Source organism: Mytilus edulis, chromosome 10 (genome assembly GCF_963676685.1).
Source record: "Mytilus edulis chromosome 10, xbMytEdul2.2, whole genome shotgun sequence".
NCBI lineage: Eukaryota > Metazoa > Mollusca > Bivalvia > Mytilida > Mytilidae > Mytilus > Mytilus edulis.
In genome coordinates this window covers 14,969,161-15,113,339 of record NC_092353.1, presented here as the reverse complement: position 1 = coordinate 15,113,339, position 144,179 = coordinate 14,969,161, and the positions used below count along the sequence as shown (strand labels likewise).

Below are 144,179 nucleotides of genomic sequence, written 5' to 3'. Positions count from 1 at the left end.
TCGTATATAAAAATCGGGACAGTGTGACGCGGGCATAAGAAGAGTTTGTTCTTCAAAAAAAACTCCTCAGTGTTACCTTTATTTATTAGGAAGAACGATTGAAATTGGCACAACGTAAGTTTTACAGTCACCATCACGAACTGGTTGACCGCTTCAAAGCATCTGTGTTTTGACAATATACAAGCTAACTATTGTCATTTTCTGAACGTACACTTATAGCGTTTGATATTCTAATAGTTCAGTAATTAGTGCTTCGGTACTTACATGAGTTATAACTTTCTTAATATTCGTTTTGAATAATTTAGAAACTAAGGTTCTAGCTCCATTAAGCCAAATTAACCTTAGATGTTGATTCGTTTATTTATTGTTTGTAGGGCCCATTTAGTTAAATAGCTTTAAACATGTTTCGGTTCTTTTACATCATTGGCTAATTGTGTGATAATTTGTCAACACAAACGTCTCAATTTATTTGGGTGATTTCAAATGATTCCCTCAGTTTTAAGTTTTTTACCTCGATTTCAATCCTCTTCAAGAATTTATGAGATTTGAACATCGGTAAAGGACTCTTATCAGATAGTCTTATAGTCAGGTAGGCAGGACTTTAAAAGTCATCTTAAATATTACTTATCTATATATCTATAGTCCTAAAAAAAAGTCATCTTACACTCTAAACGCTTGTTTGAATTAGCGACAGAAACATATATCACTTGACTAATAAACCTTACTGTAGAAGATCTCTTTGTAAACAAGGGTAAAGTACAGCACTAACGGATTCGGGAACTGGTAAATACCGCACCTTATTGTTAAATGTCCCTGTGATACCTTCTGACTCTTTTGTAATCATTCAAACAATGCACTCCTATAGTTAGCTGAATGCGGCGATTTGTTTATTTGGATAAGACACGTCCATGTTCAATGTTAATGAATCACTTGCATTACATGTTTCAATAAATGAATTTCTACAATGTCTATATCATAACAACAGTAGTTCACCGATGTTAAAAATTCGTAACTCCTTTAATTTCGTGACCATCCCAATCCAGTAAAGAATATACAAGTCGTAGATAATTTGAAGGTCATGAAAAATGTTATCCGGATGTGACCTTGAATGAACCGTAAGTACACTTTTTTGCACTTATTTCGTAGAAAAGTACATAAAAACATTTTTCTTTTTTTATAGATATACATACGTTTATCGATTGAAAACGAAAGTATCAAATTATCTCCCTTTTGCAGGCATAAGTATATACAAACAATACAGTTTTTTAATCAGTGTGAATAAAGCGATCAGATTAGACCGGAAGTGATATTTTCGTAACCGGAATTATCACATTATCTCCCTTTATACAGGCAAAAGTATATATAAACCATATATTTTTTGAACTCAGTGTCAATAGATGTATCACAGGAGACTGGAAGTGTCTTTACTTTACCAGAACTTGGCAATTATCTCTCCTATCTTTGATTGAGTCAGTATGAAGAAACCTATGATTGGACGTCAAAAGAAATTTTTAGTAAACCAGAAGTAGTTTTTTTTTTTTAATTATTTAGAAAATTGATATGGAAAGACCTTCAACTGTTCCCTGAACAATAGTTTCTTAATTAATTTACAGAAATTGTGTCCTATCGATGCATCTACTTGATACAAATCAAAATATACTAAAAAGACACAATTTACAGACACTGTCCTATCAATGTATACTAGAAAGACACAATTTACAGACACTGTGTCCTATCAATGTATACTAAAGAGACACAATTTACAGACACTGTGTCCTATCAACGTATCCTAAAAAGACACAATTTACAGACACTGTGTCCTAACCATGTATCTACTTGATACAACTAGATTATCCTAAAAATATACTAAAAATACACAATTAACGGACACTGTCCTATCAGTCATCTTCTTGACACAAGTCAAAAAATAATAAAAAAACACAATTTACAGACAGTGTGTCCGAACAGCATGAACAGTGTATCTCCTTAATAAAACTAACATATGGTAAAGAAAACAATTTACAGAAATTATTTTTTTACAAATAAATGTATTTCCTAATATATTCTTATAATTTTACTGTCTCATATAACTAAATGCAAATGGGAAATTTTAAGATAACAGTCCTGGCAAGCTGGCTTCTGTCAACTTCCTCTGAGTAATATTTGGTCATCTCAATGGTAAACGACTGAATTCCTGGTTTTAGGTTGTCCTTGTATCAGCTTAAATGAGCGTCATAATTCACCTTTCCCATTTGTCCACTGTTTCCATATAATATGAACTGTTATTCTTTATGCGATATGTAATGAGCTGTGACCCACAAGCCGTGTACAAAATATAAAATAATAAACGGCAGTAATTCATTCTCAAAATATGTCATTACATGATCAGTTGTGAGACAAATAAACATGACTGAAGGTTAGAAAATTCTAGAAAATTCTTGATTTCTTCCCAAGTGCACAGATTTCAGTACCTTATTAATAATGAATGAATCAGTTGGATCAGGCCAATTATTAATTACTGTTTTGTGTGAACTTATAAGGGAGCTGAACTGGTTTTTTGCATGTTGAAAATGAGTGGTTGAAACCGCAGTTGAAACATTTGTGTTAAAACTTGCATTTATAACAAAACTTACATCCTAAACCCTTATGAAACGAAAAACATACTCCACTTGGCCACGAGTATTTCCTCTTTTGTTATTGTCATGCCCAGTTATAACCTTTCCTTGTAATTTTGCTCTTAAATATAGTTCTAGGTGTGTACTCCCCCATTACGCTTCTCCTCTTTCTATTAATTTCCTAAATTCAATATCATAAAATTGCCAGTTCCCCCCTTCTCGTGACATTTTCATGATTATTTACATATGGTGGGGAATTACAGACCCTAATTCAGGGGTTTTAGTGCAAATTATTGATGTAAATTTATTCCAGGCTGATAGCCATTGGTTTAGAGTTAATGTTTTCTTGTTTTGTTCTTCTGTAATGGACAATTCGGGGTTGTCCGCCCCATGAACCAGTTGTAATCTGCATTTTGTCTCATCATTATCCAATAGGGAATTGAAGTTAATATTATCTGTTATGTTTCCCCCTGGTTAGAGTGAGCAACTAACAAAGGCTGATTGTCCCCCAACAATTTGTTTATCAACATTTGGTTGTACAGCCAGAACCTCTGGACTGACAATTACATTGTTACTGTCATTGGTTTGCTCTCCATTACCTTGGATGTTTCTGTTCATATTGTCCACATGATTTTGGACCTCAGCCGCCTGAACATCTGAATTGCCATTATTTTTTTAAGCTATCTTGTCAAAAATTTCCTCCATCCTCCTTTCCATACGGCTAGCTACCCTTTCTGTTACCCTACTGGTCAACTCCTCCATGACATCTGGTGATATAACTGTTGCATTATTTGGGGGGGGGGATTGAAGGCCCACCTGGTAAAGCAGTTGAAGTTTTCCTCCTCTGGGCAGCAGTCTTCATTTTCTTAATTGCACCTGCCAGTCCATACGAGAATTGTCTTTTTGGAGGCATTGTCTGGAATATACTAATGTAAACTTAATACAATACTTTCAATCATAAATAATATTATTGTATAGCAATATAATATTTCCCACAGAAAGTAACCAAAAGTTAGCGTGCAATAAATTCCAATATTGCACTAGTGCAATAAATCATCAAAAATCCATGACCTCATCAACGTCAAAATCTAGTTTAAACCAATTTTTACTTTTAAATATTATATTGCTATACAATAAAAGGGTTATTGCATGAATATTGGGAAATATTGTCCCTCGTTGAACATATATTGCACTCGCAAGCTCGTGCAATATAAGATTCTACTCGGGACAATATTCCCCAATATTCATGCAATAACCCTATATTATAATAGGACTATTTTGTTTTATTGAATTTGTCTATTTATTTTTCTTTGTATTTCAGCTTGATTATTCATGTTATTGTTAACCTGTTTGACTAATTAAATAAATCTGGACGACACTCATCCGTTAAATTGTTTGTTTGTATTCCATTATGCAAGTTTCTGCTTTGTGTTGTTATCTTGTATTAATTTATGGTTAGTGCCACTTGAACGATGATTATGCATCGTTGTCATTTTGTTGCGATTATCCATCGGAAGTTTGCAAAATGTTACAAAATTTTCGAGTGCGGTTCAGATACGTGTAAATTTCCGTTCTCTAATTTAATCTCATTGCAGGCATTGATAACTGCTCCTCTTATTGACTTGTGTAAATGGTATTGACCTTTCGTATTCAGATGTACTCCATTGGAAATAAATTTATCTTTGCATGAATATTTATGTGTCGTGTCATAATCCCGAAAGACAAATTCGATGATTTTTTAACCTGGTTTTTTATCATTTTATTTATTTATTGTGCTTTTCCGAAATACATATTCTGATCATATTCTTGTATGCTCCATCTCTGACACATGTATTTTCTCGGTTGTATCCATCTTTTTTAAATCTGAAATAAAATATTTTATGAAAATTGAATGTCACCAAATTTCTGTGTGTTCTTCCTTTGGCAGCTATTTGGAAAAGAGGCTGGATATTAAAACATGTGCTTGAAGTAGCGCCCCCTTATCAATTGCAAAATTCCAATGAGTTTCAAGTTAGATAATCACTTCTGTACCATCCGTAACTGTTTTCTACATATTTCTAAAATTTATACAACATGATAACACAAGACTGAATACAATAAAAATTTAGTCTTTCATTGTACCATAAAGTCACCTATGCTGCACTTAAGTGTATTTATCAAATAAGTTTGTCGTTATCAATTGGTTACTCATACACTGTAAGCCGCATAATATGATACATTTGGTCTGCAACAACCAAATGACATCTTATATGTGTTATTGCTCCTGAAAAGTTTTATTTTATATTATTTTGATCATTACTTATAACTATTACATAAAATTCCATAAGATCTTTTCCAAAATGTTAGGTGACATATGACCTTGTAAAATGTCAAATGGAAATGACCTTGAGTAAACTGGAAATATTCATGTATGCACTTAGTTTATGATTACGTACCTAGAAACCAGATATATTTTGAATGAGCATATATTAATCTACCATTTGAGTCAAGAAGTGACATTCTATTTAACGGAGGTATCATAGTATCTCCCTTGTTACAGGCATAAGTATATACAAACTATATATTTTTGGAAACAGAGAATAAAGCTAACGTCTGAGACCAAAAGTGACATTTCCTAAACTAGAGGGAGCCAATTATCTTCCTTTCTATATATAGTACATATAAACCATATATTTTTGTAATCAATGTAAATAAAGTTATCATAGGAGACCGAAAGTGACATTTTCGAAATCGTAATGGCAATTATTTCCTTTATTTTTTGGCAAAAGTATATTGAAAACATATAGTTATTGCATGACGAAATGTATGATTGGACACCAATAGTAGCTTCTCAACTGTTATTTAGAAAGCTGTGGAATCGGTTTCGAATTTTTCTATGTTTAGTTTTGTTGACAGTTGTTGGTCTTTTGGTCGTTTTCAATCTTTTGCCATTGTCTTGTTCGTTTTCGTTCGACTTCTGAGTTTGATTTCTTCTGCCTCTCTTTTACCATTCGGTTAATGCAACCTTTAAGAAAACAAATAAGAGGAACCGATTTCCCAATTCTTATGGATAATAATTGATTTAGTTGACTGATAAAAACATAACAAAACATAATAAAATGTTTCTGAACTTGAATATCAATTCATTTACATAAGATGTTGATACATTGTTTTTCTTAATGACAAAATAGTCAGCAGTAAGGGAGACTACATTTTTAGCAAATTAGCCAACAATGACGATGTTGGTATCGAATTAAATATATATGTTGATATCTTTGGAGTTGATCAACTACAATTGGTGTACTTTAAACAAAACGTTCTTCACAAAGACAATGTCTTAACCATCTGTTAGTGATTGACAGTAGGAAATTATTATCCCAAAGCAGTCGTTTCGAACTAAAGAACAAATATATCATTAGGTCTGAATATAGCCAATGTTAAGTCAACCTATCTATGTACTTTCAATAATGATTAATAGTCAAAAGACGAATTACCTCATCATGAAACTGTTAAAGTACAGGTTTCACTTTGTATTTATTTTTACAGCACCGACTATAGAAGTCAGACTCAGAATAACTAATTCTTTACTGAATTCTTTTTTTCTTATTCAAAATGTCTTTATATAAAACTGAAAATAAATCGTATTTAGTACGTTCATCAAGCACCTTCATTCAATCAATAGAACGATTAAAAACAAAGTCAGTTGAAATAAATATTTATATATTCATTTTAATTTACTTCCCTAATATTTAGTGTGTCGTTTCTTTTTTCTTGTGCCGACAAGTCAACAATTTGAATGCAATGAAAGCAAAGATAAAATTCAACTTGGTGGATACTTTTTATAAAATAAATGCAAATATTTAGTTGGTATTTTCTCTGGTAATTATCTATGTTACTGTAGAAAAACGGTTGTCCACCTAAGTACACCAATGCTGAGTCGACTCTTTCCGATTGTCTTAAACAATTGATTACCTATATTTTGTTGCATAGGTTTTTGATAAACCTGCTACTTTTTATTGTGGTCTCCTTGATTGTGATAATTTGATGGCTTCTTCGTGTAAAGTGTGGATTTCCCTGCTGGTAAGATGTTCATGTAATCCAATGGTGTCTCAAACTTTGGTTGCTTTGTTTGTTCGTCCATAAGATAAAATCATTTTCAACTGGGATGTAGATAACATTTATAGGTCACACGTGCTCTAAATGTTTTGCAAATGACGATATCTGTCTTAACGTATGTTTTGTTCTGCGTGTCGTGAATACCACCTGTGCTGTTTGTAATTTTACTGTTTCATATCTTATGTGGAACAAAACCATCGATATGTGATGACACGGCTTAGTGTGAGCAGGCTTAGTGCTTCCAACAGGCTTTTTATGACTCCATCCATACTATGATATGTTATAGTTTAGTTTGTCGTTGTTTTGTTAGTCTTTGAAACCTTTTGCTAGTTGCACTGTTTTTAAGAGTAGTTTCATTAGCTGATATTAATGTATTGTATGTTCTGCAGTGTGCATAATGTTGGTTCACTGATCGCGATTACAAAGAAAGGAATAGAAGTCTCAGAGGACAATTGTGATCCTTACATATTCATGTGCACGTCTTAAATTTTTGTGTCCTATTTAATGTCTTGTTTTTGTAAATGGCCATGGATAATTCGATTCTGGATTATATCTGTGTAAATTATTCACAACTTTTCTAAGAATTGAGACTATTAAGAACTTGCGTCATCTGTCTTTTAATGAAGACTGTTTCAGCTAGATATCCTTTAACAATTACTTTTTATTGATCCGTTGAAATGTCAGATAATTAATAAAAATGAGTCTTCTATATTACTGCATTTGATACAACCTTAAAAGGTTAATGTGTGTACGTCTTTTTTCACCAAATAAGATCTGGAAGATACAATTTTAATTTTTTTCTGCTACTTTAGGATTTATAATTCAATTTCATTTAAGTTGAAGTGCCCTTGTCACAAACTAATTGAATAATACAGAATGAACAATCAAATCAATATAATGTCACAAAAACTAGTACCATAATTATTTTCTATACGTGTTACCAAATCATTAACATACAATTCATGCCCAAGTAACGTACTAATTGGAATTGCCTCTACAATTGTCAGCTAAAAAGACAGGACTTGGAATAAACGTCTTTAGAAATGAATATTTATGAGAAGTTAATACTAAAAAAAAAACGGTTTATAAATTTTAAGCGTTACAAGCGCTCTACTGGATTTACCGTCAAAACCAACGTGTAATTTCAACACTGAAGTGTTCATATGTGCAAGGACAAACCTATATCTTCTAAAACGTTTTTGCTACAAGAAAAATGTCACTAAATATTTGACTACTCAATTGATAACTTTAAACTAAGGATGTTCTTATCCCAGGCAAAGATTACCTTAGCCGTATTTGGCACAATTTTTTGGAATTTTGGATACTCAATGCCCTTCATCTTTGTACTTGTTTGGCTTTATAACTATTTTGATATGAGCGTCACTGATGAGTCTTATGTAGACGAAACGCGCGTCTGGCGTACTAAATTATAATCCTGGTACCTTTGATTTCAACAGTCTTTTGAGTGTGGTTGTACGTTAAAAAATGTTACACATAAAATAAAACTGCCTATGTGACTACGTGCATGAAAATAATCAGAAAGATGATCCGTAAGGTGACCTTGCTATAATATGATTAAACTGGATTACAATTAACACAAACTTCTTTACTCTTCGTTACTTTTGCTCAAGGGAACAGCTAATAACAATTATAAAAATATGGCTTTACAAAACGAATACATATAAGATCGGAAGTCATACATTGTATTACATATAACGATACTCGTAGTCTTCGTTGTCTTCAAATCAAATTATCTGTATCAGATAATATCCTGAATGTGGGCTTATTCGGTAAGAGAACAAAATAAGAGGGTAAAAAATCAAATCAAAAGGTAAACGTCCTTGATGCGCATGCATTATATTATTTGATATATTTTTATGTACGACAGGCGTATATATTTTCGAATACAGGTATCGGGTTTATTGTTATAACAATTGAGTAAGAAGTTCTGTTAGTATATAAAGTCGTGCGTGCACGTGAAAAGATATCGACAAGGGTGGAGACCATCTAACGAGTAATACGTATGTGTGTATAGGAAGATTAATCTTTAGTATAACAGTTTCACGGCCGACACTCGGCTAACCGAGAGATTGGTCGGTTAATCTATATTGAGTATGCGGCTATATGGACGATTGGTCTGTTAATCGGGTTGGTTATACGTCTGTTAAGAGTAAAACGCGTAATTTAATGTTAAACTCTATTAAATATACAGATTTTTGGCATGTTATAAGAACCAAATCAAAAAAAGAAAAGTGTCCGACAAAATGATATCTATCATAGAACATTTTGCACTTGTAAAAACATTTCTTAGTCTGCGCAGTTTTCAGTAAAACTAAAAGGCGTCGCGCAAGTATGTAGTATGTATGCTTATACGCATAGCAATTTTTTTTAATAAAAGGCGAAACAAACAAATTTAGATATCATTTAAAGGACAAAAAATAGTACTGTGGTTCTAAAAAATAAATTGACATTAGTAAATATTTCATAATTGTAAAATAACATGAATAATACCACGTTTTAGTTAAAATTATGGGAATAAAGTCTGTTAATGGGTTGGACAATTGAAATTGTGTCAGTTAAGAGTTATTTAGCCACGACAATGATTTTGCTACCTTTATATTTTCCTCTTGAAAAATTTAAGAATGAGATGTTCCTGAGTAAACAAAAATGACAATACGGTGCCACAGTATCCTAGAAAGAGCATTTTTATTTTGATTTTCTTTGCATTTTATTGAAGGGTGTGTCACTTGATATATACGTGATATGGATTGGCCTCTGGAATATGCATGAATTTTTTATTGACGTTTTCAATCAGCCTTAATTTTTGTGTCTGTTCGAAGTAGCACGTTCTCAATTCCGACTGAAAGTGTCTTTCTAATACAACACAGGGTACATATAACGTGTTCTCGTTCACATATGAACATGATATTTGTCACTGGACGTTAAACCATAATTCGTCAGCATCATCCAATTGGTTCTTTTCTTCTTTTACTTAATCATATGTTGTTCACAAATCACTCTAAAGAAGTAAACGGAAAGGAGCGAATGCAGCTACATTTGGTTATTTTAAGTTTCACGTTTAGTTCCTTTCTACATAAGAGCAGAGGAGAACTACAGTTGTCTATGGTGGCCGGTGAAGTCCATTTCGCGTTTTCGCGATTTCGCGTTTTCGCGATTTCGCCTTTCATATTCTATAGGGCGAAAACGCGAAATCGCGAAAAGGCGAAATCGCGAAGTCGAAAACGCGAAAACGCAAAGTCGAAAACGAGAAATCAGTTTCGCGTTTTCGCGTTTTCGACTTTGCAATTTCGCGTTTTCGCCATATAGAATATGTAAGGCGAAAACACTAAAACGCAAAATGGCATTAACCTGCTACCATAGTTGTCCGCATGTAAAATTCTAGAATTTGTCACCAATATAAGTACATCGCAATCCTCCGTTACTGTTTCAACAGCCATCGGTGTTTCATGTGTGTATTCTTAAACAAGTATTATTTTTCTCTCGTTTTTAGCAATGTATCAGTTTACTGTCCTTGTATATTATTCTATATTCTGCGTTTCCATCCAGACTCTCGTGTATACTATGATGGTCCGGATTGGGGGTATTGTTTATTTCTGTATTCTTTAAATTGTTATGTCATTTTTTTCTACATTTTATTTATCTTACTCATTATTCTTTCTTTATTTTTCATATTTTGTCATCCCAATATGTTTTACTTACTGATGTTTAGTTACATTACGACGTTTATCTCTGATTTATATACTGGTTACCAATGTAGATGACAAATTTGTGTCATTCATGACAATTAAACAGAATCAACACGATATATGCGATTATTCTTGGATGAAATTAATATTACTTTAATATTACTCTTTTTGAAACCATTTTTATCAATTTTCAATTGCATGGGTTGTTTTCGTATATGCTATGTTTCATTGCTCATGTGTTGTTTTCGTATATTTTAGCCACTCGTCTTGGTCCTACTCATTTGATCCGATAACACCCCATTTAGCAATAAAATTATAAATTCATAACTCTTAACAGACCAATTAACAGACCGGGTTTTATACATCCGACCCATTAACAGACCAGGTTTTAAATAAAGATTGATTTATGTCACCAAAATACAGATTTTCGTGTAGATTTTTCACACAATGATATCAATATGGTTAACAAACATTATGCCTTTCTTTTTTCGATGTTCAAAATATTGAATGCAAGTAAATTTAACCAATGTATCATTTTGTGTACATTTTATGTGTGTAAAATGTGTATAAATTTATTGATGAGTAATCCGCCTTTTCATTTTATAGATCGTACATCGAAGCTAGGAAAATAATAATTACACCACTGAATTCAGTACATTGAATTGTTTTGTTAGACATGAATACTTTTTATGATGAAAATATATTTAGAAAGTTATACAATGAAACATGCTGAACTTTCAATGATTTTCTCGATAACACCTGATTAACAGACTTTAGCCAACCCGATTAACAGACCCACCGCCGATATAGCCGCATACTCAATATAGATTAAGCGACCAATCTCTCGGTTAGCCGAGTGTCGACCGTGAGTTTATGCATTACAAATGTAGTGTTCATATTTTAACTATGCGCTTCTCTTTTGTAGATTGTATGTTATTTGAATGAACTGATGCTTTTGTATGTTATTTGAATGAACAAATGCCATTTGTGGTGAAAACTATTGAGGACATTTGTCTTGTGTTTTATGTTTAATAAATTTCTCTATAATGGTGTTTCTCTTTATTAATACAGAACTTTATTATTGCAAATATTTGAGATATACGTATTATTTTTCGTGGTAAGTATTAAGGTGTCGTCAGAAATAAGGTGCCAAGGGTACATAAATGATTTTTTTCGGTTGAACAGATTGAATTGAGAAATAAATCTAGATATCAACTTGAAAAAGTGGAGATTTAAAAATGTTTGCCAAAAAAGCAGTGCATTTAACACTAAATATCATCATTGTTACATACACAGGCATGAGCTCTTGATAACTAAATGCAACTATAGTGATGTTTCAATATGCAAAACCGATAACAGGTAAAACCCGTCTTGAATAATCACATGTTTTTTTTTCTTTTAGAGTTCAGACGTTGGGTATAAATGTGTATATCCAGTCATAGAATTAAAATGCTGTGTCATTAGTAGATATATTTTTATTTTGAAGGTAACAGGGCCAACATGTCGCGAGTAACATTTTCATTGATGATTATTTAAAAAACACCTATATCAGAAATTATAACAATGGTCGTTCGTTGTTCTTTTATTTGAAGCGAAATATACAACGTAAATGCGGTTTAATTTAATTTAGTAGAGCATCATATGTTTTTAAAGAATTGAATATCAATTATAGTTTTTACAAAGCTGTTTAAACTCTATATAAACAAAATATAGATAAAATTGACATTATAAAAGCTCGGTTGGGTTTCATTTTTACGTTTAGTACCTCAACACTCTATAAAAGGGGATACTACTATAGTAAACAGTGCATTATCATTTTCGAAACATTATCAATATTGAAAGTGAAAAAACGTACTACAATTTTGATATCAGTATCGTTTTAACTTGGGGAACGGATATCATTAATGATGGACAACGAACGGTGCTTCAAATATATTGGTCGTCTACTGTGAAGATGCAACACAGACTGTAACGACACGAAGTTACATATCTTTTATAATATGTTCGTTTTAACTACATGTTTGAAAACAAATGAAGAAGTTGCATTTAAACCAATACTGTACAGAAGCTTCTAACATGAATAAAAATGGTTGATAAAGATCAGGATGAGCAACCCAAACACCTCCTGTGTTTCAAATAAACACATTTCTTAAACAGGATAACAAAATTAGATATTATATGAATGGAATGAGATTGCTAGTTTTAAATGTCATAGACTGACAATGAGAGAGAAGGATCTAAAAAGACAGGAAAATCAATCTATAAATGGCAACTTATTTATTATTTAGACATACCAGGATATGCAATTGAAAAATTATCTTAAGTCCTAATGTCTTCTAAAAATAGTTTTAAAAGATCAATAGCAATTGGAATTTTTGGGAATAAAACGAGGTATGAGATAAACACCGAGACAACCACTAAATGAAACACAACTCACACAATAATTTCAGAAATCTTTGTTGATTATAGACTGATTGAATTAAAGAATGGCCTTGTAAAATTGGATAAAATGAACACAAGGCCGTACTTATAATGGTTTACTTTTACAAATTTGGACTTGGATAGTGTTGTCACGTTGGAACTCATACTATATCTTCTGATATCTTCTTATAGTTTTAAGTTACACTTTGATAGACTAAAGATAAGAAAAATTTACAAATGTATTACCTCAATTTTTTGTTGTACATAAAGGCAACAGGGTTTATATGTGTTCCAATCTCGTGAATCGATAAAAAGGAGAAAATCAAGGTAACAAACAGAAACCAAAAAACGTAAAACATGAGACACGTCACTGTTTTCATTTACCAATGTGCCTTCATCGATTCACGAATGCGATAGCTGATATTACTTTTTCTATCGTATTCGTCTTTGATAAATTGGGGAAATACTTGTCAGTTAAGGTTCCAACTCCCACAGGTTAAATGACCTTACATGAATTGGGAAATTTAAATGTCACTTTTGGTCATATAGCTTCTTACCTTCTGTGTGTTTAAATAAAATTGGCTTTCTTACACTTTTTTTTTAGCGTTGTTGATTACGATAAATCTAGAAAATCGATCCAGCCGTTGCTATATCCTTTATATATATCACTTTATTTGAAAAAAAATATTTCAAATCCTTTAAGAGTATACTTCACGGATGGTAGCTAATATGTTCTTAATGTCGAAACTACAATCCCGCCCCCTTTTCACTAATGTGACCTATCGAATTGGACTGGTTATCTGGTTTGTTCAAACATGAGCAACTCGACGGGTGCCACATCTGGAGCAGGATCTGCTCACCCTTTGGGAACACCTGAGACGATCCCTATTATTGGGGGTTCGTCTTGCTTAGTCTTTATTTTTTTATGTTGTGTTTGTTTAATTTTTTAGTGTGTTCGTCTTTCTCTTTTTAGCCATAGCGTTGTCAGTTTATTTTCGAATTCTGGGTTTAAATAACCCTCAGATATATTTCGCCTCTCTTTAATTTCATTGTTTCACTAGCCATGAACTATTATCAGATGCATGCGTTTCATGCAAAAAATAACGAATGTTATATCAGCAGCTATTGCCGGTTTCTCATTAGTTATACGATTGTATCATATTTAAGTTTTATTTGAGTGTATATGCTTTGAAAGTGTATACAGTATGTTAATGTTAAAATGATAGACGAGTATCAGGTATATTTTCATTGTATATGAGGGTCTGGATTGGGGATTCCTTCATTTGTGTAATTTTTTTTATGTTATGTCATTTCTATCTTTCTTTGTAAGGAATGCTCATTATTCATTATTTGTTTTATGTTTTAGCCCCACGTGATTCTGTTTGTTACATTGTTTATCCAATTTTCTTTATTTTCTGCATTTTTCCCCTTATTTTTTTATTCTTTAAACTCCCATCGGCACACTGGTAAACGATATGGAATCACCTAAACATCAGTTAGGCAATACGATAATAGAAAACAAGTGGAGGTAAAACACCGCTAATTATTCAAATTTAAAACGTTTACTTCGAGTTGTTCGGTTCATTTATTTAACAACGTTTATCAAAATACAAAGATGTGATATGATTGTCACTCAGACAACTCTCCACCAAATGACATATAAATTAACAATATATTGTGTTGAATAACATTTTCATGCAAAGGATAAATACATAAAATTAAGATTAACTTATTATTTGCTTAACATTCATATGTTATACTTTGATATGATTTATCAATTTTGTAAGCACATAATGGAAGCTCACAAAACTAATGACATTAATACCTTTTTAAGTTGTTACCGGGGAGCTGTGTAACCTTTGAGACGGTTGTTTAGTTATTTTGAAATCGTCTGTTGTCTGTAAATCAAAGAATAATTAACTTGGTAATATTTCTTGACAAAACTGATCTTTCTCACAGAAGGTGTCTTATTTTTATTGCTGTCGGTATCCCATGAGAAACATAAGGCAAAATGCTATTTATTCTTGGTCATTGTGAATAGTTAACTACGTTCTTAAATACAATGCAACTTATATGACTTATATGACTGCAGAGCTATGCTTCTACAATGTATCCGTGATAACTTAAAGTAACGCTTATAAATAAAGGCAACAGTAGTTTACCGCTGTTCGAAATTCATAAATCTGTAGATTAAAAACAAATCCGAGTTACAAACTAAAACTGAGTGAAATTCAAATATTTTAAAAATTAATCTGGATTTGAATATCAAACAAACGAAATATTTGATTTTACTCTTAATTTCTTTGAATGACAAATCTCAAAAGTTTTGATATAACTTCAAAATTGAAACATTTATTAATTTTTAGACTCTCATAACAATAACGAATTTTGATGTATTTTTTTCGTCTTACTGGTTGCCCGAAAACCAATTTCATCACATCTGGACTGAGTATTCATGTTAAATTAAAGACAATGCATATACCGAGTCAGGGATATGACAGTTGTTGTCCATCCGTTTGAGCTTTTGATTTTTGTTTGAGCTGTAGAAAATGCTGAATTAAACCTGGTTTTCAAGCTAGCTTAACCTCTCACTGGTATGACTGTCGCATCAAATTCCAATATGTTTCTACTGTTCAAAAATGATGTTTTTAGAGAGTTTTTTTTATGTTTTCAAACTTTACAATTCGGTCATGACTAAGTTTCAATTGAATCTATATGATCAGGTAGTGTTTACATTTTGTTTATGTCAAAATGCTACAATGTCATCATTGTGTTTTCCGTCGCTTACGATGTGATATCATCGAATATAATAAAACATTATATATTCAATACTCTGATTGAATATGGTGGAGAAGAAATACAAGAACCCTCAGTATTCAATATTTTCAACTTTCAAAACGTATAGATTGGAGATTTTCGTTCATTAATCAATTAAAAGCAGTTTGAATAACATTACCACACATCAAATGAAGTTATCAAATTCAGATTAATTTTTTAAATATTTGCGTTACATCCATCCTCCATTTCCAAATATGTAACCACATTACGGAAGAAAACAAAAAATCACAATCATTCAAGTCGTTGTATGGCAGCTGTGTCACTTTTAAGACAGTTATTTAATTATTTTCAACTTGTCTCATGACTCTTGAAACTACAATTAACTTTGTTATATTTCTTGACAAAACTTTTTTATTCTAAGGTATTTGTCTACTTTTTACTTCTGTCAGTATCTCTTGAGAAATATAAAAACGAAATTCTATTTATTCTTTGTCAGCGTAATAGTTTACTCTGCCAATTAATGCATTTCCGAAACGATATTGCTTATACTGCGACATCGAAAAAATAGTCCACTACAAGAATATTAAAGATTGAATTCCATTTACGTACAAACGTGTATGCCTCGTGTAGTTTTGATTTGATATTGGTTTCGTTATTTAAGATATTGATTCTGTTCAAGTAGAAATCAGATATAAAGGGTATTTATAAACAGTTGAAACGTGTATTGACAATAGCTACGTGGTTAACAATGGATTGATTGGTTGATTTATGGTGTTTAAACGCTACTGTTAAGCACCGCATTTAGGATATTTCGTGGCGGCCAGTTTAATTTATATTGGTGGAGGAAGCCGGAGTGCCCGGAGGAAACCACTGACATTCGATAGGAAAACTGACAATCCTAGTCAATTAAGATTGGAGTCGAGTGCACTCGCACGAGCGGGGTTCGAACTCACAACCTCAGTGTTGACTGACTAATGATTACAGTATTCGTAAAAATATGAACTTTATAAGAATGCATTTATATATTGCATGGGCTGTCCCGATCGAACTTCCACGGCATATGCTGTTTTTATGAATGAGATTCCGACGTCCTAGAATGATGACGTAGGAATATAAGCATTTTACGGGGAAATTTACGCTTGTGACACCGAAAATCATCACAACCAGGAAACGTAAACAAACGATGCTAGAATGTGTTATAAGCCATATTTTTTTTTATATATTTAAGACAAATAAGTAAATTATCACTTAATTCATCATCCAATACTATCTAAATATGTTATTGTAAATAGACTGTCTGTTCCGTTCTTTTACGCCCATTTGATAGTGCGTTTATTTATGGGAACGGAAAATATTATCCTCCACCTAGAGCGCTTCGATCCAAAATAATGGCCACATTTGTCCTATTAGAATCGAAATAATTCATGGGGGCTTGAAGATATCGTGATTTTACCACGGGTTTTCCCTTTATGTCGATATTTTGCATAAAAGAACAACCCGTGGTAAAATCACGGTATAGTCAAGCCCCATTGATTATTTCTTAAATATAAAACTAGTCAACGTCAAAAAAATTTCATTCGAGTTCAGGGCGAACAACACAAATTAAGAGGTGCTGCATTGTACAAGCACGACGATCAGATGAAGGGTTGTTATTGAAGTTCCTGTGTGAAATCATCGATTGCTTTTATCGGGTGTTTTTTGTCGCTTGATTTACTACTAGAAATAATTAAGTATATATATACAGTCCTATAACAGTATCAGTATTGGTGACAGAAACTAAAACGGACATCACTCCAATAACGGCATATACAATCAAAACACATCATAAAATGGAGAACTGTAAGTAATGTAGCCGATATCTATTTTCTGATCTAACAATTAAACAGTATTGGATGAATTCTGAATTTTAGTACAGAGCACTAGTTTTTCATTTTACTGACAGATAAAAGATAGCAGAGGATTTAGAATCACACTATAGACCTATTTGTCTGATCGAAAGAATACTTGTTTTCCGATTACACACACTCAATGACATTGTTTATGTTATACTTGGCTTAATTTGGTCCTTCTTAATTTCATATTTTGATAAGACTACGATGCATGCATAGTAGAGTGGAATTGTCCATGCATCGCATATCATGAATAGCATATTTTACACCGTTTATGTTTGGTCATTTACTATGTATCAAATCTCCTGAGTGCATTGTACTGTGTTGCATTATCTTGATTGTAAACATGATTTACTAGTTCGAGTGCCCAGTTTCGTATAACTGGCAATTGTTTACCGATGTTAAGTATCATCAGAAGATTACCGAAATTCTAGTTAATCGCTTACATCTCAAAAATGAGCAACTTCGTATGCGCAAATAGGGTACGCGTTTTCTGTTATACGAATTTAAAATCAGTCAAAAAGTCACAACACTTAAAAATAGTCTGATTTATATACCACAAATGATCGAAAATCAAATCTGATTTACAGGAAAACTAACAACCACTGAATTACAAGCTCCAGTGAAGGCATTTACAGAATGTTGCAGGGTTAAACTTGTTTGCTGCATTTAAAGTTTTATTCTACCGATGAAAATGTGTCATCAGATCGATCTATTGTATTGCTCTGTAACAAATTGGCATTGGTGGTATATTGATATATAGGATGAAACTACTGTCCTGTAAATATATGTTATATATAAAAATGGATACCTTTCTTGATTGAATATTATTTACATCCGTAACTTTTTAAAAAGAAAAACAAAATATGGTGTACCAATTTTCATTATTTTTCTTTCTATATATATACCGCAGTCACACTAAGCCACGATCGCACTACGATCTCTGAAATAAATGCAAATGTTGACCATCGTATGGTCGTACTGAGGTCTTCGTGATGAGCGTGACCAACTTTGGACATGTTAAAAACAATCGTGGTACGGTCGTGGCGAAATCAGTTTGTAGTAAAAGCGTAGCGAGAGTGCAGTTAGGTCATAGTAAGATCGCAAAGGTTGCTTTATCATCGTACCGATAACGTAGTGTAAGCGTGATTCTAGTCTGAGATATTGCGCTGTGATCTCGCAACGACGTAACTACGACCATCACGTTCTCATCGCGACCCGTCAACGCTTCTACTACGACATTACCAAGTTTATACTACGCTGTTTAGACTATAGTACGATTCTAGAACGCTCATGCCGTCCTCGTCACACTCTTTTTACGACCTGACTACGTTCATACTACGACCATTTCGAGTTCTAGCCATGATCATTGTCATTGTCGCATAAAATATATAAAAGCTCCCCAGGTTTTATTTGTCTGTATGTAATTTGGACCTCATGTCCATAATTTTCAACATCTCAACCATGCTTGACACATCTGTATCATTCCCACTATTGTTCAATACAATATTGTCATTTGATCTCGATGGATCAGCAATACACGCTCACAAGTGTTGGTAGATTTTGGTGGCATGCCTGTGTTGTTTTCAAGAAATCTATGTATGAACGATAACTAGAAGGAATAGAAAAGTATTTATATGGAACATGATGTTGTCGTTATTTTTGAGAGTATAGTTAGATCGCGATATGAACGCGGTAAGAGCGTGCTATAATCGTAGTAGAAGCGTGGTAGGATCACTTATATATTTGGTAAAATCTTTCTGAATGTTATGTCTTCAGCGCTCTTCAACTCCGCACTTTATTTGGATTCTATTTTTTACTTGTTTTATTCGGGCGTCACTAGATATAGGAAGATGTGGTGTGAGTGCCACTGTTTGTTTTCGACTTATGAGTTTGAATGTCCCTTTGGTGTCTTTCGTCTCTCTTTCACTGATGATACTTTCGCGTCTGGCGTATAAAATTTTTATTTTGAAATCTTTTATAATTTTATTTACAACCACTGCGTCAATGTCACTCCTGCAGGAGTGAAAGATCTATTTCAAAATTTGAATATTTAAATGCAAAAAGAGCTCCAAGAATTATTCTTTGTTTTTGTATTTCTATTTGTATCCATTTGTTGAGTTTAGCCTTTTGAGTTCACTTGACCCTTTGAGCCAGGTGAGCTTTTCACATCACTTGGTGTCCGTCATCCGTCCTTTGTCGTCGTCGTCCGTTTTTAAAAACATCTTCTCCTCTGAAACGACTGGGCCAAATTTAACTATAATTGGCCACAACCAATATAACTTAACATCAATTAGTCAACACAGTAAATGAAATATAAAGTTGATGTGTTTCCTCTTATAGTCGATGTGTTTTAGTTTGTAATCCGGATTTGTTTTCTCTCAATTGATTTATGATTTTTGAGAACCGGAATACTACTGTTGCCTTAATTTACAATTGAATTTTCAAAAACATCAAAATCTGAAAAGTTTCAAGGTTTTCTTAATTTGATTCTAAATTTCTTTAAACGTCAAATCTCAAAGGTTTTGATAGTGCTGCAAAATTAGGTCATTTTTAATTTAGACTCTCATAACAATAATTAATTATGATGTATGTTTTCGTCTTACTGGTCGCTCGCAAGAAATATCATCATCACATCAGCTGTATAAATCTTTCACTTGTATGACAGTCGCATCACATTAAAATATATTGTCGTGTTAAAAAATGATGGGGTTTTTTATTATTATTTTTAATGTTTTCAAACTTTACAATTTGTTCATGGTTAAGTTTCATTTGAATCTATATGATCCGGTTGTTCAGTCGAATCGCTGCAATGGTATCATTGTGTTTTCCATCGTATACGGTACGGTATCACCGAGTAGAATGAAACATTAATTATGCAATATTCCGATTGAATATGGTTGAGAAGAAATACAAGAACCATCAGTATTTAATATTTTCAACTTTCAAAACGTTTAGTTTGCAGATTTTCGTTCATTAATCCAACAAAAGCAGTTTGTATAACATTTCCACACATCAAAAAAAATTATCAAATTCGGATATATCTTTAAAGTATTTGCGTTACGTCCACCCTCCATTTCCAAATATGTAAACACATTGCGGAAGATAACACAAGGTTACAAAAATCACAACCATTCAAGTCGTTGTCTGGCAGCTGTATCACTTTTAAGACATTTATCTAATTAATTGCAACTTGTCTCTTGACTTCTCAAACTACAATTAACTTTGTTATATATCATGACAAAAATGGTTTTTTTTCCGAAGGTATTTGTCTGCTTTTTATTTCTGTCATTATCCCTTGAGAAATATAAAAAACGAAATTCTATTTATTCTTTGACGGTGTAATAGATTACTCTGCCAATTAAAGCATTTCTTAAGCGATATTGCTTTTACTGCAACATCGAAAATGTAGTCCATAGCAAGAACGGAAGATTGAATTCGTACAACTTAACAAACGTGCATGTCTCGCTTTTTTTTTTCATTTGATATTTGTTTCGTTATTTTACACACGGATATTTTATAAACTGTATTGAGTAGAAACATTGACCCCACTGTATACATATATTAATATCATGCATTTTGCAAGTGTATTATAAGTCCAAGGATCAACGACGATATCATTGCAAAAATTACAGAAAAATTTTGATATATCCGTATTAGCCCACCTAAAATATTTGTAAAATATTAAGTTTAAGTACATTTTTTGTAATTAATTTGTAAAATCAAATAGTCAACCGTCAAAAGTTTTCATTCGAGTACAGGGCGAACAACACAAATTAAAAATAATCATTAACAGTTAAAACATTAAAATCAAAATAGTTTAACATAAGTAATTTAGATTAAATCTGGATGAGGATGGAATCATTTTTTTCTTGTTTTCATTAAGCCTTATTATTATTTTAAATAAACCAATTTAATTGTTATTCACATGTCATGATTGCGAAACAAGGCAAAGTCTGTTAAAATTAAAGCAGTCTAAAACTTGTTCTTAAGGGAGTTAGCTTCTCAGTTTCAAAATAATTAACTTTTCAAATACTAGTTTATATTGATGAGGGATTAATAAAGGGATCCAAAGAGCAAAATATATATATAGGTCACCGTGCTCGTTTTCGATATAATAGCCATTGAAATTTTGGAGGGAAAATATTCTCTCTTGACTTTTCATCGCTTTATCATTGACAGGTTTAAGTCCTCAAAAACTACTAAACAATAATTAAAATTTTATAAGACTTTAACATACAGCTCATCATTATACATGTAAAAGAACTCTCAAAGGGAAAATGGAGGTCACCGGGCAAAATTTGTTAAGGCATTCAAATGGATAAAACCAGAGGATCTGAGCAAAATTCCAAAACATGACAAGCGAGCTTTATCAACTATTCCCCATCAATACAATCAAATCTTGCTAGAAAAATTATCACTTAATTCATCATCCAAAACTATCTAAATACGTTATTGTAAATAGACTGTCTGTTCCGTTCTTTTACGCCCGTTTGATAGTGCGTTTATTTATGGGAACGGAAAATATTTGCCTCCACCTAGAGCGTTTCGATCCAAAAGAATTGCCACATTTGTCCTATTAGAATCGAAATAATTCATGGGGCTTGAATATATCGTGATTTTATCACGGGTTTTCCCTTTATGTTGATATTTTGCATAAAAATACAACCCGTGGTAAAATCACGATATAGTCAAGCCCCATTGATTATTTTTTAAATATAAAACTAGTCAACGTCAAAAAGTTTCAATCGAGGTCAGGGCGAACAAGACAAATTAGGAGGTGATGCATTGTACAAGCACGACGATCAGATGAAGGGTTGTTATTGAAGTTCCTGTGTGAAATCATCGATTGCTCTTATCGGGTGCTTTTTGTCGCTTGATTTATTACTAGAAATAATTAAGATATAGATACAGTCCTATAACATTATCAGTATTGGTGACAGAAACTAAAAAGGACAGCAGTCCAATAACGGCATATACAATCATAACACATCATAAAATGGAGAACTGTAAGTAATGTAGCCGATACCTATTTTCTGATCTAACAATTTAACAGTATTGGATGAATTCAAGTACAGAGCAATTAGTTTTTAATTTTACTGACAGATAAAACATAGCAGAGGATTTAGAATCACTCTGTAGACCTATTTGTCTGATCGAAAGAATACTTGTTTTCCGATTACACACACTCGATGACATTGTTTATGTTATGTTGGGCTTAATTTGGTCCTTCTTAATTCATATTTTGATAAGACTACGATGCATGCATAGTAGAGTGAAATTGTCCATGCATCGCATATCACGAATAGCATATTTAACACCGTTTATGTTTGGTCACTTACTATGTATCAAATCCCCTGAGTCGCATTATCTTGATTGTAAACATGATTCACTAGTTCGAGTGCCCAGTTTCGTATAACTGGCAATAGTTTACCGATGTTAAGTATCTACAGAAGATTACCGAAATTTAGTTAATCGCTTACATCCCAAAAATGAGCAACGTCGGATGCGCAAATAGGGTACGCGTTTTCTGTTATACGAATTTAAAATCAGTCAAAAAGTCACAAGACTTAAAATTAGTCTGATTTATATACAACAAATGATCGAAAATCAAATCTGATTTACAAGAAAACTAACAACCACTGAATTACAAGCTCCAGCACTAGTGAAGGCATTTACAGAATGTTGCAGGGTTAAACTTGTTTGCTGCATTTAAAGTTTTATTCTACCGATGAAAATGTGTCATCAGATCGATCTATTGTATTGCTCTGTAACAAATTGGCATTGGTGGTATATTGATATATAGGATGAAACTACTGTTGTCCTGTAAATATATGTTATATCTAAAAATGGATACCTTTCTTGATTGAATATTATTTACATCCGTAACTTTTATAAAGAAAAACAAAATATGGTGTACCAATTCTCATTAGTTTTCTTTCTATATACATACCGCAGTCACACTAAGCCACGATCGCACTACGATCTCTGAAATAAATGCAAATGTTGACCATCGTATGGTCGTACTGAGGTCTTCATAATCGTGATGAGCGTGACCAATTTTGGACATGTTAAAAAAAATCGTGTTACGGTCGTGGCGATATCAGTTTGTAGTAAAAGCGTAGCGAGAGTGCAGTTAGGTCATGGTAAGATCGCAAAGGTCGCTTTACCATCGTACCGGGAACGTAGTGTAAGCGTGATTCTAGTCGGAGATATTGCTCTGTGATCTCGCAACGACGTAACTACGACCATCACGTTCTCACCGCGACCCGTCAACGCTTCTACTACGACAATACCAAGTTTATATTACGCTGTTTAGACTATAGTACGATTCTAGATCGCTCATGCCGTCCTCGTCACACTCTTTTTACGACCTGACTACGTTCATACTACGACCATTTCGAGTTCTAGCCATGATCATTGTCATTGTCGCATAAAATATATGAAAGCTCCCCAGGTTTTATTTGTCTGTATGTAATTTGGACCTCATGTCCATAATTTTCAACATCTCAACCATTCTTGACACATCTGTATCATTCCCACTATTGTTCAATGCAATATTGTCATTTGATCTCGATGGATCAGCAATACACGCTCACAAGTTTTGGTAGATTTTGGTGGCATGCCTGTGTTGTTTTCAAGAAATCAATGTATGAACGATAACTAGAAGGAATGGAAAAGTATTTTTATGGAACATGATGTTGACGTTATTTCTGAGAGTATAGTTAAATCGCGATATGAACGCGGTAAGAGCGTGCTATAATCGTAGTAGGAGCGTGGTAAGATCACTTATATATTTGGTAAAATCTTTCTGAATGTTATGCCCTCAGCGCTCTTCAACTCCGCACTTTATTTGAATTTTGTGTTTTACTTGTTTTATTCGAGCATCACTAGATATAGGAAGATGTGGTGTGAGTGCCACTGTTTGTTTTCGACTATGAGTTGTTGAATGTCCCTTTGGTATCTTTCGTCTCTCTTTCACGGATGATACTTTCGCGTCTGGCGTATAAAATTTTGATTTTGAAATCTTTTATAATTTTATTTACAACCACTGCGTCAATGTTACTCCTGCAGGAGTGAAAGATCTATTTCCAAATTTGAATATTTAAATGCAAAAAGAGCTCCAAGAATTATTCTTTGTTTTTGTATTTATATTTGTATCCATTTGTTGAGTTAATCCTTTTGAGTTCACTTGTCCCTTTGAGCCAGGAATGCTTTTCACATCACTTGGCGTCCGCCATCCGTCCTCCGTCGTCGTCGTTCGTTTTTAAAAACATCTTTTCCTCTGAAACTACTGGGCCAAATTTAAATATAATTGGCCACAACCAATATAACTTAACATCAATTAGTCAACACGGTAAATGAAATATAAAGTTGATGTGTTTCCTCTTATAGTCGATGTGTTTTAGTTTGATTAAAATTTCAAAATCTGAAAAGTTTCAAGATTTTCTTAATTTGATACTTAATTTCTTTAAACGTCTAATCTCAAAGGTTTTTAAATTGCTGTAAAATTAGGTCATTTTTAATTTAGGCCGTGTTCACATTGTCCTAAATTTGGTGTTGTGTTAGTGTAACTCACACGTAAACTAAACACAATTGCGTTCCCATTGATAAAACTCAATGTTTACATGTAGTTTAAATCATGTTTTACCTACACACAGTCGATAGTCAATGTAGGCCTTGTGTAGGTTAAGTGTACACAAAACTAGGCATTTATGACATTAGTTTTATCGTGTATATATTTAAGGAAGAAACTATTTTTGAGTAAAATTGATATTTTTGATAATTATTAGTTGTCTAAATTTTACAGATTTTTTTTTGTTTAAAAAAATTTAACGTACTTTATTAACCCCTAATCAAGACTCAAAGCAGCATCATTGCCGAACCCATAAGGCAGCAACCAATTGATTTTCGGGGGGGGGCAATTATAGTCGAGTATAAAACATAAAGGCAAGGGGGTGGGGTGGTGAGCTATGGATTTTGTTTTGGAAACAAAAAATGTTTCCAGTTTTTGGCCCTGAAAAAAAATTTGTTTGTTTCACCCTCAGCTGCCACTATATATAATGCTACAATTGATTTCGACTTGTCACCAAAATTTGTCCTGAAAAAAATCTCACGCTCACGCCCCCCTCCCCCTCCACAAAATATGAAGTAAGTAGTTGCTGCCTAATTTATTTGAAAAGGTCTTCCCGAATCGACTATACGTACACAGAAATATTCGCCACTGGTCTTTACTAAAAAAATGATTCACGCATAAATGCATGACTAAAAAAAGTGTGAGGTAAATGATATGTTTGTCTAGTATCTCAGTTCCGTTAAATAACACGTAAAATAAATTAAAAAAAAAACGTTACCCTATTCCTTTATACCAAATACTCCTTGGAGAAGAAATACCATTTGAAACGAACAGAAAAGATAAAAATGTAGTGATCCCTTATATCTCAATCCTTTTTTTCCGGCTGTAAGCACGCTGTTGCAGCTAACGTTTTCTAATGCGTTATCGAGACATATCTAGTATATTCAAACTACTGCAAATTATAAAAATGGCTTTCATAAAGTAGCAACCACTTAACTTAAAAAAAGGGGGAGGGTTATTTTTTTTTTTATCTGAGTCAGATTTTTTTTTCGCGCGTACGTTTTTATTCCATTTTTTTTCGATGCTGGTGATCAAATACTTTTTTTGTAATATTTAACACTATAATGTATGGGGAAACTCTTGATTCAGAATAATTTTTGTTATCATCTGTATGACCATTTTGTTTTTATCAAATTGGGGATCGGAATATTTCCATTCCCATCCCCCACCCCCCCCCCCCTTTTTGAAGTCAAATGGTTGTTCCCTTACCGCTAGAAAAAATTTCCAAAAATTTTGAACTCAGTTCTACGTAATGAACATTTAAATGACATATAGTTTACAAGTGGGAACAAATCTTATGTACAGGTAGCTAAACAAGGTGTACAGATGTGAACAAATGTAATGTGAAACCAGTGTACACTACACTAAACTGATTGTAAACATGTTTACTCTACACGGCGTTTGGTGTGAACACGGCCTTAGACTCTGATAACAATAATTAATTATGATGTATGTTTTCGTCTTACTGGTCGCTCGCAAGAAACATCATCATCACATCAGCTGTATAAACCTTTCACTTGTATGACCGTCGCATCACATTAAAATATATTTCTCGTGTTCAAAAATGATGGGTTTTTTTATTATTATTTTTAATGTTTTCAAACTTTACAATTTGTTCATGGTTAAATTTCATTTGAATCTATATGATCCGGTTGTTCAGTCGAATCGCTGCAAAGGTATCATTGTGTTTTCCCTCGTATACGGTACGGTATCATCAAGTAGAATGAAACATTAATTATGCAATATTCTGATTGAATATGGTTGAGAAGAAATACAAGAACCCTCAGTATTCAATATTTTCAACTTTCAAAACGTTTAGTTTGGAGATTTTCGTTCACCTGAGATCACCCTTAGTTTTTGGTGGGGTTCGTGTTGTTTATTCTTTAGTTTTCTATGTTGTGTTATGTTAACTATTGTTTCTCTGTTTGTCTTTTTCATTTTTAGCCATGGTGTTGTCAGTTTGTTTTAGATTTATGAGTTTGACTGTCCCTTTGGTATCTTTCGTCCCTCTTGAGTAACATTTCCACACATCAAATAAAATTATCAAATTCAGATTAATCTTTTTTTTTCTTCCTCCATTTCCAAATATGTAAACACATTGCGGAAGATAACACAAGATTACAAAAATCACAACCATTCAAGTCGTTGTCTGGCAGCTGTATCACTTTATAGACAGTTATCTAATTAATTCCAACTTGTCTCTTGACTACTCAAACTACAATTAACTTTGTTATATATCTTGACAAAACTGATTTTTTTTCCTAAGGTATTTGTCTGCTTTTCATTTTTGTCATTATCCCTTGAGAAATATAAAAACCGAAATTCTATTTATTCTTTGACGGTGTAAAAAAGAGGGACAAAAGATACCAAAGGGACAGACAAACTCATAAATCTAAAACAAACTGACAACGCCATGGCTAAAAATGAAAAGGACAAACAAACAAGAGCACACACGACACAACATAGAAAACTAAAGAATAAACAACACGAACCCCACCAAAAAACTAGGGGTGATCTCAGGTGCTCCGGAAGTGTAAGCAGATCCTGCTCCACATGTGGCACCCGTCGTGTTGCTTATGTGATAAATCCGGTGAATAGTCTAATTCGGTAGGTCACATTCATGAAAGGGAAGGGGATTGTAGTTACGACGTAAGGAACATATCCGATATCATTTGTGAAACGGTTATTCCATAACGGTCAACCAACTCGTGATGGCGTCCGTAAAATTTACGAAGGGATGATTTCAACTTCACCATTTGGAACTCTTGGTTTAATAGTTTCATTGTGAGCAGCAACCCTCTATCAAGAAAATCATGATAGGAAATGCAAGCACGGGAATATCGTATCAGTTGGGAGATATATACCCCGTATGCAGGTGCTGCTGGAATGTTGCTACTTAGAAATGGAAAGTTCACAATTGGAAAGCTGAAATCATCTCTTTTGTCGTAAAGTTTTGTTTTCAACCGACCCTCATTGTCAATTTCTAGATGTAAGTCAAGATATGAGGCCGACTTAACTGTATCTGTAGTATCCTTTATCTCTAGCTCGATTGGATAGATGCGTTCCACATAGTCACCAAATTTTGAATTATTTAGTGAAAGAACATCATCTATGTAGCGAAAAGTAGAGTTAAAGAATATTGCTAACTTCTTATCTTTCTTCCTAAGAAGTTCCTGCAAGAAGTCAGCCTCATAATAATAAAGAAATAAGTCGGCAAGTAGAGGGGCACAGTTTGTTCCCATTGGAATGCCGACAGTCTGTTGAAAAACACGTCATCCGAACGTAACAAATATATTGTCAATCAAGAAATCAAGCATCTTGATAATATCAGTTTCAGAAATTTTTTGTTCGAATCAGAGTGATCCTTTACAAAGTAGGATTTATCCCTCCCTAAGACAAGATACTTGTATCTACGTTGGCCATTCTTTTTTACGAAGCAAAGCAATACCAACTCTTTCAATTTGTCTTTTAGTTTGGAATGTGGAATACTAGTGTAAAGAGTAGAAAAGTCAAATGTTTTAATACTGTTACACGATGAAAGAGAGTTAGATCGTATGAACTCTAAAAGATCTTTGGAATTTTTAAGTATCCACATCTGATTCACGCCCCTTCTAGAATAGGCAGTTTCACAATAACTTTGAAGCCCGTCTTTGATTGCTGATAAAATAGATGTTAATAATTTCGAAAGAGGTTTCGTGGAGCACTTGGAAGACCCAGCAATATACCGTTGTTTGTAAGGACACTTATGTAGTTTAGGTATCCAATATAGTGATGGCAGATCCAGTTCTTCATCTTTGGTTGAAATTCCAAAGGAACACAGAACAGACCTATGATTATCCAGGATTTCCTCTTTGGTAAGTGTCGTGAGGGTATATGTTGAGTTTCCAAGTGAATTGTAAATACCTAATTCGTTTATCAAGCAGTTAATGTAATGAGTTTTACACACAAAAACGATGTTGTTTGGGGCTTTATCTGCGGGAACAACAACATATTTGTCATGGAGGTAGGATAGGTGCTTTGCAACATTTGGGTCTTTAAAGATTGACATAGCATGGGCATTGATAGACAATAAATTACTCTGCCAATTAAAGCATTTTTTAAGCGATATTGATTTTACTTCGACATCGAAAAATAAAGGCAACAGTAGTATACCGCTGTTCAAAACTCATAAATCCATAGACAAAAAACAAAATCGGGATAACAAACTAAAACTAAGGGAAACGCATTAAATAAAAGAGGAGAACAACGACACAACATAAAAATGTAGCATACACAGAAACGGACTAAGCATTAGACAGAATCCTATGAGAAGAGCAAATATAACATCAAAATATAGTCCATAGCAAGTATTGAAGATTGAATTCCGTGTACGTACAACTAAATAAACGTGTATGTCTCGCGTGTTTTTTTATTTGATATTTGTTTCGTTATTATACACACGGATATTTTATAAACTGTAGAAACATTGACCCTGCTGTATACATATATTAATATTATGCATTTTGCACGTGTATTATTAGTCCAAGGATCAACGACGATATCATTGCAACAATTACAGGAAGAAGTTGATATATCCGTATTAGCCCACTAAAAATGTTTGTAAAATATTAAGTTGAAGTACATTTTATGCAATTAATTTGTAAAATCAAATAGTCAACCGTCAAAAGTTTTCATTCGAGTACAGAGCGAACAACACAAATTAAAAATGATCATTAACAGTAAAAACATTAAAATCAAAAGAGTTTAACATAAGTAATTTAGATTAAATCTGGATGAGGATGGAATCATTTTTTTTTTTAATTTTCATTAAGCTTTATTATTATTTTAAATAAACCAATTTAATTGTTATTCACATGTCATGATTGCGAAACAAAGGAAAGTCTGTTCAAACTAGAGCAGTCTAAAACTTGTTGTTAACTTTTCAAATCACTAGTTTATATTGATGGGGGATTAATAAAGGGATCCAAAGAGCAAAATATATATATAGGTCACCGTGCTCGTTTTCGATATAATAGCCACTGATATTTTGGAGGGAAAATATTCTCTCTTGACTTTTCATAGCTTTATCATTGACAGGTTTAAGTCCTCAAAAACTATTAAAAAATAATTTAAATTTTATAAGACTTTAACATACAACTCATCATTATACATGTAAAAGAACTCTAAAAGGGAAAATGGGGGTCACCGGGCAAAATTTGTTAAGGCATTCAAATGGATAAAACCAGAGGATCTGAGCAAAATTCCAAAACATGACAAGCGAGCTTTATCAACTATTCCCCATCAATACATTCGAATCTTGCTAGAAAAAATCTACGGTCTGTTACATTTTCATATAATTGTTTAGTTTTCTTTTTATAAATAACTCCATGTTTATTATGATTGCACATAATGGGCTGCATTGTACATGCACGACGATCATATGAAGGTGTGTTATTGGAGTTCCGGTGTGAAATCATCGATTGCTATAAAAGGTTTGTTTTCTGTCACTTGATTTACTACTAGAAATAATAAGATATAATACAGTCCTATCGTATAGCGGGTTATTTTCGCGGGTGTAAAATTTCGCGATTTTCATTTAAGGTGGTACCTAACACTACAGGGAGATAACTCTGTAAAATCAGCTAAACGTTTTAATGACGTTGTGTTGTTAAGGGAATATTAAGCTTCTCACTGATCAAAATTGGTTTTTGTCAAACTGCTATATAAGCAGTGTAATTTTTCTGACAAAACAGTTGGTTCAAAATTTTTGAAATTTTTATATTTTTGTTAAAGGGTCAAAGTAAATACATTGTCAAAATGTTATGAAAATTAAACGAGCCAAATTAATTTTAGTGAAAGTGTTGGGTACCACCTTAACAAGGTATACGAAATTGTTTTGGTGGTTATTATTTTGGCGGATTCAAACTTTTATCAATACCTTTGCATGTGCAATTTTAAATTGGCGGAAATAATTTTAGCGATTTTGTTCTAAAATTTACACCTCGCGAAAATAACCCGCTATACAGAATCAGTTTTGATGACAGAAATTGACAGCAGTCTTATAACTGCATGTATAATCATGACACATCATAAAATTGAAAATTGTAATGTAATGTAGCCGATATCTATTTTCTGATCTAACAACTTAACAGTATTGGATGAATTCTGGTACAGAGCAATTAGTTTTTCATTTTAAGTCACTTTATGTCGATATTTTGCATAAAGGTCCAACCCTGGTAAAATCATGATATAGTCAAGTCCTCATGAATTATTTCTTAGATATAAATCTAGTCAACGTCAAACATTTCATTCCAGTACAGGGCGAACAACACAAATTAGGAGGTGATGCATTGTACAGGCACGACGATCAGATGAAGGGTTGTTATTGAAGTTCCTGTGTGAAATCAACGATTGCTCTTATCAAGTGTGTTTTACTCTTGATTTTCTACTAGAAATGATTAAGATATAGATACAGTCCTATAACAGTATCAGTATTGGTGACAGAAACTGAAAATTACAGCAGTCCAATAACTAGAAAGAATGGAAAAGTATTTAAATGGAACACGATGTTGACGTTATTGCTGAGAGTATATTTAGATCGCGATATGAACGCTGTAAGAGCGTGCTATAATCGTAGTAGAAGCGTGGTAAGATCATGAAAACAAAAAAATATACATGCTCATTCCTTTTAAATAGAACAAAAGAATTCGACCTCTTGTGTTTAGAAGGTAGAAAAGTGAAATGAACTTTGTATACGGTTGTCAAGATGTCATTAAAAGTTACTTTCCGAAAAATCATTATGAATATTTGCTTCCACATTAATTAATTTTCGTATTGTACAACTGTTAACAATGCAACTTGCAAACAATCGTTTTTAAAACGACCATAGGTCAAGTTGTTACGTAAATTAGGGGGTCTCCATATAAACTGCTACTTTTTTTTGCCCGCCATAGAAAAAATCTGGGGAAAATTACAAATATTGAGAAATGAATTATCAATCGGTTAAGATTATTCCAAAAGTGGCACACTTAAATTTGACATTTGTACGCAATTTCAAAGTTTGATGTTATATGGCGGGATTTTGTTAATTAATTTACGCATTGAACACACCCCGTCCTATATATGTAACATCACATGACTTTTGAGTGATTAAAAATCGTTAAAACTATTATTTAAAAATAAAATTTCCATGTTTGACATGTTTTTTTTCTTAAACAATTACAAATACTCCGACAGTCATAATTTCTGCTTTATCTAAAACATTTGATTACACATTTTGTTACAATAGTTATACAGTAACCCGGATTGATTGACCAATGCCAAATTGAGTTCTTGGGGTAGCATATATATTTAAATCGTTGTATTCCTTTCGAATATACATCGGTTATTGATCTTGTAATTTCTTGTAATTTATTTTGCGTCTGATTTCTTTGGTGTCATATTTGACATCTTTCGGCCGTTTGTGTTAGATGATACAGTATTGCCAAGTGACGGGCGGATCCAGCCGTATTAAAAGGGGGTCCTAACCCAGGACAAAAAGTGGGGGTTCCAACTAGATGTCCCCATTCAAATGCATTGATCGATTAAAAAAAGGGAGGGTTCAAACCCCCGACCCCCCTGGATCTGCGCCTGAAGTCATCATGCAGTTGCCCGTCAATTGCGTTATCTTTTTATTTCTTGTGACACGATACATTTCTTGTCAATAACATATAGTATGCCACATTGGTCTGAGAAAATAGCCCGCCAATGCAATCTTCGTCAAAATCTCGACTTTGACGTCATACCAATTATTTGCTTGCAATCAAAAGAAAGCAACAACTGTGAAATATGCGACAATGCCCGATCACAGCAAGCCAGGAAACAACCTAAACAAGGAAGCAGCCATTTAACTTCAAAGGGGGTATACTACGCCTCCATGCATCAATCAAATATTTTTATCTTTCAAAATTTAACACTATAAGGTATTAGGAAATCCGAATTCGTAATAATATTTTTTTTTTCATAAATTTTGCCTGACAACAATATTTTTTCCAACAAAGTGGGAATCAGACGATATCTTTTTAAATGAATCTTACCCTCCCCCTTTTTCATATGTTGAATTTGAATGTTCATTCCCTTATGTAAATAACCAGCACAAAGACTTTCATTATATATTTCTTTATTAGCCTTCTTTAGGAGAGATAGTGATAGGATTACAATATCCATGCATAACACAATATACACAAGTTTTAACCAAATGTTTTGCAAAATTTAAAACATATGTGATGCATTAAAATTGAAAACTTTTTTTCTGCTCACAGTCTAGATCATATTCAGTTTCGCATGACAGCAAAACATAACAGAAATCTTCATCAGCTTAGGAAAAGTTCCGCTAGTCATAAACTTTGTTAAATGTTTGTCAATGAAACAACTCTCCACAAGAGACCAAAATGACACAGAAACTAACAACTACTATAAAAAGCTAGAAAACTAACGGCCTGATTTATGTAAAAAGAATGAACGAAAAACAAATATGTAACACATAAACAAAAGACAACCACTGAATTACAAGCTCCTGACTTGGGACAGGCACATACATACAATATGTGGCGGGTTTAAACATGTTAGCGGGATCCCAACCCTCCCCCTAACCTGTGACAGTGGTATAACAGTACAACATAAGAACGAACTTTAAAATCTGTTGAAAAAAGCTTAACTCATCAGATGGATAAAAACACAAGTGGACTTGTACATCCTTACATCAAAAGGGCACTAGGTACAGATGAGAGTACTCGCAGTTAACTGACAACAAATCATGCATCTAAGACTTATATGTTCCTTTAACTGTTCTTGAACAGGGCGTCAATTAAAAAAACGAGTTCAGATGATCAAGTTCTTTGAACAAAGAGAAAGGGGAAACCAATGACCCTGCTATATATATCATGTCAGCAATTATATCACAAAAAATATAGCTTGTGTTAATAAAGATATATGAAGAAGAAGAAATACAACTGTGCATCTGAATAACCATCAGTGTAACAATTTTATGAAGGATACGTTAATATCCCTTCTATTATGGATACGTTGACAAATTCTGTATGACAAAACACAGTTCATATTGTGAGATAATTTTATTCATATAGATTATTTCTCCTACATATCTTATATTGCTTTCTATGGTTCAAATTGGAATCAGCGATTAGCATCTGATACATTAAAACCTCTCCTCTCAGTTCCGTGTCTCTGGTCGGCATATGTACTTAAGAATAACTCCAAGACATATGACTGTCAGATGTATAGCAGAACATCCCTACAACATTTTAAATGTGCTTTCAAAATGGGGCTTTTTTATGAGCGTAACATGTATGACATTTCAATTGCTTGCACTAGACGAGGCTCATTAGTCTCTTATACACTGTGATGTTTAGGACTCTATTCGGAAACAATCTCTATCACTGCTTGATAAAACTACTGTCTATCATCCTTTTCGACACTGCAAAAAAAAATCGAACAGGCAATTAAAGCGGGGTTTCCAACCACATGTTCCCCGTACAAACGGATCTTAACACAGCACTCTCCCCGGATTTATACATCAGATGCATCACAAAATATATACAATATACATGTTATGAAAATACTAGAATATGAAATAACGAAATATATTAATCGAAAATGTTGAATTATCATTTATGTCTACGAAACCACAAGATCCTACTTAATTGACCATGTTTTCAAATCATATCAAATGTTTTTATTTGTCTTTACTTGTAAGACAATTGTGTTGAATTCATTGTTAGTTTAATTATCAATGTTCGGTTATTGCATATTCTTCAAAGCTGTATCTTTTTCTAATAAATTGAAATAGAGGGGATAGATATACGTGCTAAACATTTATATATATTTTCAACATATCTAACAAATATGTGAGAAATATAAGTTTTAGGATACGAAATAAATATCTCATTATGTAAACAGACATTGTAGAATTGTTAAGGTATTTCGGTGTTTTTAAAGCACCCCTCTTTTTGTAATATTCACCACAAAAACATTTAGTTAGGATAAAGAACTAATAAACGGTAGTCCTATAATCATGATAATGTAAGACTTCAGAGGTTCATATCATTCAGATTCAACAATTTTATCGGATTTTTTTTACTATCAATGTTAAACCGTTCAACATTGATAGTAAAAAAGATCCGATGCAAAATGTTGCATGTAAATGATATGAACCTCCGAAGTCTTATATAATAGGAAAATATATAAGACTTCTGAGTTTCATATCATTTACATTTAAAGTTTTTATCGGATTTTTTTTTACTATCAACCGTTCAACATTGAGTGTAAAAAAAATCCGATACAAAACGTTGAATATAAATGATTTGAATCTCTGAAGTCTTATATAATAGGACTACGGCAAATAGAATAATTTAAATTGAATTAATTGTGTGTGTGAGGCGTTTTTTAGCCACTTTATGAGTGTGTATTATATAATGTGACTGCGTAACAAACCTATCAAACACACCGTTAAAAATAACATTATCACACCTGGAAATGCTTAACAACAAGACACAAAACACTGCTACTTTTTTTTGCCCTACATCACATAATTATGAAAACACATTACATGAATAGGAGATACTGTGGTTGTGTACATGTATGAATGTGTAGGTGGCACACTCAGAACGATCGTCTCCAGATTTAAAAAAAAAATCTTCCATCGGTTTTCGGGTTCCCGTAGCAACACGTTTCTATCCCTTCCAGCTATTCCTGATTATGAATTAATTCAAAACATGCTTTCATCCAAAAGCTACAACTATTAAACAACTCACCTATACCAATGGTGTTCGTCTAATTCTTATCTGATTCCTTTGATCATACCTTTCTTGACGACACCCATCGAAAAAAACAAGGGGAACAATTTTATCGAACCGCATTCCGGACTGTAATAACAGGTTAATTGAATCCCTTGTAAGGACTACCTTTGTGTTTTTGTATCTCTCTAGCATAGCCACTGACTCTTTTATTCATCAAAACCCTTTTATGGTAGAATTTCTTCATTGGAAATAAAATACAACGTGGTAAACCTTACCTTGAAATTGATAGGATATTGTCAGATTTGTCTTAATCGTTGAAAATTTCAATAAAATACCCGTGTATATCTGATTACTACTTAAACAGAATCAAGTTATAAAATAACGAAACAAATATCAAATAAAAAAACAGGCGAGACATACACGTTTGTTTACTTGTATGTATACGGAATTCAATCTTCCGTTCTTGCTATGGGCTATATTTTGATGTTATATTTGTTATTCTCATAGGATTCTGTCTAATGCTTAGTCCGTTTCTGTGTGTGTTACATTTTAATGTTGTGTCGTTGTTCTCCTCTTATATTTAATGCGATTCTCTCAGTTTTAGTTTGTTACCCCGATTTTGTTTTGTGTCCATGAATTTATGAGTTTTGAACAGCGGTATACTACTGTTTCCTTTATATTTCGATGTCGCAGTAAAAGCAATATCGCTTAAGAAATGCTTTAATTGGCAGAGATATCTATTACACCGTTAAAGAATAAATAGAATTTCATTTTTATATTTCTCAAGGGATACTGACAGAACTAAAAAGCAGAAAAATACTTTAGGAAAAAAAAACATTTTTGTCAAGATATATGACAAAGTTAATTGTAGTTTGAGTTGTCAAGAGACAATTTGAAATTAATTAGATAACCGTCTCAAAAGTGATACAGCTGCCATACAACGACTTGAATGGTTGTGATTTTTGTAATCTTGTGTTATCTTCCGTAATGTGTTTAGAGGGTGGACGTTACGCAAATGATTAAAATTTGATATTTTTATATAATGTATAGAAATGTATGAAAATGTTATAACACACTGATTTTGTTGAACTACTGAACGCAATTTGCCAATCTTAACGTTTAAAAGTATGAAATATTGAATACTGAGGGTTCTTGTATTTCTTCTCCACCATATTCAATCAGTGTAATACATAATTGATGTTTCATTCTACTCGGTGATACCACATCGTATACGATGGAAAACACAATGATGGCATTGTAGCGTTTTGACTGAATAACCAGATCATATAGATTTAAATGAAGCTTGACCAGGACCAAATTGTGAAGTTTGAAAACATCAATAATAATATTAAAAAAAAAACTTTCATTTTTTAACACGAGAAATATATTGGAATGTGATGCGACTGTCATACAAGTAAAAGGTTAAGACAGCTGGTGTGATGTTTGTTTTTTCGAGCAACCAGGAAAACGATAACACACATCACAATTCATTATTGTTATAAGAGTCTAAATTAAAAATGATTTAATTTTGCAGTAATATCAAAAATTTTCAGATTTAACGTTTAAAGAATTAAGAATAAAATCAAGAAAACCTTGAAACTTTTTAGATTTTGAAATTTTTGAATATTTAATTGTAAATGAAGGCAACAGTAGTATACCGATTTTCCAAAGTCATAAATCAATTGATATGAGAGAAAACAAATTTCAGTGTTGACTAATTGATGTTGAGTTATATTGGTTGTGGCCAATTAAAGTGAAATTTGGCCCACTAGTTTCAGCGTAGAAGATGTTTTTAAAAGTTAACGAACGACGACGACGGAGGACGGATGACGGACGCCAAGTGATGTGAAAAGCTCACCTTGCCCAAAGGGTCAAGTGAGCTCAAAAGACTTAACTCAACAAATGGATACAAATAGAAATACAAAAACAAAAAATAATACCATAGCTCTTTTTGCATTTGAACATTCAAATGTTTAAATAGATCTTTCACTCCACCAGGAGTAACATTGACCCAGTGGTTGTAAATACAATCATAAAAGATTTCAAAATCAAAATTATATACGCGAGACGCGAAAGTATCATCAGTAAAAGAGACGAAAGATACCTAAGGGACATTCAAACTCATAAGTCGAAAACAAACAGTGACGCTAAATAAAACAAGTAAAAACATAATTCAAATAAAGTGCTGAGTTGAAGAGCACGAGGACATAAAAATCAGAAAGATTTTATCAAATATATAAGTTTGTCTATTTATGGTTTAAAAAATCTTAAGTATTTCGGAAAAATCAAAGTTTTGTTAATAGTGAATTTATAAGTTTGACTATAGCAATGATAATGTATGTTTACATATAAGTGCTGAACACTGGACCTATAATACCTACAGAAAGAAAGAGCTGCGTGCACATTAACAAAATACTGCTGGGCTGATAATGAAGTTAACACGTGTGTTTGAATCCAATTTTGATAAATAAAAAAACCCAACCAATGAACATATAATTTATAAATTGAAATGAAGTCATAAATAAAACAACATAACACTAAACAAATTTTCGAATGCGTCAAAGAGCCAAGTAACAAATTTCTAAACTAGAAAGACACTATTAAGGTGGCTTAGGGAGTCTTAATTAAAATTGATAGAATTTTTTGATAACTTGTCAAAATGAAGTTTTTATAATGCTTTTTTTATGGGTCACCAGAATTTTTTCACGCAATAGGTTGTGCAAAATTGTCAGATTTTGTTTAGATTATGCATGGAAAATCAAATTTTGTGTGATAAAAAGAAAACGTACCATCAGAACTTTAAGATAAAATGTGAGAAAATTGCTCTTATAACTTGCTTTCAGATAAGAAAAAGAAAAAATGGGGTCACCGAACTTGTTTTCTTGCTACTCTTCAAAATAGGTATATTCATAACACTTTCTATTATAAAAATTACTTTATCTGAGTTATCTCCCCTTATTTGGCAAAGTTTTAAAAAATCTAACCAAACACAAACAAGGTGTTTTTGAGAAATTACAGCTGTAATTATGATAAAACACACAATTTTCTATATTTATATCAAAAGTCTTTTACATAAATTACATACAACTCTCAAAATTTGCACATTTTATTAAATATCTAGACCAAAGTTATCTGTTTCTTTAAAATCCAAGACGGAGGAAGACACCCAAGCCACCTTAAACTGTTGAAATGAACTTCAAAATTAACATCTTAACAATTTTTGTATTAGTTATCATAATGTTTTATAAACTGTATTGAGTAGAAACATTGACTTGCAATTACTATAGGGTTAACAAACACTGCTGTATACATATATTAATATCATGCATTTTTCACGTGTCTTATCAGCCCAAGGGTCAACGACGATAATATTGCAACAATTACTGAAAGAAGTTGATATATCCGTATGAACCCACTAGATATATTTGTAAAGTATTAAATTAATGTACATCTTGTGCAATTAATTTGTAAAAATAAAATAGTCAACGTCAAACGTTTTCATTCGAGTACAGAGCGAACAACACAAATTACAAATATTCATTAACAGTAAAAATAAAATCAAAATAGTTTAACATATGGTATTTAAATTAAATTTGGATGAGGATGGAATCTTTTATTTATTTTCATGAAGCTTTATCATTATTTTAAATATACCAATTTAACAGTTATTTACATGTCATAGGGAAGTTTGTTCAAATTAAAGCAGTCTAAAACTTGTTCTTAACCTATGAATTATTCTCCATCAATACATTCGAATCTGGCTAGAAACAATCTACGGTTAGTTACCTTTTCATATCATTTTTTAGTTTTCTTTTTATATATAGGCTAGCTCCATGTTTATCATGAGTGCGTATAATGGGCTGCATTGTACATGCACGACAATCAAATGTAGGGGTGTTATTGAAGTTCCTGTGTGAAATCATCGATTGTTATTATTTGTCGTTTGATTTACTACTAGAAATGATTAAGATATAGATACCGTCCTATAAAAGTATTAGTATTGGTGACAGAAAATGACAGCAGTCTTATAACTGCATTTATAATCGTGACACCTCATAAAATTGAAAATAGTGAGTAATGTTGCAGATATCTATTATCTGATCTAACAACTTAACGGTATTCGATGAATTCTAGTACAAAGCAATTAGTTTTTCATTATACTGACAGATAAAACATAGCTAGAGGAATTCAAATCACTCTGTAGACCTATTTGTCTGATCGGAAGAAAAATTGTTTTACAATTACATACACAAGTTGACATTATTTGAGCAATACTGGGCTTAATTTGGTTCTTCCTTATTTCTTATTTTAGAAAGACTACGATGCATGCATAGTAAATACGGATTTGTCAACTCATCGCATATCACGAATTGCATAATAAACACCGTTTACGTTTAATCACTTACTTTGTATCTCATCCCCTGTATGGATACATTGTTTTCTGTGGAATTATCTGGATTGATATAAAATGAAGAATGGAAATGGGGAATGTGTCAAAGAGACATCAACCCGACCAAAGAGCAGAAAACAACCGAAGTCCACCGATGCGTTTCCAACACAGCGAGAAAATCTTGCATCCGGAGGCGTGCTTCAGCTGGTTTATTATTCGCATGCCCTGTTTGTATAAACGGCAATAGCTTACAGATGTTAAATTGCTGCAGAAGATTATCGAAATTTTAGTTAATCGCTTACATTATAAAAGGAGAAACGTCGGATGTGTCAATAGGGTACGCGGTTGTTTTTTCATACAAATTCAAAGTCAGTCAAAAAATCATCAGAATTAAAAAAAAATAGTCTGATTTATGTACATAACATAGAACGAAAAACAAATCTGATATACAAACAAAAACCGACAACCACTGTATTACATGCTCCTGGCTTGTGACAGACACTTGCAGATTGTTGCAGGGTTAAACTTGTTTGCTGAATAATCATTGTATTCTACCGATGCACATGTGACATCAGACCGATGTATTGTGTTGCTCTGTAGAGTTAATCATTAGGCCTTTAAAAAAAAGATATTCGAGCGTCACTGATGAGTCTTTTGTAGACGATCTGCGTGTACGTTGCAAATACTGAATTTCAATCCTGGTATCTGTGATGAGCTTATTTACTTATTTCCCATGTTTGGTTTAAGTCAAGAGCAACGAGAATTTTATTTGAAAATTTCCATCTATTGTAACAAATTGGCATTGGTGGTATATTGATGTATAGGAGGAAATCACTGTTCTGACAATATATGTTATACATAGCAATGGATACCTGTCTTGGTTGAATATTATTTACATCCGTAACTTTTTATAAAGAAGAATAAAATATAATGTACCAATTCTCATTTTTTATATTACCGTCTAGAAAAGAATTTCAGTTCGCAGTAGTAACTATTACAGGTTAATTATATCCCTTGTATTGACCACCTTAGAGTTTGTGTATCTCTCTAGCATAGCCACTGACTCTTTTATTCATCAAAACTTGTTATGGTAGAATTTCTTTTTTATTGAAAAAAAAATCAACGTTCTAAACCTTCCATTGAATATGATAAGATATTGTCAGATTTGTCTTTATCGTCGAAAATTACAAAAACATTATGATAACTAAACCAACATCGCTAAATAAAGGCAACAGTAGTATACCGCTGTTCGAAATTCATGAATCGAATGAGAAAAAAACCAAACCGGTTACAAACTAAAACTGAGGGAAACGCATAAATACAAGAGCAGAAAATTGTAAAGATGTTATACTGGAGGTTCAGTTCTAATTTAAAAATGAAGATTTGGTATTTGGTTTGATGACGCAATCGACCATTCGTTTAGTGTCACGTTGTTTTATCTATGACTTCATTTTCAGTTGATGAATTGTATGTGTTGATTGTTTTGCCTAATCAAAATGGGATTCAAACACACGTGTAAATTTTATCATCAGCCCATCAATATTGTGTTTATGTGCACACAGATAAGAGTTATTAGCAATAAGCTTTCAAACTTTTGTATCTGGATGTCACTAGTAAGTCTTGTGTGGACAAAATGCACTTCTGGCGTATTAAAATTTTAAACTTGTTGCCTTTTGTTAGCTATTATTCGTGTGTTTCTTTGTCAATTATGTTCTCTTATCTATTTATATTGTAGTCCTGTAATGTTGTGTTGTCATTTTAATGTTATAGTTCACATGGCCATAAAGAGGGAGGTTTGGCATGTCACAAAATCAGGTTCAACCCACCATTTGTTCCTTTAAAAATGTCCTGTACCAAGTCAGGAATATGGCCATTGTTATAGTAGAGTTCGTTTCTGTGTGTGTTACATTTTAACGTTGTGTTTCCGTTGTGTCGTTTGTTTTCTTTTCTCTTATTTTTGAGTGTGAAGTCACATTACTATAAGACGTGTCATGGTACTTATCTATCCCAAATTCATGTATTTTGTTTTGATGTTATATTTGTTATTCTCATAGGATTTTGTCTAATGCTTAGTCCGTTTCTGTGTGTGTTACATTTTAATGTTGTATCGTTGTTCTCCTCTTATATTTAATGCGTTTCCCTCAGTTTTAGTTTTTAATCCCGATTTAGTTTTTTGTCCATGGATTTATGAGTTTTGAACAGCGGTATACTACTGTTGCCTTTATTAAGGATATTTATAGAATACGAAATCTACGAAAAAGTATACGGATGTTGAGTCGTAATATCTAGTGTAGTGTTTAGTTGCAGGCTGGAAAAGAATGTCAACGTCTATGACTGTGCATGTTAAAATAATACATAAGAACATAAACGAAATCTAGATTTTTAACTCGTTTTGTATTGGCTGTTAAAACATGATTATAGAATAGAATGATTGTTTTTGCTCTTCAATTCGATAATACATTATAATTTGTTGGACCAATTCGTATCAGATTTGACAACTTATTTGTTTAATTTTCTTGAAATGATAAAAAAAATAACAGACACTTTATAACGCTAACATGATTTCCAGCTGAACTGGGAATTGTAATATTTGTAGCTTGTATCTAGGGCATTACATCAATTTCTAAGATTTAACACTGTAACAGTATCAAATTATTTTTGTCTGTTTGCTGGTACAGAGAAACTACGTTTGTCGTCTGACTTACATATAAAACAAAGCCAGACAATTATTACTTTTGTCAGCTAAATGACATATATAATTTTATTTAGAGCTCTTTGCTCTAATGGACGACATGTCTTATTCCAGACAGGATAACGAATCTTGTTTTGTTTGGCGAGTGTATGTTGACCGACAAATACTTCTTTATATTGTGTACCTATGGTACTGGCTCAACGACTACACTATAGGTCTGCATTGAGGATGCTTTCGTTTTTTTGTTTGTTTTGGGTTTTTTTTTATTCATATTCTTTATAGGTTTTTCTCAATTCTTCATTTCTTTTGTTCATTATTCACCAATACTTATTCTGCCCATTTTGCCCATTATTCTCTATCCTGTCAATACCACCCAGACTCTCATTGCTTTTAATCATACCCCAGTAAAGAAAGGTAGTACACATTTTTTGGCTCAAAAGTTTTCAACCAGTCATTCTGCCAGTAAAATTTGAAGCTCATCTTCGGGAAAAAAGATCATAGTAGAATTCATCATTTAAAAATATTCTATTATCTTTCATCAGGTAAAATACATATCAATTATTTTAAGTATATTTTGGAAACAGTACTTCGTCATTTATTTGGCTTTTTTTAAATATTTGATCGTTGCTGTATACCTAACGCGGATCAAGTGTACCAATTTTAAATTCTGATATCTGTGAGGAGTTTATTTTCACTCTTTGTATCAATGCAATTGTTGGTTAAAGTTGCTTTCGTGGTTGTCACTAGCCTAGAAGTCAACACTTCTTGCTGTCATAACTATAAATTCGTACATCTTTTTGCTTTTTTTAACTTTTTTTTATTTGAGCGTCACTATTGGGTCGTTTTTATACAAAACACATTTTGGATCATGTTATCCATAATGAATTTATTTACAACAACTGGGTCAGTGTCACTGCTGATGGAGATTTCCTTCATGATGAATTTATTTACAACAACTGGGTCAATGTCACTGCTGATGGAGATTTCCTTCATGATGAATTTATTTACAACAACTGGGTCAATGCCAATGCTGATGGAGATTTCCTTCATGATGAATTTATTTACAATGTCACTGCTGATGGAGATTTCCTCCATGATGAATTTATTTACAACAACTGGGTCAATGTGACTGCTGATGGAGATTTCCTCCATGATGAATTTATTTACAACAACTGGGTCAATGTGACTGCTGATGGAGATTTCCTTCATGATGAATTTATTTACAACAACTGGGGTCAATGTCACCGCTGATGGAGATTTCCTTCATGGTGAATTTATTTACAACAACTGGGTCGATGTCACTGCTGATGGAGATTTCCTCCATGATGAATTTATTTACAACAACTGGGTCAATGTCACTGCTGATGGAGATTTCCTTCATGATGAATTAATTTACAACAACTGGGTCAATGCTATGCTGATGGAGATTTCCTTCATGATGAATTTATTTACAACAACTGGGTCAATGTCACTGCTGATGGAGATTTCCTTCATGATGAATTTATTTACAACAACTGGGTCAATGTCACTGCTGATGGAGATTTCCTTCATGATGAATTTATTTACAACAACTGGGTCAATGTCACTGCTGATGGAGATTTCCTCAATGATGAATTTATTTACAACAACTGGGTCAATGTCACTGCTGATGGAGATTTCCTTCATGATGAATTTATTTACAACAACTGGGTCAATGTCACTGCTGATGGAGATTTCCTTCATGATAAATTTATTTACAACAACTGGTTCAATGTCACTGCTGATGGAGATTTCCTTCATGATGAATTTATTTACAACAACTGGGTCAATGTCACTGCTGATGGAGATTTCCTTCATGATGAATTTATTTACAACAACTGGGTCAATGTCACTGCTGATGGAGATTTCCTCCATGATGAATTTATTTACAACAACTGGGTCAATGTCACTGCTGATGGAGATGTCCTTCATGAAGAATTTATTTACAACAACTGGGTCAATGTCACTGCTGATGGAGATTTCCTACATGATGAATTTATTTACAACAACTGGGCCAATGTCACTGCTGATGGAGATTTCCTCCATGATGAATTTATTTACAACAACTGGGTCAATGTCACTGCTGATGAAGATTTCTTCCATGGTGAATTTATTTACAACAACTGGGTCAATGTTACTGCTGATGGAGATTTCCTCCATGATGAATTTATTGACAAAAACTGGGTCAATGGCACTGCTGATGGAGATTTCCTTCATGATGAATTTATTTACAACACCTGGGTCAATGTCACTGCTGATGGAGATTTCCTCCATCATGAATTTATTTACAACAACTGGGTCAATGTCACTGCTGATGGAGATTTCCTTCATGATTAATTTATTTACAACAACTGGGTCAATGTCACTGCTGATGGAGATTTCCTCCATCATGAATTTATTTACAACAACTGGGTCAATGTCACTGCTGATGGAGATTTCCTCCATGATGAATTTATTTACAACAACTGGGTCAATGTCACTGCTGATGGAGATTTCCTTCATGATGAATTTATTTACAACAACTGGGTCAATGTCACTGCTGATGGAGATTTCCTTCATGATGAATTTATTTACAACAACTGGGTCAATGTCACTGCTGATGGAGATTTCCTTTCCGAGAAGTATCACCAGCCCGGAAATCAACCTCCACTAATGACATGAAATACAATTGATTTTCTAATAAATATACTTATAAATTAACTATTTATACACTTTGAGTACTATAATTAATGATATACCCAACGAATACATAATTATGTCTGTATTTAGCAAAACCTTTCTATCTTATGTTTATGTTCTCGGTGCTCTTCAACCTGGTACTTTATTTGGCCTGTTTATTTTTTTTCTTATTCGAGCGTCACTGATGAATCATTTGTTGGATAAACGCGCGTCTGGCGTATTATTTTTTTGCGCCCCAGTATCAATGATGAGTTTATTTACAGCCAATGGGTTGACGTCAGGGATGAAGAAGGATATTGCTCTCCTTTCCAATCTCCGACGCAGACTTCATTTGTATTCCATACATACTCCGCAATAATATACTTAATATGGGTATAGTGTTACGTAGATTTAACGGAACGGATATAACCTCTGAGCCAGTGGTTGCTTCCTTTCTGTAGGTATTGTCAGTCCAGTGTTCAGCACTTATATGTAAACATACATTATCATTGATATGGTCATACTTATCATTGTTAACAAAACTTTCGTTCCTCCGCAATCCTAGGGGTTTTCTACCCCAAGAATAGATAACCTTGGGTATATTCGGCAAAACCTTTTGAAATTTTAGGTTCTCAACGCTCTTCAACTCCACTTTTTGTGAATGTTTTATTACTTTTTTATTCGAGCGTCACTGTTTGTTTTCGACTTATAAGTTTGAATGTCCCTTTGGTCTTTTTTGTCTCTTTTTAACTGATGAGTCTTTATTTTGTTTGTTTTTATAGTGATTAAGATTAATTATTCTCTGAGCTCATGAATATATTAATCCAAATATTCGCTACAGCAAAAATCTAACTTTATGAAGAAAACATTATTTTTGTTCAGGCATAACTTCATTGGGCTGTCTTATCCCAGCTTTAAGTTCTGCTTCAGTTGTGGATTTGTTGAAGAAATATATAGCACAAACATGTGTTTATGAATCAAAATGACAGCTAGGCCCTTTCCAATAAAAAAAAAGTGTATTAGATACTTTATATTTTTTTCAAACGTATATGTTAAAAAATAAGCATGATTGGTACGTAACCATAATGTAGATAAAGGCATAAATCGATTTAAAGAGAAAAAAAGGGTTACAAACTAAAACAGAGGAAACACATCAACTATAAGAGGAAAACAACGAAACAAACAAAAACATTGAAGTGCGACAACACAAAACGGCAATGTAACACACACAGAAACGAACAATAAGATAACAACTGCCATTTTCCTGACTAGGTACAGGACATTTAAAAAAAATAATTGTGGTATGAACCTGGTTTTGTGGCTAACCAAACCTCGCGCTTGTACGGCAATGATAAATATAATACTAAAATGACAACATTACATGACAGGACTACAGTACCAATAAATGTAAGAACATTCAGGACAGAGAAATTCACAAATAAACAATACAATAACACATTTCGACATGCTAATTATGTAGTTATCAAAGGTAACAGGCTTATAATCTAATACGCAAGACGAGCATTTTGTCTTCATAAGACTCATCAGTGATGCTCAGATCAAAATAGTTAAAAAAACAAGAATGTGTCCTCAGTACACGAATGCCCCACTCGCACTATCATTTTCCATGTTCAGTGGACCGTGAAATTGGGGTAAAAACTCTAATTTGGCATTAAAATTAGAAAGATCATATCATAGGGGACATGTGTACTAAGTTTGAAGTCGATTGGACTTAAACTTCACCAAAAACTACCTTGACCAAAAACTTTAACCTGAAGCGGGACAGACGGACGGACGAACGGACAGACGGACGGACGAACGAACGGACAGACGGACGGACGGACGCACAGACCAGAAAACATAATGCCCCTCTACTATCGTAGGTGGGGCATAAAAAACCAAACAAGTACAAAGTTGAAAAGCATTGATTAATCAAAATTTCAAGAAGTTGTCCAAAATACGGCTAAGGTTGTCTATGCCTGAGATAAAAACATCCTTAGTATTTAGAATAATTTATACTTTTGCAAACAGTAAATTTATATAAATGGCCATGTAATTGATATGCATGTCAACACCGAAGTGCTGACTTACCACAGAATAAAAACGAACACGTGAAACAACCTAGGACAGCACATCAAAACAGCACAACAGAACCACACACTGTCTGTCACACAACTGGATCGACGCCACAAACACACATAGTTTTTATATCAATTTGAATTTCATATTTGTATTTATTGCATTCAATTTTATATTTGCCAAAGGGTTTGGGCAATATTAGTTTTATCCTAAATGCTGCTTACTTACTTTAAATCTGTATAAGTACTTACTGTTTTTACAAATACTAAGCTTTGTGTAACTTAATTTCGGAATTGTAGTGAGACAGAGAGAGAGGAGGTTTGGTCAATGACTAATTATTGGAGTTTAATTGTAACATACCGTGAATGACAGATATGCTATTGTGTCAGGTGAATTTAGTAGCAGCTTTATAAAAATATACTTTTTTGGTTGAATAAAACATCGCTAGGTATTGTTTTACTCAAGTTATGACTGGTATAAATGAATAGATAAATAAATAATATTTGACAGAGAAAAGAGGGGCAATGTTCGATAATCTACAGTGGAAGTGGGTCTAAAAGTGACTTTATGTATTTTTGAGACATATCTCATGATGATATAAATATCCACAAATATTATAAAACACAAAATGACAATGATGTGAACAACTACATGTCGTTGTACGACCCTCAACAATGAGCAAAACATATACTGTTTTTAATATTAAGCTATACAATACACTGGGATGTATTTTATATTTTTATAGTAAATATTCTTTAATATTTCATTTATTTTCACTTATCTAACTCATAATGTGTTCTTGATCTTATCCGTATAATATCGCAAAATTATGTATGATGCAATTTGATAAGTTCTCCGTTCAGCACATTTATAAATGAACAAAAACTATAAGTAAGTGAGGAGACAGGAAAGTTCGAAAAAAAAATTGTGCATTTGTTTGCCTCTGTCATTTTGTATGACCCATTTCACATTAATTCATACATGTGTCATACAAATTAAGACATGTATCAACTCAAAACAAGAATGTGTCCAAAGTACATGGATGCCCCATCCAAATAATCATTTTCTATGTTCAGTGGACCGTGAAAATGGGATAAAATCTCTAATTTGGTATTAAAATTAGATAGATCATATCATAGGGAACATGTTTACTAGGTTTCAAGTTGATCGCACTTCAACTTCATCAAAAACTACCTCGACCAAAAACTTTAACCAAAACTTTAACCTGAAACGGGACGAACGTACGGACAGTCGAACGAACGGACAGACGAACGAACAGACGGACGGACGCACAAACCAGAAAACATAATGCCCATAAATGGGGCATAGATATGGAACGCCAACACTGTCTTATTATGACCATTTTCATTATATGATGTGCATTAACCTTTATATGATGTGCATTTACCTTTATATGATGTGCACTTGTCATTATATGATGTACAAACACCTTTATATGATGTGCAAATATCCTTATATGATGTGCAACCATCATTATATGATGTGCATATATACTTATATGATGTGCATATATACTTATATGATGTGCAAATATACTTATATGATGTGCATATATACTTATATGATGTGCAAATATACTTATACGGTGTGCAAACATTCTTATATGATGTGCAAACATTATCATATGATGTGCAAATGTACTTATATCATGTTCAAAGATCCTTATATGATGTGCAAATATACGTATATGATGTGCAAAGATCCTTATATGATGTGTACATATCATTATATGATGTGCAGTTTCTCTTATATTACGTGCAAACATCTTTATATGATGTGGTTGTGTCATTATATTATGTGCTTGTAATCTTATATGATGTGGTTAGGTTTACTTCATTATATGATGTCGAAACGTCATTATTATGATGTGCTTTCATCGTCGTTATGATCAATGAACATGATTACGATTAGAATGATTACTGTCTACGTCATAACTGATTCCAATCTGCTTCTGTAAACTATTAACCCGGCTCAAATATGTGTCTATCGCAAGCGAAAGTGCAATTTATAGGGAAATGAGACAATGCAATTTAACAAAATCAACGTTTTAAACATTTCGGAGGAAGATTAAGATCAGATAATACAAGAGCTATAGTTGAAGAAATTCCCGGCTGTGGAGAAAATATGAAAAGCATAGGCTACGTGTTGAAGGTCGTACTTTGACCTATAATTGTTTCCTCTTACAAATTATGACTTGGATGGAGAGTTGTCTCAGTGGCTTTCATACCACATTTTCTTATTTCTATTCACTGCAAAAGACACCATTGAAATCACAGTCAGTTTTAAAAATATTGCATAACAATAGCTATAAAATTATCTACTCATGCATAATATGGCGAGATGGTTTGTTTTATAAAATGTTATTGAATAATATAAATCTGTAAATGGTAAGATGTAAAATGTAGTATTGAATATGTAAAATGATATTAAATCTAGTATATCATATAATCTATGCTACTTAAGGAAGAGACCGATTTCATTGAACCGCAATTCCTTTAAAACCATACAAAGTCGGAAATATTTGTGTAATGACGTATACATGCAGTATTTTTTACTTCTTTAATTTGTCTTTGAACCAATCTTTTTTTTCCAAAGAACACGCCAATTATGTGAGAAAATACCCAATTTCGGAGACCGCAAGCTTAGTTGACGTAGTGCCCGCGAAATGCGAAATGGCCATGTTGGGTAATTATAAAAAAAGAAGATGTGGTATGATTGCCAATGAGACAACTCTCCACAACAGACCAAATGGCACAGACATTAACAACTATAGGTCACCTCACGGTCTTCAACAATGAGGACATATTTGCATATATACAGATTGTTTATTTTTAACTTATTTTAATGGAGATTTTTTTAATTGCTAATAAAATTCTGCAACTTGCGTATGTCAACAGATTTGGAGTAGCGTCAACGATTTCTGAGATACAAGGGGTTGATTCCTGATGAAGTGTTTTAGATTTAATTTTTCGTCCGATTAGATCGGATTTTTTCATTGTGGTACTCATTTTGAATCTTTTCGGTAATGTCAACGGATTTTACGTAGATGATACAGTTATTGAGTTAAAAGGGCCAAAAAAAAAACCACTAAAAGTCAAACTTTGCCACACTTTTTCCAATTTAAGGTATTTAATATTTTTATTTACCAACCAAGATGAATGGGGAGACGCCCGTCTTTTGAATTATGTTCCTCGTTTTCGTCTCTTTAAAAAAAATAAGAATAAAAAACATTAACATTGTCATTACTGTGTCCACCTTATTACTGTGTCATCACTCTTTGTTTCAACACTTGCCCACTGGCTGGCATCTCCGTGTATCATCGGTACAGCGGATATAGGTACTAACCAAGCAGTCGTGATCGAATTTTTTTCTGACACGGTACGAAAATCTTCGTTTTTTGTTTTTTTTTACATAATATCAATGTGTACTTCAATCTAAACATAATTGTTGTTTTAAGAAATGATTTTTGTTTTAAGAAATGATTTGGTCGTAGGTTGGTGATTAGAGAAGTCTCATTATTTTCCCAAAACAAGAATGCTAACTAAAGACATGTGCAAATACTTGTCAAAGAAGTTGGCGCTCGTCTCATCCGATTTTATTCTAAATCCATTGCAACTCTTTTTCTGATAGAAGACCACTATGTGTGCTTAATAAGTGTAGCTGTTTCAATAATTGGCATTGAAAACTTTTATACATATGTTATTTTTCGATATTTTATTCTGACAAGATGCGTTATGTATGGTGTATAGCTGACCACATAAATCCTTCTGTACGGTGCATAGTTAAAATGTACGGTATGTAGTTTTTCACGCTTCGAAGTACCTATAAAGCTATATACGCTGTACCGATGATACACGGTGGTACTTATAATTCGGAATACTTTGCTTGCTTGTGACAATGGTGTTCGACAAGGAGAAATCTTATCACCATTCCTATATTATTTACTTTTGATTGACAAAAATAATTTCTTAGTGAGTTAAAATTTTACAGGACTTAACAGAACTATACCAGAAGATCTGGAAAGAGAATTAGAAATATATCTTAAGTGTTTTGTTATATTGTTTGCATATGACACGGTTTTGTTGGCTGAAACAGCACAGGACCTGCAGACTCAACTCAATGCTTTCCATGATTATTGTAAGGCTTGGAACTTGAAAGTACAGTTGACAAAATCAAAGTCTTAGTGTTTTGTTTTGGACGGATTCCAAAAAATCTCCGGTTTTCTTACAATGATACTAACATTGCGATGATAAAACAATATAACTATTTGGGAATTGTTGTTACTAAAACGGGATATTTTAATATGACAAAAACATTTATCCGATAAGGCCTTAAAGCCATGTACGAAAACCTGAGAATGGGACGGATGTATCAGCTTTAAGTAAAATGTCAAATTGATCTTTTTGACAAAATTATCAAGCCCTTGCTGGTGTATGGGTGCGAAGTATGGGGTTTTAGTAATAATTATATATTAGAAAAGATTTATTTAAAATTCTGTAAATTACTTTTAAATCTGAAATCCTCAACACCAAATTATATGGTGAACTCAAAACTGTTACCTGTTTTAAGCAAAGATTGTTAGACCAGTTTTTCAGTTTTGGAACTGTAATTCGCTAGTCCAAAATTCGTCAAAAGCTATTTATTTTAATTTTTAAAGAAAAACCAGGAATTTGAGGAATATTCTAATATTTTGAACTTAAAACATGACGTTGTTTTCCGTCGATTTTGAATGACTAATAACAAATTGCCGATAGAAACAGGAAGGTGGTAAATTGTATTAGGATAAAACCATGTTTGCCATTAATGTAACAATCGACAAATTGGAGACGAATATCACTATAAAAACGTAAAGAGTATTTATCCTCCAATGTTATACAACGACATGATACACTACAGTTAAAAATTTTAATTTTAGTTTCTTGTGTATAATTCGGAATTTAGTATGACGTCCATTATCACTGAACTAGTATACATATTTGTTTAGGGGCCAGCTGAAGGACGCCTCCGGGTGCGGAAGTTTCTCGTTACATTGAAGATCCATTGGTGCCCTTCGGCTGTTGTCTGCTCTATGGTCGGGTTGTTGTCGCTTTGACACATTCCCCATTTCCTTTCTCAATTGTATTTGAACTTTTGTCGAGTACTTCAAACCCAGTCCTGAAGAAGCTTTTTTCATTTATAAACAAATGTATATAAACACTTGCGTTCGTCCTCCAGCTGGCTTAGTACTATTGAAACCTCTTTCTCTTGTTTTGTATATATTGTAAATAGTTATTATTGTTATCTCTGTATACTGATTTCATACATGTACATTGACTTTGTGAGAATAAATATATAGATTTACAGGCCATAGGTATACCGGTATGGATGATTGATTGACTGTTATTTAGCGCCACTTTCAACACTATCATGCTATTTCGTGGCGATGAGTTTATATTGGTGGAGAAAGCCGAAGTGCCCAGAGAGACCCCCTGACCTTCGTTTGGAAAACAGACAATTCTGGTCAACCTACGTGTTGACATGCTAGTGATACAGTAATTCGACCACTTATAAAAAGAAGATGTGGTATGACTGTCAATGAGACAACTCTCCACAAGAGGCCAAAATTACACCGAAATTAACAACTATAGGTCACCGTACGGCCTTCAACAATGAGCAAGGCCCATACCGCATAGTCCGCTATAAAAGGCCCCGAAATGACAATGTAACCACTCGACCACCGAGCGCACATCCCTTTCATCCGAAATGGATTAAAGGAGATATAGAATAAACCTGAACTCGGTGCATTACATTTGCGTGCAGCTTTTTATTATATTTCTGTGCATATATTTCACAGTTTCAACTATAGATGATTATGGGTGGATTCTTGACGTCCAGCGGCAAATTGATATGCATATTCGTACAAGAACATATTATTGTGATATAAATATTATAACCCTGCTTTGTACTAGACCGACACCCTGAGCCGGATTGTTAACATGCTAGTTCAAAAGGTAACATTCCGAAGGAAGACATATCACCTTACTCGAACACATTATTCTGATTCCAAGCCGACCAGCTTTTGCTCTTAATCCTTAATCCCGCGTGCTGAACAGGGAAGCAGCGTGCAAATATGAATTTTAAAGTCTTTGGTTTTGACCCGGCCGGGGTTCGAACCCACGACCTCCCTCACTCAAGGCGAACATGCTAAACAGGACCATTGATTTTTTTTTGTGGGGGGGGGGGGGGCAAGTTTTTTTTAATTGTTTAATTCTAAATTTCTTGAAAGATATTTTATCTATTTCAGAAGGGAAGCCAAATAGTTTGTTTACATTTAAAATGAGGGACAAATAAAACAATAGTGAAATTAAAAAAAAGCAACAAAAAAAGGTTATTTTTTATAAATGTCAAACAAGGAAATACACGTGCTCCTTCCCACACTAGAGTCGGTGTCTAACACATTTGATTAATATATAATGCACAGATCATCTTTTTAAGCTTTGGATACAAGGATCTGACAACACTTCATTTTACTTTCTGTCCTTGTATATATTACATCAGCCAATGCAATTTCAGCCTTCAAATTTTTGAAAGTGTGTGTGTATCAATCCGACAAAACTAGAGAATCCCAATGGTCTTGAATTGAGCGTTTTTAGATCGGCGTAAGCAAAACTTGAACACACAATATCTGTAATATAATCAGATTGGTGTCAAATTGAACTTACAACACTGCATTTATTTATTGTTTACTGAGACCTGTTGATTTAAACAAAACTTTGCAATTCATATATATTTTGACAATTTTCCAACAATATCAGATGTGATTTTTTGCATCTTAAAACGAGGTACTAACATGCCAAGGTTTATCTCTTGTAAGTCTCAACCATTTTCCAAACGGTAGCTACCGACCTGAGCCTAATTAGTATTTACTCCGCAGAAGCAGATCGGAATCAGTTATGACGTAGACAGTTATCATTCTAATCGTAATCATGTTCATTGACCATAACGACGATGAAAGCACATAATATAATGACGTTTTGACATCATATAATGAAGTAAATAAAACCACATCATATAAGATTACAAGCACATAATATAATGACACAAACACACCATATCAAGATGTTTGCATATAATATAAGGGAAACTGCACATCATATAATGATATGTACACATCATATAAGTATATTTGCACAGCATATAAGTATATTTGCACATCATATAAGAATGTTTGCACATCATATAATAATGTTTGCACATCTTTTAAGTACATTTGCACATCATATAAGTATATTTGCACATCATATAAGTATATATGCACATCATATAAGTATATTTGAACATCATATAAGTATATATGCACATCATATAAGTATGTTTGCACATCATATAATGATGTTTGCACGTCATATAAGTATGTTTGCACATCATATAATGATGTTTGCACATCACATAAGGATATTTGCACACCATATAAGGATATTTGCACATCATATAAAAGTGTTTGCACATCATATGATGACAAATGCACATCATATAAAGGTAAATGCACATCATATAATGAAAAATTAGCATAACAAGACAGTGTTGGCGTTCCATACATAGAAACTTATCCTCGTTTTTGGCCACTCTATACAACTGGTAAGCCTTTCTAATTTATTCACATTTTCAATTCAAAATTCTGAATTCCAAATCTAAAGGGCACATTTAGAGCATGTAAATCAACATGCAATCTAACATATACCGAATATTGATAATCAAAATGAATAGATACGTATACGAAGTACAAAGAGGGATAATTCGAATTTCCATTCGTTCTCTTTTTTCCTATCTCATCCGGAACTTTGTTTGATCTAGATACTGGATTATATTATATAATGATAAACATAAAGATGCTTTACTGTCAGAAGCATTAGCTGAAAATATTACTATGATAGATAACAACCAACAATGTTGGCTTAGTTGTATTAAATGTATTTAGAATGAATGTGGATTGTCACACTTTTATAAGAATCCAAAATATACAATGATATATTAAAAATAATGTTTTGTTAGTATAAAGAAAGTGTCTTAAGTGTAAAATTGAAAAACAGTGGTCTCAGCAACTACAAACTAGTGATAAATTGAGAACATATAGATTATTTAATAATATTTTTTAATTTGAAAAATATTTATCCGTTATAAGTAATGATAATGATAGAGCAAGTATATGACAAGGTTCAGGACCAGCAGTCATAAACTTCATATTGAAATTGGTAGATACACTATACCAAAAACTCCTATAGATAACAGGATTTGTAAGAACTGTATTATAAATTTGGTTGAAGATGAGTTACATTTTTTATTAAATTGTCAAATGTTTTCTCTTTTAAGGAAGGAGTTAATCTACAACTGTTTAAATAAAAACATAATTAATTCCACAAATATTAGTTCTCAGTTTATGTGGTTGTTAAGTAATGAAGACACAGTCACTGATGTATGCAAACATATATAGCTAAGTACATAAACATGTGTTTTTTTACTTGGAATAAAAGTGTGAAATCATTTTGTTTGCTGCTTATAAAGTAAAATAATTACTTATGTTTTTACACTAGAGTAACTCCCCTTGGAACACATATACTTCGATACTTGTGTAGTATTAATTTTGAGATTTTTAAGATTGTTTAAATGATAATCTTTGTTGTATCTATGCTATTAATGATTATGTTCATAATTGCATGAGCTTTCTTTAATAAAATATTTCCTATTTCGTATTTCGTATTTCTATTTCGTATTTCGTATAAAAATTAAGAATTCATCTGACCAGGATAAAAAAAATAATGTTTCTCCGGTTTGGAAACGTCAGAAATTTTCTTTCAGCATATTTAACTCGATTATTATAAAGCTTTTAAAAAACGCATCATTAATGTGACATTGAGACATGACGATGTTTCCTTTCCGGATAAACATTAATTGGAAAATTGTTCATTCATTATTTGAAAAAAAAATAAAGATTGATTGATCATCAGATGGCTTGCAACATAGCCTTTATCGTATAATGGCATTAGGAGAATAGGTACTAGGGGCGAATTCGATTAGGGGCGAAAAGACTCGCTGTCATAAAATACGAAACTAAACAGTGAATTTACTTTGGTTGCTACATAAACAATATGGCGTCGTAAGGTAGATATTTTCGTCAAGGAGAGTAAATGTAATTATACCTCTATAAATTGTAAAGAACAAAATTACCAGATCTGACTGTATTTGTCAGCAATATGAGTCAGGAGCTCAGCGTTCAAACAGTGGTTTGAAAGGACAGGGTGCTGAACTGAAAACGTGCACTATAGCCCCAAAACGGATAAAAATAGACATTTTGTGTGCGTTTCACTAATTCACATACATTTGTTTGTACTAGCCAACTATAAGACCACCCACAAACTACTTAAATAATTATTTCAATTAATTCCCCATTGCAACAAACACTATTTTATTTTTATAAGACAAGACAATAATAAAAGTGGTAGGTTCAGTTAGATCCCATTTTGGCCCTAAATTATATAGCAGTTTTACAAAGTTGTTAAAATGTAAATTTTTTTACTATTAATTGGAAAGTAAAATACTTCGGTTACATAAATATGGGCTGATTTTAACAATACAATGCACATATATCGAGTACTAGCATCATTAAACAGTGCTCTAGCTAGAATTCAAAAGGGGCAGGGTGCCAGTGGAGGGCAGGGCACTTTTTTATGATAGGAGAAGGCACTGCTCATTTTTTTTTGTCTACGTCCCTGCGTGTATCACGATTTCACATATTTTTTTTTCTGTATATATTGTTAATAAAGATGCATAAGTTGTTGTTTTGATTATTTATTCTATAAAATTTGCATAAGAAAAGTCATTCATACTACATGTTCATAAAACATGGCAATACACATTCATACTATTAACCAAAAGAGGCAAAATAAACTTACTTTTCTCCCCCACCCCCTCTCCTTCCAAAAGAAAGATCATAAACTAAACATCTCATAGTTGACCATACATGTACATGACAGAGTACTTTAAAAATTTCATCTAGAGCTTGACCCTCAACACCTGTTTTCATTGTTCATGTTCAGAAATATATTATTTAGCATAGCTTCATCAAGTTGATTTGTGATGAGAGTTAAACTGCACACTTTCAGGTTAGAAAGTACATAGCTTGGACACCTGTTCAGAACTTTAAAAATTCCATTTAAATTTCTATTTTGACAATGTATAAAACATGGATTGCCAAAAGTATGATTATCAAAAATAAATTGCAATATATTTTTTTTTGTATGTTCAAAGACAGTTAATATCCTTGAGGTAACATTCTTATATAATTTTGTATTCAATTGGTTATTTTTTCCTATTTTTAGTGCTAGATAATATTTTAGGAGCACAATTTTGTAATAAGCTTTTTCAGGGGAAATAACTCCAAAATTAATTTCCATGTTTACGTCTGCTTGTCGCTCACAAGTTGAGATGAGCGATGTTTCTGTAAAGGCATAGTTTTATTTTGATAACTTCAATTCAATTCTAAATTCACGAAAGTCTTCATTCATACACTCTTCCATGGTGACTTGAGGATCGAAAAGAAAATGCCGACACATTCATCATATTTATGACAAAGGTACATTGTTTTAAAATTAAATTACCTAGTAATTAACACCTTTGAAGTCTTATCCACTATAATTGATTGTAATGACATGATTAACCTCGTTACCTGGGGGCAATCACCAGGTGTCAGATATGTAATTGAACTTCTGATAAGAAATCGATGAAATAAAAGGCAATTTTACCAAAACGGCACAAGGGTTTTTCGAAAAACGGCGTCAGGGCAGAAGGGCGCGGCTGAGGGCACACAGGGCGCGGCTAAGGGCACCCAGGGCGCGGCGCCCTTCTATTTTGGGCTAACGAGACCACTGATTAAAGTCTTGCTAAATTACTGAAATCGTCAAGATTTTAGCATTTGAGTAAATTTTTAAACGGTTTCCGTTTTGTGTTCATTCTTAATAATAAAATGTAAGTTGTATTTGATGATAATACGTAACATATATAAAGGTTGAGAATGAACACTGATGTGGCCACTTTCGTTTTTGACAAAAGCCATCTGAAAAGTGACATATTATGGCATATTTGACAGATTTTTCATATTTACACTTAAATTTGAGCATCTATTAACCCATTCAACGCTATACACAGCATATGCCGCGATGACATACGCCATCCGCCACTGCTATTCGCGGCATATTCCGCGATGAAAACGGATTTTTCATAAGGACTCTTAAACCATTCGGTTTTCATTCTGGTCCTCTCTAATTTTTCCTTGTATGAATCGAGGATATACAAGGTCTCATTTGCGCTTTAAATCCCGGCAATTTTTATTGTAAAATCATGCAGTAGAAGGAATATAAAAACAAATATTTTGACAAATGCAAATGGCGGAAATCGGAAACGAAGCTGTAAATATGGAAATATTTCAGCATTTCTAGGGCAAAACTGACGACGAGGATTACTTAAAAGGTTTTTTGTTATCTCCATGTGTTAATTACATTCAATTCGTGTGGGAAATATGATTTGATCGATCATTACGAGACGTAGAAAAAGGGGGGAAAACGGAGGTTGACTGAAAATTTTGAGGACGGAACCACTGATTTGTGCCCCAATTACATAATACGTTGTGTATGGTGCAATACGCTACGGAATCGAGCAATAGGTGTCTTCTTTATTATATGGCAGATAAAACAACAAAATAGATGAAGACTAAAAGTAGTTTTTATTCAAAATTCAACACAAATGTAAAAAATTACACCTTTTACCTGTTAATTACCTGAAAATGCAGGTAACCTGATAAAAAATTTACTGAAATAACTGCCTAACATTACAGTTCATACTCTCCTGAGCATTTTTCATGCAATAACTTTCTCTGTATCTCTTATAATATAAAAGATACAGCAGTCTGAAAAGGAATATACTGTTCTAATGAATGAACACAAAAAAAATGCAGCAGCAGCAGCCATTTTTCTAATTTTTTGTGTAGCGTTTAAAGGGTTAAGACTACATCAGTAAAAATCTTCCACATTAACTAGCTAAATGGACTAAAATTAATACTTAAGTGTTGATCAGTAAAACAGCAAAATTGCTCACAATACAATCGAATCAAGAATAAATGCACAAAATTCAATACTACAAGTATATCTGTCAGAACTCATAAAACTACCAGGTTAAACAACACTGTAATAAAAACTAAGTATATTGCTATTGCTGTCATGTTTATAATTTAATTGACATTTGCATGATTTATAGTTGGAAATAAGCTAGAAGTTTTCAGTTCAGAACATAGACAAACCTGACTTAAAAAAAACCATTACAACAAACAAAACAGAAAACTAAAGGAAAACTCATAATCATTTAAATAGAAATTTGAGACCCCTCCTGGAAAGGGTTACTTTGTGTGATAAGTGCCTGACAATACGAAGTGAAAAACAATAGTTCATAAATTAGTTTTCTTGTTTGAATTGTTTTACATTTGTCATGTCATGGCATATAGCTTTTATAGCTGACTATGTGGCTAGGCTTTGTTCATTGCTGAAGATCGTAGATTGACCTTTAGTTGTTTTTAAATTTCTGTGTCATTTGTAAAGAGTTGTCTCATAATTATTCTTTCTTATACAACTGTATACAAAGCTGATTGTCATGAAATGGAATAATCTGCTAAAGTTGCAATATTTCAATAATACTTTTTCAGATTTGTCTTTCATACCTTAAGTCGTAGCTTTTGAAAAAAACAACAATGGGGAAGAAAAAGGGTGGAAAGAAAAAAGGAGGAAAGAAAGGGAAGAAGGGAGGAAAAAAGAAGGAAGTACAGATGACAGCAAAAGAAGCTATATTAGCATATCAGTGAGTTATATATATACTAGACAGTTATGTTAAATTAATCCAACTTTGTTTTACGTTACAGAAAGACTCAACAGTAACTGAGATAAAGTATTCCAATGTGTGCTGAATTCTGTCATATACATATGTAGACAGAATTTGTGTCACTTCCAAAATACCCCAAAAATATCAAGTTGTAAAACCCTATATCAACAGAACATGTGGAACTAATCAGATATATTTTAAGGAGCCATTTAAGAACTGAGGAAAGAAGCCTTTAATTTGTTTATATGACAGTACATATAGTTATTATAGAATAACGGTGACACACTTTTACTTTTGAAATTAAACTGTAAATAGAAATACAGGCTTTATATTAAGTTTGTATAGAAAAGTAGATTATGTCAGAATTTAACATATACAATGTATGAAACTTTATTTTACTTTTAAGGATTGGTATTGTTGAAAAAAAGTTAGAAGACCAGATGTATGAAATCAGAGGCTGGGAAGACAAAATAAAAAGAAATGAAGAGAGGGTTTGTATATTTCAGTTTATGCCAAAAAAGAATTGTCACCAGATGTGAAATGTGAGGCAGCATTACAAGAAGTGTATTTTTGAAAAACTTAATTTTTTGACAGTACTGGTTCACTTGTATCAAACTGAAAGCAGTATTTAAAAACACACACATGCAACGCTCGTAAATACACTGAAAAAAAATGATATGGTATGATTTGTTTGCATACAACACATGTTTCTTGAATAACCTCCATCAGGTACGTATGTGGGAGGTCACACATATAAAACACTAGAGACGACAAAAACGAAAAGAGTCTAAATAGATCAACCAAAAAGGTCTAAATAGAACAGTCAAAAGTGTCTAGATAGAATAGCCTAAAGGGTCTAATAAAACCTGCCAAGAGGGTCTTAATAGAACAGTCAAAAGTGTCTAGATAGAATAGCCTAAAGGGTCTAATAAAACCTGCCAAGAGGGTCTTAATAGAACAGTCAAAAGTGTCTAGATAGAATAGCCTAAAGGGTCTAATAAAACCTGCCAAGAGGGTCTTAATAGAACAGTCAAAAGTGTCTAGATAGAATAGCCTAAAGGGTCTAATAAAACCTGCCAAGAGGGTCTTAATAGAACAGTCAAAAGTGTCTAGATAGAATAGCCTAAAGGGTCTAATAAAACCTGCCAAGAGGGTCTTAATAGAACAGTCAAAAGTGTCTAGATAAAATAGCCTAAAGGGTCTAATAAAACCTGCCAAGAGGGTCTTAATAGAACAGTCAAAAGTGTCTAGATAGAATAGCCTAAAGGGTCTAATAAAACCTGCCAAGAGGGTCTTAATAGAACAGTCAAAAGTGTCTAGATAGAATAGCCTAAAGGGTCTAATAAAACCTGCCAAGAGGGTCTTAATAGAACAGTCAAAAGTGTCTAGATAGAATAGCCTAAAGGGTCTAATAAAACCTGCCAAGATGGTCTTAATAGAACAGTCAAAAGTGTCTAGATAAAATAGCCTAAAGGGTCTAATAAAACCTGCCAAGAGGGTCTTAATAGAACAGTCAAAAGTGTCTAGATAGAATAGCCTAAAGGGTCTAATAAAACCTGCCAAGAGGGTCTTAATAGAACAGTCAAAATTGTCTAAATAAAACGGCCAAATGGTCTGTAGAGTGCAGTTAAAACAGTTTGAAGGAGTTGCAACCTTAGATTTAGCACAATTATACCATTGCATTAACTGAAAAATTATTTATTAAATCATTCCAATTTGGAAGCATTCACTTGTTAGAAGGTGGTACCCAGTCATTATTTTTTTTTGTATTTTATCTTTAGAATGCAAAGTTGAAAGCTGATCAGAAGTTACTTATTAATGAAATGTTAAAAACGGCCAAAGTTCTTGAAGAAAAGTGGGATACAGAAGAAATGAGAAAGAGAGAAGATGTGGTAGTTGTTATGAAAGATTACTGGGAATGGCAGAGACAACAAGAAGAGGAGATTGAAGGTGCTGGTTATTACAGTATTTCAATTTGAACTTTTAGTAATTACATTACATGTATGTTTCATTATACATGTAATACGTTATTATGATTGGCTAACAACAATCTTCTATCATTCTGAAATCAACTTAATTTCAAAATTTAATGTAACTTTCATGATGACATTAGATTCCACAATAAAGTGCACAGGTAAAGTAAAGAATTACTAGATAGAAATCATGATTTCATGGTCCCAGAAAAAAATGTAATTATAAGAAATGAATGCTTCTTTTAGTAATTTTACAGGGTTGCAAAAGCGTTGACCATGCACACATTTTTAGAATGAAGCTCTACTGTTCTTCATACAAAATGTACTTGGGTCAACGCTTTTACACCCAAATAAATTTAAAATTTACAAAAAAAAGCATTCAATTCTTAAATGCTTGAGCGTACACCATATATAAATGTTTTAACATCATTGTATATCACACTTAGTCTTATATGACCATTTATATAAAAATCTATATTGTTATTCATCTATATTATCATTCCTGTACTAGAACAGATCATAGTTAGAAAATATATATCATAGGTGTTTGTGGTGAATTAAAACGAAGTATATATTCAAAAGTAAGAGCAAGAAAAAAGATACCAAAGTTCAAAACTCAAAATACAAAAGCAAGCTGACAAATGCCATGACAAAATCAAAGAAAAGACTAAAATAAGTATTGAAACACATCTTAAAACCCTATAGACCAAGCAACTAAAACCTCGCTTAAAATCATGGGCGATATCAGGTGTAGATTTTTTAATAAAATGATCATGTCTATTGTCTTATTATTAAGTTTAAAAACAAGTAGGTAAATATATCATTTCTTCTATTCAACATAAACATCAGAGAAGGATTTATATTTATTTTAGCTATTAAAAAGAAAATTGAGGGTGCAGAGAAGCAAATAGACACGGAAGACAAGAATTTAACGTACTGGACAGATTACAAAGATAGAGGACAGAACGATCATAAACAACAGATAATGCTTCTAACCAAAGAAATGGAAGACATGGAAAATAGTTTTAGTGAAATGATACGTAAGGAAGGAAATTGTTTTATTTTGTCAGCACCATTCAAAAGATAATAAGTTTTAGTACTTATCCATCTTTTTTTTTTCAATTTTAATGTTTTTGATAACTAAAAAGATAAAATATATTATTTTGTATCAACAACTTGCATTGACAAAACTTTTAACTAACTTTGACTCATTTTAAGACAATAATTAAGATTACCTTCTATAAATGTTTTAATACTTTGTACAGCAAAATATAGGTTGTATAATAAACAACAAATTGATAATTTCGAAGAACTTGTGCACAGGAAGAGTTATAATCTTACATTTCAACGAAAAACTTCAAAACATGTTTGTTGTAAAGAGATCTATCTAAAATAAGTCCGATATTATACTACTATCTCATCTTTCAATTTCATAGTGATTCATTTAAAATTATTGGATTATCTCCCATTTTCTGAAGTTCTCTATTTTATCAAATCCATTAGAAGATCAGTTTCTTATAATTAAACATAGAACACAATTTCAATCATTAGAATAATGAAGGCACTTTTTCTTAATCTTTGTCATCATTTTTCTACTTTAGAAAAGTTTCTCTAGACTGGAATTTTCTTATTTTTTAATATTTATGCACCATGATTTATTCATGGATGCCAGTTTTGACTAATTCATAAATCTGTTAATTTAAGATTTGCAAAATGACAATGTGCATATCAAGTTCTTGTGGGTAACCTGCTCCTGGGTTTGACACAAACTGTAGGTTAAACAATTTTATGTATTCCTAATTGTAAAAAAATCTAATATCTTTTTGTTTTTGCTCAATCAATTATGAAATGCAAATAGTGAAATAATAATTCGCTTTTAGCAGCCAGTATGGTTAATTTTTTTCAAAATAAGCTAAAAAACATTGATTATGAATTATTCACAATTCGACCTTATTGAATCCATATTCATGTGAACTTCAATTTAACCCCTTAGTTAGCTTGAGATGTATAACACGTGAATTATAAGTGTAAAGTTATTTAAAGGAAAAAAATGTCAACATTGAAAGTGAAACAAAGATAAATCATTTTATTGACTGATTTAATCCACACAAATTCATTTTTATACCGGTAAAAACGATGATAAACATTTATTTTTCATCTATAATATGAAATTAAATAGACCTAGAATAACCCAACAGCATGAGTTTGCTTAATCTATTTATATCTCTATTTATGTTTACATAGTATATATGGTCATCGCATGATTTTAGAGGTCAACTCGATAACTAATTAGATGGCGTCTGGACTAAAATTCACACAAAAAGAAGCTACATATTTTCATGCTCTTGCCCTGGTCATTGTTTATTTTAGACTTTCAATAGTTGGAATAAATGTTTTACATTTTTATAAATAAAATATGAAAATTTGATTAAAATCGGTGAATATGAATTTGACAGCTAGTGCCCCTTTTAATGTTGGCCCAGCATGATTAAGGAAAATCTAAACTTGGTAATAAATACTAAAGTACTAAGAATTCATACAACTCTGTTTTTGGGATACGATTGCTTTCAAGCAATCTGTAGACTGATACCAGTGGCTCAGGGCATTGCCCTCACGTCAATCGTTTTATTCTAAACACTAAGGAACATCTCATATTCTTATGATTTTCTTGCTTTAAAAATGTAAAAACAAACAAAGGGATTGAACTTAAACAACTTTACTATAATGTTCTTTCATAATCTTCATGTTTGATATTTCTCTTGACTTATATGCGTGTTTTTAACAACACGGAAAATCATAATTAAGCAGTATTTATATTTAGTGTTTTTATATATTTAGAAACACGTCAGAGGGAATTCCCCAGTTTTGATAAAAATGCGAGAGTTCTCTGAATTTCGATAAATCTGTTTCTGTCATATAAGAACTGAAGTGGAGTTTCTCTTATATGTCACCGTTATGAAACTGATATTTGATATTGTACTTCCATAAAGAAATAGAGAACCATCTAGGTCGTTTAATTAACATTTAATATACGTTCTTGCTCCATAGTTTGTTTAGGTAATTATGCGCATGCATATAGTTTTCTCGACTTCAAGGGGTATAAGATTGAATGGTTGCTCTGGATTCCCCACTCAGTTGATTGATTTAAAACTCATGGGATCGTTTCTATGTTTGTCTGCTACTGAGGGTTATTGTTGTTTCATAATTTTAAATCATATGCATCATTGAAATTAAAATAAATATAGTCCACATCGCAACACCCCTTACAGCAAAATGGAGTCTTCCATATTATCATTTCCAGTTGTCTCCCTTCCAGAAGTGACCTCCGTAAATTCTGAAAACAAATCATGTCGAGAAAAATTAACTCGTTCTGTCGATAAACGTCGTGTAATATTAAATACGATCGCAATTTAAACCGGGGAATGTGTACGGAAAGGAGTCATTACCACTGACCCAAAGGAAATTAAATATTTTTAAAAGAGTTAGGAATGGGGTTCTTCCTAGAATTATCGTAGGAAAAAGGGTGATAAGATACGAAGTGAAATACCTTCTCTCACTCTGAGTCTCTGCTGTGACTGCTGTCGAAAGTAAACTTGGAATTGATAGTACAAAAATAAAACACAATGAGTACATTGTTCATACATTTGTATCTGGGATTGGCTATTTTGTAACTTCAGATTACGTACATTTTACATGTGCAGTTGAATTAGTTTTGAAAATAATATTATCCAGCTACATGTATACATGTGTCAATGTAAACAATGGCAATCGTATCCCTCAGAGCAATCTGCTCTTTGATTATTTTTTTTTATTGAAGAATTTCATTTAGATATGCTTTAGCTGTCTACCATTTTGGTGGAAATTTTGAGAGGCAAAACACAAATGTGTCAAATTTTAATTTTATAATATTATACAATTTCAGGTCATCTTGAAACATCGAATACAAAAGATAAAAGCAAAATAAAGAATTTTACAGAGGAGAAACTAATATCACAGAAAACTGAAGCTAAAGATGTAAGTGTCTAACTGTTTAACTGTACGAGGAGTTGACATACATAAATAAAGCATCGAAAAGGGATGTATATATATTGACAAACAGAAAATATCCATTTCCTGGGGAACGAATTATAACATACAGGTTACACTTTGTAACTAATTTCCACAAAAACATGGTCAATAATGAGCTTAAAGCATGAAAGCTCTTGAAATAAAAATAGCAAACTTGCTGCACATAAGATAACCCATTGCTGACAGCATAAATACAGTTTATGCTCTTTAGATATACTGTTTCATAAAGCGACCTGATTAATGTAACTATTCATAAAATTTATGGAATTCTAAGATATGATTTGTAAAATGATTCTGTAGTTCTTACATTTTTTTTTTAAATAAAAGAAAATATATCAGTGACACTTATTCATTAATAAATGAAGCTTTCTTAGTGAATGACTGAAGTAATCACAAAAAAAAAGATATTTATTGAAAAATTTAAAGATCTTTTGATAAATTTGGATAAATATAAAAACACCTATTATAGGATTTCCCTTAATAACTGTAAATTCAGAAGATTATTGGGTGCATTTATTATTGTGATTTTTGTCATTTGAGACTAAAATGTGATTTTAATTTTTGTGATATTGAGAAAAATTCTGTTCAATTCATATAAAAAAAAATGTGTGTTTAAATTATTGTGATTATAACCCAGTAGCATTTTTTGCAATAATGAAAACATAACAATATTTTCTGAATTTTCAGTAATATAGTTATCTTTGGACTTGCACATTCACAAAAATATAGAATGCAAACTGATTTTCATAAGACCAACATGGAACAGTTTTTATAAGATCCCTTAGAAACAAATAAATGTGTTAGAGCTTGTCTATTTTATACACCCAAAGGTATGATATGATGTCTTCATTAAGTCGTGGTTGATATGTCTTGTTCATGCATTGCCATCTGAATTTTAATATTTATGATATTCTATTTTTGTACAGTTAGTTTATTATTCATTATATTGTAATTTTAGAAAGCTATTGGACAACTTGACAAATACAGCCGACAGGAAATATTGGATAAAGAGTGGTTACATAGGGAGGTATGGAGGATATTTGAATTTTAAATGATTTGAAACTATGGACTTGGCAATCAATTAATTTGACTATGCATTCTTTGTAAAAACAATGACATATAAAAACTTCACAGGAAAATATTAAAATGACTAAGAAAAAAACATACTTAACATAACGCACTCAATATGTATCCATGGGGTTCACACCTACGACCAAATTTGACCTTTAAACTGAGGACAATGAAAACTTTCTTTTAATATTCAAGCTTTGGGTATCATAAAAATAAAATTGAGAATGGAAATGGGGAATGTACCAAAGAGACAACAACCCGACCATAGAAAAAAACATGACTATTAATTCAAACAAAGCATACACTTTTTACAAATAATTGGCACAGAAATAAATTCTGGGCGAAAACATAATTAAACTATTGTGGCTTTATTTTTGGACTGCAAGCAAAGGGAAATTCTTGTAGACCAACCTTTTTTTCATGGAGTCCAATAAAAATAAATACTTGTAATTTTACGTAAATGTGTATCAAACTATTTTTTTTTTTTCAATTTAAAGATTTATTTAAAATGTCAAACCTGGCATATTTTTAGATGACATTACAATTGTTCAAAAAAGGCACAGAACAAAATATATGTTTTAACAATAAGAGTTATATTTGTATACCAGAAGGAAAGGGAAATAATTGTGTTCTGAATATGGGATAGAGATACTTAAATTAATTGAACTCATCTTTATTTGAATTTTTTTTTATATAAGAATAATATCAACAGCATCACATTAGCCCTTTAAATATAATAAAACTATTTTATTCAGGTTGAGATTCACAAAAGAGAGGCAGAAGAGCTCCGTCAAGTTGTTGAAAATCTTGAGAAAGATAATTTAGAAATTATGAGTGAACTGTTTGAATGTAAGATTGAAGACTTGAAGGTTTCAAGGTAAGTTAGTTAAACTGTGGGATTTGAATTTTTGTAGCATTCCTCAAATCTTTCATTAAACTGTTTTAATGATTGTCAAATCTTAGATTAATCTTTATCCTGTAGATTCACCAATTCTCATCACACTTATCTGGTAATTGTTCGATGCGACCAACAATTAATTCACACAAAATCTTCTGAATTAACAGGACAAATAATACATATTGTTTATACATTTTAAATACAGTAAGAGGCATTGGAAGAATACCATTGTTCAAAAATCATCAGGGCTGTTCCATTAAAACATACATGTACCAAGGGAAGGTACTCTGAAAACACAGTGACCTACCATAGAAGCAATTTTAGTGACCTGCATGCATTTTTGGTCCTTTCAACACAATATTTCACACCCATCTTAGTGGCAAATTTAATTTGCCTTCCATATAAAAAAGAAGATGTTGTATGACTCCCAATGAGACAACTCTTCACAATAGACCAAGTGACACATAAATTAACAACTATAGGTCAATGCACAGCCTTTAACAATATATTTGTGTACAAGGAGTGACATTTTCCATGTACCGTTAGATAAATGAAATCATTAATTGTCACTTTTAATACTGTATGATAACATTTGCTCAGTTTTCTTTTGCTTTTTAGAAACTTTTATTTGACCCAGTTTGATGATGATGAAAATTTAGAAGAAGATGGAGTTCTAGAGATGGATATGAAACAATTATCTATTAACCAAGCTAAAACTGGGGAACATGAATTTATTCATGAAAACAATGCTGGAGAAAGGATAGATACCACTGTGGGTAAAGCTAGAGGTATGAATATATCTGTTGGAATTTCAGTAGTAAGAAATTGCAGTGAATGTGAATCATGATGCACATTTGTTAAGATATTATTTTACATTGTTATAATTATTTGAAATAAAAGGGATGTTTTGTAAAATTCAGTTAGATAGTAAATGTAGCTAAGCAAAACCAAAGAAAAAAACAACACTTAATGTGATGTTTTGATAGCTGCATAGAAGTGATCAATTAAAGCAGACTAGTATAGTCCTGTTGCTGAAATATATCTGGAGCATCATTGCTTAATGTACTTTAAAAAAAAATTGACTTCTAATTTTCTTGATTTCTTTTTGGAATTCCTATAGTGACGTCGTGCAAAAATGTGACATATAAAGAACACATTATTCTGTGAATCTTTGAAAGGGAAGAATAAATTTTGTTTAGATATTGTCAAAAAAACATTAGAGAAACAGATTCAACCACCATATCTTGTGTATTAAGATACTTGATGCAGTGGTGGCATCACACGTTTCTCCAACACAATTTGATGGAATAACTTTTAATAGTTACAAAAGATGATGTATGGGTGCCAATGAGACAACTCTCCATCCAAGTCAAAAGTAAACCATTATAGGTTAGAGTACGGTCTTCAACATATGCATTGAGCTTTGGCTCACACTGATCAGCAAGCTATATTAAAGGTCCACAAAAATGATAAGTGTAAAACCATTCAAACCGCAAAACCATTGCTCTAGTCTATATAAAAAACGAAAAATGATAAACACTTATGAACCCCATCAACAAACGACAACTAAGTAACATCAGGTTCCTGACTTAGGACAGGTTCAAACAAATGCAACAGGTTTAAACGTTTTAATAGGTACCAACCTTCACCCTTACTGGAAATAATAGTGTAACATTACAACATAGAAAGATCCACTATAAAATATCAATTGAAATGGCTTAACTCAATCAAAAGACATATTAACAAAAGTGAACATACACAGAGCCAAAAAATTAGATCTAGGGCACAATATAAATACAAAATCAGTAAAACAACGGGTGAATAAATAAAGACAATAAGTTTGTTCAGCATCCATAACATGATCCTTCATAATTTGTGAGGGCTTTCAAGATCTTTCAGACATCTGTTTTTCAGATGCTTTGAATTACTAGTATTGAATTCTTCGCCCAACAACACAAGATCAGCTACAATTATTTTTTTCAATGCCAAATTTACAGGTTGAATAAGTTTAATATTGGATATTTATTGATCAGAATTATATTGCAAATTTGAAATTTTAATTAAATCAGAATTAAGAAACTTTATTATAGATATGCTTAATCATTAATGGTGCATATTTATCTCTATAAATATCAAGAGAGACAATTTATTTAAGACTTGTTGTTTGTTTTATACAGCCAGACAAATGAGTTCTACACAGAGAGCTATAGAAGACAGAGTATTCTCTATATATATCAAGGGAGACAATTTATTCAATATTTGTTTTGTTTTTTTACAGCCAGACCAATGAGTTCTACACAGAGAGCTATAGAGGACAGAGTATTCTCTATATATATCATGGGAGACAATTTATTCAATATTTGTTTTACTTTACAGCCAGACCAATGAGTGCTACACAGAGAGCTATAGAGGACAGAGTATTCTCTATATATATCAAGGGAGACAATTTATTCAATATTTGTTTGTTTTTACAGCCAGACCAATGAGTGCTACACAGAGAGCCATAGAGGACAGAGTATTCTCTATATATATCAAGGGAGACAATTTATTCAATATTTGTTTGTTTTTACAGCCAGACCAATGAGTGCTACAAAGAGAGCTATAGAGGACAGAGTATTCTCTATATATATCATGGGAGACAATTTATTCAATATTTGTTTTATTTTACAGCGAGACCAATGAGTGCTACACAGAGAGCTATAGAGGACAGTGTATTCTCTATATATATCATGGGAGACAATTTATTCCATATTTGTTTTATTTTACAGCCAGACCAATGAGTGCTACACAGAGAGCTATAGAGGACAGAGTATTCTCTATATATATCAAGGGAGACAATTTATTCCATATTTGTTTTATTTTACAGCGAGACCAATGAGTGCTACACAGAGAGCTATAGAGGACAGTGTATTCTCTATATATATCATGGGAGACAATTTATTCCATATTTGTTTTATTTTACAGCCAGACCAATGAGTGCTACACAGAGAGCTATAGAGGACAGAGTATTCTCTATATATATCAAGGGAGACAATTTATTCCATATTTGTTTTATTTTACAGCGAGACCAATGAGTGCTACACAGAGAGCTATAGAGGACAGAGTATTCTCTATATATATCAAGGGAGACAATTTATTCAATATTTGTTTTGTTTATTACAGCGAGACCAATGAGTGCTACACAGAGAGCTATAGAGGACAGAGTATTCTCTATATATACATGTATCATGGGAGACAATTTATTCCATATTTGTTTTAGTTTACAGCCAGACCAATGAGTGCTACACAGAGAGCTATAGAGGACAGAGTATTCTCTATATAATATATATCATGGGAGACAATTTATTCCATATTTGTTTTAGTTTACAGCCAGACCAATGAGTGCTACACAGAGAGCTATAGAGGACAGTGTATTCTCTATATATATCATGGGAGACAATTTATTCTATATTTGTTTGTTTTTACAGCCAGACCAATGAGTGCTACACAGAGAGCTATAGAGGACAGAGTATTCTCTATAGTAACAAAACAGAACATAGACAGTGATGAAAGCGATGGTAAGTAGAAGTTGAAGAGATTTGTGTTTTTTAAAAGTACACAAAATATTCATCAATCTTATTATGTCCCCTTTGAATGAAGAAATATGTTTTGTTTTAAATTATCTTTTTGTTTTCATTGTATGGTTCTTTTAATATCATTATTTTTTATTTATAACTTCTTTTTTTTCGACCTAAACTTTTATATTTAGCATTGAGGTATATCACCTTAATGGATGGAATGAAATATGCACTAATTTCTTTTCTTTATAAATTGTGTATTCAAATGACTTTAAGATAAATAAATACAGTAAAAATATATTACTGATTACTTTTTAATAAATGCACCTAGAGTTTCACTCACCCAAACTAATTTCTTTTCAAAACCTGATACTTTTAAAACAGCTCTTTTTTTCCTTTTTTAAAAATTAAATCTGTAAAAGTAAACCATAATAGGTCAGAGTACGGTTTTCAAAAATGACTAGTGTTAAACAATTCAAACAGGAATACCAATAATCTAATATATATAAAAAAAAAAACAAAAAAAAAACCACATCAACAAACAACAACAATTGAACATGAGGTTCCTGACTTCGAACAGGTGCAAACAAATGCAGGGGGTTTAACCATATTTTTATAAGAATGGTTTTTTTTTACTTTTTTCATTTGAACAAAGACTCTCTTATTTAGGTATAAGCAAAATAATAGGTAGAATAATATTTGTTATCACATAGGGTACAGGGTTAAGTGATCAATCACTGTGAAAAAGGTTGCTGTGCTAGTTTTCTGAAACAATATATGCATCAATCATATGGGAATGGAGGTGACACTTCTTACAAAATTGCAACAAAAAGAAGAGTGCTTAAGGGTTAAATTAAAGTATATATATTTAGGTGAATACAGTTTACAACTTCACTGATAAAGGCCATTGGAAAATTATGTTACTCCATTATTCCTTAAGGATAAACTTTTGAAACTCAAAATGATACAAATATACAGATATGACTGTGGGTGCATGTTGGTGCTTTTGTTGTAAAAATACACATACTCTTTAACCACTAAACAGGTGCATAAATAAAATGGTGGAGGGAAATAAGAAAATAATGCACGTTTTAAAAATAGCACATATTACTTTTTTAGCTAAACGTGGTTGAAAGAAATGGTAGAAAATACAACCTTAATATATACAATTATTGTATAGGTCTTATTTTTGTTGTCGTTAGCAGAAAGTTAACTTGCTGCATCTATCCTCTTATTGTCTCTCTAAGTCATTAGGAAAAATACATTAAATATTGTTATTGAATCAATAAATCCATGCTATATTTTCTAAGTTTTATGATTTCTGAACTAAATAAACTAATACTTCTCAGTTAAAATTATCTCTATAAATATATTTTCTGAAATTACAAATCCATTGTTTTTATTTTCAGTTGAAAAATATCTTTATTATTATGTTTTGTGAACTTATGAATCCCTGTTTTATTTTCAGTTGAAAGTGTTGAGACAGATCTTTTAGATAACATGTATTTTGAAGAGGAAGATTTTGGTGTAAGTTGCATTTAATGAATAAAAATAATCAAATTTTCTTTGAAAATCAATGCTAATTTTATAGAACTTTGAAAAAAATAATATTGTGGATGATTTTGCTTTAAACCCACCTACAGTTTTATAGTAATCCAAGTTATGCTATATTTTATTTGTTAAGTTAACCCACCTTTTCTGAAATTGTTAGCAATTACATGACCTCGCATATGGTAAGTTCTAGTAATATTCAGATGTCACACAAGAAGACATTTTATAGAAAATTAAGTTTTTATGGCATCTAGTATTGCGAAATCTTCAATCAAGTGTCTGGGAATCCTTAAAAGAGACAAGATGTAAAGAAGCTAGAAAAAAAATCATTATTTTACAATCAGATTTTGTCTAATTTTGTCTTAATTGAGAACAAATGAATTTCTGTGTAGGATATAAATTAATTGAATATATTATATAGGTTTATTGACACTTGCACAAATCTAACAAAAATAATGTTATGTAAGGTGAACATACAAATAATCCATTTTATCCAAAATGCCTTTTTGTAGGATTACCTAAAGCTTGGACCTTTGGAATTAAAACTATTGAACGTGACAGGGACACAAATGCCTATACACGTTCCTGAAGCTTTGACTGAAGAGGAAAGTGATGCTAAGAAATGTAAACCTGATGAATGGCCTGTCACAGCTCCTATGCTCAAAAGTATTCAGACATGAACAGTCATTATATGTTGTCAGTATTTCCTGTTAAGCTGAAATCTGATCATATCAAAGTTAAGAATATCAAAATGCCATATCCCTATAAAATACCAGGGACTGTCTCAGTTTTATTCTGAGGCTCAAATAGTGTGGAGTATTTCTTCCATATTTGTTTAAAAATTGACAGCTGTGATGAGATATCAAATGTTTTATTTCTCTGCAAGTTTATTTTTCTATTTATATGCAACATGGTTTTTTTTCTGTATGATTATATTTGTTGCATGTTAAGATACTGTGATCTTGTATTTGTCTATTTATTTTAATAAATATTTAATTGTTGGTTTTGCTCAACTTTATTTGTGAAATGTGACACTTTTCTTTTTTAATATTTGTTTGATAAAGGCTATTTTACTTATTCGTTAAGTTTTCAACATGCATTATATTCATTTGATATTGAATATGACATGATGTTTACTTCTGAATTTCTGATCTTTCTTGGATATATATAAATGTCCATTGTAATACACTAAAACCAACAAATTCCTTGGTCCATACTTTCAGGAGTTGTTTTCATTTGCTCTGTTGTATAAACAGCAGGTGATTTGCAAATTATGAGACAGAACAATCACAGATGATTGTGTATTTGTAATATCAAAAGATGTGACTGTTTTCACAAAAAAGATATTTGTTGTGATGAGAGTTGATAGAATACAGTTTGCATGTATAATATATAATATCAAAAAATAGACTCTTGCAATTTGTTTCTTAATACTATCAAAACCTTTGTTTTCCTGTCTTTTTTAATTGATCATTTTAATTTATGGTGAATTTATATCTTTTTGATATTGATAATATTTTTTTTTAATCTCTGCAGTGATTATTTTAACTAACTTGCATTGCGTACAGACATTTGCCAATGGTATTTCACCTCTTGTTATAATGGCAGTGTTTCTTTTAACAGTGAACAATTCTATTCATTTTGCCATTTGATAAGGAACTTTCCATTTTGAATATTCCCCACAGTTCAGTATTTTCATGATTTTACTTCTTATAGACAGATTGTTGTTGATATAATTGAGAGTAATCTAATTTTGAGGGAACATTATTTGAGTAAAAGTGTTTCTCTAAAACAATTCAAATTTAACAGTAATGTTTTGGAACTAATTACACCTTATGTAAGAATCCGGGGTTTTGATTGGTTAATAGCCAGTGTATTTTTCACCAATTTACTGTTATCAAATGAATATCGTTCATTTTTAACGCCGCTGGGGTATTTGCTAAAAGGATATGCCTTTTTTACCCTCTCTGCCGTGGTATTTGCCAAAAAATACTCTATCCGACTGGACGCTTGTAACGTCACGATCATCAATGCGTTTTAGTACATTAACATTCGGTGTAATTAAACAGATATATCATGTTATTGAGGGGTATTTGCGAAAAATACCAGTCTTGAGAATGAATTTCCCTCGCCTTACGGCTCGTGAAATTTAACATTCTCTCGACTGGTATTTTTCGCAAATACCCCTCCTTAACATGATATATCTGTTCAAAATTTGATAAAACATCTAAATAATTTATTATTTACTAGAAAAACTTTAAAATGATGGGAACTGCTAATTTTCCAAAGAATTTGTGATTAAAGAAAAACCCAAATTTTCCTGTGATACACCGTTTAGCTTTAATGCTTCATTAAGGAGTAGATCTATAATGAAATCCTAAATTGGATATTTGCTTGAATAACAAGGGATGCATAAAAACCTTTAATTAAATAATTGTATTGAATTAGATTCAATTTAATTGTTTTTTCTGTCAGATTTTATTCTGAATGTTCTGAGAATTAGATTATGATTGCATTAATGTAATGTAAGCTGATGCTTTTAACTTTCTATCGGTATTCTAAATACAATAAAAAAAAGATTGAAACCTTAGCGCTGTAGAAATCTTATAGAAAACCTATTGCATGCAATTCCTCATTAGTTTTACAAAAATACTGACAACTTGAAAAATCTAATTTGAAATTAAGTTAGAAATATTGTTGGAAATGTGTGTTAATTTTTGTCTCAAATTGATGGTCAAATTTTCCATTAAAAGCTCTATAATTCATCCGTCTTAAATATTAACCGTAATGTAATGTAGAATGGATTGATTAATACCATGACATAAGTTTAAGATAATATATAATATTTAAGTAAAAAAAAAGAAAAAATAGTTATTCATGATGAACACAGTTTTATGAGTGTCTACATCAAAGAATTAATTGTAAAAACGATTGAATGATACCAAAAAACAAGTTCTTTTAGTTTCAACAAAGTTTGTTGTGAAAAAAATCAATGCAGGATCTTCAAACTAAACATTACAGCTAGGATCATTCCATTTTTACCTAATTTCCTGCAGAAGTCCAATTTTTATAAGATTGTAGCATTTTTTTAAACTGTGAGCTTCATACATGTAATTATGGCTTGACAATAGATTTACCAAAGTTCAGTATGAGCATGGTTAACAGAAAAATGACCGCAGCAAAAATGAAATAAATAAAATCACATGCATTCAAAAAAATTTTTCACAGGTGTTTTTTATAACAAATCATTACAATGGAAAAGGGTATTTGAATATGTTTGTTGAAATGGTTTAAGTATGCATTTATTTATGTAATTTAATCTTTTCATCAACATTGTTATGTTATGTTGTTTAACTATGAAATTTCATTTGTATTTTGAAATAAAAGAAGTCAAAAAATGAATATTCTTTAAAAAAAAAACATTTACCATTTCAATTTTATTGAAACCAGATGCACATTTTGACAATAAATGTCTCTTCAGTGATACTTGTGACCAAAGTATTTGAAAGTTCAAAGCCTAAAACAAACACGAAACCAAACAGGACCAAACAATAAAGCCAAAACCAGACCAAGGAAATTTTTAAATGCCTTATCAATACTAATAGCATTTAACACAGGGAGTGAATTCTGCTATTTGTCACCAATTTCAAATATTGGTTTATAAGATAGTATTACAATTTTTTCATTAAATACCATGAAGCGAAATTCTTGTTAAATATTTGTAATTTTTCATTCTGTAAAATTGAGAATGGAAATGGTGAATGTGTCAAAGAAACTACAACTGATCTATAAAAGACAGAAAACAGCCAATGGCTACCAATAGGTCATCAATACAGCGAGAAAATCTTGCACCTGGAGGCAGGCTTCAGCTGGTCACTTAACAAAATGTGTACTAGTTCAGTGAAAATAGTTGTCACATATATACATTACTATTCATTAGTGAAAGTTACGAAGACAACATTTAAATCAATGTTTACTAAATTTGTATTCTGATAGCATATATTTCACTCCTTGGTCATTAATTGTTTATACAGTCTGGTATCTTTAATGAGTTTTGCAACACCTTCATAAACTATAATCATTTACACTTTATTTAACCTCCTTCATTTATGATTACACACAGTAAAATATGAAGGACTGACTTAGTACAAGCGTACTTTCCCTTTTTAAAAGTGAATAATGTGAATTGTTTTTAAAAAAAAAATATCAAAATAATTCTCAGAATAAATCTTCCTTAAACATTTTATATTTATCTGACAATACTGCCGATGAATGTAAGAAATATTTATTATATTAATTCGAACTTATCACTTGGTGAAAATTCTTTCAGCCTAAAAGTAGATGCTTTAAATAGGTGTGAAAGATACCAGACTCATAGATAGAAAATAAAAAGACAAAAAATAGAACACAGTACACAACATAAAAAACTAAAGACTGAGCAACACGAATCCCAACAAAAAATTGGGGTGATCTCAGGTGCTCCGGAATGGTACGCAGATTCTGCTCCATATGTGGCACCCATCGTGTTGCTCATGTTATTACAAATCCGGTAAATAGTATAATTTGGTAGTTCATATTCGTGAAAAGAGAAGTTGACTGTAGTTACGACATAAGTAACATATCCGATATCACCTGTGAATCGTTTATACCATAATGGTCAACCAACTCGTCCGTAAAATTTACGAAGGGATGACTTCAACTCCACCATTTGAAACTCTTGGTTTAAAAGCTTCCTTGTGAGCAGCGACCCACTATCAAGGAAATTATGATAGGACATACAAGCCCGGAAATATCGTATTAATTAGGAGATATATATTCCGTATGCAAGCAGTGCTTGAATGTTGCTACATAGAAATTGAAAGTTCACAATTGGGAAGTTGAAATCATCTCTTTTGTCGTAAAGTTTTGTTTTCAACAGACCCTCGATGTCAATTTCTAGATGTAAGTCAAGATATGAGGCCGACTTAACTGCATCTGTTGTATCCGTTATCTCTAGTTCGATGGGATAGATGCGTTCAACAAAGTCACCAAATTTTGAATTATTTAGTGAGAGAGCATCATATATAGCGGAGATAAAGTTAAAGGATATTGCTATATTTTATATCTTTCTTCTTAAAAAGTTCCTTCATGAAGCCAGCCCGCCAATTGGAATACCGACAGTGTTGAAAAAAACACGTTCCCCAAGCGTAACAAATATGTTGTCACTCAAGAAATTAAGCATCTTGATAATGTCAGTTTCAGAGAATATTTGTTTAAAACCTTAGAATATGGAATATTCTATATTAAACATGGAAGTCAATTCTTGTCTATTAGAAAATCTGTTTCAAAGATTAAAAAACAAACAATCAGTCCTTTACCGTCATAGTCCTTTCTTGAACAATTAGAAATCATGTATTTTTACATAAAGCTCCTTAGTTTTCAACCGACCTTCATCCCGGTAATCAAGTTCAGATATGACGCATATAGTTAGTTGTCTTAATTCAAGGTCCAACATATAATGATTGATCAACATGGTCACCGAACTTAGACTTATTTAGTGAAAGGACATCATCTATATACTAATAGAACCACAGGCACTTGTCTCGGATTTTTTTTTATATGGAGGGGATCTGAGACAAGTGCATGCATGTGAATTGAACGTAAAGTTGTCTTCTTTCCATTCTTCAAAATTCCTGTATGAATTATGCTTTATACAATTAATGGAACGAGTCTGTATGAACAGATGCTCAGTTGTTTCACATAGGAATACCGAATGTCTTTTTAAAAACCAATCCACCAAATATATGTAGTTTATACACATTTATCATCTAAAAAAAACTTCATTTCGTGTAGAAGTCTACAAGTGTATACTTAGGTGTTGAAAGATTATGCAATACTCAATATCGAATCAATATCCATTTATAAATTAAAGTAAATTCGAGGTTTTCCATATCGGTCAGTGCACTCCTTATTACAACTGTAAACGACAAAGCTATTAATGTTTACCTCATGCTGATGGACGAGCAGTCGTGCTAATATGTTAAACATATGATCGTTTATAAAATAATTACTCATTAAAAACACTCCAAATAGTTCTCTTCCCTAGCCATACTTTTCCTAGCTTATTTTGTAGAATTTTGTGGAATTTTCAGTTTTAAATGCCCTTCAAACAAGTCAGATCTGTTTTTAGTTTTGCATTTCATAACAGAATAAAATGCATTTTTCAGATATTGATAAATTGCAGTGACACCTTTGAACCGTTTGCAAAAGTAGCACGAACAAACAATTAGATTATGTTTCGCCTTATCCTGTATCTATTTACATATGCAACCAATAACAGTTATTTGTTCCCGTGAGCGTTTAATGATTATTTAGTTTTGACCTTAATAGTATCTCTTTTATTCAATTACAAAGATACTCTTTATTTGATATTGACTTATTTCCTTTTTATAAGGAAGGGAGAGTTCTAGCAGCATAACAAATCTAATCAAATAAACTGTATTTTTTTACTAAGACGATATGCACTAAAATGTTGTGTTCATTTTCAAAATCAATGCATCTATTTCTGTGGTACTGTTTATATAGAGTTTCATTGCTGTTGTAAAAGTCAGATCCAGTGTAAACTTATATTATGATTTCATATGTTATAGAGCTGCCATCAGACAAAAGTCGATTTTTATCGATTAACCTCAGACAGTTTAGTCCTTTAACTACGCTATATCAGATAGATAGATAGAGAAGTGACTTTAAGAAAGTACTAGTAATCAAACTCATCAAAGTCTAACAACCCCTCGACAGTTACTCCTTTAGTATATTGCAATATTTCTGCACATTATCAAATGACTGTTTACCCTTCCGGAGCACATGAGTTTTGTGACGAACTTTACTTTTTTATTTGGGTTCGCTCTGCTCACTTAAAAAAATATCAATGTTTTGTTTTTGTTTGTCATCTTAATTATTTTTGTTTGTCATGGTGTTGTCTGTAATGTGATTTTCGATGGCTCACTTTTTTTTTTGTTCTCACTCTTTTGACAATTATGATGTTTGTAGGGCTCTGGTTGTCATTTGTTGTCCCTTCTATTTGACCGATGTGTTGTCTGTTTTTATAGAACTGATGATTTTTTTTGTCGCGCACAAGATCATGACTACGAGATAGATACTTCAGTATTTTCTGTCTATTTTTATTTTGTATTTGGTTATCAACAGCTGTATCTATTTCTTACCAAAGCAATTTAAAATACTGTCTACTTTGTTAAATTGGAATTTTGGATGCTTTCGATTTACATTCTTATACGATGCCCGACCATTTACGTAAGTAAGAATTGAACTCCTTAACGCAGACTATAATAGAAATTTGAAATAGAATTACGTGCTCACAATACAAATGATAAAACATAATAGCTTGCAGTAGTGAATATCTGTGTATACTTCTCTGACTTCAATAAATCTTCAGATTTAATCAGGACTGTGCGGTTCATTTGGACGTGTGATGGCCACAGAATTATTGAGAAGTTAGTGACACTACGAGTGTCTTGTGACAAATCGATATAAGATGATCCCAAGATATTGATACCGAAAGTTATATGAAAATTTGATAGTTAACCCATTATATGCTTGATTGATGTTATCGGGAGTGTTTGTTGGAGAAAACTTTTCATCTCGGAAAGCGGAAAGACTAGTTGATTGCTACTAATAGCATGTCAAACGTTTGCCTCAATAATATATGCTTTTGGCAATAATATACTTACAAGGTAAAAAGAAAGGTTGGATGTGAAATATATTTCCAGAGTCGAGATGAAAATTAGCAACCATGCATTATGTTATTTCGGAAAAGCTTTATCAAATCAATCTGTTTATTCGCATTCCTATTATCTGCAGTTCTTACTCTTTATGAGATCTGCACTACTTCAAATCAAACACAGGAGACCTTTAATGAACACGGAATACATTTTAATACCAAACATGTTGATGTAAAATATAACAGAGAAGCACGAGCTTCCATGAAATTAAGACAGTACCAACGTGTTGCTCAATATGAAATAAATAGACAAAGATTCAAAAAGATTATGAAAGAATTTAGTAATAACTCAACCAGGATTACGAATTCTGCTGATACAGAACATTTACCATCGAGACAAAATTTCGACAATGAGTGTAAAGTATTGGAAAAACTAGGTAAGTAGTACAATCAATCAAACAAATAATACGACTTCTTAAATATCTCAAATTCAGTTCCTAAAAAATAAGTTTTGTTCAAAAGATAGCGTCAAAAGATAAAAATGAAGTAAAGCTTTGAATTAAATCGAAAATTAAAAAATTCTTTCAAGATTTATAGTATAGTAAAATACTTCGTGGAAGAGGACGTTTCTGTTTTATTGAAGGCCGTCAAATAGATTGGACACACGACGCCATATGGAGTAGAGCACTTTAAACGAGCATCTTTACCTCAAATGAGGGATATATATCCATAGGCAATAATTATTTGAATAAACGCTTTATACTTGAATGGCACATTTTTTTTTAAGTGGAAAAATTTTTACAAAATAACTTTGAAGTACAAAGTTAATTCTTTTTTTCTCTAAAATTTCTATTTTTCGAGTCGGCTATCGTTTTAAGCTTCAAATCCAAAATATCATGGTCCTTTAGGGTGGGATACATTTTTTTCGAAATATGTGCAATTACCTTAAATAATAAGTTTCTTTAAGAATTATTTTGATTATAATTTTATAAGTTCTTTAGGAATAAATGCATTTATGTTTTAATTTGCTGCTTTGAACCTGTTTACTGGTTGGACCATAACACTTAATTATTCATTTTATAGCGATGCCTTTTTCTTAATGACAAAAATATTCAATGCTCATTGATTTCCTTTTTTTTTCTCCAGACGGCCAGATACCTATCAACAATGTATTATTGTGTGATGAAGCAATTCACTTTTTAAAAACATTCCATTCTGATGTTGAAGATGGTGGTCACTGGCGATCCAACAACTGTTCTCGTCATGCTCTCATTATTATCATACCATACAGGGACAGACAACAGCACCTCTGCATATTACTCCGTTACATAATACCAATGTTAAAAAGACAGCATATAGAGTTCTGGATTATTGTAGCTGAACAAGTAAGAGTGTTAATATATATATATATATATATTATACATAAATGATTAAATCGAGATAATCTAAAATGATTGGAAAATCCCTCATGCTTTTTCACATATTTTTAATTTTCAAATTTTTGTGTTATTGTATTTTTGTATTTTTTTAATCTTTAGCATTTGAATGATGATTAATTATTGTGTTATAAAATGAAAAATGTGGAGAAGAGCTAATGTTGGCCATGGCACAAGTACACATAATCAAATATGACGAACACGAACAACTACAGTTCACCGCACGATATTTTTAAGAATATTTGTCTTTACTGCCTGTACCAAGTCAGGAATATGACAATTGTCCATTCGTTTGATGTGTTTGATCTTTTGATTTAGCCTTTTGAAGTATTTTTGTGGTTTTACTTTTTGCTGTTGCGATTTTTTTATTAATAACGAGATCAGTATTTAACGTCTAGCAGCAATATGCTGATCCATATTAAATACACCACACAAATGCACAGATAGTATAATTTATCACAAAACGTAACATTGCAGAAGAAAGAAATGTAATCATACCAGACACGGTATTCTATTTGTTTGACAGAGAAGCAGTCAATCAAATTAATCAATTCTTTCATTTTATACTGTCGTATATTTGGAAGCACGTTATCCAGTTATAAGTACGAAAGAAATTAAAAATTCTTCGAGTTTTCGAACAAAAATGAAATTCATCATAAAATTGCGACTAAATAAAAACTCACATGACTAATGCCATATTTTCCCGTTTCTCATAAATAGAACCAAACAAAGTCCTTGTTCAAATAGTATAGATAAAACAATTTAGACAAAACATTTAGACATTTTTATTCACGATGGTATTGCAAAAATGGAGCAAGACATGCTATTGCATTGAATCAAACCAAATAAAACCTCTTCAATCTATATCAGATATTTGAAAAGGTGATTTGCTTTATATTGATGAAAAGCACTTCGAAAAGAGCAAGCTTGGTTTCTTGCTACATCCTTTAAATAAAAGCTACAGTATTATACCGCTGTTCAAAAGTAATAAATCATTCAAGAGAAAACAAATCTGGAATACAAACTAACACTTAGGAAAACACATAAACAATAAGAGGAAAATAACGGAAAACAGCAACTCCGAAAAGCAACAGAAACAAACGACAACATACAATGAAACGAACTGCTATATTTCTGACTTGGTTAGGACATTTTTAGAAAAAATCGAGGGTTGAACCTGGTTTTATTTGCTTGGCAAAAACTTCCGAAATATGGCAATTTTATGTTAATAGAAAAAAATACCGCTACAATGACAACAGTACGTGATAAGAACACAGTACAATCAAACGCAAGAACACTCAGCAAATAGAAATACACGAATAAATGATATACAGTACATTACAACAAGTAAAACACAGAATAACAACAGACACCTCCCATGAATAAATGACAGCACAGGACACCACGAACTGCGCGTCACATTAATGGACAAAAGCCACCAAAAAAATAAAAGTATTTTTATAACGTGTATCAAAGGTAATCTTGAAATTCATGCAATTATATGGAATGAGATCCAATAACTCACAATTATTTTCACAATACTTGTCCAAATATTTTCCTGAAGGGCTATTTCGAGTAAATGCCGTCACAACCTGTCAGAAAAATAAAACGTTGCCAAACCAAAATTGGTACAATACAATTTGCATTAACATACCTCAAAGATGTTTCAATCAAATGAACGGGTTTTCTTGTCACCTGAAAGGTTGCAAGGATATTGCAAAATAATCACCAAGACCTCGAAGACATGCTAAAGATTGGACTCCGTTTTTAATGCACGAGATATATTAATGTGCAGCCTTTTATCAAAAGAAATGCCTTGCTATCTGTTTTAACGGTCAATTGCAAAACTTTCTGGTGGTCGTTCCAACTAATATTTAAAGTGACAGTCTAAATTTCCCGACTTTAATTCTCTTCTTCTCCTTCAGATTATACCTACTAGTATTAGTGTTCTTGTTCTCGTTATGCATGAAATCTTTGTCACTGGACTTTAAGAAAACAACAAATAATTCAAGATTTTAAATTGTGTTTAAAAATACAAATACCGCTTATTGTAACATTTTGTTTATTATAGGTTGGAAACGGAACCTTCAACAAAGGAAAACTTATGAATGCTGCGTTCATCGAATCAACCAAACTGTTTAGCTACCAGTGTGTTGTCTTTCATGACGTAGATTTAATTCCTGAAGACGTCAGAAACATTTATCCGTGTCCATGGCAACCAACACACCTCTCTGTTGCAATTGATGAGATGAATTATAGGTATGTAATAAGACGTGCAGTAGATGACAATTATTAATTAAAATATAAAGGATGTGGTAAATCAAAATGTGACAATTATATCAAAAGACTAAATGACAAAAATATGAACCGTAGGCCACTACAGGTTTTCGTTTTTTTTTCTTTTAAGATGAACGCAACCAGCTTTAAAAGTTTCAGGATGGAAATATAGTGAGAAGCAAAAAAACATTAAACTGGCAAAGCAACTGCCTTCTAAATGCTGATAAAATGTACGAAAAACAATCATGACACGCACAAACCAAAACAACCGCTGAACTATAGAAGGCAGTGGGCTTGAGACAAGCACATACAGTTTTCATTTATCGATAATTTATTGTACCATGTTATGTGAATAGGTTCGAGTGCTAAATATTTCCAAAAAAAATGGGATTTTCTGGTTTCATCTTCAATACATTAAATTGTCAAGAGAAAATATTCTTTCTTACATTGCACTATAGACAAATTTGCATATGCGTCAGTTCCATTACGTGTGTTCTTAAAAAGAAACAAAACTGTCAAAAATAATTGAAATTTTGAAAAATTACTAGAAAGACATTAAAGTATTATTCCTTTTCTGCAGGCAAGTTTATCTTTAAAATCTCATTTACGAGTAAAAATAGATTGAAATGCATGTTACAGAAAAAAAAATATGGCTTCACATCAATGTTCTGAGGAAAACTTATTAAATTTTACGGTCTTTCCTTTCTCTCAAATGTAATTGGCATCCTTCAATTGCATTTTCATCCTATGTAATTTTCTATGAAATTATAGCATGAAAGTTATTCTTAGAGCAACGTAATTGATATTATGTAATGAAGTCGTTTATAAAATAGCAATTTAAAAGAACTTTAATTTTAACTATATTGCAAATTTTGATCTTTATCCCATATATTGTTAATACAAGATAGCAGCAATGGTAAAACATGATCTACATATCATATTGCAGTATGTCGACTACTGCATTTAACATGAACGCAAACGTTTAGCAAGTAAAGCTGACACAATTTAAAAAGTATGGAAAGAAATTGTAACTTGACAGCTGTAACGAGTTTAAACAACAAATTGGAGACAAAACAAACAATCTGTCTGACATAAACATAAGTAGCAAAATATACGCCCAGTATAAATAGGCATTATAAAATAATTCAGTCTAATATAAACAGGAATGATAAAAAAAAAAAAAAAGGCAGTCCTGTATAAAAAAAAAAACAGCTTACAAAATTATGCACGGTTTACACAGTCATAACAAAAAGAATTGTTGTACAACGTTTGTAGTTGGTGACGATGGAATGCCTGATATTGATAGCATTGTCTACCGTATAACTGAGTGTCCAGGAGAGGTTTATTAAAATATGAGATGACAGAATTTATTTTAAAACATGTTAGTATATGCGAAACTCAAAAATACAATTATCGTTATGTATAGCCTGAATAACTGTTAAATCATTTAGACGTGTTGACCTATCACAGTTCAACCATTTGTAATATCGTATTAACCTATGTTTTTGTGGCTGTCAAAAGGATAGTTCATATGATAAAGACATATCAATATTTAGAAAGATTGATAAACAAATTTCATCAGACAGGCAGATCTCTAGAGACCATCTGATTTAGTTTTGCTTTATGTCCTTCTTTAACTTGTCCCAATCAATGCCAGACTAATTATCAGAGGGTGATATGAAATAACAAATATTTCAAATGATTGCAGAAATGGTAGGATGGTCATTGAAATAGATTCATAAATTGATTACTAAACAAAAAACACGACAGAATCCAATTGTTGTGAAAAGCGAAGGGAAAGATGCATAGATAATCAATAGATAAATCCGCGTGATAGAAAAATTTGTCTTCGTTCAATACCAAAGCCAAAACAAATGGTTAAAGATAAATAATCTCGTCCAGTCGTTGACAATTACCTCCCAATGATAGATCACAACATCCGTTTACTTCATTTGTCCTAAAATCTACATTATTTTGTTATCAGTAGTTTTTCATTTACAGTTTTATTGAAATATATGAGTTTTATAAATACACAAAATAAAGGACTTTAGCAATGTGAAATTGAGAATGGAATTTTGTTATATGACATCTGACGTGGCTCTGTATTTATACATCATGTCATTTTGTTAGTGTGCCATGGTAAATGTTTGTTTACATAATTATTTGTTTGTTTTACAGTTATTAAGATAATCACATAATGTTGACTGCAGTACCCCTATTCTTGACAGTTTTACCTTTTATGTCTGATTGTTTTGTTCACACATCGTTGTCGATATAATAGAATTTATGCGACTGTCAAACAAGTAGAAGGTTAAGCTTACTATAAAACCAGGTTTGATTCACAATTTTTACTTAAGAAAATGCCTGTACATTATTTTGGTGTGTTTAAGCTTTTGATTTGGCCATTAGATCAGCTACTTTCCGTTTTGAATTTTCCTCGGAGTACAGTATTTTTTGTGATTTTACTTTTTATAGTAGTATATTCTGTCAATCTGATCTTGTTTTATTCATTCATCTACTTAACAGTGATACATTAAGAAGTATGTAACTATTTCTTTGGGGAAAAGAGAAATATATGAAAATCCATCAAGTATGAAAATATTTATGGCGTTAGTAATTTACCTATGTTGGAATATCGTAATAGATTCAAGGTACTGATAAAAACTGAGGAAATCCCCAAAATGTACTAAACTAGGTGCATCGACATAATAATATTACAATAGGGAATAGGACACAATCGGTCTAATTACAGATAAAATGACTATACAAACTATCTAACGATCTAAGGTGGCAAAAACATGTCATCATATGTTAAATTGTCCTTGGTATCAGGGTTTCCGCTGGCGTTCGCCATTTTCGCAATTTGCGAAAAAATAATAATTGTGGCGATAAAAATTCGTCATTTGCGAAAGAATTTGGCGAAAGAAATATATAGAACGATTTATTTCCCTCCATCTTGTTTATTTACTTTTTTCGAGTTTCTCGGACTTTACCCGATCAGACAATCCTCGGAATTCACCTTGACCTCATTAAGATTTGGACAAAAAATCAATAATCAGCTGATTGCATTTTATAGCTATCAACAACAAAGGACTAATTAATAAAGGTGTTAATTGAATTGTTTGACAAAATGATATGGTTAAATGGCTTCCGCTAAATGTCACATACAGAATTTATTTACGACTTGAAGCAAACTTTTGACGTCTCCTCTCCTTTTAAAGATAGTTTAGAAAAGAAAGCTGTTGTGACGAAAAATTTTCAAAAGCAAGAAAAATCTGCAATTCAAAACTTTAATTATCCTTTGACTTTAATATAGGTAATTGATTAGAGAGACTACTTTAAAGTCGTTTGAGTGACACGTGTGTTTCAAGCATAGTTTAAGTCTCAACTTTTTCATTTACGATGGTCAAGAAAAGAAAGTAAATGTTTAGTGTTTATTCATTTAATGTAAACTTTAAAATAAGTTTGACAGAATAAAGAATAATCATAGACACAATAGGGCAAAATCACCTTATTTAAGGCAAAAGGAGGGGGGGGGTAAGGAAAAAAGGTTAATTTTAAACGAAAAATATAGTTATGTTACTTGGCGAAAAAAATAATATAATAAAACCCATGCTGAAGAGGTAACCTGAAGTGTGATATGAATCAGATCTTTTAACTCATTTTAAAGATCATGTATATACAATTCATGTTCTTCTTCTCGTGCAAAATATACTTTATAAATATACAAAGGTATAGTACATTTGACTTCTCTTCAATAAACACTAGTATCCCGATTTATTAAAGGAAGAATAGAGATGTAAGCATTGTGAACTATATAACCTCACAATCTGCAAAACATATAATGACCTCTCATTGACTAATTTGGTTGGTGGTGATGCTCATCGCATCTAAATCATTGAACTTGAAATAATGGATCCCACTGATACATAAATGTACATGCAGTTACCTATTAAACCAGTTTAAATCAACCATTTTCTTTGTGAGAAAATGCCTTTTCCAAGTCAGGAATTGCTATTATTATTGATAATAGACTCCCTGTCTTAAATTTCCCTAGGAGTTCGTTTATTGTGCATTTTTTAGTATTTAGAGTATCAAACAATCATTGACGATACATTTTCTAGAGCTTGCATTTCCTGATAGAAGAACATACACGAAAGCACCGGAACCAAATTATAATTTAGTAGACAATTTTCTAATTCTATTGACAATCCATATTACACTTCTGTCAGATTTTACACGTCATTATCATCACGTGTTACTGGTGATGCTGTTCTATTACAAATAAAGTCATCCTTACTTTTTAAATATTTTGATACATCCTTCGGGGGAAAATTGTTATAATTTTGATTTGTATTTGTTTTTATTCATGATGGTTTCTGTTCTTCTATTTAGGATCATTTAGTGTTTGATAAAAAAAAAAACAAGTATTTTCTTTATGCAATTAAAATCTTCATTATTTTACGCCATCATGATATGGTTGAATTTAATGGAATATCTGCCACAGAAGACAACGATTATGTTTCAACTGTCGTTACTTTTAAAGATTCCATCAAAATTTCATCGATAACGATATCATCAAATTAGATCTTTTCGTGAGCAACACGATGGGTAACACCTGCCAGACAGTTAAAAAATATGAAAAATAAAAAAAATAAAAAATAACCAACGATATGTTCCGACTGTAGCAACACAATGGTTTCAACTAGTGACGGAAAAACTATCCTCCTCGCTGGTATCTGGCTGGTTCCTTGTTCTTTTTATTATGTTTAGTGTTTAGTGGACCGTGGTTCGTCTTTAACTTTTAAAAAAAAGATGTAATCTGTTCGCTTTTTTTCATTTGATTGAATAAATGTTATTTTACTTTTTTATCAATCGAAAACTCCTTTAAAACCGATAAGCTGAAATTCGGAATTCAAAATTTTAATTATGACTTTTGTGTTCAACTTATTCAAATCTTGAACATTTTATAATGTTCTGGCATAACAGTCAACTTGTCAGAGGTTTTAACAAAAATACTGAACATGATTTGTAAATAAGAAGGAAAAAGAATCAACCAACGGACTACTTCTCGGTCGAAAGCAATATGACGAAAAGATAAACACGGCAAGCAGTGCAAAACATATTATACAGTCATCAAAAGGACCTACAGTTGCAAATAATCGTGTTTCACCTGTTCTGGTTTGTTAGGCGCCTTATTTAACCTTCACTATATTATTTCTATACTATAACGTGTACAAAGGCGTAGGTCCAGTAAGACCCCTTTTTTGTCCCAAAACATAGCAGTTTTACAAAAATGATAAAATGTAAACTTTTAGTTATTTATTGGAAAGAAGACAGCCTCTGCTACATAGATATAGGCTGTTTTTGACAATACAATGCACATATATCGGGTACTAGCATCATTAAGTCATGCTAGATTACTGAAATCTTCACAATTTTAGCATTTAAGTTAAATTTTAGACGGTTTCCGTCTGAGATGATAGTGGCCGCATTTGTGTTCATTCTTAATAGTTAAATGTAAGTTGTATTTGATGATAAGACACAACATATATAAAGGTAGAGGATGAACACGGATGACATTTTTGACAAAAATCATATAATATGTGACGTTTTTGGCATATTTGATAGATATGTCATATTTAAGCTTGAATTGGAGCGTTTGTAATGACTAAATCAGTTAAAATCTTACACATAAACTAATTGAATCAACTGAAATAGACACTTAAGTGTTTAAAAAGTGTCCAAAATCTTTTGTCAGATGGACCTGAAATTTGAGGCCAAAATCGGCCATTACTGGACCTACTACTTTGTAAACGTTTCTATATTCTTACATAGATTGCAGTATGAGATGTTGGTTGGTGGAGTTTTGGCTATGAGAAAAGAACAATTCGAGACTGTAAATGGTTTTTCTAACGAGTTTTGGGGATGGGGAGGAGAAGATGATGATATGGCCTACAGGTAATGGAGATAATTTGATGTTCATATAAATTCTTAAGAACCGAATTGAAATAATGCGTGAAATCACTTCTTGTTACCGATTTCATTAAATTTTGTCTGATTTAATGAGGTGTATTCTAACCGTTATAATCAAGGGTTTGGTTATCCATGGGAAATTGAAAAACAAATATCAATTCAAATTATAAAAGTCTCTAAAATTACACGGCATAACAGTTTTATTTGTTTAATAAATTTTCATTTTACATGTTATGCTTGCAGGGATGTATCCTAAACCAGAGCACATTCTTTTTTTTATATTTTTACAAGTATTTGTTTTACAGAATTAAACTGGCTGGATTGCGAATTCTAAGACCACCAAAAAATATTGCAAGATATAAAATGCTGCGCCACAAGAAACAGGTTCCTGCAAAGTGGAATTCAAGGTTAATTCAAATTACTATTTAACTACATAGTTACCATAGTGGCGATGTCACTATTCTTTTGGGTAAACGAAACAGCCAAAAGATTAGACTTTAGAGAAACTTCATGAGAAAACACAGCTCAACCGCACTTCAATTATGCTGTTTTGATAACGGTTGTAACATATTTGTATGTTTATCTGTCTCAGTGGTGATTCTAATGAAGGTATACAAATTCTGTTTGACAAGGTTGATCGAACATTGATGGTTCAATGCCGATGGTCAACATTTATCTTTCTCTATTTTGTTACTTTTTCAGATATTTAAGTTTTATAAAAACAATTATATTCGATGTATTTATTATCAGTCCAGTGTCCAATGCTTCGGTACTGGCATGGCAATACGCATTTCATTTTATTTAGATTTTTAATGTAAAAACATCATTAACCGTCTAAAAAAAAGGACTGAATCTTTATCGTACTACACTCTTTTCATTGTCCAGATTTTGCTATATTACCTGTAGGGAACTTATATAGGGAATGCAGTTCCTGTTCAACTAGTGACACAGGTCGTGTTACTCATGGCAAGAATGAAAGTCGCATCGGGCACATGTGGAGCATATCCATGGGACGCGAGTATTCCTAAACAGTCAACCAAATCATGAAACCGTTCGTAAATTTTTCAACTGGAGGACTCGCCTTTGCGATTTGAAACCCTTTGATCAATAAATTCCTTGTACACAACAACTTTTTTTTCAGGAAATCATCAGTTCAAACGCAAGTCTCGGTGTGATACATAATGAAGGAATTCACGGATATTTATAAGGAGTTGCTTAAATGTTGCTACACAGAAATGAAATGTTCAAATAAGTAAAATTAAAATTAATATCATATTTTTGTCGGCAATGGAAGGAGTACAATTGGTTTCCATACGTAAGCCGATTGTCTGACAATCTACATAAGAAAATGCCTATAACAAGTCAGGAACATTTAGTGATAATATGACATACTACACTTCTACATGTTCTATTAACAGTATAAAAGTTTGACATATTATATAATTATTTTTACAGGATTAAACTGTTGAGTGGTGTTAACAAAAGATTCCTTCTTGATGGACTGAACAATGCCAATTACTCTGTGGAGAAGTTGACTAGACACAAGTTCTACACCCATATACTTATAAATGTTGGAAAACAGCCATTATAATTTGATCAAACCATAGGATGACTGTATTCAGGGAGTTTCTATGTAAATTGAAGCAATAAATAATACTGAAACCATGCCATTAATATACCATTATCATCACGTATTACTGGTGATGCTGTTCTATTACAAATAAAGTCATCCTTACTTTTTAAATATTTTGTTACGTCCTTCGGGGGAAAATTGTTATAATTTTAATTTGTTTTTATTCATGATGGTTTCTGTTCTTCTATTTAGGATCATTTAGTTTTTGATGAAAAACTAGTATTTTCTTAGTTTTTTCTTTATGCAATTAAAATCTTCATTTTTTTTTATGCCATCATGATCTGGTTGATTTTAATGGAATATCTGTCACAGAGGACCACGATTATGTTTCAATTCTCGTTACTATTAAAGATTCCATCAAAATTTCCTCCATAACGATATCACCAAATTTGATCTTTTCGTGAGCAACAAGATTGTAGCCATTGTGTTTTGTGTAAAGCTTGATTTGTCGTCGGTTTTCGCCATTGTATTGTAGATTTTTTATCTTATATTTGTTGTCCATTCTTTATGTATTTATCTGTCTTGGGTGCTTTTGCATTTATTGGTACTGTATTTCCGTCATATGATATTATTTTAGATGTATATGTGACATTTCCATAAAGCGAGGAGGTTTGGCTAGCCACAAAAACCAGGTTTAACTCTCCATTTTTTCTTAAAATGTACTGTACCAAGTCGGAAATATGGCAGTTATTATCTAATAGTTCGTGTCTATGTATGTTGCATTGTCGTTTGTTTTTGTTGCACTTCAGTGTTTTGTTGTTTTCGAGGGTTTTAGTTTTCTCTCAATCAATATATGACTTTCGAACCGCCATATACTACTGTTGCCTTTATTTGAACTAGTATCTCTTCAGCTTTTTTATAAAGCACATATGTTTGTTGAATTTTGATTACATTTAAGGCAATTGTTGATCACTTTATTATCCACCGTGTATCATCAGTACAGAGGATATATATATATAGGTACTAACCAAGCGGGCGTGATCGATTTTGACCTCACACGGTAACGAAAATCGTTGTTGTGTTCACATAATATCAATGTGTACCTCAATCTAAACATAGTTGTTGTTTTAAGAAATGATTTGGTCGTAGGTTGCTGATTAGAGATGTCTCGTTATATTCCCAAAACAAGAACGATTACTAAAAACATGTGCAAATACTTGACAAAGAAGTTGGCACTCGTCTCATCTGATATAATTCTATATTCATTGCAACTCTTTTTTCTGATAGAAGGGCACTGTGCGTGTGTTATAACAATAGTTGTATCAATAATTGGCATTGAAATCTTTCATGCATGTTTTTTTCGATATTTTATTCCGAAAAGAAGCGTTGTGTACGGTGTTTAGCCGACCACATAAATACTACTGTACGGTGCATAGTTAAGTTGCTGTACACCGTACACAAAAACAAAATTTTCATATTCGTTTATTACCCAAAAGGTTTCAAGGAATGAGTAATCACAGATAGGTTTATGATTGGTAACTATTACTTTTGTCATGTATTAGCTTTCTTTCAGGTAAAACATGTAAATGTCTCGACAATTGTATCGAAATTGAAAGTTGGTGTTGACATTCACAACTATTTGCGCATTTACAAGTTAATTGTTCTTATTAGAATATAAAAATTGTCTAATAAATAGGAAAAAATCGATGCGAAAATCATTTTGGAGCAGGAATTTCAGATGTTGAGAAATGTACACTGAATGTTCAGTGTCAGTTCAATAAATAAAGGCAACAGTAGTATACCGCTGTACAAACTCATAAATCCATGGACAAAAAACAAAATCGGGGTAACAAAGCAAAAAAAAAGTACAAAATTGTACATCACTGAAAATCGATCACGCCCGCTTGGTTAGTACCTATATCCGCTGTACTGATGATACACGGTGTTATCTTACATGACACTTATTCACTGAACTGAAACCTCTTGACACAGCCATGCAATATCAGGTATTTTTGGTATATATAACAACTCTGTAATGATGTTTCAAAGTCACAGAATATTTTGTAAAACTACATTCTCTCTAACTTCTCATTCACTACAAAAATTGGCCAAAGAACTAATATGTATTGGTAATCTTATGTCATTGATTGTTTTAGTCTTGTTCAGCTTTTTCTGCTCAGTCATTTCATGTGACATGGAATTTAAAAAAGGAAGAGAAATTATGACAATGTTGCACCAATGAAACCAATAAAATACTATAATTTTTCTTATGGTAGACTTTTTTTAATGTGTGGTCACTTATGTTATTAATTTTGCTTTTCAACTTAATTATGCAAACAACAATGTATGTCTCATGAAACGTGTGTTAAGAAAATGCATGTCAGGCCTACCAAATAAAAGGCCTTGGATTTTTGTCAGTTTTGGAGTTTTGGAGTTTTTTTAATGGCTAGGTAGATGCCAATGCTGGTGGATTTTTCTTTTCTTAGGATATCACCAACTGTTGTTTTTTTAGCAACAGGCAATCACTGCCATACATAAAGTTAGCACATTTTTTTCAATGCTCTACTAGTTAATATTGATTTGGTTCCTTGGAACATTATTGAAAACAAAAGTATTTTCTTATCTATCATGTGATGCTTGGTGTCATAAACTTATAATTGAAATTGTCCAAATAAGCCTTGATATCTGTTTTTATCATAAATCAGGCCATTTAATACATTTGTAGTTTAATTTAATAGTTATTTTTTTTACATTTTGCCATATTGTTGCCTCTTATAGATTACTATACAGTATGGATTTTTCTCTTTTTGACCAATTAGTGCAAACTCTTGCTTCATATGAAGTTATGCAGAACGATTTCTCCTTGGCTATCATACCACATTTTCTAATTTTCTAAATTAGGCGCAAAACACTAAACACTTGATATTTATGCTATATTGCTAAATATATAATGAAAAAATATTAATATATCACAAGCATTCATAACTACACAATTACATCTTTCATCAATAAATAACAAAATGTCTTTAATGTCACAGTGCTCTGCAAATACTGTAAATTCAGAAATTATTGTGTGTATTTATTAATGGGATTTTGTAATTTTAGTCTAAAATGTGATTTTAATGTTTGCGATATTAAGAAAAATTCTGTTTAATTCATATAAAAAAATTCAAAATGCAAGTTTAAATTATTGCAATTATAACCCAGTCTCATTTTTGGCAATGATAAAAACAATGCAATAATTTCTCAATTTACAGTATCTTATAAAATGTCATTAAACAACTCAACATAAACAGCACTTAATTACACAATAACAATGATAGATATGTCAAAACATAAAAAGAAAAATTCTTGTATAATAATATAAATTGTTTTCAATATTGTAAATCATAATTACAATAATGCAGAGATTACTTCAGGGGTTAATGAAATTCAAATTATGTTTGTATAATAAAATTAGAATGTAGTGTACCTTACTTCTTATGATAAGTTGATCAGAATCATGGTCATTAGGTTATTAGTAACATTCCTTGTCAAAGCAATGGTGCATGACAAATTTAATGCCAATGTTTATCTTTTTTTTTTTAAACAATTTTCCAATAAATTAATAATATGTGTTTTAAAAAATTATTTTCACTTAGTTTTTATCAAATGGAAGGATTCTGCTTTGTCATCCTGTTTAAAACAAACAAAAAAGAATGATAACTTTAGTTTACAATGTTATTAGGTGGGGATTATAAATATGCATATTTCAATTTTGACAAACCAAGATTCATTGCAATGAAAAGAAATGTTAATTCAGGTCCATTGTGACTCCTTTCCAAAACAATTATGGTATTAATTATATAGCAAAAACCAATATGAATAAAATAAAATCCTTCTAAAACCATAAAAGTAACAAATTCAAATAAAAAACATCAAGTAAGAAATAGGCAAATTTTAAATGAGCTGTAACTCTGGTGCTTGGACATATTGAAATGCAAATAGTTTTTTGTCAACAGGATGTTTTATAAAAGATTTTTGCATCAATAATCTAATTACAAACTTTAACATGTAAACTTTGAAAAATTCCTATGGTTCTTTTTTCACACTTTAAATTGGAAAAGAAACATGCAAAAACATTATCAGATGCATTCATCTTCATTTCAAGTATATTTTGATAAATATTAACGTAAATTCTATTCATGGTTTCCTATATACTAATGTACAGATATATGACGAATTATACTTTTTAATATTTGAGATCATTTGCTTATTTTACAATCTGAAGCTGTTTTAAATAAATAAATAAAAAAAAAAGCCTGTAATAATAAAATTTGATTCTGATACAAACACAATTATACATATTCAACAAGTTTAAAATCATATATACAATAAACTGAAACAATAACATGACATAATGAACATACATTAAAAAAAACATAAAAGGAAAATACGAAGTGCATTTCTGGTATTGAGTTATATTTATTATATTTTGAAAAGGATTTACATTGTATCAGCAATGGAATAACCATTAATTTTAGGTTTTTGTTTTTATTCAGGGTAACTACACAGAATCTTATTTCATGATGTAAATGTCTATTCTGCATGTATACAAACAGTTATTTGCTTTGGAAAGTAAATACCGGTAACTTAAAATCTTTTTTGATAAAACTTCTTAAATTGAAAATCTTAAAAATAAAAACCCAAAACAACACCACCAATTTTACACATTCTCCACAATACATTTGTACAATGTTATTAAATGCATATATGTATATTAAACCTTTTTGTTTGTAAAATAAATGTATTTACCAGAAAAGTTTAATACATTTTATATTAAATACAAAAAGTACCTGAGATAGCATGGGAAATGTAGTAAGGTTACTTACTAACAAAATATATAAAACAAGTCATTGAAAGCCTTCTATGATAATAAATATCTGACATGGACCTCACTTTTAAATTGACCATACACTTTTAAATGTATTTGATTCATAAGGTAAATGAAACCTTTAGTCTAAGGTATTACAATACAATTAATTAATCTGATATGCAACAAAAAAGAATGGAAATATAATGGTGATTGAGATTAAACTTTTTTCACTGGTATCATTTTGTGAAACTCGTGTGGGTTTGAGTATTGTGTAATACGGATTGCAACTAATCAACAACAACAAAAAACAATATTAAATTTAAAGAAAATTATTTCTTTGTGTATATATTTTTTATGGAATTAAGATAATAACAATAAATCTTTTAAAATAAAGTAAAGAGACTATGACTGTGTATGGCTACTTTGCATAGCATATAATGCATGTGGAGTTCACAGTAGCACAAGTGCATCCACTAATTGAAAAAGATCTATAACGGCTGCCATTTGTCATCATTGAGTTTTAAAATCAAGGAACAATCATGCACAGAAGACATTGTAACAAAACTGAAGAGAGAAAAAATTAGATAATTTCAAATCCATGGTCATCTGACATCTACAGACACCAAAAGAACTCCCCGATTCAATTTATGGAGGGCATCTCACTTGAGACTTGAATAGGAGAAATTTGAAAAATCATTAACCAAGGTTATAGCAATTTTAAGCATTAGTTTCCTTCTTTTTAAAGCATTAATGATACAGTTGCAATCACTTTTAATACATGTATATAGCTAAATTTATAACTACACTCCTACAAACTGCATGTATACAAAGATATATGAATCATCTGATGAATTAGTTCTTTATCCTGTTCTAACACTAGCACATGATAATAGATGCTACAAATGTCAACTATCTGACAACCAGCCAACTTTAACTTGGACTAAATCAATTGTTGTATTAACTGACTTCCAGTGCCATACCCTATTCTCTCTTACAACAACACACAACTTACAGGCATTTTAATTTTTAAAAAATCAATTCCTAGATAAAATATTTGAGATCTAGTAAATGTACCACATGTCTCTTAGGTATTATATTACCTTCACGATTTTGACAATTGAGACACCAAGACAGAGTGCAAGGGTCAAAAAGCAAGCTGAAAACACTAAATAATCATTTAGAATTACATTTCACAGTAACGTTCATCAATACACAGACTAACTTGTCACAATTAAGCTGTCCTATAAATGTCTTTGTACAATAAGAACTTTTGGGAACAACTCAATCCATTTCATCTCTTAGTCCTGTTTGAATGATTGTTCACTTCAATAGCTTTTCAATCTGCTGAGCAAGACTATGAAGCTGAAATAAAGAAAAGATTAATTTAATAAAGCTTAATCTTTTTAAAAAGTTTCAGCCTTGTTGGATCTTTTTTTTTCTCTTTCTTGAATGTTATGATAATATTAAAGAACTGACTGCTTTCAAGATAGACACATCATTTAATCTGCAGCTACAAGACTTTTTCTTTTTTTGGAAGCACATTTGAAATGCCTCCTTTAAATATATCTAAATTTGCATATCAAGCTTAAGGGATTTGCACTGGATAGTTAGGTGAACTTTTATATAGAGATCTTTTTCTCATTGGTTTAAGATAAAACTAACTTTAAGCAAACATTACTTTTATCCTCACAATGACCAGAAATCTTATTTCACATTCGTTTATCCTAAGCAAGCCTGCAATTATTTATTCTCAATAAATTAGTTTTAGATAATTTACAGTCCTATCATGTTATAAACTGAAAATTTTGAAAAGTTTCAAACCTGAAAATAAATGGCCTCATTTCTGAGCTCCCTCAACACTTGACGACTTCTGGGTAGAGCATCTGTTGCGATTCCACCATCCCTAAGGTAGTTCAGGATGTAACGGAAGTGAGTTCCATCTCTATCAATAAAGATGGTGCCATCTTCCTCAGGTTTTATGTTGTGACGTCCACTAAACATGGCAGCTAACATGGACTCACTGTCCCTGGTCAAGGTCAGTTCTGAGGTGGTGTATATTGTCCCTCCAACATCAAGTTTGATTCTTCCCTACAAATATAAAATCTAAAGCATGTCAATCAAAGATATAAGAGTTGTGCCCATCCCACAATTTTGGATTCAAATATAAATGAAACTAGGGCAAAATTTGTATAGTAATTACTGTATAAACTATCTTCTTTTATCTTACTGTGCTCCAAAAACACACAACCACAGCTTTTTTGAGGAAAGCTGTTTTTATTTCTATCATGGTCTTATCATATAACAACCATGTTCCCTTTTTGCTTCCCAAATTTTGAAAGCATAAAAAAGAATAATAACTTAAAATTATAATGAATTTTTCAAAATGTTGCTCTGAAATGATCTGAGGACAGATAGATTAAAGCAATTATTATCTCCCTTAAATACTTTTCCTGAAACAGGAATAGCAATTTAAAAATAGTTCCATATGACACATTCATATACCTGTACAAAGTGGCATTTTTCTCAGCACTCACAGTTTTCGCACAGGTTCTCTTATATTTGACTGATCATTTGATGTTGTCTTATATTAATCTACCCAACATCAATCTTTTTTTTATTTTGACATATTTTTTCAATTTGCTCCCATACCAGCAAATCGTATTCTTAGATTAATCAGTACCATAGGACAAAACATTTAAAGAAAACAAACTGAATTTTCAGACCAAATTAAGACTCCATCTAGTCTAATCATTTCAGAAAAAAAACCATATCTAAAAATGTTTAAGAATAAGTGGAAGCCGATGGACAACAGATCCCAAGTAATGACAATAGCTTAGATAGTCTGTTAAGGGAAGGTAACTCTGTCAACTATAGATGATGAAGGTGTTTTGTATCATCTATATTACTAAAGGTACATGAAGAGACTGATTTCATTGAGCTACAACTCCTCTGAAACCATACAAAGTCCCAAATATTTGTGACAAGATGTATCAATGTAGTGTCTCGTACTTCCAAAATTAATCTCTTAAAAAATGTTATTTCCTCAGAAAACGCCAACTTTTGAGAAAATATCCAAATTTAGAAACTATTATCAATCCTTGTCTTATATTCTTTGGTACCTTCTCAATCAACATATTGCCTTTGAAATCTATTATCCTAAAATAATGAGGTCATGCACTTTGTCATTACAAAGGGATTCATACTACTAAATTCATTTTTTGACACATGAATTTTAAAATTGTAGTAAGAAAACCAGTATGGGGTTCAAACAGAAAGATTTTGATAGCAGAGAAAACAATGCACCTTATAATCACCAACTTTATCAGATGATAAATTATACAAATACTACAAAAACAGGCTTAAAATAAGGTGTACAATTTGGTACTTTATCAAGTCATGATTCCAGCATGTCACGGGTGTTTTCTAGTGTACTAAAATACCTTTATCATCTATAGTTACTAATACATCAGTAAATTTTCATTCCCTCTTGTGGAAAAAGAGGAGGTTGTAAATTATATTTTTTTTATTCTTGTTAAAGTCTCAACACACAATTTGCACCCATTCAACAACAAAAAACAATGGAAATCTTTAGATTTTCTTGAAGACTTATTAACTATCAGTTATCTACAGGTAATAATCACCATATTCATATGATATGATGACCTAACAAACTAAAGGCAAACATTTTATCATAAAAGTATTTTTGTACATTGTACATGTATGAATGGTGTTCGTATAGATTTCACTCTTTGCATGAACTAAATGCAAAAATACTGTTTACAGTCCAATTTATTCATATGGTTCTTGTGCTAAAATGCATCTTTTGCTTATAACAGCAATATTATGCATGAAAACAGATAACAAGTCTGACATTTCTAAGCCTAGTATACACACAGCTTTACACATCACTTTTCCATCTCACACTACTTAGCTTATTAAGATGAAAAGATACACGGTGCTAGATTGAAAATCAAGCAATATATTTTTCAAATGTATGAAACTGAAAACAATTATATAACTACAGTTACCATGGAAACATTCACAGATCAGGTATTGATAAGGAACCTCCCATGTTTCCTGTACTAAACTGGTACCCTATCCATTCTAAACAACTGGTAAATGTAATGCAGTATATATAAAGAGATACAGTATGATTGCCAATTAGAAAAATATCCAAATAATGTGGATGTAAGCAAATGTTTTTTTCTCTTTTTTTAAGAATGTGTTTTTTTTCAAATTTGTTATGTTTCCAATTACCAAAAATAATATTTTATTTATTCCTTTTTGAAAGAAAATATTTAGTGAAACATCAAAAGTTTGTTTACAGTTGTAGATTTCAACTTTTTACTAATTTGATGATTGCATTAATGGGCATCTTTTACCTGTTGATTTACTAGGCGGAAAAGCAATAATGGTTGGTTACCAGTTCATCAGAAATCACTACATAAACTTATCTTACTCTTTACCGCCAACGAATTACCTTTACACAACATGGACATTGTGACATTTAATGGACATATTCTTCGATGTTAATCTCGCATAGTTTGTTTGATGACTTCGTGTTATGGATAAAACCCACGGAAAACTGTATAGCTTCAAAGGGCCCTAATAAATCAAGGCTTATCTCCTTGAAAAAGGGACCATAAATGTCGAGAACCTAGGTGTAATATTATAAAAGAAAACATTTCATATCATAAACATAACATTAAAAAAACAAACAATTTAGGAGTCATTAAAATAAATTTCAGTCTGATGTTTAGTTAACTTAATTTACTACTTTTTAAAAAAAGAATGTAAAGACAGGAAATACTATTTTTATATAGCAGAAAATACAAATTATCAGGATTCTTTTTTTTTGAAATATTGCTGTCAGAGATGATACATTTGCATTTGTAGTTCGGAAAATAATTTCCAAATTTTTTTTTTACTTTATCCCAAATATTTTGTTTCAATTTCAAACAATGTTTTGTTCAACTTAAAAGAAAATAATCTTTTCATAAAAAAAACATAAATTTCAGAGCTCTAAAATTTTCCTTTTCAGGCAGTTTATAATCTGGATCAATCATAGAACCTTATCTCTATGACTGAAAGATTAATTTCTGGACTGAATACTTATCTAGGTGAAAACATATGGCAAGCAAATTAAGAACAATACTCAAGGTAGGGACTGTAATCTTAGAGCCCTGTAGATTGTACAACTACGATATTTTACTAAACCTGTATTTTAACAATTTCTGGAAAGCGGCACCTTGACCTTTAAAATACCCTAAAATTTAGGGCCCCAATTATATAAAGGGTGAATCCTCCATCAATACCCTGCAAGAAACGGTTATAAGACAAAAAATAGGACATGTCAAAACAATTCAAAGCCGCCTCTCATTTCTGATACAAGGAAGGAACAAATTGAAGTGGTACACATCAAGATATCCAAAAATCTGTATCACCAGAATTTTGTTTTTAAATAAGACTCAAATTGAATTGGTCCTACCTCTGTTAGTTTTCCCTCCTTGAGATATAATGCAGGCTTGGCTATGACTTATATACAGATTAATATATGTGCTATTGTTTTTTTTTGTTTTGTGTTTTTGTCCCATTGTTTTAATTGTTTTTTTTTTTAACTTTTTTGATAACAATAAAAGTTGTTGTTGTTGCTTTATGACATGAGAACATGTATTTGTTTCCACAGAATGGCTAGGTATTAATTTTTTTATTTTATAACCATGTACTAAGTGCCAATAGAAACACAACACATATTCAACACCCCCATTGCCATAATTGGACCCTTTTTGAATAAAAATACAAAATAGTTCTTTTAAAGCTTTCCTGAAAATTTTGGTTACATTTTGTTTTAATCCCCTTTTTTTTTGGTTATGAGTAGTAAGTCAAAGATTAGTCATAAGTTTTCAAAATTGCTTGACATGATATTTTGGCATTATCTAAGGTTTCTGCACATTTTTACACACAAATTGAAACATCTATTTTTAAAGGAGATCTGCTGGTTTAAAATTTTGATAGATGGAAAATATGTGTTGCTGTTGAATTCTGTTGGCACATACATGTAGTATATATTGGAACTCAGACTTTTTCTTTCTTTTTCATTGTGTAAATGCATTTTATTGGTTCTATTCTATAGAGCTCGTTTTGTACATGTATTTATTTTCTTATAAATAAGAGATTCCTTATACTAATATATGCTTGTCTTATATAGAACTCTTGTCTTTTGTCTCTCTTCACATAAAAGAATTCTCAATACAAACTGTACCTTCATTATCAGCTACATGTACGTACATATATGTGAGTAAGGAGTTATATTTTAAGCAATTTCTATTAGTTTCAAGTTTCCGCCGCTCTATATAAGATTTTTTTTTTGTGAACCAGAGGCTTTCATGCCCGCTAGTAACGTATTTCATACCTTAAGAACACAAATGTCTTTTTATAGCGCTAACTTACCTGCTTGTCTTTTTATGTATATGAGTTTCCTGTTTGTTTAAATGCTTAAGAAAATAAATACTTTTATCAATTAGAACAATATTACTAAAACATGATCATTGTAAATTTAAGGCATGATATATAAATTAAAAAAAATACTTAATGTAAATAATTTTAGTATGTTTAGAGAAAAATTTGATAATAAATTGTAAATTTTGTACAGAAAAATGTTTTTTGTAAAATTATGTCTTTTTTTTCATATGTTGTTGTCAAGTGGTTATAAAATACTAAGTTCTGACATTTTTTCTTGGTTGACCAGCAATTTTTAAGCCTAAGACAATACCTATGTGACTACATGTACCTTTTAACGTCTCACAAGTAACTTAATGTATAGCATGTACATGTATAAGCAACCATGATGATTTTGTTCTGTGGAAATTAACATTTCCATTTCTTTGTAAAGTTAAATTTAAAAGTACTTGGTAATACTTTTCTTAAATTTACTCCATACCTTTTGAACTTTATGCAATTCTTCCATTCGTGTGATCTCATCTCGTAACTGCTGCCATTGTCTAACAATTTCCTCTTTTTCCTTCAGTAGTTCTCGTTTACACTTCTCCTGGTGTTTGTCAAATGATTTTTCCTTTGCTATCAGATCTTTTTCTTTCTTTTCCAATTCTCTGCCTCGTAATTCAAGTTCTTTCTTCAGATTTTGAAGGTGCTCTCTTTCATCAACAACTTCTTTGTTGATACTGTCGATTTCATTTATTCTGTTAGAAACATGTGCTTCAAGACTTTCTGTAACACTTTCGTATTTGGTGTGTAAACAGTCTTTAATTTCAGATACCAGTTTTTCTGTAAAGAAAAAAGTTGTATATTTTCAATAATATAATTTTGGCTTCAAATGAAGAAAACTGAAAATATTAATAAAAAATAAGGAGATACATAAACTGCAGGAAAGAAGCTTATGTAAAGTTTGTCAAAAAAATGAGTTGAAATATTCACAGTTATACAGATGACTTAAAGATTAATGGCAAACATAAACATGTATTTTAAGAATGAAATGTATTACGAAATTCAGTAATTGTTAAGCATACAATTGACAGTTTTGATCTTTGTACTGAAGAATTTCTACAAAATGTTATATTGTCAGAAATATTGGCTTATTTAAAGTATGTGTCAATTGATGCCATTACAAATTCTTCATATGAAGGAGTTTGGATCATCTTATTTTTTTCTTTATAATAAGTGCTCTACCTAGTCTAGCATTAATGCTCTCTTTCTCTACAGTAAAGTTTAACACTTCTTTCTTCAAATCACTGTCATCATGACTGGAGTCACCACCATCACACAAATGTACTCCTTGGTCTTCACAGTTTTGTAAGTGATCTTTACAGATGAAGCAGACATAGTCATCGTAATCGTTCAGCTGTAGACGATGTCTGTGGTGGTGGTGCCCTCTATATGAACAACCTTGACCTCTTCTATTGTAATAATTGTTCCACTGGGGATGTGGTGCTCTAAATAATCCTCTAGTGGACTGCATATAGCGATGATTCATCATCTGCTGATTCATAATCCTGTTGTAAGGAAAATAAGGTGGTGGTCCCTGCTGCCAATGAAACCCCCTGTCGAATGGACTATTGGACATAGTATGTTAATTGTGTGTGTATCTAAGCTGAAAGTAGATATGAAATATTATAAATATTCATTATGACAATAATAAAAGCAGAGACATATAAATACAAATTTAGTATACATGTCTCTGGTAAAAGAGAGGAAAATTAAAGACAATTATACACTGATAAATGTTTATTCAAACCTATGTCTATATATTTTTTTTAAATATGACCTCCACGGATAAGACTTTGAATAGGCTCATGAATATATGAAAGGATCAAAAAGTATTTTTTCATCAATAGTGTTTTTTTAATGAGTCAATAATGACAAGCCTGACAATAATGATCAATATTTTTCTTGATATCATAAATTGTTAGAGATATTCTGTATGGTGTAGCATTTGCTAAAATAAATCATACTCCGAAAAAAAGGATTGCACAAGATACACTTTTCATACGGTGTGTATTGGCAAATATGGTGAATCAGCTGGCAATCACTGAGGCGGAACAAAAATGTCAACACAAATCTTGCACAATGAAAATATTGTCTAATATTATAAACCAACAGAAGAAAACCAAGTTGTTTAAATAAATGATGAAAAATGTTAAATGATCATACAAGATTGATAGAAATCTCAATGTCTTTCGATTTATCAAGTGTTCTGTGTTTTTGTTTACTTCTCTTTCCAGCTGCTTTGTTTGTTTACGTCGACGAATAATTTTTCATTCGGCAATTTCCGTATGACTCCGCCGTTCAAAGGGAGCCAACTTAAAAAACTTCCGTATCGTCACCGGAAGTGGGCTACATTACTATTAAAAATAAACCAAAACAGCAAAATAACTGAATAAATGGATAAACTGAAGAAGGCGTTGAGTGGAGATGATGGTGACGAGGAACAAGGGATCGTTACACAGGTTGTCACCAGAAATTATCAAAAATATTTAAATAGAGAATTGGACATTTCGCAATAATCATGATAATTTATCACACTCCAGTCTCCTAGTCCAAATAATAATTATTTGGACTATCCAGTCTCCCTGTTTCCGACCTAGTCCAAATAATTCTAACATCTTGAAAGGCTATTATATTATTATTCTTTGACGCCTTACATCGTCGCAGGAAGGCGTCAAAGCAAAAATTTAAAATAGCCTTCCAGGCCAAGACGTCATAGTTATTTGGACTATTTCCGACCACAGGGGCTTGTTTAGTGGGTCAGACGAGGTTTTACTGTCAATAGAGATCGCCATAGAGATCGCTATCATGGTATTTTCGGATAGCGATCGCCATTGACAGTAAAACCTCGTCTGACCCACTAAACAAGCCCCTGTGGTCTAACTCTTCTATAGTAGTAGTCCAAATAATTATGATACTTGAACAGTCGCTGTAATGCGTTAAAGCAAAATAATTATGATATAAAAAAGAAGATGTGGTATGATTGCCAATGAGACAACCTCAATCTCCACAAGAGACCAAAATGACACAGATATTTACAACTATAGTACCGCATTCACACTTTAAAATCTGCACCCAGGGGCGAACCCGGGTTAATTTACCCAAATTAATTACCCTAGTTCACACTTGATTAAAAATGAACCTGTTTTAAGATTTTCCCTTGCAACAAAAATAAAAACGTAGGGTGTCAAAATTGTAATCTACATCTGCATGTCCACTGTACATATTTTTTTCATCACAAATTCATCACAGATGCATTATTTTAAAGTCTGAAATATTTTACCCACATGGTTACTTTTGAGGAGTTCAATCACAATCTACTGCTTTCCATTTTTTTATGATTATATAATTCATGACCCAGTATATATGGTAACTGGACGTCTGTCAAAATATGACGTTTTTCTATGTATGACGTCACATGATGACTTATCATATATGTCACTATAGCAACAACTTCACATTAACTTCACTTTGCTTTCACACTTAGAAGTGAGGTAGTTAATCCGGGTTCGCCCCACTTTCATGACTTTAACTCCACCTCAAATGAGGGGTAATTTTAATCCGGGTCTGTCCAGGGATAAGGCCTTCACACTACCTAAATTTAACTCAGATTAACTGATTTGGTTCGAACCTGGTTTAAAAAGGCATAGCATGAACAGGGCTTAGGTCACCATAGGGCCTTCGACAATGAGCAAAGCCCATACCGCATAGTCAGCTATAAAAGGCCCCGAAAAGACAATGTAAACCAATTCAAACGAGAAAACTAACTGCCTTATTTATGTAAAAAAATTATGTATGCTAGCCTTTTTAGATGTCATAATTATTTAGACTACTGTAGACTCTAGTACATGTTTTGATTCTCATAAATGGATACAAACCTTATATATTTATACACCTTATCGCTATTCCAAGCTGACCCTAGAATCTGTCCCGCTTTAAAAGAGGGACGAAAGATACCAAAGGGACAGTCAAACTTATAAATCTAAAACAAACTGACAACGCCATGGCTAAAAATGAAAAAGACAAACAGAAAAACAATATTACACATGACACAACATAGAAAACTAAAGAATAAACAACACGAACCCCACCAAAAACTAGGGGTGATCTCAGGTGCTCCGGAAGGGTAAGCAGATCCTACTCCACATGTGGCACCCGTCGTGTTGCTTATGTGATTACAAATCAGGTAAATAGTCTAATTCGGTAGGTCACATTCATGAAAGGGAAGGGGATTGTAGTTACGACGTAAGGAACATATCGGATATCATTTGTGAAACAGTTATTCCATAACGGTCAACCAACTCGTGATGGCGTCCGTAAAATTTACGAAGGGATGATTTCAACTTTACCATTTGGAACTCTTGGTTTAATAGCTTCCTTGTGAGCAGTAACCCTCTATCAAGAAAATCATGATAGGAAATGCAAGCACGGGAATATCGTATCAATTGGGACCCAATTGGGAGATATATACCCCGTATGCAGGTGCTGCTGGAATGTTGCTACTTAGAAATGGAAAGTTCACAATTGGAAAGCTGAAATCATCTTACAACAATCAATTTTCCATTGTCATGATTGTGGGGTCAGATATTTTGTATCGGACGCCACAATTTTACAGGAACCTTTGTGATGTCCAATAATGTCGGACAAATAGTGATAAATAGGTGTATTTCATATAGGTGTCTAGTCCATTTAATGTGCTAATGCGGCGTAAAGCAACCAACAATCAATCAATCATATAATAATGAGGTCTTGCAAGGCTATTTAAATATTTTTCTGTGACTTCTTGCTGGTGTCCAAGAATTTTTTTTTATGGCCATGTAATTATTTGGACTATTAAATAAGTGTCATACCCCAAAGTAAAGTCTTCATTCCATGAAAAAACAAAATAAAACAAGAGACATTAACACTTTTTGTCAATCAGTTTATTATATTTAAAGCGTCAGACAGTGTGGTCAAATTTTTAAACTCAAAATCTTAAAAAATCAAAAGAAATGTTTGCAATGTCTTGAGAAATTTACAATTTTTAGTCATTTGAATTGTTTCATTTTTAAACTGTCATGACTGTTTCCTTCCCTTAATTGTTCTTGAAAGTTTTAAGAAAAATGGTAAGAAAATTCAGGTAGTAAATTTAATGAAACAGTCAAAACAAGTTTGTTTATAACATACATGACATATACAATAATATACATATATATATTTTAATTGACAGTTTTCTGATGCTACAAAGTTAAGTTGGGAAACCAGAATCAAAGGTTTCGTCATATGTTTTGTGTTGGGTGTTGTTTTATCTATACTGGTAAGTACATTTAATTTGTAAACATTTACTGCATAACATTTAATATAAGAAAATTAGGTATGTCAGAGTGCTAATGAGACAACTCCTTATCCAAGTCACAATATGTTTCAAGTAAACCATTATAAATGTAGGTCAAAATACAGTCTTAAACACAGAGCGGTGACTCACACTTAACAGCAAGCTATAAAGGCCCCATAAATGAAAGTGTAAAGCCATTTAAACAGGAAAACCAACCCTCAGGCTCTAATTTTTATAAAAATGAGAAACGAGAAACACTCATGAACCTCACCAACAAACAACAACTACTGATTATCAGATACAAAATATAGTACATTTTTTGTTGTCACTAGTCATTTTATTATAAGTTCTACCTAGTCATGCAAGTGGAAAGTAAATATATTTTAAAAACTTATTGTTTTTGGAGCCAAAGCTGCATTGACTAGCTACATGTACACATAGAACTCTGGTTAATACATTTTGTACATGTACATGTATTAGGTAATGTAACCTGAACCAATCTATTTCACCTTGAGGAGAAATTTTAAGTCGAAAACTGGCAATCTTGAAATATATCCTTGTGATACTTAACTTTCAATGACCAGTTCCAACAAAGAATGGGTTATTCAAACTTCCTTCAAATTCACAATAGTACCTACTTAAAGGTTTAGATGAGATGATAATGTTAATAAAGATAGATATATATATGAAGAATGTTACACTGATTTCATAAATTATTTGTTAATGTAATAAGGAAGAAAATAGTCACTAATGGTTTCATAAGATAATTTAGAATTATGAATGATATATATTTTTCAAGTACTTTTCTTTGAAATTAAACTAAAAATAGCTGCATTTGGTCTATATGTTATATCCTACATGTGTATGATAAAAATAATTAACAAAATGATAATTTCTATTCATTGCAATGATATACTGATAAAATCTGTTTAAACATTTTCCTTTGATATTTGATTAATATTCAACATTTAGATACCAGTACATGTATTTTTATATACATATTCACTTAAAAAAATATCAGGATTCTTGTAGAATAATAATTTCCTTTGTCAAAGTCCACAAACAGTCTAGTTTCTTCAACACATGTGTGTTACATTTGTATGTGCAGAAAATGACTTTTATTTCTTGACATGTATTTTTTTCAGGCTACAGCTTTATTATTCATGAAAAATGGTTTAGTGATATTTGCAGTTTTATATACTTTTGGAAATGTCTTGGCACTGGCCAGGTAGGTACATTTTTACAAAAAAAACTTGTATTAAATTTGTTCTTGTTTGCTACATATGATTTTTGTGCATTTTCCCTCTCATTCACAGACGACAGGATAGGAGACAATTTATCTCATTTGACAGCTGGATATGTACAGCCAGAAGTTGGTGCGATAAATCCTCTCACTAGTTTGGTAGAGCCAGAAGTTGGTGCGATAAATCCTCTCACTAGTTTGGTAGACCTCACATCCTTAACTTGCTTCAGTGTTTGCTGAATGCCATTGGAAAATATTTCTTCAGTATTCAGTTCTCATGGTTCTGTTTTTTGATTTTAATCTTTGATTATTTTTTTTACATTTTATAAAATTACAATGATTGAAGCCTCTAACTTTTTATAACGCAGAAATTATCAGTAAATCTTGTTCAACAATGTTCAATTTAACTTGCAGTAGTTTGTTGTATCAATGAATTTGATGATAGTCTCGTATCTCTTTACATTCATATTCATGATAATGTTCATAAGCACAAGTGACAAGGGTTAAATTTTTAGTACAATTTTTTCCAGTACTACCTTACATAATGATGGTCATCATCTTGACACTGATGAGTTGTAACAAGTCAGGGGACTTACTTAAACAAGTGATTTTCTTAATCACTGATTCAAGTAACATTATTTCCATAAAGGTTGGAAGTTAGAGTTGTCTTTCTTTAATAATCACCTATTTAAGTAGTACAAATTAATCACTAGAAGAAGTGATTTAATATTAGTGTAGCTTTAAATATAGAATACTAATGATCCAGGGACTAATTATGTTTCTAAAGTTATCAGAACCAACATCTGTGTTGTCTAGGATGACCAGGTCATTTCAGGTGATGACCTTGTACTGAATCTAGGATAATGACATAAAAATCACTTGTTTAAGTATCAGACCTCAATTTCCTTCCCAAAAATCACTTCTTTAAGTATCATTCTTTTAATAACCCCCACTAATTTCAACACCCCCGAACAGTGAAATTTTTATCGCGAACAGTAGAATTTTATTACATAATCTGAAAGATGAAACCTTGAACTTCACAGGAAAAATACTCCCACTGCTGTGAAAAATCTTTAAAAAAAGTATCAGTTCATTATGTAAAGCCATTATTATAGCATTTTTTCAACTAAAATAGAATTTTCAGGTAAATGATAGCATCAAAGGCATAAACCTTGCTACTTAAAAGAAGCAAAAAGTTCATATTTTTATATTTTACTAATTAAAAGATGTTATTTAAACCTATGTGTTTAAAATTTTGAAAAAACTACAAAATCCCAATTTGTGACAAAACCTTGAATTTGCTACTCAAATAAGTGATTTAAAAATCACTTATTTCAGTAAGTCCCCTGACTGGTAACATGTGAGCACATTTTGGATCTGTGGGATACATACTTCCTGTTTTCAGATACTGTGTATTACTAGTGGGGGTATGCTAAGCATGACAATGCATGCATTATTGTTATATCATATATTACACTGTATTTTAAAAGTAAAATTAGTGATATTTTCATAGGAACCTATAGGTTACTAGATTCAGTTAATAATTCTTGTTCTAAATTAAAGTTATTTCCCTTACAGCACATGTTTCTTGATGGGACCATTAAATCAGTTGAAGAAGATGTTTGCCAAGACCAGAATTATAGCTACAATTTTAGTGCTGGTAGGTGATTTGCATTGTTGGCAGGATATAAACTTTTTGATATCAATTTTTTTTTCATATTTACATATATATGTCAATTAAATTATCATATTTTTTTTAAATGATATATAAACATTAAACATGCATATAATTTTTCCGCTGATTAAAACTGATTTAACAATTTATTTTTTATACGACTGCAAACAACTTTTTGGGATCGTATAATGGTATGATGCCGCCGTCTGTGTCCTCTGAAGATGCATTTTGGTGTCTGGACAATAACTTAAGTTTACGTGAACGGATCTCTTTGAAATTTAATAAGAAGAACCAATACCTCAAAAGGAAGGTTGGGATTGATTTTGCTGATGATGGTCCCAACTGTTTAGGAATTATTTCAAACATCTTCTCCTCTGAAACCACTGAACCAATTCCAACCAAACTTAAGCTGAATGATTCTTAGGGTATCCAGAATAAAGTTTGTGTTTTAATTTCTGTTTTGTCAAAAAACATGGCCACCATGGCTAAAAATAGAACATAGGGGTAAAATGCAGTTTTTGGCTTATATCTCAAAAACCAAAGCAGTTAGAGCAAATCTGACATGGGGTTGAACAATTCATAAGGTAAAGTTCTATCAGCCCTGAAAATTTCAGATGAATCTTATAATCCATTGTTGGGTTGCTGCCACTAAATTGGTAATTTTAAGGAAATTTTGCAGTTTTTGGTCATTATCTTGAATAGTATTAATGTTAAAGATAGGCTGTAAACAGCAAATATGTTCAACAAAGTAAGATCTACAAATAAGTTTATGTGACCAAAATTGTCAATTGACCCCTTCAAGAGTTATAGCCCTTTAAGGACAATTTTAGACAATTTGTTGATAATGTTTTCTAACTTTGAAAAATCTTCTTGCCTGAAACCACAGAACAAATTCATACCAAACTTAAGCTGAATGATCCTTAGGGTATCTAGAATAAAGTTTGAGTTTAATTTTCTGTTTTGTCAAAAAACATGGCCACCATGGCTTAAAATAGAACATAGGGGTAAAATGCAGTTTTTGGCTTATATCACAAAAAACCAAAGCATTGATAGTAAATCTGACATGGGATAAAAGTGTTTATCAGGTAGAATTCTATCAGCCCTGAAATTTTCAGATGAATCTAACAACCCATTGTTGGCTTGCTGCCACTAAATTGTTAATTTTAAGGAAATTTTGCAGTTTTTGGTTATCATCTTGAATGTTATTAATGAGAAAGATAACTGTAAACAACAAAAAAATTTCAGCAAAGTAAGATCTCAAAAATTAAAATTAAACTTTGTTTGATTTCATCAAAAATTTAATTCTTAAGGTTCTTAGATATGCTGAATCTAACCAAAAAAAACCGAACTACGATGAAATTGGACACTTAAAATCTTAAACGAAAGATAAATGCCAAAAAATCAAGGTGAGCGATGCAGGCTCTTAAGAGCCTCTTGTTGTAGTTTCTGTACAATAACTTGTGTGTAACTGTATGGATTTCTCTGACATTGTACCACAAAGTTCCAAATCACAAAAGGAAGACTGGGATAGAGTTTGGGGTTCATTGCCCCATTCATGCAGGAACTAGGGGCCAAAAAAGAGCTAAAAACAAGCATTTTTCTAGTTTCCAGACAATAACTTGTGTTTAATTGTATGGATCTCTCTGAATTGTACTACAAGGTTCCATATACTACAATGGAAAGGCTGGGATCGATTTTTGGGGTAATTGGTCCCAGGGGGGATTCAAAAAGTTTGGGGTGTTCCAATTTTTTTCTTCAAAATTTCTCAAATTTCAAATTTTTGAAAAGTTTCAAGAAGAAATCTTTGATTGCACAGTATTGCGTAATAAATTTGTAAGATCTTAACATTTGTTTTGTGTGAGAAACCTATATTATGTCAAACATTTGGTCACAATCCAAATTCAGAGCTGTATCAAACTTGAGTGTTGTGTCCATACTTGCCCCAACTGTTCAGGGTTCGACATCTGAGGTTGTATAAAGCTGCACCCTGGGCAGCATCTGGTTTTATTGTGAATTTGTAATGTTTTATAGTTTGAAGGAGTATGTCCTATATGAATCACATGGTCTGACAGCAGTATTAGAATATTGGAAAGAAAAAACATATATAAATCGTTTACTACTTCATTTAATAATTTCAACAATGTATTGTTAAAACATAAATGAATGTGTGATATTTAACACTCTTATAATTATTACATATAACTATAACTTGTCTTTTTCTTGCAGGTGATGTTTGTTCTCACATTAGTTTGTGCTTTTGCAGTAAGTACAAGTTTAAAGAGAAATTTTTTAACTACCAATTTTTTTTATACGTCTAAACTGTTGCATTTAAAGATACATTGGACCCAGTGAAGGTCCTTTCACTCACAATAGTTTAACCAATTTTAAAAGCAACTTATGAATTCCCCTTACATTTTCAATATTTGACATCCACCCTAGGTGAGAATTCAAAGTGCCTTCTCTAGATCCCATGTATGTTTAATAAAAGAGCCTTTATGATTTACATTTTAAAGGTTACTGTATAGTATACATAGACAATTTTAAAGAAAATAAGCAATGATTAGATGGTTAAGAATTGACCTTCAAATTGAAAATTGTTTGATATTGGAGGACCTTTTTAAGGGAATGCTATAATCAGTAAGGCTTTTGATTTTTTTTTCTGTAAAATACTGTGGCACGCAAAATGTTCAGATCTATTGTCAATTATTTCCTAGTTTCTTCATCTATGAAGCTAAATTATTTTTAACAAGTGAAGCAAGTGGAAATTTTTTTATTTATTTTTATATGAGAAAATAATATAATGTTTTCTATTCTTTACAGCTGAAAAATGGTGCAGCACTGGCGATATTGTGTTGTGTTTTACAGTTTTTGGCGTTGACATGGTACTCATTGTCTTACATACCTTATGCCAGGTAATTATATCTCTTATATTTATTCTGATTATAAGGAAAATAAGTTGTGATTGAAACTGCTGGTCCTATCTCACAGTAGTTGATCTTCTGTAAATATAAAAAAAACTATACTATACTAGTATACTTAAAAAATAAATGATTAGAGAAATATTTTTATGATGTGTAATTTCTGAGAAATCATTATTTGTATACTGAATTTTAGTTGAAATTAGTCATGAATTTATGATAGTTGACACACTCTTGACCTAAGAGGGTAGTTATTTATGACTAAGTCGTGTCCTAAGTCATATAACAACATTATACAGATTCATATTGTATTGTTTTTAACTTTTATTTCAGGGATGCTGCGAAAAAGTGTTTTTCTGCCTGTTTAGATTAGATATCAACCATACACAGATTTAAGATCAAGGGCACAGAAATAATTCATTCTTGTCTCAGTGCTTGTCTTACTAAGAATCAAGGAATAGTGTAATTTGATAGAAAAAAATCCATATAAATTTTTATAGATTGATCCAATTTCTGTAGAAATTCTTTCAAGATTAAATTTTTATTTCCTGTCAGTAAGTAAATTGAGATATGAATTGTAAAGAATACACTATAAACAAATCAAACAATGGGAGATAAATCAATAATAATAGTCCCAACACAGTTTTTTTTGGATATTGTCTGATTCTTATAAAGGCTAGTATTTTAACATAACGAAGAGAAGTTACTCAGCAAGGACACAGGAGGTTCATCTTCTTTGCAGCACATACCATTGATCAAATTTCATTAAGTATCTTGTTTAATTGTTTGTTTACTATCATTGAAGTTATTTATTATTTGTATGTAAATTTTTTGTATATTGTAAAAGTTAGTATTTTATGTATAATGAGTGAATGTGTGACCTAATATGAAAGTTTTATTGATTGATTGTTGGTGAGGACGTAGCCATCAAGTTGATAAAGAAGGAGGGGAAGTGTTTTGTAATTTTTTTTATGATGATGAGGTCCAAAATTGCTTTGAAGAGTAGTTTCATTTATAGATATTCTCCATGTAACTTCGGCATTAAATTTTGTATTATAAATCTTGTTCTAGGTAATTAGCTATGTTTACTTGATTCAATGCATTAACAAATTAAACTGAAAAAACACTAAGCATCTGAGGCACCCTTTGAATATATTACTTCGAAATAGAAAGTCAAAATATTTTTCATTTCATAGTTAGATATTAAATATTTTAAATATTGTTTTTATTAGTGATAAAGAAAATACATTTCTTCTTTGATTTGAAACTGTTTCACAAACTGACCTGATTTGCCAAAATATATTTTTTTATCTTCGTATGAGCTGCCTAATAGGATTTTTTTTAGATATCATGTATGTTTACCATTAGATTCATATAGAAAACTAGTAGGAAACTTAGCAAACTATTAAAAGTTTTGACCGCAAGTTGTTTGTAGTGTGTTGTCATTGGGTTGCCGTCTCATTGACATATTTACAAATTTTACTTCATTCATATTTACTATGTAAATTCATCGCCAAGTTTTCAAGCAGTTGGGAAATCAGTGTAAATTGGCAATTGTAGACAACTGATAAAATAATTTTTTGAATGAAATGTCTATAAACACTATTTGAGGGAATAGTTTTTAACTTTTTCTGACAGAATGTGAAATTTTTTATTCATAGTAATTTTGATTGTAATGTAATATCACATCATAAGTGTGGGAAAATATAGAAGGTTGAAATATTGCTTGGTCAACCACTTTAGCTAATTTAAGAATGGAATGCTTCTTTTTGTTTATTATTGGGATGTTAAACCGTAGACCAAAGCCCCATTTTATATGAAACATACAAGCACTTTATACTAGAAGTGTGTGTACATTCAACATTTACACAACCATATAGAATAACAAAACAAAACGCATTCGATTCTAATAAATGCATTTAATGCCATTGCCATGAAATATGAGTTACATTAGGCCTTCATTTGTCTTTCTACTCATTACTTTAACATTGTCATTGATAACTTTTGTCATGCCTTGGCCAATCAAAATTATGGAATCATATGAAAGGTCTTTATAATGAAATTATTACCTCATGAGATCTATTTTATGATGAAGCTTAAAGGTATATACATGGGATACTCATAATTGTTTAATGTAAGCATTGTATACAAAGTACTTCAATAGGTGGGTAGAAAATATCAATGCATAAAAGGGTACTGGTTAATGACTTTTTAACTTTTCTTTTTCTGTTGATCACATTACATGGTCATATCTTGTAAAGTTTCAGGTATGGATATGTTAGCTGTTGAATATTACATTTTTTAACAGTTTATTCAGATTTAAGGAATATATAAATGAATACAACCCAACTACATATAAAAAAACAAGAGACATCTGTATATGGTCTAAAGCAAAAGACAAATGTCTATATAATTTATTGAACTATAAATTACTAGGGTCTTAACAATTTGTTGATAGTTTTACATTATCAATGTTCAATAACATCACACTCTTTAAAAGACGCACACTGGTTCTTAAACAATATGAATTTTTCATGAGCAGCATTTCTTTTCGGGTCCATACGAACATGCTCAAAACCTTATTTGAAAATATGTTTTTATAAAAGGGTTTAGCTTTTTTTATGAAAATTTAAATTGGTGTATCTGCTCTTTTGTAATTGTAAAAAAAAGCTATTGGTATCACAAAAAGGATTTTTAAATTGATATTTTGTAACAAGAATGTATTTTTTTATTGTATTTGATATTAAAAATGTATATTTTGGGTAAAATACTGTTTAAATATTGTCGTAAATCCTTCCAGTGCTTACCTTGCCATTAATTGCTATAATGTTATTTGGTGCTGTTTTGTAAGAGGGTGATAATTTGGTTCCCACTATTAATGGTAAAAATTGTGTTAAGTATCATTTTTCTGGTTGATGCTAATGGTAGTTAAAAACTAGGATATGATGGAGAAACATTTTTCATACATTTTTATGGGAACGGTAGCAAACGGGTTATTTTAAAGCTTTACAGAAAATGCAATTCCACCCTCTGGTTAGAGATCAATAAAAATCTTGCTTGGTTGACATTAATCCATCTACCAAACAGAAGAACTATAAAACAACAGTTTGGATGATTCAGTGCTATTTATTGTTAAAAGTGCCTTTTCCTAATATATATTGTGTATGATTTGCCTTTTGGTGCATATGATTGTATGTTGTGACCCTTTAAAACATCTTAAATCTAATTATGTTAATGCATGCATTATATATGTATGGGGAATTTAGATTAATAGATTGTAGAAATTGTCTCTAAACAAAGTAGGTTTTGTTTGGTAATATGAATAGCTTCTCGGAAACTGAAAGATATACTTTCACATGTCAGTATGGAGATTATGGCTAAATAATTTAGTACTATTGTTATTTTATAACATTCTATGCCAAATTGAAATTCATATGGTCTAATACCTCTATAGGATTTAGAAAATAATTCACTTAGTTTTCAAATATCATACCAATGGTAAATATATGATAAGAGCTGGATCCAATAGAAATCGACCTTATGCAAATCAATGTCTGTGATTTTCAATACAACTGTTAATATTTTTGGTTTGAAAATTTGGTAAGCAAAGTCTTTAACTGTTGAGGAATTGAGTTGATATAAGACTGTTAATATTTTTGGTTTGAAAATTTGGTAAGCAAAGTCTTTAACTGTTGAGGAATTGAGTTGATATAAGAACTCTACAACACAGACATTCATCTTTGATATCGTATTTGAAAGTTCCCAAACCTATCAAAGTCTTATACATGTACATATATACATGCCCTTCATATGGTAGATTTCTATTTGACATAGCTCATATGATAAACATTTATTTAAAATTTAAAAATGTATAAATTTATAAATGTTTTTCATAGAGCTCTTCTCTCCTTATTTTTGGAACAATGTAACTTTTTAAATTAATTATTTCAAGTTTGTATTTAGACTTAATAATAAAAGCACTATTTAGATATGAATGCCGGTTAAATTTTATGAAAACTACATAACTTGTTGAAAATGAGTAAAATTAATGCATGCTCTTCATATTTTGATTTTGATGAAATATTTACATAAACTGCCTTCCAAGACCTTTCTGTATATTATTAAATGTTTAATGCATATGTTATGTTTGTGTTTGTCATTCCTAAATTGTTTGTATACTTGAACATGATAAAAAGTGTATGATGCCTGATATGAGAAATAAAATATATTTTAATGTTGACTAGTACTATTTTGTCATGAATGTTTAAAATAATGAATAGTTGAGAAGACAAGATTTATTTAAGCTCAGGATATTAGCCTTATAGAAAGCACCAAACCTGTTTTATAAAAGCTCTCCAAATGGCAGATTTGCTGACACACACATACTTCCACACTGATATCCTGGGTCCATGTAGAATTTAGTTTATTTTTACCACATTTCTATTAGCCCACAACAAAAATAGTAATGACAATATAACTGTGACTTAACTGTTCATGTTTTTACTTGCCTCAGCAGTCATGTACAAATTTACAAAAGGTTAGTTTGTATGGCTGTATGAGGTTAACCGATCATATAGGTAAAATATTTTATCCAACTTTTAGGAGAAGACTTGCACAGTCCCAAATGTCTGTAGTGCAATTTTAAAATGAAGTCTTTTGTTCTATAGATAATCATCAAACACAGCACGCTTACGGTCAGAAACTTTTAGTTTACACAAGACTAAGCTGACTTACTCAAAATAAATAGTTGAAAAATCAAAACAAATATGAATCAAACAATTTGTGCCAAGTACAGTAAAGACCCTCTGCCTAAGTGTAGGTACACAATTTTGATTAATTTCATTTTTTTTCATTTTGGATATTAACTGAAATTAACCTTATTTTGGATATTTCATATCAATTCAGAAGTGATGACTATCCTGCAAGTGGCTTTAACCACAAATACGAAACACAAAAGAGCTCAATGGTCGTAAATAATCATCGGAGATATCAAGTTAATAATAATAAGAATAATAATGATAATAGTAATAAATTCTTTATTTAACGAAGGTAACTCATTTAACATATATAATAACGTTTTACACAAGATGCGTGTTTCATTTACATTCACTCCCGAGTGGCTTGGAAACTATCAGTTGGAAGGCCAAAACAAATATGAAGTTTAAAAACGTTGATGACCAAATCATTCGAAAAATTGTGCAAATATACGCATAGGCCGTTAATGCCTGGGGGTAAAAAGAAACAAGTGTGTTGGATAAATTTTATGATAAGAAAATTTCTAAATTGTCCTCATTTATAAATTTCATGTTTATACCAAAGTGCTTGCTACTTGGAGGGTCTTGCTATAGGGAACGAAACGGCTTTAGTAGAGGCATCAATCCAGTGGTTGCAAATAATCATTTAGATATATAATAACCTTTTTATTTGTTATACCAAACGTGCATTTCGACTACACACGATTCCTCAGTGACGCTAAAATGTGGGAAGGCCAAAAGAAATGCATCGAAAGACCAAAACATCCAAAAATTTGTACTAAATAAATTTAGACCAACTAGGCCTGGTCTTAAGGAAAAAAGTGTTTTGAATTCAACATTAAAAAAAAAAATATACTAAAATGGACATTGATATTTCATGTCAACACCGTTGTGCTTGATACTTGGATAATGATGTCACAGTGAGAAGAAACGTCCCCCAGAAGGGGCATCGACCCAGTGAATGCCAGTGACGCTCGAAACGAACACAAATTTGAAGTTCAAGAGCAATGAAACCAACAAACAAAAATGAAAAGTTTTGCCAAATACAGCAGTAGCCATCTATGCATTGGGGTAGAAAACACCTTGGTGTTTCAAATGATAAAAGCAAGTGTTAACGGAAAAATAACAGAAATTGATAATATCAGTGATATTTCATGTCTACACATTTCAATCAAATAGTCAAATTGTGTGTTGTACAAAAAAATTCCTTAAACATCTTTTCTGAAACCGCTCAATGATATGAAGCCAAAGTGATTTTGCTCTGCATGCAGCACCCGTTGGGTTGAGTATATTTAAGTACAAATTCGTGGATTTCAAATTCGAGGAAATTGCAACATATCCGTTTACACCTGGAAAACATGTCCAGAGGGCGATTCAGGCTTATGGAGCATCAAGTTTAATTTCGCAAATCAGAAAGGGGAAAACATTTTAATATTTTGGAAATATACTGACCATGTACGAACTGAAGGTAAAGAATGTTGTATTTATGTCCAAGCTTTTTTTTTATTGAGGGCCATAACAACAGCCTTTCAATCTTTAATTAATATTATCACAGTCCAACTATTAACTTTCATACTTTTAAAACATTATGACTTATTTCTGAGCCAGGCAAGTAAGTCATGAACCCATGAAAATAACTTCAACTGTAATTTTAAAAAATGTTGGCAATTTTTAGCAAATTTAGAATGTTCATAACAAAAATTACGGAGATCTTTAACCAAATCTAAAACAAAGTTCAAAGTACAAATATGCATTGTCTTTCAAAAACACATTACACATGTACTATTGTTTGTCTGTTTGTCTCTTTCATTTTAGCCATGGTGTTGTCAGTTTATTTTCGATTTATGAGTTCGACTGTCCCTCTGGTATCTTTCGCCCCTCTTTTACTCCGTTCTGGTAAGTGATTTCCTTTGATGGAAAATTTAATAGAAAAATGTCGAATGAACTATTTTGTCACGAGAAAGAAGTTCCTTCATAATATAAGTTCCAAATAGAAAAGATATTCTGTAATTTTATTTCCACTGTAATAAATATTACAGTATATGTTCCTAATGGACTAAATGGTATATAACATGTGTTCCAATAGGATTAAATAGATATTATGACATTGCTTATGACAAAGTTTTTAGTGGTGCATCTGTTAGGCGAAACTAATATACGTTGACAGGTGGGGGAGTTGTAAAGACATCCTAGAATGTTCCTTAAAGTTTAATGGATAATAAAAAAAAAAAAACATAACCACGAACAAATACGAAATAAAAAAAGAATGGGTACTTACCTTATAAATTTTACCCCAAAATTACACCTACCATTTATGACAGCTTTTTAGAATTGTTTATGTAAGTCTACAATAAACATATTAAAAAGCAACACCAACGCAAATGCTCTTAAGAATTTGTCAAAAATAAATCTGATCATAATGCTCTTCATAATGGTCCATCATTTGATATAAACATAGTGAGATATTTCTAATGACAATAAGACTTTTTCAAAAAATGAATTATGATCCAAATAGCCCTTCATAATGGTCCATCATTTGATATGAAAATAGTGAAATATTTTCATTGACAGTAACTGTTTATATGGAACACACAAGGATTACATAAATTGATACATTTTGCAATATTATGATACTATTTTGTTTACATAAACAGTTACTGTCATTGGAAATATTTCAACTGATGACATGTATTTCGTGAAGAATAGATACCTGGTTCGAGATTTATCCATTAATGAGAAAAAATTCACCGAAACAATCGATTTAGTTTAGTTTAAAAATATTTATTTATAGTGGATTGGGAAACAAGTTTTGCAACTTATATTAATCCCTTTACACTTTGCGGGTGCGAGTGCTGCCTTGTAGCGGCATTAGCCTGCTCTTTTTCGAAATCTGCAAGGATGTCTTTAACGTGCAAGAGATAGGGCTCTCTCTTAATACGGTCTTTTGATAAAACATTGGTGGCCTTCGATTGTTGTCTGCTCTTTGGTCGGGTCGTTGTCTCTTTGACACAGTCCCAGTTTCCATTTATATAAACTATGTGTAAATGTAAAATAGTTTAATTACAGAGATGTTTAAAGATTCTGAGATAAACTTTGTCAAGTACCTTTTAGGCAAAAAGTTCAAGAGCAATACTCCATTGAAGGGCATTGTCAGACCAAACAGTCCAACCTTTCTTTGTCCCAAAAATTGTAAACTTAGTTTTTGTAATATCAAAGAATATATTCATTGTAAATTTGCCCTTAAATGTTTTGACAATCGTAAAAAGTATCAATTTCAACACCACACAGTTTTCAGAGTATCTTTTACTCCACAAGCTTTCAATCTTTGAAACAAATTCTAGCCGAATTTTCCTTACTGATTTCACTCATTGATAAGTATTAAAATATAGGCAGTCTATAACTCTATTCTTTTTCTGTATCCCTTATCAAACACAGATATCTGTGTGTTTAATTTGTCATACAATTCGGTCATGGGTTATTTTGATAATCATATTTTTGAGATAACAATGGTGTTATATCTATCATTGAATTATTAATGTCGTTTAGTATTCAAATAGCTGTTGGTTCTTTTTTTCACATTCATTATTTGTTAATGTTTAATAAAAGTGTTATGTTTATAACTGATTGATCTGATGATTTATGTATAACTTAACTGTTAAAGACAAAATCAAGAACTAAATTTGAGTTTGAGTTCAAATAAAGTAGTCCACCAAACATAACTGAAAATGGAAATAGGGAATGTGTCAAAGAGACGAAAACTCGACTAAGAGCAGACAACAGCCGAAGGCAACCAATGGGTCATCACATCAGCGGGAAAATGCCGCACTTGGAGGGGTACTTCAGCTGGCCTCTAAACATATTGTACTAGTACAGTGTTATATATACTTAATTCCGAAATATATAAAAGAAAAAAAAATTAAAAAAATAAAATAAATAAAAATAAAAATCATGCCAGACTAACAAAAGCCAGAGGCCTCTGACATAGGTCATGCGAAAAAATTCGGCGGTGTTAAACATATTTTTGAGATCGCAACCCTCCCCCTATACCTTTATCTAATGTAGAAAAGAACACACAGCCATACGAATAGTAAAAAGTCCGAGTCCGATGTCAGAATAGCTAACAAAAGAAACTAAGCAAAATGACAATGATGCATACATCAACAAAGGACTACTAGCAGTTACTGACATGCCAGTTCCAGACCTCAATTGAATTGTCAAGAACAATCCTTCTTGTTAGGAGTTTAGTATCATATTATCATACAATCTTTGAGAAGAACATAACAACTGGTTCTAGAATAAATGTGTTTATTTATGATGCAAAGACCCTATACGTGAACCAATATTAAAACCAAAATATGCCATCTGTAATGACATACCAACAGTATCGTAATTATATCCCTTCTTAATAAGTCTGTTGAAAGATTTTGTTAGCTTTTGATGTAAATGCCGACATGTTTGTGCTTTGTAAATAATATTACCATTTAAAATAAATGGATGTGAAATAACTTAATGTATTAGATGCCTACATATTTACGAATGATGTCCGTGTAACGATGGTAGCATTTTGGAAATGTTTTGACAAGTTTCTGTATAGAAAACCCTGGTGTAATAATTTTTCAAAAATACTAAGAACATAGATTTCATTCGCTAAAATCAAAAACGTTGTCACATACACAAGCGTATCGTATAAGTTGAGTTTATAAACACAATAAGATGGTGACAAGGGACCTTTTTAAGTATTTGTAAAGGAATATCTGTTTCAACTGATGAGTCTTAGATCAACAAAACGCTGGACTGACTTATAAGCCTTGTATCTTTTATTAGTTTTCACAGATAACTATATTCTTTGTTGCTAATATTCTGTTATCATTTTCATTACTATATTCATGACTGATCGCCAAATGTAACTTACAACGAGATATTGAACTGTCTATGACATCATAATAAGAGCCTTAAACGGAAAAAAATGCATTTCCATCCTTTATTTTTGACCAGTTGTTAACTTCAAACTATTGTTTTAAAGTTTTGTTGGACAATATTGTATCGGCTATCTTTACTTATGATTTTGGTTGCCATTTGGTATCTCTCTTCGTTTTGTAAAGTACAAATCAGGTGATCGATGCAAAGTATCTAAGGGTTGGACAGCTAAAACTATTAAACCATAGCAATTGTATGTTTATATATAAGGTATGATAATGGTTAACAAATTATCTTTTTCATGTAGATAGAGGCATTATGTGTCCCTTTATATTTTCTATGGGGCTTTGGTGATCGAGGTAGAATACATAAAATTACAAAATATTTTAATTTCAACTCTAGGTCATATACAGCTGTTTGCCATTCACATTAATTAGTACCGTGATAACGCGAGTATCTTCAAGTATTTTATATTTTGTGTCTTATGTACTGTTGTTTGTTTGTTTTTTTTGTCTGGCCATGACATTGTTAGTTTATTTTCTATCTATGGATTTGATTGTCCCTCTGGTGTCTTTTGCCCCTCTTTTATGATGATAACTATTGAAAGAAAATAGATCCAAGTTTATTAATTTTTATTACGAAATTTACTCCCTTTGAAGATTGAGATACAACTTCTAATAGATTTTTTTGAAAATGAAGACAATATTTTGCAATTTATAGTTAATTGCACCAAACACTATTGTTTAATATGAATAATTGTTGGTATTTAATAATAAATATGTTTTTATAATAATTTTCAATTCATCATAAGAGGTCACATTTTATTATATATATTGGTATTCAAAGAAAACCATTTAGTATTATAGATTCAATGGATAAGCGTTTTTCTTCAAAAGAAATCAGGAACCCGGAGGCGGAGGATGAATGGTTTGTTTTTCATGAATCAACGCTTACCCATTGTGTCCATAACTTAAACGTTTGTGTTCATGTCTTTTCAGAATTAAAGCTTTTTCTTAATTAGAAGGTTTCTTTTTCAAATTTGTTTTTTAAGAAAACAATTTAAGACTGGTGATGTATAAGGCAAAGGAATTTTTGTCGAAAAAACATTATACACGACATTCATCAAGTAAAAAGTAAGCGTCTGATGTTGAATTATCGTAATTCAGTCAGTTTTATAATTATCAAAATATATAAAATTTCCGAAATCGGCATAACATAACATTGTGTGGTAATCAAAAATAATTCAATGTATATATATATAAGTATTAAACTTTTACATGAAGCAGAAGAAAAACTCAAATGTTTAAACAATTTATCCTTTTTGTCCTCACAAACTATGTCAGTGCTACCTTATTCCATCAGTTGAAATTATCATTACCTATGTTATATATTCACTTCATCATAAACAGTAAACAGTAAATACTTATTAAACTTACAATGGGAAAGGATACTAGGATATTCAAACTCATAATTCATATATAAACTGACAACGCCATGGCCAAAAAATTCAAACAGACAAATAACAGTACACAAAACACAACATAGAACGGTTGTTGTCATGAATACACAAAAAGAGAATACCATTTCATCATTTTGAATATTACAGATCACATCTATGAAAAATGATGATTACTTATACATGCACATGTATGGCACAAACCAGTTGGCTTAATGAATTAAAAAGCCAGGAAAATAATTAAATAAACATTTTGTGATTCAATTCAAATTTTATGTGGAGTGCTACCTCCTGTAAGTACAAACCCGGTAATAAATCTGACTCAGTAGGTCATATTCGAAGAAGGGGTGGGATTATAGTTTCAATAATTGACACTTATCCGTTATCATCTGTGAAACGGATATTCAATGACTATCAACAAACACAAGATGTTGTCAATACAATTTACGAAGGAATGACTTCAACATCAGCACTTGGAACTCTTTGTTTAATGGTTTCCTTGCGAGCAGCATCCCTTTATCAAGGACATCATGAAAGGATAAACAAACTTGAAATATCGTTTCAACTGGGAGAGCTCCTGGAATGCTGCTACATAGAAATGGAAAGTTTACAATTGGGAAGCTGAAATCATCTCATATGCCATAAAGTGTTGTGTTCAACTGTCCTGCATTTGTTAATTGCAACACTTTCAATTTATCTTCAAGTTTAGAATCGGAAATACTTATGTTTTTTAAACACTCTTTCAAATAGTTTTATTCAAACGTTTTATCAGATAGTAAAAGGGTTCCATTCGCAAATATTATTTGATAGATACCAATGCCGTAAGACTGTTTGTCCGCCAGGAAGCCGGGAATCAACCAGTATATGTATCGATGCCTTGATATTGACATGAATTTAAATACTTTCTCCTTTCAAAGTTTATTTGAAAATTCAAATTATTATAGATAATTAATGATAAACAGGCTAACATGTGTACTAGTCAAATATATACTTGTGTAAAATCAAAAGTTTGGAACTATTGACTTCACCATTTCAAATAAGCTGTTATTATCTGTAATACTTATGATTAATACGCTTTGCAAATTTGGTGCGTCTAAAAAGTATGTAAATGTATGGCATGATATAACATGTATACCATATCTGTAATTACGTTTATGTCTTCATCTTATATACTGTCTGGATTACAGAACCTACTGCATTGTCTGTCACCAAATCGCACGTGTTTGTGTGAAATGAAAAGACAAATCCTCGACAGGAGTTGTAACTCTTACAGTGAATGCCACACTCGCTGATTGATCCAGCCTCTTTTGATTTGATGACTTCGAACTCTGGACAGTTGTCGATTATCTTGAAAAAGCCTTCGTTTAAAGGACACTTCACAACAAATGGCATGATTGTTGCTGAAATCAGAATAACATGTATTGGAATTGTGCAACCACATTTCTCTTTGCGGATAGCTCACTGGTGTTTCAATAGCAAATCAAAAAATTTCAAAATATAACAAGGTTCTGAAATGATATTGCTGGATTAAAACCGCTTTGTCAATTTGAATTTAACATGAATTATGTAAGTGATTCTTCAGTTTCAGTATTAGGACAGGAAACATGTATAAAAGATAGGATACTCAAGCTGTACAAGTAAAAACAAAAGTACTCGGTCACATCTTTTCGAATAGAAACAACGTTTTTATAACGTGATGGTTCGTTTGTTGTCTAGAGTTGTCAAATGTGTGCTATATAGGAGACAGGTTATACTTGGAGATGTGTCGTAGTTTTTGTTGTTGTTGATAGATTTGATCTTTAATAGACCCAGCGTGTAGCACATGAGACATGTTGCGCTTGCAGTTATTTTATACTTCAGGAAAAATATATCTTTTTAGGCAATTTGCTGCATATAACATTTTTGTTTTAACAAATAATGCTTTCAGAATTTTGCCTTTTAAACATGCTTAAAAGACTTGAATTGTGTAACGCAATAAATAACGATGCAAATCTAGTTTTTTTAAAGGTTTATTATATTCTGATAGAAACGAACTGAAATCATAGTAGAAAAGTAAATTCGCACATAACAACATATTTCTCACACCAAACATGTAAATAATATTAACATCAATTCATCATTTACCACTCTTGTAAAAATCTGCTCTTTTCAATTGAATTTGAGCCTTTGTTTTATGTGCCTTTTATTACAGGTTACCAATAATTGCTAACATGAACTTCATACAATCATACCACATGAAAACAGAGAAATGATGTTAATGCAAATACAAAGTAAAGTAAATATTAAAGAAGCAAATATCCTTGAAACAAGAATGCAAACGTGTTGCCGTGAGACTTCCAACTTCTGAAGTGTCCACTCTTCACTAGCTTTAGTGTTGTTTTTCAAGTATGATTTGTTTTCCCCTGTAACCCACATTTGTTTTTCTCAGTGTTACTTCTTAAATAAAATTGTTCCATTTGTTTATATATAATTCGTTTTGTCTTTGTCATTATTATGTTTGTCTCTTTTCTGTACTCTTTTTGATGCAATTGTTTTACCTAGCTGTATTTTGCAAAACTTTTAGGAATTTTTGGTCCTCAATGCTTTTCAACTTCGTACTTTATTTGGTCTTTTTAATTGTTAATGATTCGAAAGTCATTGATGATTCTTTTAAGACAAAACGTTCACCTGGCGCAAACACAAAATGTTAATCCTGGTATTTATCATGAGTATATTAAGCTACCTTACCATGCTTACCTTCAAACGGGAAAATCCAATCAAGTACAGAAGTATGCATTCCACTTATTTCAATATCATTAACAGCAAAGTAACAACTCTCCTGCCACTCCATGAAAGTATTCACGTAGACTTCATTTCCTGTTCCTACCTGAATATGCCCATTTTCCCAGCCGACCCAGAAGTCTCTGAATTGATTTTCATCCAGTAACCCCCATTTGTTGTACTCGGATACTATGTTATTCAGACCAGAACCCTTGTTGATTATTGATTTCCAATTGTCCCATGCAGCTATCGCAATCTGTATAATAGGCTCTTTAGTTGTTCTTTTCTGTGGTAAAAGTCTTAGGTGGGCATCTTTTCTACCTTTCACTTTAAATGGCAAAAAGTTATCGTTTCTTGGAAAAGCTTCACAATCTGTAAGAAACACTTTGTCACCAGATGCAGCACTAATTGGAACAGAAATATTAGCCTCTAAAAGCAATATATATAAAAGGAAAGGTGATATTTAAGATAAATAGTTTTATACGAAGGATACTTAAACCAATAGTATAAAAGAATATAACAATCTCATATAAGGTTTGCACAGTACTAAAATATGTGATTATCTGATTAATAATTGTTACAAAAAAAATTGTATATTTTTTATGTACTTCTTTTTAATCAAATGTTCGATATTAAAAACTAGGAAGCTCGTATTCGGGTTAAAAGTTATATACGTCAGTTGTCTGATTGTAATTTGTATACGCCCGTGTACGGGAAATATTATAATATAACGCTGTCCGTCCGTTTGTCCGTCTGTCCGTCGTTCGTCAACATGTCGGACATTAACTCTAAAACGCTTTAACTGATTTGCATCAAACTTTGTGAATTATTCATATCTATTGACGTGAGCTCCCTTTCATATTTCATAAATTTTAGATTTTACGTTTCAGAGTTTGGTTTTATTCATTAAAAAAAGTGGGATTTTCAAGTTTCAGACAAAATCTCAAGATAATGCTTTCACCAACTTGCAAGAAATTTAGGTTAATTGTTTATATATATCTTTTAACATGAGATCCCTTTAGATTTATGTGTCCGAGTACGCGGTTTAATTTATAAAAAAGGGGGATTTTCCAGTTTTCCACCAATAACTCAAGAATTCTATCAGCAGTGCTCATGAAACTTTAATGAATTTTTTATATCTATTGATTGCTCCCTTTAAAATTTATGATTTTATTTGTTTATAGTCTGACAACAGATTTACTAAGTATTGCGCAACAACACAGTGTATTGCACAACAACACAGTATATTGCACAACAGCAAAAAATTCAAATGACCAATTTCAAGTTCTTTAACTACATTATTCAAAAACCTATAATATGTCAAATATTTAATTACAATCCAAATTCAGACCTGCATCAAAATTGACTATTGTGTCCATTTTTGCCCCAACTGTTTAAGGTTGGAATTCTGCGGGCGTATCCAGGTGCGCTCAGCGAAGCAGTTTATTGTAATTTATCAAATGTGATGTTGATTGAAGGTCCTTAGTTGTTTCTGTTTCATTTGTTTTTAATGTATATAGACTCTGGAATATTAAGAGAATAATATATTGTGTGGACACCTTGTATTTTGTTGAATAAGGTTTGTCATTTCTAGATGTTTTTTGGTTATTTTGGATGCCGTAAAATGTAGATAAATCATTCATACTTTATACATCCTCTTGGATGCAGATAAAGATGTATGATGTATTTTATACAAATTCAAGTAAATGTGTTCTTCATTGGCTTAATCTACCATCAAATCCATGGGGGCCCTTCATAGGTTAAGTCGTTATCTCTGGTGTTTGGTGTGAGTCAAAGCTCCGTGTTGAAGATCGCACTTTGACCTATAATGGTTATTGTTTTACAAATTGTGACTTGGATGTAGAGTTGTCTCATTGGCACTCATACCGATCGTTTTAAATCTATTGACAGAGTGAGCCGCCATCGAACTACATGGACGGACGGATGTTTGATTATTACAAAATAACGATAATTAATCAACACCTACACCGTTTTAATTGATTTAATCAAAATTGATTCAAAGAAGCAATGCAATCACCTTCAATGATTGCGTTTGCATTTGTTTGAGGTCACGTTACTGGCATAAATGCTTCGAAATCATTCTTTAATTTCGTAGATTTTATTTATTTAAAATTTATAGATATTCTCCAAGTTCTAACGTATTGTTTCTTTTGGTAATGCATTATACTCATAATAATAGACGTGTTAGATAAATGACTACGTTTCACAAACAACAAACAAGAGTCGAGAGACGATTAACATTTTAAAGGGGTCGTCTCGAAAGACAATTTTTTCAATCGTTAAAATAATGCATTTTGTAAAGTCATATGAAGCATGATAAAGTAACGATCTCATAATTTTCAGTCAATTAAGTTATGCACTCTTTCTACCACACTAGCGCAAAGATTAACACATTATTTTTTTAACATTTAAGATTGCGACATTAACTCGTATTGGATAACAGTAAACATATATTTTATCCAAATTATAAGCCTGGTACCTTTGATAATTATTATCCGCTAATATAATGAAAATCATGTTGAAGTCCGTGTCCTATTTCTGGCATCGAGTTGAATTGTTGTGCATCATTTTGGTGGCCCAGGAAACCGCAGCATACAAGTCGAATTGGGTTTAAATTTTGTGGTCAATTAAAACCTGTTCGGTATTGATCTGATGAGTTCTCAATTTATTTTCATAGTTTGTTCTTATGTTGTGTTGTTACCACTGTCCAATGTTAGGGGAGGGTAGAGCGCTCACAAACATGTATAACCCCGCCACATGTGCCTGTCCCAAGTCAGGAGCCTGTAGTTCAGTAGTTGTTGTTGGTTCATGTCTGTCATGTTTTTTTCGTTGATTGTTCCATTCTGAATTAGGCTGTTAGTTTTCTCAAATGAATTGTTAAATATTTTTCAGGTCGAGGCCTTTTATAGACGGCTATATGGTATGGTATTTTTTTCATTGTTGAAGGCTCTATGGTTGCATATAATTGCTTACATTTACATTATTTGAACTGCGGTGGATAGTTGTCTCATTGACAATCATACGTCATCTCGTTATTTTTCTACTGGGTGTGAATATAGTCCATGTCTGTGTATGGGGTAAAACTGTTCCTTTTGCTCATTTCGTGGGCGATAAATTACATGAGATGTACCGTCTACTTTCATCACTGCCTTTGGCAGTCCTGGCTATCAGCCTTGCAAGGACAATCACTCGTTATTCGACGGTCAATCCAATGGAGAAAATATCTGCCCCAGTAACGGTACTACATGTATACCGTCTATTGTATATGACATAGTGAATGGAGAAGTACCAAACAACATAGATAAAATCGAATAACACGAATAAAATTAAGTTCGTAGCCACAACATTACCATCAAAAGGCGATTTCTTGGATACAGGTTTCATATGACTGATTCATCAGTAGGAAAGTTCCAAAATTTTTAAAGTCTTTTTGTATTGACTCAGAATATGATTCTGATACATATTAAAATAAACAGAATATCCTAGTATATGAGTTATTTATATTTGTTAATATATTGCTATTTCTAAAAAAAAAAACCAACTATAAATATAAATACAGACGTTCTAATTCATAATTCTGTGAACTGCAAAACATTATCGTCGAGTGAGGTAGTGTTGGCGGATCCAGTGGCGTATTCCGGGGTTGGAACGCCCTTTTGCCTTCCGATTTATTTTTCAATTATGTTAACTTTTCATGATGTTCCGGGTGTTGGAACCCATTTTCAAAATGTCTTGATCCGCGCCTGTGTATCAATGTTAAAATGTTATTATTGAACCTTGTCAATAAAGAATTAGATCTACTCTTTTGAAATCGTCCCTAATTTAAATGTCTCAGTTACAGACTCTCGACCATCAATTATCAACAATAGTTATTTATCTAACATGTTTAATAGTACTATAGTTATAGCGTTTCTGTCGTCAATTGGCATTTGATGGTCACAAATATCCGTTTCACTGGCTGCGCTACGCGTCTTCTCTACCACAACCAAGTTATGTAACACTTCATTACAAGATAAAACCGCAAAAATCAGTTGAAAAGGGCTTAGCTCATAAAATCAATAGACAAAGCAGAAATACATCACAGAGTGGATGCATGTTACAGGGTACTTGTACAACCCCACAACAAAACGACACTGAATTTAGAAAAAGACGTGGTATGAATGCCAATGAGACAACTTTCCATCCAAGTCATACATATAAATGCGATATATCTACTCACAAACCAAAAACAATACTTTTTAACAATATAGCAATTATTTCCAAATTTTGGATTTTGTCTTATTTTTTATATTTGTAAAGGATTAGTTATTTTATATACATATGACTGTGAATGCGATATATATTTACTCACGTATCAATCTTGTCGGTATGTATACAGTAAAAAGAAGCAATAACAAGTTCATGATTATTTTTCTTCAAAACGTACGATCACCAACTCAGAAGATCTATTATATTATTATACTGATAAAATACTACATTTCGTTATCTATTATTTATAACGTGTTTAAATATGTTTTTTAAATTAATTCAGATATTTGATGAAATATAGCGCCAGGTAGTTTCATATTCCGGAAACGGTTTTCCGATGTGTGTTTGACATTTAATATTAACGCTCTCTCTTCCTGTATAAGGTGGTATGGGTGTCTTCCTCCATCTTGGATTGTAAAAAACAGAGAACCAAAGGTCCATATTTTCTATCAAGTTAGCCAAATGGGATGCAGGAATGCAGATATTTAATGTGATTTTCATTTAAAAGAACCAATTTATAAGAATAAAACATACAAATATTAATATTTTTGCAAATGTTGATTAGTTTTGGTTGTTTTTATTTTTTTTTAATTTGGCATTTCAAGGGGAGGTAACTTTAAAACAGTGCATTTTCTGAAGGATTCTACATGAAATTTTCCTATTTTGTATTTTAGCCGGAAAAAACGTACGGTGACCCTATCTTTTCTTTTGATATTCTCAAAGCATTGTCTGAAAGCTATCTTTTCCTTAATTATTTAACAATTCTATCATTTTGTTTAGTTTCTAATCACAAAATGGTGTTTTTTCCTGTATAATCCATACAAAATGTGTTATTTTGTCACGTCCTGTAGCTTGAGAAAATGCACGGTGACCTATCATTTTTATTATATTTTTCAACATATATCAATAGATACTACGTTTTGGCAAAGTATGAACAAATTCTATCATTTTTATTTTAGACTCCCATACCACCTTAACGATAATATAACTTGGCGGAATGACTTACACACATTTGTACGAAGAACGTTGGACGTAATCTCGCTGCCACCACGCCAATAAGGAAAATCACTACACAAATGTAAGACTTGAGATATGTGTAAGTCATTCCGTAATAAAAAACATTAATTTGAACGCAAGTGAACGACAACAAATATTATCCCAACTTGAAGTATGACTAGTTCCACCCGGGCACCTAAGCAGTGGTGCTTAACAAAGATTGAAACTGTGAACACTTTTGAAAACTGGCGCCAGAACCTTATATATACATTATCTTTAGACAAAAACTTTGCACCTTTTCTTGTGTCTGGTACCAAATGGGAAAAGAAAACAAAAACAACAACTCACAGGGGGTTTGCAAATGATGGGGAAGAAGTCCCAGAAGCCAACAGAAAAACACGAGAGCAAAAAGTTAGCATGCTAGAGCTTATGTTAGGACAGATTGCCAACTACTGCCCAATAATTTCTAGAAACACCATTGTTAAAAACTCCACCACCATGAAGACATAGAGGAAGACGAGGAGCTATCACCTACATTAGAAAACCTCTTGATATTGACATGGCTTCGTCTCATCCATCCTGAGCTACCTAAACTAATAAAACAGAGATATGGTACAGAGCTTCGTGCAAGAACACTAGCATCTATAAAGCCAGAAATATCACAAGCTCTAGAATCGCTTATAGAAGAGTTACGTACGACAGAGGATGCCAAATCCATGAGAGCAGCCGTCAAGCGCTTTTCCAAGACAAAACAATCTTCGTTTGTGCCCACCTCAAACTTCAAATCATGCCCACTGTGCAAATCAGCAGGACGACCAGACAGTCATTTTCTAAGTCAATGCACATACTTACCACAACAAGATCGACAATTTATGGCTAAAGCTCGTGTTATATCTGGTATTCATGATGTTGACATATACGATTCAGTGGAAACATATTGTGATTTCTGATTTGACAAAATCTTTTTATCAAATTCCGTTACATAGGGACACGATGAAGTACTGTGGTGTCTCAACCCCATTTTGTGGTCTAAGAGTATATGTGAGGTCTGCAATGGGGATGCCTGGATCTGAAACAGCATTAGAGGAACTTACTTGCCGTGCACTAGGTCACCTAGTACAAGAAGGAGTCGTAGCAAAAATTGCCGACGATCTATATTGCGGCGGCAATTGACCAGAAGAACTTCTTACTAACTGGGAAAGAGTGTTACAAGACTTACAGAAGTGTAGCCTCAATTTATCAGCTACAAAAACAATCATTGCACCTAAATAAGCTATATATCTCGGCTGGATTTGGGAACTCGGATCAATCCGTGCAAGCCCTCACCGCATTGCTACACTTTCTAACTGTCAGCCTCCACAGACCGTACGTGCACTTAGATCTTTTGTTGGTGCCTACAAAGTGTTGTCTCGTGTAATTAAGAACTCTTCTGGACTTCTGTCACTACTTGAAAACGCAGTAGCTGGATCTGAGTCAAAAGACACATTATTATGGACCGAGGAGCTTAACTCAGCCTTTACTAGTGCACAAACGCACTTTCTACCAATCGTTCGATTGCTCTCTCGTCCAAACGACCAACTCTGGATTGTTACAGACGGAGCTTTAAAAACATGCGGACTTGGAGCTACGTTGTACATTAACAGACACGACAAACTTCTTATGAGAACGATATGATAGAAAACTATAACACAAATTAATATATTATAACAAATCAGTATAGGAGATAAATATTTGTCTATGAGAACGATATACTAGAAAATTAAAACACAAATTAATATATTATAACAAATCAGTATAGGAGATAAATATTTGTCCATGAGAACGATATAATAGAAAACTACAACACAAATTAATATATTATAACAAATCAGTATAGAAGATAAATATTTGTCTATGAGAACGATATAATAGAAAACTACAACACAAATTAATATATTATAACAAATCAGCATAGGAGATTAATATTTGTCTATGAGAACGATATAATAGAAAACTACGACACAAATTAATATATTATAACAAATCAGTATAGGAGATAAATATTTGTCTATGAGAACAATATAATAGAAAACTAAAACACAAATTTATCATCAAAAGATACCGTAGTAAAGGTATCACACATTTTTTAATGCATAAACCGTGTGTGAGATCTTTGTATTTCTTTACACTACAGGTTAAAGTTTCTTTGTATAAAAATGATTATTTTAGATATCATGTAATAAATTTCCTTATATATTTCTTACAAGGGCTGATATTTCTGTTCCAATTAGAGCTGCATCAGACGGCAAAGATATATATATATTGTGGAGCTTTTCCAAGAAACAATATTTTTGACATTTATACTGAAAGATACAAAAGATGCCCACCTAAGACTTTTACCACAGAATAGAACAATTAAAGAGTCTATTTTACAGATTGCAATAGCTGCATGGGCCAATTCAAAATCATTATTTAACAAGGGTTCTGGTCTGGATAACATATTATCTGAGAACAACAAATGGGGGTTACTGGATGAAAATCAATTTATAGACTTCTGGGTCAGTTGGGAAAATGGGCACATTCAGGTAGAAACAGGAAATGTAGTCATTGTGAATATTTTCATGGAGTGGCAGGATAGTTGTTACTTTGCTGTGAATGATATTCAAATTAGTGGAATGCATTCTTCTGTACTTAATTGGATTTTCCCATTTCAAGGTAAGCTAGTTAAAACATAAACATCAAAAAGAGCACAGAGAAAAGACAAAATTAATAAATGTTTACTTAGAGAAAAGTACACCTTATAACAAACGTACAAATGGAAAAATTCGATTTTTATAACGTAACAATGATGAAAAAACAAATATGGGTTTCACAGGAAAAGATACCATACTTCAAATACAACACTACAGCTAGTGAAGAGTGGACACTTTAGAAGTTGGAAGTCTCACGACAACACGTTTGCATTCTAGTTTCAAGGATATTTGCTCCTCAAATATTTAACTTTACTTTGTATTTGCATTAACATAATTTGTCTACTTTCATATATTATAGTATATAAATAGTACAAATGTACAAGGATTATAATATAGTGCGCCAGACGTGCGTTTCGTCTATATTAGACTCATCAGTGACGCTCAAATCAAATTATTTATAAAGCCAAACAAGTAAATAGTTGAAGATCCAAAATTCCAAAATGTTGTGCCAAATACAGCTAAGGTAATCTATGCCTGGGATAAGAAAATCCTTAATTTTTCGAAAAATTCAAAGTTTTGTAAACAGGAAATTTATAAAATGGCCACTTTATTGATATTTATGTCAACACCGAAATGCTGATTACTGGGCTAAAACAATGATTGGCCCTTAGCTAAAATATGCACTGTATGGTTTTAAAGTTCAAATGAAGTGGATGTAAGCAATTATAGGTAACCTGTTATAAAAGGCCTATTAAATATTTCAATTAAGAAAAGGACATTTTAACAATAGAACAAAATGATGAAATGATGGAAATATTATGTTACATGTTCGATGTGAGAAATGTGTTGTTATGCGCAAATTATCTTATCTACTATGAATTATGTTCGTATCTATCAGAATATAAAGAATATATTCAAAAACTAAATTGTCATCGTTATTTATTGCTTTGATTATTCAAGTCTTTTAACCAATTTCTTAAGACAAAATTATAAAAGCATAATTTGTTTAAACAAACATTTTAAATGCTTTAACTAAAAAATATGTAGGAAAATACAAATTACTCACAAATAAATGTGCTCTTTTCGCTATCTGGTCATTTAATTTTTTGTATCACTTAGCGAAAACGACTGGTACAAAATTTGTAAGTACAGAGTGTAATTCGGAAATGAAGAGTACGAAATGATTGCAATATTTCTTTCTCGGCTCCCGTAGACAATCCTGGTTGAAAATGGCAAGCATGGTTTTTCAAACAATTTTTTTATCTATATTTTTCAAAATTATTCTTTCTTTCTGAAAACTAATAAAAAAAAATACATAGTCTATTCCTTTGTTCTTTCACCTCCATTGCTGAAACTGCTTTGCCTAAAATAAATTAACTAAAACATACATTGTTCTGAAGTTTTAATTATTTACAAGCGCCACCTTCCTCATGTGATACGCGCCAGGCTTATTGAACATCAAACCTACAAATAAGAAACAAAAACATATTAATTTAACCTAAGCTACAGCACATCTGTAATTATTTCCTGTATCCTTATAGCACACATTTGACAATTCTAAACAAAAAATGAACCATCACGTTATGAAAACGTTGATTCTATTCGAAAAGATGAGACCGAGTACTTTTTCTGTAATACAGCTTGAATATCTTTTATACGCGTTTTCTGTCCTAATACTGAAACTGAAGAAGCACTTACATAATTCATGGTCAATTTGTATTGACGAAGCGGTTTTCATGCAGCAATATCATTTTAGATCCTTTCGATTTGCTATAGGCACATCATTGAGCTATCCACCAAAGAAATGTGGTTGGACAATGCAAATACATGTTATTCTTATTTCAGCAACAATCATGCCATTTGTTGTGAAGAGTTCTTTAAACGAAGGCTCAAAATTGAACGACAACTGTCCAGAGTTCGAAGTTATGAAATCAAAAGAGGCTGGTTCAATCAGCGAATGTGGCATTATCTGTAAAAGTTACAACACCTGTCGAGGATTTGTCTTTTCATTTCACACAAACACGTGCGATTTGGTGTCAGATAATGCAATAGGTTCGGTAATCAAGACAGTATATAAGATGAAGACATAATTGTGTTAGCATGTTAGCTATTTAACATACTGTATGTTTGTGTGAACTTACAGTCCCCGTTTAACTCAGTAACAGAATAGTTTTACAAATCCAATGAAACACATAGTTCTGTTTAAATAAAAAAAGGAACATAATTACAAATATGTTATATCATGCCATAAATTCATTCATGACGCTACACATTTAATTATATTTATTACATATAACAAAACTTCACACAAGCATACATTTGACTAATACACATTTAAAGAACTTTCTGAATATTGCTTTTTATAAATAAATTTCGGTCAAATACGTGAAAAGTGATAGATTTTATACAATATAGAGATGTGACATCGATTGCCAATACGACAATTATCCCTCAAAACCCACATAACGAAGATATTAGACAACCAATATATTACTGTATGTCATATAATGAACATTATGTCATATTGCTTAAACTTTAGTTTGTTTTTCCATATGAATAGGATTTTGAATAAATAAGCATATTCACCTGCGGAAAAGTATATTCACGGCGCAAAACGTCGCGTGCTTTTAAGTGTATAATTTTGGTAAAAACTGTTTGAGTAACAATTGGTTTTGATTAATATTTTACATTACATACATTTCGCTCCGAATATGGAATAAAACAATTACTGTCTTTTGTTTCGGTTAATATGTGGTTTAATTGACTTTTGAATAAACTGATAATCACTTCGGCCGATGGTCTCTGTGAAAATCAGTTTTTCAAAAGTCAATAAAACCACACTTTTACCTCATCAAAAGACAGTAATTGTATAATACCTTTGATATAAGCTGTTAATTTGCAAGTCTCTAACTGCAGTGTTATAATACCATAGATTCGTTCTTTATTAAACTGTATTTGTTTGATTGTAACAATTAGTCTGTAGAGTACATGAAATATTGTTAAATATATATGTTTCCTTATAAATCATTGATTTTGAATGCCGCCTATGTATATTTTCCCTTTTGTCCATTCTCAGTAGTAAATACTCTCTGTCTCACATAATACATCGTATAATAAATACGTAAGGGGCGTGTATGATCACGTTATACTTTATCAGAAGGATTTTTACACTACGGGTAATTATAAAATTTCTGAGGAAGAAAGAAATGACATTAGAAGTAAATCTTTCAATTTAAATTGAAGTTATCTCTTCGTAAATTGTATGGACAACATCTTGTATTGGTTGATAGTAATGAAATATCCGTTTCACAGACGATAACGGATAAGTGTGAATTGTTGTAAATACAAACCCTCCACGCCCCTTTCTCAGAATGACCTACCGAATCAGATTTATAACCGGCTTGTGCTACCATGATGTAGCACCCCACAGTTAGAAAGTAAAATCAAAATTGAAAACGAAATGTTTAACTTCTTTTCCTGGTATTCTAATATATTAGGACACATGGTTGTGTCAAACATGTACATATGTATATGTCGTGTAAATGTTGCGATTTTGTACAGGTTATAACAATTACAAAAAAATGCGTACATGCCAGAAATTGTACAATGCGAACATGCAAGTTATAACATTTACAAAAGTACCTCATACATGTTATCACATATATAAAAGTACCTCATTTTATAATATAAAATATTGCTTCAAATTGGTTTTAACTTGTACAACATTTCAAAATAAAAAGATGTATCTAGTATTACAACACATGCCATTAACCTCAATAATATTACGTCATTTTTTTTAATTGTCTAATCATGTTAGTGTGGTACCTCTTTGATACAGTTAATGGCCAGATAAATAGTTTTTATAATTACTTAATATCTTAAAGGCTTTTAATTAAAATACAATGTAGTCAATAAACATTATTCAGTATTCTCACCTGGTATTCAAACAGAAAAAGACTTAGAAGCAATATTTGAAGCAAGTTCTGCATCCGATTATACTGATAGTAAAGACCGTTTTACCGAGACAGAACATAATACCGACAAAGAAATTGAAACTGACAAAACAATGCCAGAACTGGAAATTATTACTGACACAAACACTGAAACTGAATTGAATGGTCATGATTCAGCAGACAACAATAAATAGACAATTGCGCTAGAAACAGCAACAACGGTAATTTAAATAGTGATACTCACATGCCTGACGAAGCATGTTACGGCATGACATTTACTAGTTAACTTTCTCGCAAGAGGATGCTTTCTGGTGGTGAGATTCTTGCTGTCAATACTAGTGAGGGTTAGTCTGAAATTTCAAACATTTGCATCAAGTGTGCAAGAAAGAGGACACTTTATGGCCAGTAGTAACAAGCTGATGTTTTGACAAAAAACTCAAATCTAGATTAACTGTTCTCTCCCAAGGTTATAACGTTATCTTTCCTATTCTGTTTATAACTAGGGGACCAGCCGATGAGAGAAACATAAAAGGCATGGTGATAAATGTGAATGAACATGGCGGCTATAAAATTGGAACTAAAGTTGGACCAATAAAGGGATACTTGAATAGAAACCAGGTTCATTGTTTTGCAAATGCAACTTTAAATGTGTCTGTAGTCCCAATGAGTATTATGAGTGTGAGAGTGATAGTTCATAAGTTTTCATTGAGTGGAGGACAAGGTTTTGTGCATTGTCAGTGTAAGAATGACAGTTGAACGTCTGGTAGGTGTTTATGTAGAAGAATGAAAGTTATGTGCAACTCAAGGTTTTACATGTCTCCTTCTTTTTACTTCACAATTTTTTATTATAGCAGAATATAAAGAGAAAAAGCTCTCAAAAACACTAAATATGGCCTGTGCTGTCAACTAATATTCATGGTAGAGTCCAATTTTAAGGAAATATTCCCAGAAAATGTGTTTTGGTGACTCAATCCAATCAGAATATTTCATATTTGGTAATATTTCACTTAAATAGCAAGCAATTTTAAAACATGAGAGTACTCACAAGGTCAACAGTGCATGTACAGCTTCCTGTAATAGGTATAATACCATCATTGATTCCCCCTATTAGTCTTTGTTAAATTTGACCTTTTCAAAAACAAAGTTAAGAATTTATCTTTGTTTCAAAAAAGGAAGTACTTGACATGAGTATAGATTAACCGTACGACCCTCGACAATTAGTAACATACCGTATACTAGTAGATATTTATAAAAGGATCCGATTTGACAAATGTAAAACAATTCTAATGAGATAAATAAACGGCCTGATTTAAATACAAAACCATAAAATATGTTTTACAGCAACATACGACAGCCACTGAAATACAGGCTCTTGAGTTAGGATAAGCACACACAGAATGTGGCGGGGTTAAACATGTTCGTTTGTGCCAAATTTGTCCACAGTCTTTGGACAGTGTTGTAACAATTCAACATTGGAGCTAACTATAAAACTTGTTGAAAATGGCTTATCACATCAGATCGACACAAATCACATTAAGAACCTAACAAAACAAAAAAGACTCGCATTACAGATTTGAAATTACTCGCAGTTACTTAAAGCTCAAAAGTCAATAATCAACTAGAACAAATCATGTGTATAAGACTAACATAGCAATCAGTACACGTCTAACTTCCAATTGATTAATTTTAAAGACTAAATGAAAAATCAGAGATAAGCATGACAATATGTAATGTCAATTATAGGTATCGACAGATAGTAGAACCGTGAACCGTGAATGTGTATGAAAATTATATTTAGCTTGGTCATATTCACTGATACAAAATCAATATTTATACTGATAAAATAGATAAGAAGATCTAATTACAGTGTTGAATTAGTAACTTTGTAAAATAAATTTATTTAAAGGATCGATAAAATTACCAAGATGGTATCTTGATTTACGAGTGTGTAAACAAAATTACTGTAAAAATATAAATGTGATATCCCGTATGTAATAAGTACAGATTCAAAATCAAATATGTGTACCTAAGAAAGAATTTAGATAAAGATTTAAGTAATTGGAGGTTAGAAATTCTTGACTCATCAATTTACTAATCATTATAAAGTACCAGAATCTGACAAACGAGACTATTTGTTTTTGGAAAGTGTCAATTTTCCCCACTTAAATAGTAATATACCAACTTCCCCAGCATATTTGATATATATTTCCAAACTTGTGTGGTATTCAAGAGCTTGCATCTCCTACTCAGACTTAGTAAAACGTAACAAGTGTCATGGCATAAAGTTGATTAAATAGGGGTATGTCAAATAGCGTCTCGTCTTTTTTATTATAAAATTCATCGAAAGTTACAAAGACCTTGTTGATAAATATTCCGTATCAAATTCAAACATCTGCTTATACGGCGGTTGTCAGCTTCCAAAAGAGAGGCGAAATATACCAAAGGGACAATCAAACTCATGATTCAAAAATCAACTGACAACGTCATGGATTGAATAACACGAACCCCTCCAAAAATAGGAGTGATCAAAGGTGCTCAAGAACGGTTAGAAGATCCTGTTCAACATGGGACACCTGCTGTGTTGCTCGTGTTAATACACATTCGGTAATACTTTTATTTCAATAAGTCACATTCCGAGAAAGGGAACAGGATTGTCGTAACAACAGTTGTATCTTCTTACCTTTATATAATAATCTTGTCATGCTGTTCTATTTTCTGCATAAGGAACTGCCGGTACCAAGTCTGGAATATGACAGTTGTTTTCCATTCGTTTTATGTGTTTGTGTTTTTTTTTATTATGCTATTTGATTTGTAAGGGGCTTTTCGTTTGGAATTTTCTTCGAGATCGGTAACTTTTCATTTTTTTTTACTGATAATTAAAAAGCTTGAAAGAATGAGATACACTTACTTTCAACGAAAGTATACTGTACATAATCCAAAGAGACTGAAAGACAATTGGGTTACCTTTCTTGGTCTTTTAATGTAACCTTTGTGATTAAGAACGTAACAAGAAAACTATATTCTTGTGACCGACTGGCGTTTATAAAGCTAAGTAATTACGAGTAAGTGCTTAGGACAGTTTCAACCTTTGTATACATACCTTTAAGACAGTATATACTAACAAGAAA

General features: G+C 31.8%; 5 protein-coding genes across 8 annotated transcripts; 3 read left to right on the top strand and 2 right to left on the bottom strand.

Annotated features, from left to right (window-relative positions):
• Positions 1-56,853: 56,853 nt before the first annotated feature.
• LOC139493492 (coiled-coil domain-containing protein 83-like) lies at positions 56,854-74,790 on the top strand. Of its 3 annotated transcripts, none has more exons than XM_071281923.1 (12): positions 56,854-56,909; positions 60,499-60,650; positions 61,078-61,162; positions 62,453-62,621; positions 63,517-63,684; positions 66,567-66,658; positions 67,671-67,739; positions 68,539-68,660; positions 69,300-69,469; positions 72,149-72,238; positions 73,707-73,765; positions 74,302-74,790. In XM_071281923.1, exons 2-12 carry the CDS (start codon positions 60,544-60,546, stop codon positions 74,467-74,469), a joined length of 1,299 nt encoding a protein of 432 aa, XP_071138024.1. In that variant the 5' UTR covers positions 56,854-56,909; positions 60,499-60,543; the 3' UTR covers positions 74,470-74,790. The 3 variants fall into 3 exon arrangements, with proteins under 3 accessions (XP_071138024.1, XP_071138023.1, XP_071138025.1); XM_071281922.1 differs by having other exon boundaries at positions 56,854-56,937; XM_071281924.1 differs by lacking the exons at positions 72,149-72,238; positions 73,707-73,765; positions 74,302-74,790 and adding an exon at positions 71,156-71,280 and having other exon boundaries at positions 56,854-56,937.
• A 6,525-nt stretch (positions 74,791-81,315) lies between these two features.
• On the top strand, positions 81,316-92,939 carry LOC139492357 (beta-1,4-N-acetylgalactosaminyltransferase bre-4-like). Its single transcript, XM_071280564.1, has 6 exons — positions 81,316-81,943; positions 82,653-82,891; positions 85,014-85,201; positions 91,058-91,180; positions 91,501-91,602; positions 92,651-92,939. Exons 1-6 carry the CDS (start codon positions 81,586-81,588, stop codon positions 92,784-92,786), a joined length of 1,146 nt encoding a protein of 381 aa, XP_071136665.1. The 5' UTR covers positions 81,316-81,585; the 3' UTR covers positions 92,787-92,939.
• A 2,748-nt stretch (positions 92,940-95,687) lies between these two features.
• On the bottom strand, positions 95,688-106,421 carry LOC139493489 (uncharacterized). The gene is made up of 5 exons (XM_071281920.1): positions 106,291-106,421; positions 105,310-105,730; positions 104,564-104,907; positions 99,445-99,711; positions 95,688-98,985 (listed from the first exon to the last, which is right to left on the bottom strand). The coding sequence occupies exons 2-5, from the start codon at positions 105,701-105,703 to the stop codon at positions 98,944-98,946; spliced, it is 1,047 nt and encodes a 348-aa protein (XP_071138021.1). The 5' UTR covers positions 105,704-105,730; positions 106,291-106,421; the 3' UTR covers positions 95,688-98,943.
• Positions 106,422-106,438: 17 nt separating this feature from the next.
• LOC139493490 (vesicle transport protein SFT2B-like) lies at positions 106,439-119,512 on the top strand. Of its 2 annotated transcripts, XR_011657013.1 has the most exons (9): positions 106,439-106,586; positions 109,334-109,420; positions 110,584-110,666; positions 112,260-112,341; positions 114,583-114,618; positions 115,177-115,268; positions 115,608-118,128; positions 118,173-118,883; positions 118,952-119,512. XR_011657013.1 is itself a non-coding variant. In XM_071281921.1 (7 exons), the coding sequence occupies exons 1-7, from the start codon at positions 106,521-106,523 to the stop codon at positions 115,645-115,647; spliced, it is 486 nt and encodes a 161-aa protein (XP_071138022.1). In that variant the 5' UTR covers positions 106,439-106,520; the 3' UTR covers positions 115,648-119,512. The 2 variants fall into 2 exon arrangements, 1 of the variants encoding a protein (XP_071138022.1); XM_071281921.1 differs by having other exon boundaries at positions 115,608-119,512.
• A 7,075-nt stretch (positions 119,513-126,587) lies between these two features.
• On the bottom strand, positions 126,588-133,681 carry LOC139492356 (uncharacterized). The gene is made up of 3 exons (XM_071280563.1): positions 133,534-133,681; positions 129,138-129,590; positions 126,588-127,801 (listed from the first exon to the last, which is right to left on the bottom strand). Exons 1-3 carry the CDS (start codon positions 133,583-133,585, stop codon positions 127,554-127,556), a joined length of 753 nt encoding a protein of 250 aa, XP_071136664.1. The 5' UTR covers positions 133,586-133,681; the 3' UTR covers positions 126,588-127,553.
• Positions 133,682-144,179: the final 10,498 nt, after the last annotated feature.

Bases quoted from the DNA above. Each gene is read 5' to 3' on its own strand.
- LOC139493492 (XM_071281923.1), top strand. From the start codon at position 60,544: ATGGGGAAGAAAAAGGGTGGAAAGAAAAAAGGAGGAAAGAAAGGGAAG. The intron at 60,651-61,077 runs GTGAGTTATATA...TTTACTTTTAAG, and splicing joins GAAGCTATATTAGCATATCA to GATTGGTATTGTTGAAAAAA. The intron at 69,470-72,148 runs GTATGAATATAT...TTGTTTTTACAG, and splicing joins CACTGTGGGTAAAGCTAGAG to CCAGACCAATGAGTGCTACA.
- LOC139492357 (XM_071280564.1), top strand. From the start codon at position 81,586: ATGTTATTTCGGAAAAGCTTTATCAAATCAATCTGTTTATTCGCATTC. The intron at 82,892-85,013 runs GTAAGAGTGTTA...TGTTTATTATAG, and splicing joins GGATTATTGTAGCTGAACAA to GTTGGAAACGGAACCTTCAA. The intron at 91,181-91,500 runs GTAATGGAGATA...TTTGTTTTACAG, and splicing joins GATGATGATATGGCCTACAG to AATTAAACTGGCTGGATTGC.
- LOC139493489 (XM_071281920.1), bottom strand. From the start codon at position 105,703: ATGTCCAATAGTCCATTCGACAGGGGGTTTCATTGGCAGCAGGGACCA. The intron at 99,712-104,563 runs GTATGGAGTAAA...TTATATTTGTAG, and splicing joins AATTGCATAAAGTTCAAAAG to GGAAGAATCAAACTTGATGT. The intron at 98,986-99,444 runs GTTTGAAACTTT...TCTTTATTTCAG, and splicing joins ATGAGGCCATTTATTTTCAG to CTTCATAGTCTTGCTCAGCA.
- LOC139493490 (XM_071281921.1), top strand. From the start codon at position 106,521: ATGGATAAACTGAAGAAGGCGTTGAGTGGAGATGATGGTGACGAGGAA. The intron at 106,587-109,333 runs GTTGTCACCAGA...TTTAATTGACAG, and splicing joins AACAAGGGATCGTTACACAG to TTTTCTGATGCTACAAAGTT. The intron at 115,269-115,607 runs GTAATTATATCT...CTTTTATTTCAG, and splicing joins TCTTACATACCTTATGCCAG to GGATGCTGCGAAAAAGTGTT.
- LOC139492356 (XM_071280563.1), bottom strand. From the start codon at position 133,585: ATGAACTTGTTATTGCTTCTTTTTACTGTATACATACCGACAAGATTG. The intron at 129,591-133,533 runs GTGAGTAAATAT...TATTGCTTTTAG, and splicing joins CATACCGACAAGATTGATAC to AGGCTAATATTTCTGTTCCA. The intron at 127,802-129,137 runs GTAAGCATGGTA...TTCTGATTTCAG, and splicing joins TTGGATTTTCCCGTTTGAAG to CAACAATCATGCCATTTGTT.